At 39.0% G+C, this 143,138-nt stretch overlaps 9 protein-coding genes, 4 long non-coding RNA genes and 1 pseudogene across 27 annotated transcripts; 9 read left to right on the plus strand and 5 right to left on the minus strand.

Annotated features, from left to right (window-relative positions):
• The first annotated feature begins 4,268 nt into the window (after window positions 1-4,268).
• On the plus strand, window positions 4,269-8,198 carry LOC112187118 (putative protein FAR1-RELATED SEQUENCE 10). 2 transcript variants are annotated; one of them, XM_024325777.2, is made up of 6 exons: window positions 4,269-4,376; window positions 4,498-4,535; window positions 5,338-6,399; window positions 6,479-6,922; window positions 7,006-7,326; window positions 7,589-8,198. In XM_024325777.2, the coding sequence occupies exons 3-6, from the start codon at window positions 5,377-5,379 to the stop codon at window positions 7,694-7,696; spliced, it is 1,896 nt and encodes a 631-aa protein (XP_024181545.1). In that variant the 5' UTR covers window positions 4,269-4,376; window positions 4,498-4,535; window positions 5,338-5,376; the 3' UTR covers window positions 7,697-8,198. The 2 variants fall into 2 exon arrangements, with proteins under 2 accessions (XP_024181545.1, XP_024181544.1); XM_024325776.2 differs by having other exon boundaries at window positions 7,006-8,198.
• Window positions 8,199-10,175: 1,977 nt separating this feature from the next.
• Window positions 10,176-11,141, minus strand: LOC112190031. Its single transcript, XM_024329446.2, has one exon. It carries the CDS (start codon window positions 11,012-11,014, stop codon window positions 10,460-10,462), a length of 555 nt encoding a protein of 184 aa, XP_024185214.1. The 5' UTR covers window positions 11,015-11,141; the 3' UTR covers window positions 10,176-10,459.
• Window positions 11,142-17,985: 6,844 nt separating this feature from the next.
• On the plus strand, window positions 17,986-23,002 carry LOC112187819 (glucose-6-phosphate 1-dehydrogenase, chloroplastic). The gene is made up of 10 exons (XM_024326764.2): window positions 17,986-19,397; window positions 19,839-20,023; window positions 20,104-20,198; window positions 20,285-20,399; window positions 21,039-21,244; window positions 21,327-21,476; window positions 21,583-21,703; window positions 21,846-22,075; window positions 22,184-22,384; window positions 22,510-23,002. The coding sequence occupies exons 1-10, from the start codon at window positions 19,190-19,192 to the stop codon at window positions 22,760-22,762; spliced, it is 1,764 nt and encodes a 587-aa protein (XP_024182532.1). The 5' UTR covers window positions 17,986-19,189; the 3' UTR covers window positions 22,763-23,002.
• Window positions 23,003-27,848: 4,846 nt separating this feature from the next.
• Window positions 27,849-33,424, plus strand: LOC112190328 (transcriptional regulator STERILE APETALA). The gene is made up of 2 exons (XM_024329762.2): window positions 27,849-28,113; window positions 31,846-33,424. Exons 1-2 carry the CDS (start codon window positions 27,856-27,858, stop codon window positions 32,965-32,967), a joined length of 1,380 nt encoding a protein of 459 aa, XP_024185530.1. The 5' UTR covers window positions 27,849-27,855; the 3' UTR covers window positions 32,968-33,424.
• A 172-nt stretch (window positions 33,425-33,596) lies between these two features.
• Window positions 33,597-38,901, minus strand: LOC112190326 (transcriptional adapter ADA2). Of its 2 annotated transcripts, none has more exons than XM_040514975.1 (12): window positions 38,726-38,901; window positions 38,396-38,645; window positions 37,783-37,848; window positions 37,575-37,700; window positions 37,382-37,457; window positions 36,907-36,967; window positions 36,752-36,807; window positions 36,560-36,637; window positions 35,482-35,698; window positions 34,643-34,853; window positions 33,979-34,263; window positions 33,597-33,862 (listed from the first exon to the last, which is right to left on the minus strand). In XM_040514975.1, exons 1-12 carry the CDS (start codon window positions 38,776-38,778, stop codon window positions 33,671-33,673), a joined length of 1,671 nt encoding a protein of 556 aa, XP_040370909.1. In that variant the 5' UTR covers window positions 38,779-38,901; the 3' UTR covers window positions 33,597-33,670. The 2 variants fall into 2 exon arrangements, with proteins under 2 accessions (XP_040370909.1, XP_024185527.1); XM_024329759.2 differs by having other exon boundaries at window positions 38,396-38,648.
• A 134-nt stretch (window positions 38,902-39,035) lies between these two features.
• Window positions 39,036-42,906, plus strand: LOC112187835 (exosome complex component RRP42). 7 transcript variants are annotated; one of them, XM_040514976.1, is made up of 10 exons: window positions 39,036-39,170; window positions 39,298-39,469; window positions 39,553-39,603; window positions 40,326-40,453; window positions 40,546-40,602; window positions 40,735-40,827; window positions 41,307-41,385; window positions 41,547-41,671; window positions 42,133-42,276; window positions 42,363-42,906. In XM_040514976.1, exons 4-10 carry the CDS (start codon window positions 40,328-40,330, stop codon window positions 42,600-42,602), a joined length of 864 nt encoding a protein of 287 aa, XP_040370910.1. In that variant the 5' UTR covers window positions 39,036-39,170; window positions 39,298-39,469; window positions 39,553-39,603; window positions 40,326-40,327; the 3' UTR covers window positions 42,603-42,906. The 7 variants fall into 7 exon arrangements, with proteins under 7 accessions (XP_040370910.1, XP_040370911.1, XP_040370914.1 ...); XM_040514977.1 differs by having other exon boundaries at window positions 39,298-39,423; XM_040514978.1 differs by having other exon boundaries at window positions 39,104-39,189.
• A 574-nt stretch (window positions 42,907-43,480) lies between these two features.
• On the plus strand, window positions 43,481-45,403 carry LOC112189143 (pentatricopeptide repeat-containing protein At4g26680, mitochondrial). The gene has a single exon (XM_024328417.2). It carries the CDS (start codon window positions 43,714-43,716, stop codon window positions 45,340-45,342), a length of 1,629 nt encoding a protein of 542 aa, XP_024184185.1. The 5' UTR covers window positions 43,481-43,713; the 3' UTR covers window positions 45,343-45,403.
• Window positions 45,404-51,699: 6,296 nt separating this feature from the next.
• LOC121051892 lies at window positions 51,700-58,001 on the plus strand. Its single transcript, XR_005807393.1, has 2 exons — window positions 51,700-51,945; window positions 57,742-58,001. It is a non-coding gene; the product is annotated as an uncharacterized LOC121051892 (long non-coding RNA).
• Window positions 53,096-55,855, minus strand: LOC112189979. 2 transcript variants are annotated; one of them, XR_005807394.1, is made up of 5 exons: window positions 55,796-55,855; window positions 55,413-55,534; window positions 54,707-54,805; window positions 54,262-54,347; window positions 53,096-53,428 (listed from the first exon to the last, which is right to left on the minus strand). It is a non-coding gene; the product is annotated as an uncharacterized LOC112189979 (long non-coding RNA). The 2 variants fall into 2 exon arrangements; XR_002932155.2 differs by lacking the exon at window positions 55,796-55,855 and having other exon boundaries at window positions 55,413-55,642.
• Window positions 56,597-56,929, minus strand: LOC121051891. Its single transcript, XR_005807392.1, has 2 exons — window positions 56,772-56,929; window positions 56,597-56,631 (listed from the first exon to the last, which is right to left on the minus strand). It is a non-coding gene; the product is annotated as an uncharacterized LOC121051891 (long non-coding RNA).
• A 22,733-nt stretch (window positions 58,002-80,734) lies between the features above and the next one.
• LOC112189038 lies at window positions 80,735-84,694 on the minus strand. Of its 2 annotated transcripts, none has more exons than XR_002931699.2 (6): window positions 84,150-84,694; window positions 83,785-84,072; window positions 82,981-83,128; window positions 82,048-82,176; window positions 81,533-81,667; window positions 80,735-80,955 (listed from the first exon to the last, which is right to left on the minus strand). It is a non-coding gene; the product is annotated as an uncharacterized LOC112189038 (long non-coding RNA). The 2 variants fall into 2 exon arrangements; XR_002931700.2 differs by having other exon boundaries at window positions 83,785-83,994; window positions 84,150-84,692.
• Window positions 84,695-85,693: 999 nt separating this feature from the next.
• On the plus strand, window positions 85,694-89,254 carry LOC112184955 (putative receptor like protein 25). 4 transcript variants are annotated; one of them, XM_040514129.1, is made up of 2 exons: window positions 85,694-85,918; window positions 86,039-89,254. In XM_040514129.1, exons 1-2 carry the CDS (start codon window positions 85,778-85,780, stop codon window positions 88,751-88,753), a joined length of 2,856 nt encoding a protein of 951 aa, XP_040370063.1. In that variant the 5' UTR covers window positions 85,694-85,777; the 3' UTR covers window positions 88,754-89,254. The 4 variants fall into 4 exon arrangements, with proteins under 4 accessions (XP_040370063.1, XP_040370064.1, XP_040370066.1 ...); XM_040514130.1 differs by having other exon boundaries at window positions 86,048-89,254; XM_040514132.1 differs by having other exon boundaries at window positions 85,694-86,193; window positions 87,876-87,972.
• An 8,360-nt stretch (window positions 89,255-97,614) lies between these two features.
• LOC112189154 lies at window positions 97,615-98,554 on the plus strand (annotated as a pseudogene).
• An 8,252-nt stretch (window positions 98,555-106,806) lies between these two features.
• Window positions 106,807-110,472, plus strand: LOC112185800 (receptor-like protein 7). 2 transcript variants are annotated; one of them, XM_040514208.1, is made up of 2 exons: window positions 106,807-106,884; window positions 107,350-110,472. In XM_040514208.1, the coding sequence occupies exons 1-2, from the start codon at window positions 106,855-106,857 to the stop codon at window positions 110,290-110,292; spliced, it is 2,973 nt and encodes a 990-aa protein (XP_040370142.1). In that variant the 5' UTR covers window positions 106,807-106,854; the 3' UTR covers window positions 110,293-110,472. The 2 variants fall into 2 exon arrangements, with proteins under 2 accessions (XP_040370142.1, XP_040370143.1); XM_040514209.1 differs by lacking the exon at window positions 106,807-106,884 and adding an exon at window positions 107,080-107,273.
• The last annotated feature ends 32,666 nt before the right edge of the window (window positions 110,473-143,138 follow it).

Consider the following 143,138-nt stretch of genomic DNA (forward strand, 5'->3'; position numbering starts at 1 on the left):
CTTTGGCGTTACAGGCCATGGCCCCAGCTAGGATGCGTGGAGAGGCCAGTGGGTTCGAAGGATACTTTGACACATTCCAATCCTTTGATCATCAAGACTCAAAATCCGTCTCATAAGAATCTTCCGGGTTATGGTTATCGTTGGGGGACGCCTCAACGTCAAAACCTATTCCTGAGAATATAGAGCTCTATGAAACTTACACTAGTGTACATGAGACGTGGGATAGAAACTCCATCAGAATTGATGATGTAGTTGCGTATTTTGTTGCGCATGAGGTTTTGATTTAGATGATATCGAACCACGCTCCGTTAATGAATGAATGCCAACGTAGAGAGTTTTTGGCCTAAAGGGAAAGATGCGATCCAGGTTAAGATGGATTCTCTAACGAAGAGGAAGGTTTTTGAGCTAGAGATGCCAACACCTCCTAACATAAAACTTGTTGACTAATGGGTCTTCGTTAGAAAACGTGATGAGAAAAAGAGATGGCAATCTCGCCTTATAGCGCAAGGCTTCTCACAAAACGCCCTGGAATCGACTACGATGAGACATATTCTCTCGTAATGGATGTCATTGCACTCCACTACCCTGTCAGTTTGGTAGTTTCCGAATAACTGAACATGCAGCTTACAAATGTGGTCACTACGTATCTCTATAGGGATCTAGATACGGAATATACATGAAGGTTCATGGCGAACTTCATTTACCCAAGTCAAGTGGCTCTAGACCATGCAGCGCGTTTACAAAGAGGTTGAAACGCTCACTAAAGTGACCACTTGATTGGGAAGGGATATGCCTACACGCGTTTCCATAACAAGTTTCGGATTCTATCGCGGTTCATGTTGGACATGATCTTCATTAGAAGCCTTTAAAGAGTTAAGGGAAACCGCTGAACACTTGAAATCTGTAGTTTGAGATGAAGGATTTTGGGAGAACACGATTATGTCTCGGTTTAGAACTTGAGCATCGTGTCGATAGATGCTTAGGCATTTTGACAAGGTCAAGCCTTCAAGCACCCCCATGATCGTCCGTAGTCTTGATCCTGAAAATGATCCTATTCGTCGAAAGGATGATGACGAAGATGTGCTAGAGGCAGAAGTGCCTTACTTAGTACAATAGGCGCATTATTGTACTTATCTCAATGCACAAGACCGGACATCTCATATGTTGTGAACTTGTTAGCTAGATATAGCTCTGCGCCAACGCGACGCCATTGGATTCGTGTAAAAGATATCTTTCGATACTTGAGATGTATGAATGATATGGGCTTGTTCTATCCCTATAGAGAGATGATGGATTCGGACCCATCACACACCAGAAACGCTGCCAACACTGGCTTGCGTTCTCTATCCCCATCCCAAAACGACATGTGTTTTGGAAGGTTTTGCTGATATTGGGTATCTCTCTGACCCACACAAAGGTCATTCACAATCCGGTTAAGTGTTCACCATGGGAAAAGACCGTGATATCTTGGAGGTCTACAGAACAGACCCTAGTCGCTATATCTTCGAACAATGCAGAGATCATTGCTCTTCATGAAGTGGTTCGTGAATGAATATGGATTGGATTCATAATTACGCATGTTCGAACAATTGTGGTTTGAAGTCTACCACAGATGAGCCTACGAGCATTTAGGATAATGCTATTTGTTTTGAACAAATGAGGCAAGACTACATCAAAAGCGATTACACCAAGCACAATCAGCAACAACAGACACTCCTCGACATCAAAGTGAACTAGGTTCGATCTAAGGACAGTGAGACAGACTTGTTTACTAAGTCATTGCCCAATTCCACGTTCGAGAAACATGTGGCAAGAATTGGCTTGCGGAAATTATCTGAACTCCCATGATAGTAGTCATCAGGGGGAGGCGCAGACATCAGGGGGAGATGTCTACATGTTCGTCTCGAATCGTGAAGGGTGTGTTGTGCTCTTTTTCCCCTTCGACCGAGGTTATTTTTGTCCCACTGGGTTTTTGTTACTCGGCAAGGTTTTTAACGAGGCAACGAGAGAAGCACCGCTTTTGGGCAACACAAGGGGGAGTGTTCAAGGAAAACCTAATTTGTGTTTAGCCCAAACTCTAGGTTACTTGACCTAGTGGTAATAGGATTTAATTAGAAGGATCTAGAATCCTAATCAATGTAGAATTACTTTCCTTGTATGATTGAGATTCTATGCATTGTAATCCTCTATATAAAGAGGCCCCTATTATCAATGAGAATACACAGCAAATTCCTCTCAAATTCAGTTTCTCTACAACACTTATATCTTTACTACTATAAATGGAGGTCCTCTTTTGGTGTTAAAAGGACTTCACCAAATTTTAAAATATCTATAATGCCCTTCAATAACATAATTATCAAATTAAATTAATAAAATATAAATAGATAAAAAGTGTAAATTGAAAAAATAGCCAAACCACCATTATTTTATGTCTAAAAAATAAATAAACACTATTCTTTGTAGTCGATCTATTTTCCATTAACATCACAATATCACTCGCGAGAAACGTGGGCACGTTGCTATTATATATTAGGGTTTTTGTCTATTTACCTTATTTTTAGAGATTTTTTTCCCACTTACCCCATTGAGTTTTTTTAATTCCCTCATACCCAAAACACTCTAAGGAGGTCTTCCCTAATACCCCATTAAGATTTTTTTTTTTTTTTTTAATTTTTTTTAATACCATTTTACCCTCACCCCTTTAAAACTTAGAGAGAGAGAGAGAGAGAGAATGGAGAGAGAAACCATAGGAGACTTCGCAGGAGCTCTGTCACCCGCTGCCGGAATCCGGCCAACCTTTGCCTGATTCCGGTCACTGAATTTTGGTGAAAATCTCACCGGAAATGTTTTTTTGCCCCCAATAGACATTTATTGCCCCTCAATAGACCTTTATTGCCCCCTATTGCCCCCCAATAGACCTCTATTGCCCCGATAGTCTATTGTCCCCCAATAGATGACTATCAGCCATGTATTGCCCCCCAATAGACGACTATTGGGGGGCAATAGAAGTTTATGAAACCTCACCGAAAGTCTCCAAAGAGGTTGTTGTAGATCTCATATGGGGTCGGAGAGGTTTATTGCCCTCTGAATAAACCTGTATTGCCCCCCAATAGACGTCTATTGCCCCTCAATAGACATTCAAAACCTTTTTTTTCCCTCTTTTTCTATCCCATTACTTAAAAAAAAAAAAAAAAAAATGGTCACCCACCTATCTTTCTCTATCTCTCTCACCTTCAACTGTAGCAACCGTCTGCAGGTTTGCTACCAAAGTGATCGTAGCACCTTCGACTGCTCGAACCACCGGCCTGAACACCCGCGCCAACGAGACTGCAAGCGGAGGTCGAGCTCGAGTGCCAAATCTCGCCGGAGATGAACTCTGGTTTTGATTTCACTGGAGAGGCGGTTATCGGCGACATTGAGAATCTGTAGACCTTGTGGTGGAGCTTGGCCGAAAAGTCCTTCCAGAGGCCGAGCATCATCGACTGAGCTTGGGAATTCTTCTTCGCGTAGCGACGATGCTTGGAATCGGAGACTGCAAACCACAACTCTCCGAGCTCACAATTCCGGCGGCCCATCAAACTCGCCTAGTTTCTGTTTCTACCGTCGATGAATCTTTCGGTGCCGTCTTTCTAAGCAGAGAGAGAGAGAGAGAGAGAGAGAGAGAGAGAGAGAGAGAGAGAGAGAGAGAGAGAGAGAGAGAGAGAGAGAGAGCAGATCGTGTGGAGAGAATGGCAAATATAATTAATTAATTACTTTAAGGGAAAATGTAATTAAGTGGGATAACTTTGGCTCATTTTGGGGCTTTTGGTCAAGGACCCTATATATTAAGACAGTTCCTCTTAACATGGTTAAACTTTTAAAAGCCAAAAATTGCCCTTTCTTTAATATGAAACAACTTTATATATTCTAAGGACATAATAGTAAATCAATAAAAGCAGGTTTTTTTTTTGTTTGCTGGTAATAAGTAATAACTGCATATTTTCAGATTTTTTTTATATATATAAATTTTTTCTGTATTAGAAAGAATACAAAGAATTATCCAAATGTCTAATTTGTACAAATAAACTGCTCAAATAAATTCTAACATAGCACACGCTAAAAGACTAGAATATCTTAAACCATTTCTTAAAAAAAAAAAAAAAAATCTTAAACCAAAATGTCAAAGAAAAGTGGGCCTCAAAACCCGGAAGAAATTGTGAAATGGTAATAGGCCCAAAACCCATTCTGACTTGGCGGCCATACAATTAATATATCTTTTAATTCACTGAAAACAACTGAAAATTCTTCCTTGTTTTGCAGAGACGATGAAGAAGAACCCAACACACATAATAATAATAAGGGCTTTACTTTTTCGCTCCCATTTCTTTCTTTTTTGGGTATGCAATTTCTCCTCCAATTCATCAATCCCTGTTTCAAAGTTCAATTCTTTACCTCACTCTACTTGGTGTCGAAATTTTCTCTCTAACTTTTTCATATTGTTGAACTAAACACTTGCAGGGAAAGTCAGGATTCAAGGACTTTCACCTTTGCTTCTGGTACGTGCTTCTGGGTTTTAGTTTCTTTCCACTGTAAAAAAGCTCAAATCCATACTTGGTGCTGGGTCTACTTTATTTTTCTCATTTCTTCCATCCAAATTGTAGTCATGTGTGTTTTTTGATGTGTTGTTCCTCCCTCCACAATTTCATTGTATATGGATGTGTGCATGGTTATTTGTTTTAGTTTGATTTCCAATTGACATGAAGTGGGTCTGGTTTGTTTTGCTTCAGCACTCAGCTGTGGTTCTTTAACTTGTTTAATCTGTTTGCACTTCAACCGCTTTATCAATTTTGCTCTTTTAAGGAAATAATACAGAAACCTGACTTGTCTAAACAGAATGTATGCACAATTGGATTCTTTTTTGGTTTGGCATTTGAACATAATGTCCCTTGAATGGGTTGGGAAATTGAAATGGCAAAGCAAGGAAGTTGTAAATCTTTTTACTGATTTGGACTGAGTTTTGTTTGATGGCTTGGCAAAGCCACAGTACTGCTGTATATCATAATTCATTATATTTTGTTTTCTTCGCAATGATTATTAAAAAAAAAAAAGGGAAGATCTTTTTCTTAAAGGTTCATGTATCCACTTTTTCAAAATCTCTAGAAGGAATTAAAATAAATGTAAGTAATTAGTAACCATGATCTTAAAGTACCAAACTCGAGTAAATAGTTTCTCTGTCAAGTTAGTAAATAGTTATATATCTTGCATGTGCCAGTTTAAATGAAACATATTTGTGAGTTGAAGTTTTCATTTTTCTAATTCTTTTCTTGTTCCTCTTTCTTGCTGTTTCTGTGGCAAAAGAATATGTAAGCTTGGACACTTCCTGTTGGTTCACGAAAAATGAAGCCATCAAATAACATATGGATTCCGCGCCAACAGTGCCCATGTGGAGATTGGAAGTGTTATATTAAGTATGAAGGAGATGATCCGACCTCAGTAAGCTCTCTGCATGTAAAGAGTGAGATAACTTCATCCTCGTCCTCATCAGAAGCTGTCTTCACCCCTTATGTTGGTCAAATTTTCAAAACTGATGATGATGCTTTTGAATACTACAGCAATTTTGCACGGAAGAATGGATTTTCTATTAGAAAGGCACGCTCAACAGAAAGCCAAAACTTGGGGATATATAGACGAGATTTTGTTTGTTATCGGTCAGGATTTAATCAACCAAGAAAAAAGGCCAATGTGGAGCATCCCAGGGAGAGAAAATCAGTACGATGTGGATGTGATGCCAAGTTGTATTTGACAAAGGAAATTGTTGATGGCATTAGTCAATGGTATGTTTCACAGTTTAGTAACGTGCATAATCATGAGTTGTTGGAAGATGACCAAGTGCGCCTACTTCCTGCATATCGTAAAATACAAGAGGCAGATCAAGAACGGATTCTCTTACTTTCCAAAGCTGGCTTTCCTGTAAACCGCATAGTGAAAGTGTTGGAGCTAGAGAAGGGAGTTCAACCTGGACACTTGCCCTTCATAGAGAAAGATATCAGGAATTTTATTCGAACTTGTAAGAAAACTGTTCAAGACAATGATGCTTTGCTCAATGAGAAAAGAGAGAATGATATGCTAGAACTTCTTGAGGCCTGCAAGGCTATGACAGAGAGAGATCCAGGTTTTGTTTATGATTATACCATAGATGAAAATGAAAAGGTTGAAAACATTGCATGGTCATATGGTCACTCCGTTCGTGCATATACTGTTTTTGGTGATGTAGTTGCTTTTGACACTACCTACCGTTCTATCACATATGGATTGCTCCTTGGAGTGTGGTTTGGCATTGATAATCATGGCAGGGCAACTTTTTTAGGCTGTGTGCTGCTACATGATGAAAGTTCGCATTCATTTGCTTGGGCTCTGCAGGTTAGTGGATATAAAATCTTGTGATCAATCTGCACCAGTCTCTGTGTATTATTTTTATGATTATTCTTCTTTTGAACAGGCTTTTATGCGATTTATGAGAGGAAGATATCCGCAGACTATTCTAACCGATATAGACTCGGGGCTTAGAGATGCTATAGCAAGGGAGTTGCCCAGTACTAAACATGTTATATGTATATGGCATATTCTATCCAAAATTTCCAGTTGGTTCTCTTTGCCTCTTGGACCGCAGTATGAAAATTTTAAAGCTGAGTTTGATGTGTTGTCTCATCTGGAGAGTGTAGAAGACTTTGAACATCAATGGAACATTTTGGCTGCTCGGTATGGCCTTGTGTCCGATAAGCATATAGGTTTATTGTATTCATCTCGAGAATCCTGGTCACTTTCTTACATTAGAGGCTACTTTCTGGCTCGTACACTGACAGCTGAGTTTTCACTAGCTTTGGAGTCATTCTTGAAAAGAATTTTGAATGCACAGACATGTCTACAAGTATTCTTTGAGCAGGTATGTTAATAAAAAAATTCTGTGTCTGTGTGTTCTTCAAATTTGGATGCTTCATTATTAAGTTCTGTTTTGGGATCTTGAAGGTTAGTATTGCTGCCAACTTTGGGAATCAGACCAGAGAAGGGATGCAGTATATGAATGTGAAGACTGGCATGCCTATTGAAGAACATGCACGTAATATTCTTACACCTTATGCTTTCAGCGTCTTACAGCATGAAATAGTTCTGTCTGTGCAATATGCAACAACAGAAATGGGAAGTGGATCATATCTTGTGCGACACTACAAGAAATTGGATGGAGAGTGTCTTGTCATTTGGATACCAGACGATGAACAAATTCACTGTTCCTGTAAGGAATTTGAGCATTCTGGAATTTTGTGCAGGCATTCCCTTCGCGTCCTTGTGGTAAAAAACTACTTTCAACTCCCTGAAAAATATTTTCTACTTCGTTGGCGGCTAGAAAGTTCCTTAGATTCTTTGGCTGATGAAAATGCTCAAATCAGTGCAGACGACTGTGCTGAGTCCTTTAACACTCTCACTGCTAGTCTGTTGACAGAGTCGTTAGTCTCCAAGGAAAGATTTAATTATGTTCATAGAGAACTTTCGAGTCTTCTTGAGCATGTTAGGAGTATGCCAGTAATTGAAGAGTATGCTGTGAATATGGCAGGTAATAGCATCAGCGACAGTTAGGCATCTTGATTTAGCATTTAATATAAGTGCTGCACTGGGAGTCTGGAGGATGAAGTATGTTGGTGTGGAAGGCATCAAATATTAACCATTAAAATTTTTAAGCTCACACTCTGAATACTTGCAAACAAAGATACACTGATACAGGAATACAAATTCTTTTGTCTACCCTGGCAAGCCAGCTCAGATGTTCTGGAATCTGGATGGGTGTCATTTGACAGTGTATGTTACCTTTGTCTTTTGGGTAAATGGTTTATATACCTTTTTCTTTTGGGTAAATGATGTATCTACTTTTGGGTATCAGTAAATGTTGGAAAGAGGGTAGGAAGAAGCTGGTCATATTTCAGTCTGTACTCAGTAGTGTAAGTTGTAATTAACAGTATCCTCGATTTAAAATGTAAATTGGGACAATTCTGTTTTTTCTTCTCTGTATCAGATCTGACCGTAGTTCAGGGGTTATTTGTTCAAATTGTTTGATGGGAGGATGCACCATGAGGAGTTGTAAATCCTTTAGAACTTGCTATTCTGGCTTAGTTATATGTGAAAGAAGGCTCTGTTGTAAGACTAATAGAACCAGAAGATTGAGCTCATCTTGGTCAGTGTATCTGCTGTTTATTTTTGTTACAGTGTATCTGTTCTTTTCTTCATCTGAATTCTGAAAAAAAAAATTGACATATGCTGCATTTCTACTCTTGAGAGAAAACATATTTGTACATTTTGGCACTTCTATCTATTTCACTATCTTTTTGGTAATGAAATAGGGTTATGAACTTGTGGTTACAAATCTCGGTTTTCTCTTCATTTAGGGCCAGGAGTACAAGAACATGTGTAAATTGCTCTGTTTCTTGTAAATACTGCTCAATTACACGAAAGTTACCTCGAGTCTTTAACGAAGGAACGGAACCAAGACTTTCTCTCTCATCCCGTGTTGAAGGGTGGGGGCAATGGCAAATGAGAACGGCCTGGTTGTGTAGGGGACATAAATGGAAATCAATGTCCATGGTCATAATTACCAATGGACTAATTTGATGAAAACGTCTGATTGGTGTTGGGGGCAGGTAAAACACGGTTACGTATTCATGTCTCCCAGACCCACACGGCCACACTCTACTTTAGCTTTTCAATTGCAATATCTGGGAGTGTTCCGCTCCAACAAGACCAGGTTCACCCATTGTGGTTTCTCCTTTTTGCAAGAAATGGAGAATGAGGCTCGAGATTCGAACTCTAACCATGAGTGTCACGATTGCATGTGAAGATAAAAGAGAATTAAGGGTCAAGAGTCGAACTCTAGCTGTGAGTACGTGTCACAAATGCGAAAGTAAAAGTAGTCTACCATTGAAGCTATGAGCATTCGCACTAATTTAAAGTGCATCTAAGAGTATGAGAGTGAAAAAACATGACGATTGAGAGTAAAACTCTAACCGTGAGTGTCACGAGTGTTGGAGCAAAGTACTCAACGTTAAGCGTGTACACTATTTTAATCATCTAGTGCATGCAAGAGTATGATGAAACATGGGATTAGGCAAATCTTGATGAAATGGATTTGCAACAAGATGGTGCATGCATAATTATTTGGTCTTGCAATAATTTGTCTCTGTTTCTCGTCATATATAGATTTGAGACAAAATATTGTGCTTCTCATAATAAAAATTAGTTAAGGTTTGAAGGTCTCTAATTGTCGGAGGTGGTCCCTTTGTGCTTGCATAACCAGCACCATGAAGCATAGTAATCAAATCGGCACTACGTTTGGTCGAGAACCAACCCTGAGTTTTGATTCCATTTTGCTAAGGATTTCGACAACATAGTGCTAAGGATTTTGATTCCATTTTGCTAAGGATTTCAGATTGTTCGACAGGATTTTTTTTTTCCTGAATTTTATGCCGTGTAGATTGTTCATGATGCAACATCTACATAGATCTGTTTTTCTTAGAAAATTTATTGTCTGGTGTATCGGACAAATTTGAATTCTGTGAATAAGACTGCTTCCTTGTAAGTCCATGGAATAATCTTATTGCTTCAATTGTCCTTTCTGGAAGACCCTGGAATGGAACCAAGTCAAGTGAGAAATTTATTGCTGTCTTCTTCCAATGAAGATAGATTAACAGCTTAACATGCATAGAGATCAAGCAAGAAACAGAATCAAATAGATCCACTATAGAGTACGAACAAAAGTGAAGTCAAGGATTTTATGGATTACTCAATTGGATCATATCTTATTTGATTTTTGATAAATGCATCATAAACCCAGTGACAAAAAATTGAAGGTCTAAAAAGCTAAACGTTAGTCTACATTTTGACCATGTTGTAGATTGACCCAAAGTGGACGGAGAAAGGTTGTAAATTGGTCCACCATATGTAAATGTTATTGATAAACTATAATTTAGTTCCGAATGAATGAAGTTGAGTAAATTATAAATCTTACTGTTTGGATGAATAATACTCTGAGAATGTCTAAAATAATTTAGTCCCGAATGATATAAGTTGAGTAAATTATAGACCTTATTGTTTGGATGAATAATACTCTTTGAATGTCTAAAATGATGTACAAATAGTTTTAGTGCTCTAAATTCTTCTTTTGCATATGGCTGAGAGATGGAATACTTTTGGCATTCAATTACATTATAGTTCTAAGTTGCAAGTTCTACTCCTACCTGCAACACATTTAAGCTAAAAATTGTATTATTAACTGATATGATGATGAAGAGTAGAAGATGAAGACATGATGAAGAAGGGTATTTCTACAAAATTCGTAACACACACAAAGTTACAGAGCAGTCTTTTAATTCAGACCAGAGAAAGAAAAAAGAATAGCTAGTTTCTACTAACAAACTTCCTAGTGAGTTCAATTTGATCACTGACATGAAACCATGATCATAGATTGTTGGACTTCAAGTTTAATCCCTTCTCTGACTTTTCTTATAAACTCATCGCATTTCTTGTTCAACTCTTCTGTACTCAGAAACCCAACGTCTTCTTCTTCTTCTTCTTCTTCTTCTTCTGTAATCAATAACTTTTTCTCTTCTTCTTGCACTTGTTCAGTTTCTACATTGATAACTTGATCTTCCTCTGCCTTTTGTGCATTTGTTTCTGTCAACTTGACCACTCCAACTTCCCGGGTTTCGCCATTGATCTTCACATCATCTTCATCATTGATGAGATTAGACCCCGATGGAGAAGTCCCAATAAGACCAGAATTCTTCACAATGAACACCAGGAGTCCATTGCAAAGCAGGAACATGTAGTTCTTGTCAAAAGTGTAGCTGAACAGTCTCACAGAAGGTGAAGATATGAAGGCATTGGGGAAATGAACAAGAAAAGAAATTAGAGAAGACTGAGAGAACAAGATTGAAAAGACAGAGATTGAAAGCAAAAACTTGATGGCTTTGCTATGAATGATATAATCCATGGTTTTTTTTTTTTTGCTCTGAAGAAGAAAGAAGCTTTCTTTTCTAGCAGGGTATTCTCAGAAAGCTCAGTGAAGCTCGCTTGGCTTAAGGATATGAACACGGTGGATGTTTATATAAGGTTGGAGCGTGAATATAATACTGGCTACACTCGTTTTGGCAAGAGAAATTAGAAATGGACCCCTAATGGAGTCAACTACCTCTTTAATATTTCTTTGGAGACCAAGACTTAAAATCATATCTGGTCTTTCCAAAGAACAAAACGTAGTTAAAAGTCATGGTTGTTCCAAGACACTCTAAAAAAAGTTTTATGATGGTTCTTGTAGCTGTCTTATTAGTTATTACTATTAGGCTATTAGCTCTTCAAGGCCAAAACAAAGGTTAGGTTTGTGTTCGAGTTTTCACTTAAAGGGTTTCTTTCTTTTTAGGTGGTTAGCTTTCCTGTTTTCATGTTACAGTTGAAACGTACAAATAAAGGTGAGCCTTTAACTAAAAGAGATGGTAGGACTTCTAATGGGTTGGAGTACTTTTGTATTTGTAGATGACTTAGTAATTTCCAAGGGTTAATGTTGGGATGGTTCATCAATAAAGTTTAGCTTGACTGAGGGCAAAAGATCTTAAAGTTTGGCATATAGGCATTAAATGAATAAATAAATAAAACGATCATAAAGGTCAGCATAGAGTAAAGTTAAAAATGCAAATACTGTAAAAAAAAAAAAAGGTTCTAAAAGTATTATGATTTACTCAATACATATAATTTGTGAATGATTGCAAGTATTTGAAGTTTATGTTGTAGTATTTTCTACTATACGAGAGGGTGAAGTGAAAAGTTTTTAGTCATGAAGTTTTTGTTTGTTTTTTTTTTTTTTTTGTGATCAAAAATTTTTATTTTTCACTAGCAAAAAAGACCTAGCCGCTCTTGTGCTAGGGTTTACTTTCTAGGTCATAGAAAGAAAAATCTGCATCCATGGACGTGGATGTACTTAGCTGGAACTGCAGAGGAATCTGCAACGATGCGACAACAAGAGCTCTGAAGGATCTTATATCACAAAATAGGCCTCAGATTGTGTTCCTGTGTGAAACGAAAATCAGCCGAAAGGAGGACTTTGACCGGTTGCAGAGAGCGTTGGGATTTGTGAATGCGGAGATGGTGCTCAGTGAGGGTTTGTCTGGCGGCCTTGGACTGTTATGGAATGATGAGGTAAATCTGAGAATGGGTACGACATCAGCCCATCATATGGATGCGGTGATTGTTGGGGCAGCGGGTACTCCCTCGTGGAGAGTGACTGGATTCTATGGGTATGCCAGAACAGGGGAGAGAGATAGGTCGTGGAAGCTACTGCGTGATCTTGCTGACCTAGATTCATTACCGTGGGTTGTAGTGGGAGATTTTAATGAAATACTTAACAATGGGGAGAAGATTGATGGACCTGTGCGAGCGGAGAGGCAGATGAGAGGGTTTCGGGAAGCCCTAGGTTATGGGGATCTGTTGGATCTTGGTTTTCATGGGGCTATGGCAACATGGTGGAACTCGGAAACACAATTGAGGTTGGATAGGGCGGTGTGTACACCCTCTTGGTATGATTTGTTTGGTCATTCAAAACTTTTCCATCTGTCTCCATCGGACTCGGATCATGTACCCATCCTATTGAAGGCTAGTACAATCCCTCTGGCATCTCGACCGAAGCATCATCGCTTCAAGTTTGAGGCGTTCTGGATACAGCATCCGGATTGTGAGGGGGTGGTTAAGGAAGCTTGGGGTACGGACGTTATGGGGACTCCGATGTTTTGTGTTGCGAAAAAGATAATGCATACTCGGATTCAACTTGATAAGTGGCAGAAGCAAGTGTTCCGGGGCCGTCAAATCCAGATGCTCGGTATTCGATCTAGGTTGGAGGAGCTCCTAGATGTGCCTATTTCTGATTGGGTACAGCGGGAGAAGAAAGATTTGATGGATAGGCTTCAAATATTGTTGTATCAGGAGGAGTCGTTCTGGAAACAACGGTCTAAGGTTACTTGGCTCAAAGAAGGTGACAGGAACACAGGATTTTTTCATCGTAAAACTGAGAACAGAAAGCGAAAGAACTTGCTGCATGGTCTTTATGATGAGAATGGTCAATGGGTTGACGATGATGCTGGGGTTGAGAATGTGGTTACTACCTATTTTTCAAAGATGTTCCAAGCTTCGGAGATAGATTTTGACGCGGTCCACACTACTTTGGCAGCCATTCGACCTTCAGTGAACCAGGAGATGAATAACCAGCTCTGTGCACCTTATACAGTGGAGGAGGTTCGTCAGGCACTCTTCCAGATGTACCCAACTAAATCCCCGGGTCCGGATGGGATGCCACCTTTATTCTTCCAACATTATTGGGAAATAATTGGAACAGATGTCTTTGAGGCGGTAAAGAGCTTCCTTCAAACAGGCCAGTTACTTCGGCAGATTAACTTTACTCATATATGCCTCATTCCAAAGGTTGATAACCCGGAACATATGTCTGACCTTCGTCCAATTGCGCTGTGCAATGTGATTTATAAAATATGTTCGAAGGTGATTGCAAACAGGTTAAAGGTCATTCTGCCTCAGGTGATTTCACCTTTTCAAAGTGCTTTTGTTCCAGGACGTCTAATCACGGACAATATTCTAGTGGCTAATGAAATTGCCCATTTTGTGCACAACAAGAGGGAGGGCACGGAGGGGTTTATGGCTGTGAAACTGGATCTAAGCAAGGCTTATGACCGGATGGAATGGGTTTTTTTGAAGATGATTATGGCCCGTTTTGGATTTGCTCAGGACTGGATCAATATGGTGATGCATTGTGTTTCTTCGGTCAGGTACTCCTTTTTGATTAGAGGGAAGCCAAGGGGCCATGTGATACCGAGTAGGGGTTTACGTCAGGGCGATCCGCTATCCCCTTATTTATTCCTCTTTGGGGCTGAAGGCTTTTCTGCTCTGCTGAAACAGAAGCAGGAGTTGGGTTTGTTACCGGGGATAGAGGTTTGTGCCACTGCTCCATCAATCAACCACTTGTTATTCGCAGATGATAGTATGATTTACGCTCAATCAACTTTGGAAAATTGTTATGAACTTCAAGATGTTATAGAGACTTATGGTAGGGCCTCCGGGCAGCTTGTTAACTTTGATAAAAGTTCGGTCGCTTTCAGTAAGAATGTTTCAGATGATAGGCGGGAGGAATTAGCTAATTTTTTGGGGATGCAGATGGTTGAGGTCCATGAAAAATATCTTGGGCTTCCCACTTATGTGGGTCGGAAGAAGACGGCTACGTTCCAGTATATCAAGGATAAATTGGCGAAGAAGTTATCAATTTGGCAAGGGAAGATGCTAAGTGGGGCTGGAAAGGATATTCTAATTCGTGTGGTGGCTTCAACGCTACCAACATATGCGATGAGTGTATTCCAGTTGACAAAGAATTTTTGTGATGATTTGGAACAGATGTGTGCACGCTTTTGGTGGGGAAGTACTCTTGATAAGCGGAAAATTCACTGGAAGACCTGGACTGCATTGTGCAATTCTAAGGAGGAAGGTGGATTAGGGTTTCGTAGTTTGACAGATTTTAATCGGGCCATGCTAGCGAAACAGGCATGGCGAATACTTACCAACCCCTCCTCTTTAATTGCCAGGATATATAAGGCGAAGTATTATCCTGCGACATCGTTTTGGGAGGCTATGGCACATGGCTCCCCCTCCTATTCCTGGCGGAGTATTTTTTCTACTCGTGAGTTGCTGGAGGAATGTTGTTGCTGGCAGATTGGCGACGGAAAAGACATTCGAATTTTTACTGATACCTGGTTGCTGGGGTCATCTACTGGGCGACCTACACCTTCAGCGTTAGCTCAAAACGCGGTCAGTAAGGTTAGTGACTTACTTTTGCACACCGGAGTTTGGGATGTTTCTCGCCTTCAGAGCCTGTTTCCGCCTCAGGAAGTGGAGTTGATTTCTTCCATACCTTTGAGTAGACGAGTGGTTACGGATAGGCTGGTCTGGAAGCTGACAAAGGATGGGAGGTATTCCGTGAAATCTGCGTACAGGTTCTCTTTCTCTTCTTCTACTGCCCATAATCCTATGATCTCTTCTTTGGGGAGTGTCTTCTGGAAGAAATTATGGAAGGTTAATGTTCCAAACAAGGCGAAACTTCATATGTGGAGAGTTTGTTTGGATATTTTGCCTTCACTTGCCAAACTTGAATCAAGAAGAGTACAACTGGAGTTGACCTTGTGTGCATTGTGTGAAGTGGAACTAGAATCTACGCTACATTTGTGTCGAGAGTGTAGCTTTACTCGATCGGTACTTCGGTCTAGTGCTGTTTTGAAACAGGTGTGTTATGGACCTCACCTTCAGAATAGTAGTTTGGATCTATGGTTGATCTCGTGTGCTCAAGAATTGTCGGTGCTTGACTTTGGAACTCTGATATTTCTCCTATATGGTGTTTGGAAGGAGCGAAATGAGAGAATCTGGAGTCAGAAAAAGGGAACGAGCTGTGATGTGATCCTAAGTTCTATGTCCCGATTGCAAGAGTTTAGGTTCCATAATTTGAAAGAAACGACTAGAGCGAGTCAACGGTATAAGGTAGTGCGTTGGTCTGCCCCCCCATTGGGTGTACTGAAAATTAATGTGGACGGATCATTCAATCATGTTACTCGTCGGGGTGGCGTCGGTTTTGTTATACGTAATGAGACTGGAGCAATGTTAGCAGGAGGAGCTTGTCCGGTGTCTGGCTTGATTTCTCCAGAACATGGGGAACTGTTGGCTTGCAAGAAGGCTGTGGAGTTTGCGATAGACCATTCTTTCCTACCTGTTATTCTGGAAACGGATGCACTAAATGTTCAGCGTCAATTGATGGATGCTACTGTTACTAATACTTCGGTATTAGGAAGATTGTATGATGACTTAGTTTCACAGTTGGAAGCCTCATCAGTGTTGAGGGTGGCATATATTGGGCGAAAGGGTAACTCTATGCTCATAAACTAGCAACTCATGCTTGCTCTCTCTCCCAAGATTGCTTTTATTTTTCTGTTCCTTCGTTCCTCTCAGCTGCAGTTGCAGCTGAAGCTTGTAATTTGTAATTGATTCATTTTTAATAAAGGGCTGACCTCCTCCTCTCAAAAAAAAGAAGTGAAAAGTTTTTTATTCATTATGTAATTTCCAAAATAGTTGTTACAAAGTTCTATCCTTCTTTATATTCTATAAACGTTTCAACAACTTTTATGTTCTAGATTGCTGAATCATGGCAATGGGGGAAGGTTTAGTCTACCAATTAATTATCTTAACTAGAAATGACTTGTAAACTTCAAGGTCAACTTGTTTAATAAGGATTGACTAATAAGTTTAAGATCTATCAAGTACGATTAAGCGAGTATGATTTTTTTTTTTAAAATTAAAATAAAGAATTATGCGATATTAGCCCGATTTTTTCAAATCAATAAATTGGAGTTGGAGTTAAAATATACCAAGTACATACCTGTGATTACAAAGTCGAGTTCATACCTGAGATTACAAAGTTGAATGAATCTTAGCATGTGGAAACATGTGGAAGGGTGTTGAACAGAACTGGAGGATAGATTTGCCAGCAACTCTTAAAGGCCTTTCTTCTCCATGCCCGTGTGGGCTTGTCTAACTCATAGTTGGGGGTCCATTCTGATAACCTTAACCCAATTACCAACTCGATTTCATCTGTTTGAGTTTGTGTGCTTTGTTTTCATCGAACAACAGAATCCCAATATCACTTGCCTCAAAAAAGTATTGGATCTTTGTATTTTGAGCCGAAAGCGTATTTGTCTTTATGAGTATAATTTTGTCAATTTGGTCCATGTGTTTTAATGGGAGTCACTTCTTCATCGACAGTCTTCCTAGGATTCCAAACTCAACCGTAACAACTAAATCCGAGGGATTGCACTCGTTGCCGCACTAAACACAACACTTTAATTATGAACTAGCTTATGAGTAACACACACCACTACAAACAGCAAAGTGGTTTGCGTAGAAGCAATCATCCTTCAAAAAGAGTGTGTGATAGTTTACTGATCGAGTGCTCTTGCGGGAAAGAGTTTTTATCACCGACAGTGTCTAAATTTTTTTGCACCGGATAGAATGATATCCAACTTTCAAAATTGATCAAAATGATAATTTTAAAAACATATCAATTTGATACATTTTCCATCAATTCTCTATTAAAATTGATCACGTGCGGTGCATATGAGGTGTTTTTTAGGGTTATAATAATATTATCACACAAAAACTAAATTTTAATTATTTTTTATTTTATTTTATTGATTTTTTTTTTTTTTTCTTCAGAAGGTGGGAAACATCACAACCTTAGAAAAGATGGTGGAATTGAAATTGAATGAAAAATTTAAATTTTATAGAAGAAGAAGATTGGGTTATAAATGGTTGATGACTCCTTTGACCACAAATCACTTCAATTTATGGGTTTGATGTTGCATCTGTGCATCTCTGTATTCAGTTTCAGATTCCAATTGTACAAAACTTTTGAATTCAAATTACAATTTTGTTGTGTCATTGGTGGCGGCGAGACCATTGTATTTTCACGTAGTTCTATTGCTTAATAACTCTTGATCCAACTACTTTCACATAAGCAAGAAAAAGAGTGAAAGGTTGTATATACCCTTAGTTTGAACTGAGATGTGACGGAAAATGGACGGAGGTATGAAATCTTTTTGATTACTTTTGAAAGTTGTATATGAAACTGATCAAGTTTTATAGGTTTAGGTATCTCTTTGATTACTTTTGAAAGTTGAGTATCATTCTGTTCGGTGTAAAAAAAATTTGACTCTAGTGGTGATAAAAACCGTGCGGAAAAATGAGTGGAGTGGAGCAATAGGAAAAAAAAAATAGAAGACCAAAGTGACAAAATTGAAACATAATGATGAATTGCAAGTCAAAACCCATGAGAAAATTATAGTTTGCTTCACTTGAGTCTTTTTTTTTTTTTTTTTTTGGCGATGGAAAGATTTTTATTCAAATAAGAACACCATTACAAACAAAAGACCCAAAACGGGCCCAAATAAAACCAACAAACAACAATAAACAAAACCAAATAGCCCTACAATCTTCAGCCACAGTGCAGACCGAACAGGAGAGAGATGACGTAGTGACGTCGCCGCCACCAGCCAAGCCCAAAGGTGACACAGAAACGTCACCAGATCTGCCGACGAAGACATGGAGTCCAACCAAAACAATCACGTGCAAGTACAGCAGCATAGAACCCATCGAAAGATCTCCATAACCCAAATCTCTAAACCATACAAAACATCCTCAGAAACAAAGTCAGTAACCAAAGCAGAAGAAAAAAAGAAGAAGAGATAAAGAGAAGGAGACTGATCCGCAGAGGGATCAAAGAGACAGACGGCCGAAGACCGTGCAGACCCTTGTTGCACTACCGTATTCAACGGGTTTACGCGCAGGGACGGGATAAACCCGTTAAAACAGACAATCCAAACAACGCCGACGACAGAGCTCCGATGGACCAAGGAGCAATCGGTGAAGTGGAGTCCGATGGGTGAGGAGGATGTGCATCTTAACCATGATGAATCAGAGATTTGAGACAAAGAGAGATGGGTATGCTGAAAATTAAAGATTAGGAATGGTTGGAAAAGGGGATCTGGGAAGGAAAGGAAAGCAAAGACAAAAGGGAAAGCATACTTGCCACCGCCGGGGCAGCAGGGAGCTACCACGAGAAGGGTAGGGATAAGCCTCGCGAAGAGGGAAAATATCTCCCCCGACTTTCAAGCCAAAGATCCAGATCGGAGTGATCTAGATCTGGCAAGAAAGGGGGGGAGGAGGGGGAAAGCTCGAAAAGGGGATCTGGGTTTGCTAGAGAGAAGGAGGAGTTTCTCTCACTAGGACTTGCTTCACTTGAGTCTTGAGAGCTAGTTATTATGAATAAAAGTTTGCCATCAAGTATAAGCAACCAAAGTGCCAAATGGCCTTTCAACTACGGTAAAGGCCAATCATGCCATTGAAAAGAGGCGAAGTATATTCTACTTTTTTCTTAAGCAAGTAACCAATTAACAAAAATAGACCATTCAATCCACTTCAGTATTCACGACACAACACAACACTAGCGGATATTTGTAGATACAACATTGTCTCACATCACTGCTCAAAATTTGAGCTTCATCTGGACCGACCCTTTTGCATGGCTGCCCACCTGAGTCCTTGTTCGTCTTCTTCAGCCTCATTCACACCCTCTTCATTCAAGAACAAGACTACCCACTTCCCCAAGTTCATCACTTTGATAAGAGAAGGTCATTCCTCCAGATGGGTCTCTCAGATTCGCCCCAGAAATCGGTTTCAGCTCAAATCCTCAAATGGGCATCCACTCAATGCCCTGTCTTTTCATGGCGGTCCGTTTCTTCATTCCTCTCTTGTTATATGCTTTTGTTGTTCTATTTGCTCAGTTCTTGTGAAATTTCCTTTGACTAATTAGTTTAATTAATTATTTGATTGATTGCTTAGAAATTTTGATAGAGATTTCATTTCATGGTTAGAGTTATCCCTATGAAAGCAAGAAGCAATCTTTAATTATCAGACATTGTCCATTTTCTAATGCTAAGTAAGAATATCAATGACTGAGTGCCTGTCCATACGATTTTTCAATCAGTGATTGTAAAGTAACGGTCTTTGGAAGCTTTGAGGTGTTTTGGGTGTTCAAAGTTTCAAACTACTCTTTTTGACATTGGTGCTCAATTTGGTTGTGTGAAAGCTACAATTAATCATGTACTTTGTCAGTTGCCTTTGTTTATCTTATCACTGCTCAATGTTAAATGGGTATTTGGGGTTTTCAGATGGAAATTCTGTGGGCCAAGAACAATTTGAGCCTCGTGGCAAAGAGGGTACCTTTCCTGTCTTAGATTCAAAAAATGTGGGATCTAAGTTGAGCATAACTGTTGTTGGTGCTTCTGGAGACCTTGCCAAGAAGAAGATATTCCCAGCACTTTTTGCTCTTTATTATGAAGATTGTCTACCCGAGGTTCTAGTCTTTATCTCTCACATCAATTTTTCACTCTGTAATGGTACGGCCGATGACATTCGGTTTGTGTCTTCGTGTAGGATTTTATAGTCTTTGGTTTTGCTCGAACTAAAATGACTGATGAAGAGCTAAGGAACATGATCAGCAGAACCTTGACTTGCAGAATAGATAAGAGGTATTTTATTCTGCTAAGCCACAGTGAACATTTGTTACATAAACGTTTGCAATTTCTATAAACTGACATGCAGTAATGACCGACAGGGCAAATTGTGAGGACAAAATGGACCAGTTCTTGAAAAGATGCTTCTACCATTCTGGTCTGTATAATTCTGAGGAGAATTTTGCAGAATTGGACATCAAGCTGAAAGAGAAGGAGGTATTGTGTTCACTGCAGTTTTTTCTTATGTGTTCCATATCAGCTATTTTTGCAAGAGCAGAAAATGGTAATTGTCATTAATAATGCTTTAGAAAATTCATCTTGTACTAGCTAAGTTGTTTAAATTGACCACTTAAGGCACATGACAACAAATATTTAAGCCTGGCAGTGGCAGCAGTGTTAAAAGTATCTGGATGCACTGACTTAAACTGTCTTAAATTACATTGGAAAATGTAAAATCATTACATGTCAGTGTTATATCCTAGAGTACCACATATGCATAGCAATCTTATCATGTCTCTACAATTGTTCCTGGTTAAGAGTGAAGGTCAACATCATTTCCAATTTCCTTAACATGTGCATAAATTATTATTAGGGAATGTATAAGAGTGAAGGTCAACACATACTAAACTTTTAATTTCAGGTAAAGTATCAAAGGCAGTCAAGTCTTCTTTAGGTTGGTGCAATAGGCTCAGATACTGATCTGAAAATATACAATGGTGTTCTAGTATGTGTCATGAAGAACCTCATTGCTGACAGATTTTATGTGGTTGAATTATATTGATACATAGAAAAATAAAATAAAAGGTATATAGTTTTAATAGATGGTTTAATATCATGGAAGTTACTTGTTTCCAGGCTGGAAGAAAGTCAAATAGGCTGTTTTACTTATCAATACCTCCAAACATATTTGTGGATGTGGTGAGATGTGCTAGTCTTAGAGCTTCTTCAGAAAATGGGTGGACCAGGGTCATTGTTGAGAAGCCATTTGGTCGTAACTCTGAATCATCTGCGGAGCTAACCAGATGTTTAAAGCAGTACCTTGCTGAAGACCAGATATTTAGGTGAATTTTGCTCTCATTTCTTTTAATTAGTCAAACCCATAAATATTGTGGGAAAAGTTTGGTCATGTTGATAATATTTCAGGATTGACCATTACTTGGGGAAGGAGCTTGTCGAGAATCTATCAGTGCTTCGCTTCTCAAATCTTGTTTTTGAGCCTGTCTGGTCACGTAACTACATTCGCAATGTGCAACTGATCTTTTCTGAAGATTTTGGCACAGAGGGAAGAGGGGGGTGAGCTTCTTCCTCAACATTTGACTGTTTATTTAACCACTTTCAATCATTTGACTGTTTATTTAACCACTTTCAATCATTTGACTGTTTGTTTCCATGTTTCCAGATATTTTGATAAGTACGGAATCATACGGGACATAATGCAAAATCATCTTCTGCAAATACTAGCACTGTTTGCGATGGAAACACCGGTCAGCTTAGATGCTGAGGACATCAGGAATGAAAAGGTATTGTAGTTTTTCATTTAATGTTCTTAATGTCAAAACTGTGGTCTAAAGAACTTTTCTGTTTCTTTCTGAATATGTCCTTAATGCTCTCACCATGAGTGGATGGTAATATATTTGATTGGTGGGGATGGTCTGAACTCAGGTAAAGGTTCTAAGATCAATGAGGCCACTGCAGCTTGAAGATGTAGTTGTTGGCCAGTATAAGGGCCACAGCAAGGGCGGTAAATCTTTTCCTGCTTATATAGATGACCCAACTGTGCCAAACGACAGTCTCACCCCTACATTTGCAGCAGCAGCTCTCTTTATTGATAACGCCAGATGGGATGGAGTTCCTTTCCTGATGAAAGCAGGAAAGGCCCTCCATACCAAGCGGTATGTGGAAATGTTTCATCTTCTTTAGTATCAATCCTTTTACTATTCCCTCATATGGTAAGGATCTAAATAATTTAGTGACCTGAATTTTTTGCTTTGACCACCCAGAGCAGAGATCAGAGTTCAATTTAGACATGTCCCAGGTAACTTGTACAAGCGGAATTTTGGAACTGATTTAGATAAGGCGACAAATGAGCTTGTGCTCCGTGTACAACCCGATGAAGCCATATATTTGAAGATCAACAACAAAGTCCCTGGTCTTGGAATGAGACTAGATCGAAGCAACCTAAATTTGCTTTATTCCGCTAGGTACAGTCTTTTTTAATTTGATCCATGACAAAAAGCTTAGACTGGTGAATAAGTGAAGATGGTACAAGAACTTAATCAACTTATATGCCTTTATAATGATCCAATGTTGTACATTACATGTGAAGGTATCCAAGAGAAATACCAGATGCATACGAGAGGCTACTGTTAGATGCAATTGAAGGGGAACGAAGGTTGTTCATAAGAAGTGATGAGCTCGATGCTGCTTGGTCATTATTCACACCATTGTTGAATGAGCTTGAACAGAAGAAGATTGTTCCTGAGCTGTACCCGTACGGTAGCAGAGGGCCAGTAGGACCTCATTATCTTGCTGCAAAACACAATGTTAGATGGGGAGATCTCGGAGACGAGGATTCATGAAGTGAGAAATACTTAATTCTCAGGTCTTGCATGCTCATGGCCGGTTCCTGTTCCATTTTCGCCATTGATTGTTTTCATTCCATATATTGAAATACTGAGTATGCTTCTGTTCTCATAATTTCTGGTGGGTACATTGTCATTAGTGATTGTTATCATTGAAGAGCCAGAAAATTGTTTGCAAAGCAATAACTTTGTAGTTGATTATTGAAAGAGAATAGCATGATGACCATACTTACACTAGTGCTGTAGTGGCTTCCCAACTGGGCAGGCCCAATATATCTTTTAACTGTTATTTATGTCAACAGCAGCAAAACCCACCACAATATTGGGCCACTAAACAAATGATGGAAACTGGGTATTTTTTATTTTTATTTTTTTTAATCGGGAAACTGTACCGTGTTTAAAGAAACATAATACATGGGATGATGGGAGTATCATAGGTTCCTTCAACTTCAGCACCTTGTACTCAAACTGAGCTACGCCAGCCTTTTACTATCAATTCAAGCTCGACTACTAACTCAGCATCCTTATGCCTTCAACTTGAGCACTGATGTTCCTTTTCCGACACTTATCAGTGGCATGGCGCCAAGCATTTTCTCTTACTATGTCCCGCAGGCTCAGTGTTTTTTCTGCTCGATCCTTCTAAATAGTTAACATAAATTCTGCCGTGCAGGATTCCAGTACAAAATGCGAGAGACGGTTTGTTCAAACGACACTGCCTCTCGCACCCCCTTGCACTGGAATCCCGCCTTAAGGGTTTGGAAGGAGGATCTAACTCTAGAGTAAAAACTTAATGAATGATGATGAGTTAGATGAGAAGGAGAAGAGAGGTGGGTCCATGACAGGAGGAAAGGGAGAAGGGATTGAATTAAATTTGGTTCTGAAATGTGAAGAAGAGCAAAGAAGAGAGAAAGCAGTGGTGATGGGGTAGTACCTGGTGTCCTGGAAAGCAGTCTGTGTTCTGTACGTCTTGCTTGTGTGTGTGGTGTGGTGTGGGGATATTGGTGTATGATAGTTACAGACTGAGACTCTGAGAGGTGAGGTGAGCGGAGCAGGGAGAGAGGTGAGGTGAGCGGTATGCATGCCACACCTACATAGGAGAGACGAGTAGAGTAGCAGTAGCTAGGGCGCTCTAGGACCAGACACTAGAGGACACGTAATGCTCTCGCTATCTATCTATCTAGCTATCTCTCTATCTAAGTCAGCCTGTCCTTTCTTAATTTCTTTCATTTAAGAGAGAGAGAGAGAGAGAGAGAGTTGTACTTTAGGAATAGGCGAATGGCTAGCTAGCTTGAGGTAGGGTATATAAAAGATCTTTCAGTTATATTCCATCGAGAAAGAGAACCGCTGATTAGACATGAGCATGCCATTCTAGTCAAAAAGCACTATCCAGGGACCGGGACCAGAGTACCATCTCTCTCTCTCTCTCTCTCTCTCTCTGTATTGTCTTTCCTCCTTAGGGTCCCATCTCATCCCTCTTTCTTCATTTAAATCTTTCAAAAACACACACTCTCTCTCTGATCGACTGGGTTTCTACACTCGTTGATGATTTTGTAGATGCCAGCTACTTAAATAGATAGATACTCTGACACCAGCACCTGTTTTCTATGCTATTTCAAAGCTTTAGAATTTTGAGGTCAAAAATTGTTAAATTATAAATTATTTACATGAGAGTCTTACCCCTCAAACTCTGAAATATTGAAATATTGAAATTTTAAAATTGTAAATCATTAAATCTTAAATTATTTGCAGTATATGTATCTCATTGATGAAGCTAATAGAATGGCTATGAACTAATTTAAAGAGCTAATTTAACGCATTCAAACTTTTAAATATTGACTCAATGAGCAATTTAATGGCTCTAGATTTTAAAAATTCAGTACTCTAGAGTACTAATATAACACATTCCTCCCTTCATATATTATTTGGATCATGATACTTCTTAAAATAAATTTAAAAAAAAATTATGTTAGGTAATAATAATATTTAGTAAACCGCTAGATTTTGAGTATGAGCATGAGGATTCTATACCCTTACATTTGGAACATTAATCGACATGAACATAGATATAATATATATATATATATATATATATATATATTTGGGTGAATAAAATTATTAAATTAGTAAATATTTGTGGTGTATATAATAAGTTAATTTAATAATTTTTAACTCTGAAATACTATAAATAACTCAGTTTAAATCTTTTGCTGTAAAATATGAGACTACTATGAAAGTTGCCAGTTTGAGACCCCCATTATCATCATTGAGGCGTATGGTATTCATATAATAACATTTGAGTTGATTTGGCACCCTTTTAGAATTATTATCACCTTGAGTCATAACATACTAACATAGCCATTGTTAATTATATTATTTTTGTTAAAGTCGTGGATCAAAACTAATTTTTTGTTTCGGGTTGACTCAAAGAGTAGTCTTGTTCCAAGTCACACAATTAAATAATCAATAGAATAATCGTCTTCCTCATATTTTCTCTCTTTGTGAGCAAAACATCCCGCCTCTCACTAAAGAGAGATCAGTTTGTCTAGTTGATCGACATTAATCGAGGTTGTGCACTAATAATCATTTCCACACAATTTTGAGCATTTATTTGAACAGGCGCAGAGGTAGAGATCGTTTGACTTGGAAGCTTGAAAAGAAAGGTAGGTTTTCTATGAGGAGGATTTAGTGTGCCGATATAAATAGATTGTTAGATTATATTTATATTAAATATACTATTATATTATTAATAAAAATATTAATTATAAATATTAAGGGTTGAAATAATCTTATAAGTGTTGGGTTATTTGCACCGTCGGTGCATAGAATAAGTTTCAGGTTTTCTACTAAATTTGCTTATAATGCAGCCAGAGATATCGTGCTAGGGAATACATTAGCTTCTTCTCCTCTTGGAGACCCATGTAGTCTTCTTTGGAAGGAAGAATATCACAAATTGTCACTCAACTTTTACTTATTCGACACTTTGATCACTCACTTTTTAAATATATCACTTTGGTCACTCGACTTTAACTCTATTATTCACTTTAGTCATTTCATTAATTTTTTTTCATTAAAAAAATTTATTTGCCACAACATTAATGATATTTTTGTCCAACTAATTGTGAAAAATTGATAAATATGTATTAGAATGATTGGGAGATGTGATCAAAGTAAGATAAAATATCATTTGGGTGACTAAAGTGATTGACAATGTAATAGTTGAGTGACCAAAGTGATATATTTGAAACTTGAGTGACCAAAATATTGAATGAGTTATAGCTGAGTGACCATTTGTAGAATTCTCTCTCTTTGGAATGCTAAAATACCTAGAAAGGTTTCTAGCTATTTGCATTTGGCGTGCTTGTCATAATGTTCTACCTTCAAGGGAGAGAGGGGTTATACAAGAGATGGGGCGTCTTTTATGCTCACACAGATTTAAGACTGTTAGACATGTATTATATGAATGTCCCATAGCGCAAGACATTCTTTCTGCTTTTCCTTTCTTATTTCAGGTTCATGATACTCCTTTCATCTTTAAAAAACATAACAAGCTTCCAATCTTTCAACCGATATTTTTACTAAACTACTGATGTTGCTTTAGGGTCTTTGGAAGAACCGTAACGACAAGCTATGGAATGATAGCTCTAGACAATCTCCTGCAATTGTTGCTAGCACCATGGCATGGTGTGAAGAACTTTAATAACCTAACAAAGGTGCTGTGGTGGAAACAAGGCAACGTTTGAAAAGGAGAGCAATGTGGTCTCCTCCAATGACTGGTATGATTTTGCTAAACGTTGATGGAGCTTTTGTTCCTTCTTTGAACCATGGTGAAGTTGGGGTTGCCTTACGCAATGAGCAAGGAAATTTTATTGTGGGTTTTGCTTATAGGAAACCTAATTTTACTCTGCTTTCCATATCAAGTTGTTGGCTATCAAGAATGGACTTAACTCAAGCCCCAAGTATTTCTAATGTTGTGGTCATGAGCGACTGTTTGGAAGCTGTCAAGGCGCTAAGTGATGACGGTGAAGACCATTATGGCATTATGTGGTTGGAATTGTAGTTGAAGACATCAAAGGCTTACTAAGTGAGTTGCATTCTTTAGGGTTATAACATACCTATAGAAGTTCTAATCATGTTGCTAATAGATTAGGTTATGATTTTGAGTTTGATTCATAAATAATGATTTACTAATGTTCTGGAGCTTTTTTCGGATGCTTTATAGTATAATTGTACTCGTATAATTGTTAATAAAAATTCTTTTATTTCTAAAAAAGAAAATTCATTTCCTCATGCATTTTGTATTAATCCTTTCTAAAATTGAAATAGGACGATTGGATTATTTAAAATTAAAATACAATGAGTCATTTCTGTCGCACTATATGTAGCAAAAAAAATCATACTAACTGATTTTAGGTTTGATACTGTAATTCAACAAAATTCTCACTCCTCCCGTTGCATACTGACCCTGCACACCTAACCAAATTCCCCCAAAACAAAAACAATTATTATCGTCATCTGTGTTTGAATTCCAAAATGTGATGGTATTTACTCCCACTTTCATTCGGGATTCAACTGGGCAGGCCTATTTTTTTTTATAATCACTGCAACAACAGAAATACAGATACACAGAGAAAGAGAGAGGGAGAGGGAGAGGGAGAGAGGTCCAAAAGGACCAAAGAGAGCTTTGTTCTAAAAATCCCCTGAAAAATCCAGAGAGCTTATTCAAAAGTCCTGCGGTCCCAACCACAGTTCCCCAATCCTCATCACCCACCTCCGCCGTCTTTGCAGGGCGGGAATTCAAACCCCTCCTCTCCTCAAAACCCCAAACCCATAAATTAACCACAAATTATAACAACTTTAAATTACTTATTTCCCCATATTCGAGCAAAAAAATAATAACAATGGGAGAGGCCGAGTGAGAGAGAGTGTCTCAAAGTTTATATATCAGTTTGGGTCCCTCACTTTGTGTGTCTTTATCCATACCTTTTTGTCCTTGTTTCTTTTCCTCAAGTTTCTCTCGTCTCCCTCTTTTTCTCTCTTCCTTCTTTGTTTGGTCTCCCTTTATAGTCCACTCCATCACTTTCTTTCCATTCATGTCTTCTTCTTCATCATCATCACCATCATCTTCATCACCTTCCACATCTCCATTTGATAGTGGCAATGCGGCTGGTACTAGCACCGTACGACAAAGAAGGGATGATTTTGAAGGGCCATCATCTTCGAGACGACGTGCCGTCAGTGAGGTCTGGCCGGAGCCTTTCCTCGAAGCCCTCGCTGCCCAAGTCGCCATTGCCGCTTCTCGCAACAGTGGCCGCCTCGCCGCAGCTGCTGCACTCGCCAATGTCTTCCAGGTATGCAATCCAATCAGAATTCAAAATCTTCTTCAAACTAGCTTGTGGTATTCATAAAATGTTTTGGTTGATTACATATGAAGATGTGGAATTTAGTGATTAATCTCTCCCACGTTTAATCTGTGAGAGAGGTTTGTATACAACGGTTATATCCCAGAATTGCTGGTGTTTCTTTGCGTGGTTTAGATAATAGAGCAATCAAATTGATGCTTCTTTTTTAATGCCATAAATAGACAAAATATTAGTTTAGTCAAAGGCCATATGAAACTGCTGTAACCCTGCCAGAGAAATTTTGTATTGAAATATTCCAAAGTTTCAAATTTAATTTTCTGGGTTTTTCATTGGGCCAAAATTCAATTTTGATGAGAGATAAATGCAGATAGAAATGGTAGCAGTATAGATAATTGCTTCTAAGGAAATAAGTGTTTATTTCTGAAAGCAACTGGCTTTTGATGGGTCAATTCTCACTTCTCATTAATGTCCCTTTCACAGTTTTTTTTTTTTAGACGCTGTGTTTTCTTTCTAGTTTCTTGGGGCTATTTGACCATTACAAAACAAAAACTGTCTGTTTTTGCACTGTTTTTCCAGATCTAATGAAAAGGGTTCTTTTGGCTTTGAATTGAAAATTTCCTTTTTTTCATTCCCTTTATTGGCATGTAACCCTTTTCAGCTCTAGCAAAGGAGTAATCTTCCCCTACTTTTTGACTCAACTTTCTTAGCTTTGTAAACTATTATATTTTTTCTACTTCTTTTTTTTCTTTTTTTTTTCTTTTACTGGGATGCATCTTTTTCATTGGGAACTATATAGGGAAATTGCTGTGTGCTATGTCTCTGATCCTGCTTGTATAGTCTTTGCATTTTCCTATATTCAGCTAAGTTTTCTTTTTTCAGTTATGTGTTGGCAAAGTTGCTGTCATATAGCTATTATTATACCCTTTTTCATGTTTAATGTTTAGGCAAGTTTATAGTATACTGGCAAGATTTGTAGGCTATGTGTATAAACATTTTCATGTCTCTTTTCTGGAACATTGTCATCAATGCTTTCTTCGATAATTGAAATAATGTTTTTGACTTTGATAACTACTGTCTAGGAAGTTGATTCTTATCTGGTTAGCAAGGGATATTGAGTTTGGATAGAAATTGTCAGTGGGTTAGCACTATTCTTGGTAACATAATACCTTAATATCCAAATTTGAAAGCATTTAGTAGAGATATACTCATAATTGTAAACTGTAAATCTGATTTTATTTATTAAATCCTGGAGTAGTTTAGATCATTTGCTTGACTTGGTTTCACCTAAACCGGGAAAGACCGAAAGACTGATCCAAAAGTCCTCGAAAGAAATTTAGGGTTTAGAGGAGATATGTAAGAAGACAAGCAGAGACAACCTGATGTAGATCCCAGGAAGTAATCAAATCATCCAGATGAACAGATTTAGGTGTTTATACTAGGAACTATATTCTGAGAATTAGATAATCAGTTAATTTAGTATCCTACTGAAAGAATATTAGATTGGGAAAAAAAAAAAACTGGTATTGGATTAAGTTTACAACCAAATGGTTGATTTTTTTTTTTTTTTTTGAGAAGACAACCAAATGGTTGATTAATTAGTGGGATAAGTTAGAAAAATGAAGTAATTACCTTGACCTTGGCGTGAAGTGAATTGACCAAAGGATAGAGTTTTATTCAGTAAGGGTAAGGGTCAGTGAGAGTGATCTCTGACGGAAGAAGCAGTATGCATGTGCCCCATGCTAAAAATCACATGGAACCCAATGCTGGTTTGGTTTACAAAGTGATATGTATATGTCCAGCTACTTGCGGTTACAAGGGGCAAAGAGTCGAGAGGTGATCTGTTCTTATTGTACATGGAATCAGAAAAAGAAAATGGTGCATGACTTCTAAATAGTCTGTTTCTTGTTGTTTTTGTCTTATTGGCATTGTCTTTTTAACACTCTTCTTTGGCCTTTTCTTTTATTGAATTGTTTGAATTGAAAGCCTTTGACTGGGGGCCTAGCTAATAAGGGAGATATATAGTAAGTTTAAATTTAGATTACAAAATTCATTCAGACCCCAAAGGATACAATATAAAATATTTGAAAAAATAATAATTATAAAGTTCAACTTTTTCCTTGCTAAATAGTAATTACTTTAAACAATTTAGAGTCCAAAGTTGCCACATTGCAATTAGTTTAGTTTGAGCCGAGTTTCATCCACTATATTTGTAGATCCATTTTTATCAAATTTACACCCCTGTTTTATAATTTTTCAATTCTTTTCAAGTTATTTAATTTTGTCAAGTTCATCCTAAAATGTATATAAGGTCGGTGCAGAAATGAGAAACTTGAAGCTTTAGGTGCTGTAAAAATTTAACCAAAAAAGACCTTATGCCCTAGTGTCTAGTGTCTGTATTCAAAGAAAACCTTATGCCCTATGTCAAATAAACACTATTTACCTGATCCAGAGTCCCCCTAAAGAGTGGAACAGAGAGAGAGAGAGAGAGAGAGAGAGGTAGAAGAACTGAAGAAGTAGAAGAAGGTAGCAAAAAGGTGAGAGAAGCAGTGCACGCCCGAGAGAGAGGCAAGAGTCGAAGGAGAAATAATCGTAGCTAAACTAGGGTTGAAAAAGCAAGAGAGGAAAAAAAGATTCGCTGCTTTTAACGAGACAAGCTTTGGCTTTGGGCTACATCCCCCTTTTCTTGGAAATGAAAGAAGATGAAATATGTGTGGGGAAGGGTCGCATTGAATCGAGTACGTTTGAATATAAATCCAATCCTATGTTTATGCGCATGTCAAATAACATTTGGTGGTACCACGGTACATATTTCATGGTTGGACCACAACTTAGCTACAATGGTGACCTTTGTCCTTAGCTTACCCTATATTCCAGAACCCTTTCAACATTTATATACTTACATCCATACGTTTCTGCCCTTTTCATCGTGTTCATGCTTAGCTTGCTTTAATGTCCATCTCTGATATGTACTTGGTAGCGACTGTTCGCATAAATACAGTAGGAGGAGGAGGAGGAGGAGGAGAGACATAAAGCAGATTATGAAGTGATGAAGATGACGACCAACAATTCATAGCAGAGAGCCAGTAGCATACATACTGCTTTATATATATACTGACGATCTCACAGTCTGACTGACTGACTGTGATGTCTTTCTTTCTTTTACGTACTGAACCCTAAACCCTATAGGCTACAGCTACTCCTACTATTGCTACTGTACTCTAGTCCCTACTCTCTCTGTCTCGTGTTCCACTACAGGCTCCATCTTCTAGGTCTTCTTCTTCTTCTTCGATCTCACATTTACATGGACATGACTGTGTCTAGGGTTCTGCATTTTAGCTTCATCGTGTTCACACCCCTCCCCCTGCTGATAGTTAATGAAGATTGCTCCCTTTGTTTTCTTCTGCTTGTTTCTTCTTCTTGTATGGAATGTTGAGTCGTTATATATATATTTCGAGTCAAACTCTCTCTCTCTGCCCCACGCTTTTAACTAATGGGTTGAACTAAACATCCATATTAATGCCTTTACACTAACCACTGTGCACATGCATGCGTTGCTGGACAGTGGTCCATTTTAATTCAGTTATCAAATCATAGGGAGGCACAAAACTCAGGTGCCGTAGCCTAGACCAAAACCAACGCAACCAGAATCACGAAATGGTTTCCGGTTTTGCATGCATGAGTTTTAATGATTATTTACACGTGACTTTTTCTGATTGGCAGGTCTGCTCCACGTGGCGCGCCGTTTCCCGCTCGGACCTGCTCTGGCGCCGGCTCACTCGCCGGATTTGGGGCCGGACTCGCCTCCTCCAGGACACGTGGCGCGACGAGTACGTCTACTGGCATCGTACGGCTAGAAACTTCCGGACAAGGAGGTATGCGCACACGATACTCTACTTTGACCCGTCTGACGTCGACGATGCGGATGGACTGACTTGCCGGTGCCTGACTCTCTCCGACAACTACCTCGCCTGCGGCTTCGCGGACGGCGCAGTCCGACTCTTCGACCTCGCCACGCGCCTCCACGTCAGCACGTACCGGCCCCACCAGCGCGACAGGTTGGGCCGATTTTCCCGGGCCGTTACGGGGATCGTCATCAGCAATTCTCGGCTCACTTTCGCCACCCTGGACGGGGACATCCACGTGGCGGACGTGCCCGGCCCGCCAATCACGCGGAGGGCCCACTTAGGCCAAGTGATGGACGACGGCGTGTTGGTGGACTTCACCGGCTGCGGGAGGTGGTGGGTGGGCCTGTACGCCGGCGTTCCGGGTCGGGCCATCCACATCTGGGACAGTAACACCGAAGAGCTCGTCTACGTGGGCGGGGAGTTGACCGAGCCGGAAGCGGTGGTGGGCTGGCACATGCTGACCGAGATGAGCGGGTTCGTGGGCCGGGTCCGGGTCACGACCCAAGAAACCGCCGTGGCGTGCACGAGCGCGCGAGTCATCGTCTTCGATTTGCGGAACGGAGGAGAGGTGCTGGCGGAGGAGCAGTACAGAAGAGGAATCGTCGTGACGGCGACTGACGTCAGCGACGCGGCTTACGTTGTCGTCGGAAACAGGGGACTGGCTAGGGTGCGGCGGGTGGACACGTCGGAGGAGCTGTGCAGGTTCTCGGTGAGAGGCGCCGGGCAGATGGGGGCGATGGGTTGCATGAACGGCGGGTACGCGCTGATGTGCGCCGGCGGGGTGATTAGGGTTTGGGAGGTGGAGCGGGGCGAGGAGCTGTACACATTCTGGGAGCGCGTGGGGGCAGTCAACGCTTTTGTCTGCGACGAACGACATGTCGTGGCGTGGGGTAGTGATGCGACACTGCACCTGTGGGACTTTGGTGGTCAGGAGTAGATAGAGCAGCAGCAGCAGCCAGCGGTAGATGAAGGGTTTAGGGTTTTAAGGCAACGTGGGATTTAATGTGACACTGACGAAACAAAGCTTAGAGCAAAATGGTGATTGGATTCTTGTGGAGGGGAACTGACATAACCCAAGTGTACTTTTGAACAAAGAAAACAATTAGGGTAGTGGACTTTTTCTAGGTTGAGAAACCCTGCAAGATATTAAAATCAAAGTCCTGACCCTGTTCTCTAGTCTAGTTTTGTTCAGGTTCTGGGAGGGATACCTGAGTAGTTGCTTTCTCTTGTACTTTAATTTTATGACTTGTAGTTAATTGGCTCATTATTCTTGGGGGGTACTATTATGGAGAAAAATACCAAAAATTTATGAGGGAAAAGGCTTTAGGCCTCAGCTCCCTTTGTTTGGTCCTTTATTGTCTCCTTGTTTATGTGTAACGCAACTCATTCTTTCAGTATTGTCTTTGGCTCATCAATTCTATCTTCTTTTGTCATCACCAGCACTTCCCTGCACGACTGGTCTAGTCATATTAGTTGTAAGGATGGTGACATGTTAACCATAATCTTTTGCTTTTCATTAATGTGCAAAACGTTGATTTGTTTATCCAGATGTTCTTGCAAGATACATGGACAAAATGGGGCATCTCTTCAATTAAGATATAATGGTATACAGAGTTGTTTTACAAGGTGGAAATATATAACTATGCTAGGGTTAGTCCCTTTCGAATTACCATATCGAAAACTCTATCGACTTTGCTTGGCTCAGCCTTGAAGAGGCTGTGGGCGTCGGATTTCTTCTTCACATTCCCGCTTGAAATCTCTGTTGAGATGGTCTGGAGCATGTGTAGATAATGGGATGGTATGATTCTTAACTCACAGCAAAGCCTTTTGTCCTGCTTGTATAGGATTCATGACATTGTTAACGGCATCAACAGTAGAAGTTTAATGAACAGAAAAAATCAGCTAAAAAAAATGGCTATGCTTTCATGCTAAAGCAATTCAATCTTACGGTTTCAGAAAGTAAGTTAGCTCCCGCTAGTCCACTGATATCCCAATCATCCAAGGGGTTTGGAATAGGTTGCGTAGTTAATGGTAAGTCCTTGATGCCAGGATGCAGAAGTGCTGATCCCCTAACGGCTCCCCGAGGACTGATCTGCTGCAAGACTTTACCACTTGCACCAGCCTGAGAGTTTTCCTTAATCTTTTGCAAACTTTCTTCACTTTCATTCTTTCTTTTCTGCTCAAGATATTTAGTTGCCTCAGTGGCTGTTCTACAACCTGCAGCTCGAGCCTCCTGCAGAATTATTGCTATATTTAGGCACATATTCGTCCAGAACTTACTTCACATGATTGCTTATTATTTGAAGGATATGGCCATAGACAATGTAGAAAATAAGCATCTGTCTACATATGGCAGTGGAAAGCTACTTTTTGGTGACCAAGAAGTGAAGTATAACTGAGCTCAAGAGTCTATATGAGTTCATTTGAGCTGCATAGTTATGTTGTGGCAAGCCATGGTACTTTTAATTACTTGATTAGTCTAAAAAGCACGTGACAAGCACGCTGTCATTTCTTTGAACAAGTTAATTCTAGTCTTGATTTCGTTACTGAAATAGAGGCAATCAAAGGGAGATAAAGTTACAGAAATAGAGGTCAAGTGTGAGGCATCAGACCTGAAGATCTAGAATTCTTTTGACAATTTGTTGTTCCTCAATGATACTCTTAAGCAACTCCTTGTGGTCTTCGTTTGAGTGGAACTGCATGAAGACCTTGAAGCGCTGGTATATTTCTCCCACTTCCGGTGAGAGGTTCTTCTCCAATGGATCAGGATGAAGCAGATTTCTTTCTAGTACGAAATCCTTCCTGCGTTTCCTCTCATCAAGCCTGTCCAAATTCCCACACACTGTTTGAGAATATGAAGAGGAAAACTGGAAAATTCAACAGCAAGTCTAACTTATTTCTAGTAATAATATATCACTTGTATGAAGGGCATGCCTGAAATTTGCTTAACATATATCAATTGTAATAACTATATGAATAAACAAAAAAAATCTGGTGCTAAAAGGTTGGAAAATCCTGAACTTGAGTAACCATATAAACACAAGAAATATTATGCAACTTCAAATACAGCAAAAATCTAGAAAGAAAACCAAGTGGAATCAGAATCATGCCTAACCTAAAGGAAGGCTACGGTAAGCCAGGTTATATATACAGTTTTTGATGCCTTAACGATCACCAATTTGGCTGAAATTTTGCAAAGGTGATCTATACATTAAGACTTAAAAACTGAATGGTTAAGATGTGAAAATATGATCGAAAAGTGAGTCAAAACTGGAAATCCGTACATTTTTTCTTAGGTGTGGATATCTGCACCTGAGCAAAGTTTTATATATATATATATATATAAATATATATATATATTATATTTTACCCCTTCCCCCCTTCTATAGCTTCTTTGATCTAGAATTTCTGCCTATCAGGCCTGAATCTATAAATGTAAACATATAAGTACCTTTTTCCGTAGACATGCAGAACTCGTAGTTTTAATTCACGGTCACGATCAGTGTCAGTATCGAGAAATTCCATATCTGCTAGTATCTGCTCAGCATCATTATCGTATTCAATTTCAAACTCTTGCCTCTTGTAATTATAGCCACTCAATTCTGTCACAGAAGGTCCCTCCTCCACTAAACTCCTAAGTTTTTTCTCTCCAATGCTCCGCTGAGATTCTGCTGACAATATACCACAAAATGAGCCTCTCCTCATTAATTATATATACTTCTTCTCACGTAAGGTCTTTAAATAATGCCCTTAAATGAGGTCCTGTCTCTCAATCATCCAAATCTTATCTAACAGCTGAGAAACAACACATCTATGAACGTTGATCAAAGATCTTATGATTGAATTTGATGCATGCACGCATGTAAAAACAATGACACTAATTATCATCAAATTAAATTGGGTTTTGTAGTAATGGATATCATGATGCACATCTAAAAGCCTATCCAAGATGAAAGCAACAGGCACAGGGGTTTCTTCGCATGATCTCGTTGACTTTACATGCTTATTTTGGGTTTCCGTATTTGAGCTGTACAGTTTTCTTATCTTTGTATTTTAAGAAAGTACAGTTTTCTTATCTGAGTTTGTACAATCTAATTAAACAGGCTGCAGTGTTATTGGAGATAGTTTTGACCATTTGCAAAAGTTAGATACAAAATAGTTTTGACTACACATACTTCTTCTCTTTTCATTTTCCTAAGTACTCTTCTTTCTTGTCTGGCTCAGGTCATAAAATCATTTGCTATAAGAAACTTTTTAAACATTACTTTCAACTAAAAGTCTAAAACCCTTACTATTATGAATAACATAGAATCTCAAATATGCCATGTATTATGTAAGCATGTGAATACAAATGTCCTGTGGGAAGTAACCTTTTTGGCAATGCACCTAGTTTCATGTAGATACATAAACAATGCTTCTTACAATTGAAACTATCCTTCCCAACCAGTAGTTTCATAACAATTTATCCTGTGTATACTGCATTAAACTATTCACCATATGTGATGTAAGTTAAGATCCTAAAAGCATACCTTCCACTTTAGTGACTTTAGGTTCATCCTTAATCTGAAGTTTATTGGAGGCCTTCTTTCCAGCTCCAGATGCACCATCTGATGTAAAACAAAAGATTAGTCCCTGACAGTCATGCACATAGACAAATACACGTGATAAAAATGAGATTGTCGAAAAAGCAAAAAATGAATCACGAATATTTGTTACCATACCAGCAGTTGAGTGGGATGAAGATTTAGAAGCAGCAGTTTTCTTTGGTTCTTCGCATCTGATCAAGCACATTAAAAACAAGTCAATAAAAAAAAAAAAAAAGACACAAGGAACCTAAACACAAAGAAGATAGAAAAGATGATAAGAATAGCCATACTTGGCTCCTGCAGAAAAGGGAGATACTTCTTTCAGAGTTATTTCCATAAACATGGGGAGCTCTGCAGACAAAAAAGAAAAAGAAAATGAAATGGACATTCTTAATCCATTATATACAAGATGTAATCATGTATTACATATAATATGCAATATGCATTTAAAACGAAACAACGAGTTTTATATGAAATGAAACAAGTGACATTAAAGAAGAAATATAAATTGGTCAGTTTAAAGGGGTAATTAGCATATGATAGAGACAACCAGGACAATGAGCAATAGAACAGCAGATCCATGAATACAAATGCTGCCACCAGAGATAAATAAAGTACAACTTCACCAAATTGGCTTCAGTTAAACAAATAGCGCATTTCTATATAATAAATGATGCACCCAGGCATATAGTTGCTTGCCATACAACTAAATGAGAAACAAAGATGCTATCAAGCCTTGGCTAATAATAAAGCATTGAAACCAACCTTTTTTGATTTGACCAGACCCCTTAGCCAAGGCAAGAAGATCCTCTCTGCTCTTTCCCATAACATGAGACATGTCCTGAATAGATACAACACGAGAACTATTAGTGATTATTTTTTCATCATTTTTATTTGAATGATATGATATATATATATATACGACTCTGTGTAGATGTGTAATGAAGACTGGTCTTACTGGGAGAGGAAAGCAAGGGGAGTTCAGATATATAGCATTATAGTGGTCGATACACTGTTGCCTTCTTCTTGTTCCAACATGTTCAGAAACTTCAGTCCAATTACCAAAGCCATACATTTCAATACCCTACAGCAGGGGCAAAAGAACAAGTTATATTAAATGCAGGTTTATCAGAAGCAATAGATAAAATAATCAGTAAATTATATACCTCAAGCAATAGCATCTCTTCATCAGCATTCCAATCAGGACATATTAGTGGAAAAGACAAATTGTCCTGTTGAAAAATCAAAAGGTCCTCAATCATGACATGCATATGCACTTATCCATGCAATATTGAATCTCATAATCTCCAATGAAGCAGAACAAAGATTTACTCTTAAAACTACTGCAAATCTCATATGAAAGAACAGTCTCCTAAGTTCTAACATATCGTTCAACCAGATAAAATGAATTACTCATAGCTGTTTGGACACAAATTGGAAAAGCAATCTTGCACACTGAGGAAAACAATTTATCTGCAAGCATTTTATGGAGATTCCATTCGGATCAGAGACCAATTCAATCTCTAGTCTGTTAATGCATTTTTGTTATCATCTTACATCTTGCTGCTCATCCCTTTTCTGAATTTTACATCCTGCTTTAGTTCAAGATAAAAAGTCTCATCTCTTCAAGCATACTTACAACCATTTCTACTAGTTTAACATCACTACAACAACCGAAAAAGAGCAATTTAAGTTTCAGAATCAAGATACAGATCAAAGCAGTAACTTTCATTAGTTGAAAGAAAGTAACTTCCAACACAGTAAAAAAAATCCACTTACCATAACCCTATATGGATGATTACATTTGTGAGGTGTAACCTCAACTCCAACAGAGAAGCACTCAATGCAAAGATCAAAATCTGGACACACCCCACATTTTATACGTATCTTCCCAGATATATCTTTCTGGCAATAATTACAATGGTAAAAAGCCCCTTTGGGTTCGCTAAGCTCCTGGGCTAAACCTTTCTGAGCTGTACTACTATTCTCACCTAGTTCTGCACCTGAAGCTGTTCTCTTTCTTTTACCTCTACTGAAAAAAATTACCCATCAAAAATCTCATAATGAAAAAAAAAAAAGCTCTGAAATTTGCTGAGAAATTGGACGAACCTCTGATTGGAATCGCCGACAGCGGATTGCGCAACTGCCCGGGACCGACCCATTGATCGAATTGCACCGAGAGAGGAAGGAAATGTAAAACCCTAAAAAATTAAAAGACCTAATTTCAAAAACCCTAATTTTTCAGATTGGTGACATCTGCAGATTTCAATCGACGGTTCAAAAAATTTGGGGGGTTTTGGTTAAAGGGCAGTCGTGGTGGGTGGTGCCGCTCTCTTCTACTCTCCAGTGGTTTTTCGCCACGTAAGCAAGTATTGCTCCATTGGATGTTAAAATCCACGTGTTAAATATTTTAACATAGACCCACTGAATAAAAGGTGCAGTGGCGCGCACGGGATCATCTGAGAATGTTACGGCGTTCCCGCTCCAAAAGCCCTAACAGCCTTTCCCTCCATCTTTCTCATACCCGGCAGCGCCTTTCAGCCGTCGTAGTGAGGTCAGCAACTTCTTGCTCGGTAATTTTGTTGTAGAATTAATTGAATTGTCTGTAAATTTTGCATTTAGAAATTGGGTTGGGTAAAAGTGTTGTAGTTTGATTATACTAAAGGCCGTATAACCTATAGTGGGAGGGAGGTAGACACTAGACAGAGGAAGCGAAGGAAAGGGATTCTTTACTGAACGAAAGGGATATCAAACCGATTCTGGAAGAGTATCGGCCCCCGTCTGAGGATCTTATTCAGAGATCGAAGGTTTGGAAATCTTTCTTCAATTCATTCGTCTGAGGATCTTATTCAGGTTTCTTACCCGAGTTTTGCTCTATAGCTTGATTAAGGCATGTGGAAATTTTCCTTTGGTAACCTCTGTGTTTTATGCAATAGGAGGGACTGTGGTGCTCTGATTTGTGGTTTTGGCGAGAGTGAGGATCGCAGGTGTGGAGATTTTCTTCTGCTTTTGTTTTTGTTGTTGCTGTTTGTTTTGAATTGTTTTCGGGTTTGTTATGTGTTTTAAAGATCAGATGCTTCCTATTGTCTCTTTATCTTTTGAAGCTGCTGGTGCTTTTGAGAACTTTGTACAGAGTGATTATGGGGAAGTTGATTGTATCCATTCACTCTGTGGACCAGCTCTACTTTACAGTCCTAACACATGGTTGATCTTTTATTCTATGTCTGGAAGATATCAAGTAAAATAAAACACTCTTCCTAATTACAATTGTTCTAGGGGACTGAAAAATGCTCTATAATAAAAGACTAATTTTTAAATTTGAATCCAAGCCTTACACACTGGTGACATCAAGGCCACTGACTGGCCTAAACAATATCGACAAAGTACAAACATCTTCTCCACCTCAAGCAACCCTCCTTTTTCATTTCATTCATAATAATGAACCCTGCAGCAATGCGCGGGCAATCTTGCCAGTGTAGAACAGTGAGTGGTTTCAGAATTCCTGAATCTGTAGGTGTGAAAGGCCATTGTAGGTATAGCCTGTCCTGAGTCTACGTAATCCATCTGGCTAGAGTTGTTTTAGCTCTTTGTTAATGCGAGCATTCACGATGACTATCCTTTCTGTGTACACTTTATGTCCTAATTGTTCATGTTGATTGAGCTGCCTTTTTTTTCAGAACTAATGGTTTCCTGCATATTGTATATTCAGAAATGGTGGGATTATCTATAGGAGAGAAGTATTTCATACAGGGTGGCATTGCTCAGGACCTTCGCACTGATGGTCGGAAAAGATTGACGCCTAGACCCATCTTTGTTGAAACTGGAGTCATTTCCCAGGTTTGATATGCTTCATTCAAATTTAGAGATTCCTGGTTGACATTAATTTTACTTATGTTGTTATAAGCTGCATTTTCATGGCCTTCTTGCAGTCAAATGGTTCAGCAAGGGTCAGGATTGGTGCCACAGAAGTCATTGCCAGTGTGAAGGTAGCACATGGGCTTAATGCTAAGCTGTTTAGTTTTGTTGGCTTTTAGAATTCCTTCAATACTTCCATTTTTAGTCTTCTTTATTAAACCCTGCCTTCTCATTGCACTTGCTGTATATTTGAACAAGTGCAGGCTGAACTTGGAAGGCCGAGCGCATTGCATCCTGACAAAGGAAAAGTCTCTATAAATGTTGATTGCAGTCCAACTGCAGCACCAATGTTTGAGGTTAGCACTTTTATTATCTGCTACCATCTCATATTTTACTTCACAATTGAGGCTGAATAGACATTTATTTTTTTTTTATCATGTGGAACTCTTGCCATGAAGAAACTAATTAAGGACATAACACACACACACACACACACTTCAATATTTCATTTGTATGCTTGTTGAAGACTTCACTTCAATGTATGAGGTGCAAAGAACATAATGATATGAATATAGTCTTCTTACAAAAACAGATTTGAGAAAAAACAAAAAACAATAAGGTTGTAGTCTCACTAAAAAGGGTTAATTTACTGCATAATGATAAAATTTGGAAACTAAATTTCAATTTCTGGTTATTTGTTTTATTTCCGTAATCCTCTGATGCAAACTTTTCCTTTTGGTTATGAACTACCAGACCATTGCAAAGCCTATTTTGCCTTTGTATGACCTATGCCTGTACTCTTCTTGTAAAGCTGTTGCTTGTTTCATTTTTACAGGGTAGAGGGGGTGAGGAGCTGTCCGCAGAACTCTCAGTTGCTCTTCAGCGTTGTCTATTAGGTGGTAAAAGTGGATCAGGTCTGTACTCATTGAAATCAGAGGAGCACAATTAAATAGTACTGGTCAATTTATCTTTTAATGTCTGTGCATTCTCTCTTCAGTCAATGTTTATCTTTTAATTGTTCAATCATTTTAATCCAGCTTACTGTAGATAAAATGGTTGTCTTCATTGGTCCCAGGTGCTGGAATTGACCTCTCTTCTCTGGCAATTGTGGAAGGAAAGATTTGTTGGGATCTTTACATTGAAGGCCTTGTTGTTAGTTCAGACGGAAATCTACTAGATGCCCTAGGTGCTGCTATTAAGGTACTTGATATTCTTATTTATTTAGAACTAACTCTTATTTAATTTCTTTTTATGCAAATAAATGAACAGGACAATATAGGAATTTGCTGGTGGTTATAGGGTCTATATATTTAGTTTCAGAGAGAGGTATATAGAATATATGAATGATAGCTTTTGTCAAGACTGAAATTGAAGATATATAAATAAACTAATAAACACACTTAAGTCTATCCCGCCTTTACTAGTTTGAGCCTGTTTCTCTTATCCAACCGGTCTTTACAATCATTTAAGCCATGTTCTTTTTCTTTTGGTGTTCAGAGTTTGTGGCCATTTCATGATGTCAACTGAGTCTCCTATTATGTGTGTTTCATTGGCAATCTTAATTTCTGTCAAAAGAAAAAGAGGAAAAGTTAAAACTAAGTGCACTTTTATTGGTATTTCTATAAAAAATTATGTGAGGATAAAAACTCATATTCCCAAAGGCTGCTTTGAGCAATACAGGCATCCCAAGAGTAAATGTTGCAGCTGGTGCATCAGGAGATGAGCAACCAGAGGTTGACGTAAGCGACGAGGAATTTCTGCAATTTGACACATCCAAGGTCCCTGTCATTGTTACATTAACGAAGGTGATAAATTTTGACCCATCTCTTCTGTCCTTCAGTAAACTTCATGTTTATTGCCCATTATTGATCTCTACCCATCTGCTTTTCAGGTAGGCAGGCACTATATTGTAGATGCCACATCAGAAGAGGAATCCCAAATGAGCTCAGCTGTTTCTATTTCAGTCAACAGGCAAGGGAACATATGTGGGTTGACAAAAAGGGGTGATGCAGGCCTAGATCCAAGCGTCGTTCTTGACATGATATCTGTAGCACAAAGTGTAAGTGAGAGGCTGATAAACACATTGGATTCTCAGATAGCTGCGGCTGAAGCTGGTGAAGATGAGTTGTGATGATAAGTAGAACCTCTGATACATTAAAGCAGGTGTAGGTGGGTTCACACAGGTCCTAGTTATATGAAAGATTGTAATTCTGAATTTCTGATAGTACAAAAAAGCTATGCGAATAATTCAAATTTGTTGTATCAGTATCTGGAACCCTTGTCCAATGTTAGTATTGGCATGCTGTTAAAGACCAAGAGTTTGCTAAGATTGCTTTTGTAGTCCAGAACCCCAGATATCCATCATTTTGACATTGGTTTCATTGTTTTAATGAGAGATATGAACAAGAGTTCCTCTCTAACTTTGGAATTCATTACATCAGTTTTTGGAAGGATCAACACATATCGTTTTGGTATTTGATTGGTGCTTGATTAATTTTTCTGTCACCTCAAGCAGAAACTCCAGCATGACATGAAACCGGAAACACTAAACTCAAAACTTTCCGAGCAACAAACGAGAGCAGAAATGATGTTACATAATAAATAAGAATTCTCAAGTTTGGTCTAAATGCTAAAATGACAGTTCAACTTCCATAGCGACTTACAAATGGTGCCACTACGTTAAGTGGGAGAATAATTTTTTTATCACAGTTACGTTACGAGAGAAATTCGTAAATATAACCGGTTGTATACAATTATGTGTTTATTTCTCTCGTTATAGATTAAAATTGATCGTCACATGCATATTTTTCACAATACGTGTTGAAATTAGCAAAATTCATCGTAAAGAATTGTCTTTATTAAGGCTTTGGATGTGGAAGTTTAACCTAGGGGTATTTTTTTTGATGTGGATAAAAAGACCTCATTTTCATTTTTTTGGGGAAATATTACTGAAAATATTCATTTGCTGCTTTCTGCTCCATATAGACTCGCTCGTTACACAGTGAAACAGAGTCAGAACTCATTCTGCACCATCATCTTCATCCTCAGCCTCCAACAAGGTTAGTGAGTCTTCATGTCCCTTTTTCCAGTTCCATACCTTTTCTCATCAACACCCAGCTTCAATTCATTTCAATTTTCTGAATCAGTATGTCAAAATTCTGAAACAAATTTATATTGATCCCCAAACTTAAATCTCTCTGCTTGTAAGAACTTACAGACCTAAATACGAAACTGGGTTCTACATGATACACAAGGAAACTATGAATAAATTCCCATTTCGTCAAGTTTCAATCTTGCCCAATTCAATTGCTAAAGAACCCACCTTTACAAAACCCTCAGTTTCTGTGAATTTGGAAACAAGGAATTGGAATCCAATTCCTATTCCCCACAGAACAATTCCTGAACCCAAAGGCCAAGACCTTGATTTTGTTAATGTTGTAAACAGCCATTTGATTCACTCTGACTGGGCTAAGCTTGATTCCTTAGCCAATGGTCTGACTGCTTTCAGAGTGAAACATATTTTGCTGAAAATTCAGAAGGATTATGTTCTTTCTCTTGAGTTTTTCAACTGGGTTGGAACTCACAAACCCACTTCACATACCCTCGAAACACATTCCATGATCCTCCACATTCTCACCAAGTATCGAAAATTTAAGTCTGCAGAGTCGATTTTGAGAAAGATTCTTGTGCCAGGGTCCATAGACTTGCCCCCCAAGCTGTTTGAAGCGATACTGTATTCGTACCGCTTGTGTGATTCCTCTCCTCGGGTTTTTGATTCGCTTTTCAAGACGTTTGCGCATATGAAGAAGTTTAGGAATGCCACAGACACGTTTTGTAGAATGAAGGATTACGGGTTTTACCCGACGGTTGAGTCATGCAATGCGTATGTGAGCTCATTGCTTGATTTACATAGAGCTGATGTTGCTTTGGCATTCTACAGAGAAATGAGGCGTTGTCGAATTTCACCCAATGTTTATACTCTTAATATGGTTATGTGTGCATATTGTAGAGTGGGAAAATTAGAGAATGCTGTTGAAGTCCTTGAGAAGATGGAGAGCATGGGTTTCAGTCCTACCATTGTGTCATATAATACACTTATTGCAGGACATTGCGATAAGGGTCTTCTGAGTTCCGCTGTGAAGTTCAAAAACTTGATGGTGAAGAATGGATTGCACCCGAATGTGGTAACTTTTAACACACTCATTGATGGGTTTTGTAAGCAAGGAAAACTACCAGAAGCAAATAGAATTTTTAGTGAGATGAAAGCCCTGAATGTGGCTCCTAATATAGTAACCTATAATACCATGATAAATGGGTATGGTCAAGCAGGTAATAGTGAGATGGGCAGTAGGCTTTTTGAGGAGATGTCAAGGGACCGAGTCAGCGCTGATATTCTGACTTATAATGGATTGATTTTGGGACTATGCAAGGAGGGTAATACAAAGAAAGCTGCATATCTGGTAAAAGAGCTTGACAGAAAGAACTTTGTCCCAAATGCCTCAACCTTTTCTGCGCTTGTTGGTGGGCAGTGTGTGAGAAAGAACTCAGATCGTGCCTTTCTGTTGTACAAGAGCATGGTTAGGAGTGGCTATCATCCCGATGAACATACTTTTAAGATGTTGTTGTCTAGCTTCTGCAATAATAGGGATTTTGATGGAGCAGTTGAAGTCTTGAAAGAAATGTTTGAGAGAAATTTTGTTCCTGATTCAGGCATATTATATGATCTATGTTTGGGACTTAAACGCTGTGGAAAAGAAAAGTGGGTAGAATTGCTATGCACTGAGATGGAAGCTAGACGCCTCATTCCTCAAGGTTTTGACATGGCGAAGATGATCTGCTGTGTAGAAGAGAATGATAACTCAACAGTTTAGGAAACATGTAAATTGTAAACATTGATTTCCTTGTAAGTGTCAATATATAAGGTTCTAAAGAGGGTCCAACTTCAGTCGTATTGTCAGAGCACATCTGCTTTGTGTAGTCTCATCGTATTGAAGCTCAAACTATTAATTATTCTGACATAAAACTTCTACTTGCAATTCCATAAAAATTAAGCTTCATGAACAAGAATTGTTGAAGAAGGAAGAAAAATATGAGCCAACACAAAAGAAAACTCAAGACGATCATGTTACCGTAAGTGAGAGAACTTAACTAGAACAACAAACAAGAACAGAACCAGTGGAACTATCCCCTAATGCTGGACATGATGTAGCTGTCACATGTAGAGTAATAGGGAGTAGCAGACCCCGGACTAGAATGAGACATACTTTCAATCCTACCGGTGCCCTACCTCGCTAGAGACCTCCTCCTCTTGCCGAATGTCTTCACAAACCATTCATGCTTCCTGTTTCCCAAAGTGTTCCCGGCAACCCCTCCAACTACTAGCCCACTTACAACTCCCAGCAGAACCACAAACCAATCTAATTCAACCTGAATCCCAGAGTCTTCATCTTCTTCAGAAGATGGTAGCGACATTGAGCTATCAGAACCTTCACATTTCTTTAACAAAGGCTCCCCACACAAACCTGAGTTTCCTTTGTACAGATCCTCTTGGAATGTATCAAATTGTTGCCCATGTGGGATAGGGCCTGAAAGGTGATTTTGGGATACATTAAAGTATGCAAGGAAAGTGAGTTCAGCTAAATTGCTGGGGATCTCTCCTGAGAGTTGATTTTGAGAGAGATCCAAGGATTCAAGGGTAGACAAGTTCCCTAAAGATGGGGGGATGTGACCAATGAGGGTGTTGTTGGAAAGATTAAGCAAATGAAGCCCTCTTAGATTCCCAATAGTACCAGGAATGACGCCTTCAAATCTATTATTTGAGAGATCTATGAACCTGAGAAGATAAGGTGTCTTCAAATACTTCAACTCTACACCTTTGCCAAAGATGATCATTGAGTAATCATAATGGTAGATTGTGTACGTGGCGACTGTTATGGTGTCTTGAAAATAGGTCTTCACTTCATCTTGGTCAACAGATTTCTTCATGCAATTCAAGCTCCCTAAGTAATCAGAAGGCAACCAACTTGAGAAACCATTGTTGGATAGGTCAATAATGCAGAGGTTTGGGAACTCATGGTTGGTTGCAGGTTGGCCAATAGTGCCATGAAATCCATTAGTCCCCAGAATGAGTACCCTTAGTACCGGAAGTGCCCCTAACCATGATGGGAAGCTGTCACTAATGTGATTGTTTCCGAAATCAAGAAACTCTAACTGAGTGCAATTTGCCATTGATCTTGGTAGCTTTCCCCGTAGCTGATTATAGCTCATATCAACCATCTTTAGTGAACCCTGTCCGGTGGGACACATTTGATCAGGAATATCACCATGAAAAGAATTGTTGTGGAGCTTCAGAATCTCAAAAGCACTGGAGCTGCCTAAACATTGTGGAAGCATGCCACTTAGGTTGTTGTTGGACAAATCAAGAACAAACAGATCTTTCAAGTTGCAGAAAGATGGTGAAACCCCTAAGGTATAACCGTTGTTTGGCACAGAATAAAATTGGATTGAAAGGGGTGGAATCGGCAATTGCCCTTGTAACCTGTTAGATCCAAGCTCTAAAAGATGCAGATTCTTCCATGGAAGAATGACTGGATTTTGCTCAAATCCTGTTAGAGAGTTGTGGGAGAGGTTCAGATACCACAGAGATTCACCAGTTGAGTTCCACATCCATCTTGGTATTTGGCCATGAATGTTGTTATCAGAAAGGTCTAGCTCCACCAATTTACTATTATCGTGTAAAAAATCTGGAAACTCTGTTAAGTTGCATGACGCCAATGCTAGAGCTTTAAACTTTGGAGAAGTAGCAGTCAAACTGGTTTTGATGTGCACAGATAATTTGTTGAACGAAAGTCGAAGCACTGTTAACATTTTGAGCTTGAAAAATTCATCCAACTCAACTGTTCCACTCAAGTTATTGGAGGAAAGGTCAATATACTGAAGGTTTGTAAGCTGGAAAAATGACCTTGGAATTGCTTCTTGCAAATTGTTAAATGGGAAGTATGGAGCAGTTAATTTGGTCAAGTTGGCAAGCCAAGATGGGATTTGACCTGTGATTTGGTTATAGGCCAAGTCTAACTCTTCCATTTGAGTCAAGTTCGCAACAAAACTTGGGAATTCTCCCCTTAAGTAGGTATAGGCAAGGCTCAAGTGGTAGAGTTTGGTTAGCTTTCCAACCCAAGACCAGGACTCAGAAATTTGGCCGCTAAAACTGTTTCTTGAAACATCGTAGTAAGTATAACTATGGTCAAAAAAGAAAGAAAGGCTAAGGTAACTGAGCTGTGTAAGGTTTCCAAGTGAAGATGGAATATGAGGATAAAAATTACATAATGCGAGGTTCAAGTACTCTAAGGAGCTTAGGTCTCCAATTGGAGCAGGTATATGACCAGAGAAATTTGTCCTCGCAACATTCAGTTTCTTGAAGGGGCTACTCTTGTTAAATTCAGGAAAGTAACCAGTTAAGTCTTCATTATACATCAGATCAAGAACTTCTAAGTTTGGTAGCTGAAAAATGCCTACTGGGAATTCTCCAGACAAACCACAGCTTTGAAGATACAGAGCTTTGAGAGAAGTTGCATTTGCAAAGATATCGGGTAGAGTGGAGAGTATGTGTACCTTATTAAGATGAAGTTGTTGTATATTGGTTAGATTTTGAACTATAATTCTGAGGTTGGCATTTGTCAGTTCCAAAATCTTGGAAGATGAAAAATGATCATAATCGAATGTCATATCCAAAAAGCTAGTAGCAGAAAGATCAAGGGTAGACAGCTTGGAAAGGTACGAAATTTCTGATGGAATTTGGCCAGAGAATGAGGACTGTGAAAGGTTGAGAAGTGTTAGACCGGTAAGATCATGGCCTAATCTTGATGGTATTTTGGAGAAATTGAAGTGATTATCTGAGAGATCAAGCTTTTGCAAGTGAACAAGTTGGAAAAGGCTGCTGCTGGAGTTGAGAGAACCATAGAGGCAGCTGCTGTTGAGGTTAAGGCCAATAACATAGCCAGTCTCCTCAATGCACTCCACACCATCCCATGAGCAGCAATTCCTCCTTGTCCTTTCTTTTGTCCATGATGCAACCTTCGGATAAGCGAAAGGATCTAAAGATGCAGACTTGCTTGTTGTAAAGCTTTGCTTGAATTGCATCAAGGCAGAGCACTCATCTGCATGACCAATTGTCTGCACAAATGAAGAACATTGGGAAGCTTTGAGCAACAGAAAAATAAGGCATTGCACAGCATAAAAATAACACCTTGGCAATCCCATTCCCATGACAAAATATTGTTTTCTGATTTTGTTGTTTATCAGGAAAACTCTCAACTTATTTTATAAGCTCTGGCAAAAGATAAAGTAAAATGACCTTGATAAAACACAACTAGTGTGGATTTGCTTCTATAAGTAGAATGCGGTTGTCAAAGAGTCAAATAAAAAATGGAAATCACTGAATCTAGTGGTATATAATTGAAGTTGGAAAATAAAAAGTGAAGCTAAAGTAAACAATAAAACCTGCCTATCTGTAAGATCCTGATTGCACATAGTTTTGATTAATGTTTAGGCATTAATCCTTATGTTTTCCTCTGTTACATATTTGGCTGAAGAGTTGTATAACTTAATTTGTATATAGTTCCACCTCCCTGAGAGACAAAGCATACCCAGAAGATGTACTTTACACCAATCTCGATCAGGAGTAGGCGCCTTTGATAGTTCATTCATTCATTGTCAAATTAATAATTTCAACTTTCAATGTCAATGTAGCATTGTCCATTAAGACTCAATGACTTGAACTAGATGATCAGGCATTTTCATCAGTTCCCCATACGTTGTTCTCAAGCTAATCCTCTTTGAACAGAAACGTGCGTTTGACTTTTGAACAGAAATGTACTTTATTTCTCCATGAATGACTTGCAGATAATGTTGACAAGTAAGTACGGAGCCTCGGTCTCGACGTGACTTCCCTTCGAAATCGCTTACCACTGCCTGGACAGACAAAGAAGCAGAAGCAGAAGAGTCTTAGGCTTAGTTTGGCATTGCTTTTGGAGCTGCTTTTGGGGTAGCTTCTGCTTTTGGATTTATGATATGGTGTTTGGTAAATTCTCTAGAAGTTGCTTTTGGTCCAAATAGATTCTCCTAGAAGCTGAAAGCGAGAAGCAACCAAGTGCTAGCTTTTGAAAGCTGCTTCTCTGGAAAACACGGAGTGAACAGTGCTTCTTTAATGAAATTTATCAAATTCCCGATTTTGTCCTCATTATTTTCTAAAATTTACACTGAACCCAGTCATTTTTCTTCATCTGTATTCTGTGCAAGGCAAAACCATCGCACTCTCCTCCTCCTCCTCCTCCCTTCGCCGTCAAATACTTGAGCATGATTCATACTCATCGGAAGAAATCGAGAGAGGGCACTGATATTTTTTTCCCTCTCAGTCTCTCTATTCGACCGTCAAGGCTTCGACGACCCTCGCTCTCCTCGACGGTAACTCAGTGACGGACTACAGTTAAATAGTTGATCGATCTGTCTGGGTTTTTACTTTCTGGGTTTTCAATCAATCTCTCAAGTGTTCAAATAGCCTCGAACTCTTGATTGCTCTCTTCATCAAGCAGCAAAGCAGAAATTGTTGGTTGCTTTCCAGTTCGATTTATGAGTTATGGAATTGATCAAGTTGTTTTGGACGTTAGTTACTGATTGAAATTGAATTGTATTGTATATTTATATTGCTTCTGTTTTGAAATTTGGCATCAATTTTGCCAGTTTTGGTGGGAATTGAATTGCATATGTCTTGGTATTTAGATGGAAATTGAAATTGTATCTGATATGAAATTGTTTAGGTGGAGGTGGAAACAAAAGGGGGGTCTGGAAAGCATTGAGGGGATTAAACTCATTAAAGTATCCAAATAAAGTGAAAATCTTTATGTGGAGAGCATGTTGTGGCTTCCTTCCTTGTGCTGCAGCCTTGTTCTATAGAAAGATTGGGTCTAGTGCATGCTGTGGGAGTTGTGGTTTTAGGGAAGAGACTGCTAATCATATTGCAACTGTTGCAAAACATTGTTAGCTTTTCATGGAAGCAGATTTATGATTGTAGATTTGTAATTGACAATTACAATATTGTTATTCAGAACGTTTTGAATCACAGTTTGTTTTGTTTGTTTGTTTTGATGCTTGTTTCATATTATAGCAGATTAATTGGAATTGCAAAATTGTGGTATTCCAAGCTTTGGGCTTTCTAATGATGGATGAATTAGTTTGGGAAGGACACTCTATTAAGGTTCTTGGTAATCATGCAGCTTTGGACCAGAACTGTAGCTTATCATGCAGCTAGGAATGGAACTGGGCTTCCCTATCTTTTTTATTTACAAAGCTTCTACGTCATTGTATATTTGGAAATTTGCACATTCAAGTATGTCACTATCACTAATTACGCAATGCAACTGGTTTGGGATATATGAGAATGCATAGCTCATCAGATGAGGACAAATGCATAGCTCTTAGGTGTTTGATTTTTGGTGTGTCAACTATATGTGAAACAATACAAATCATAAGGCAAGCTCTGCCCATTAGGATTTATTTTGTTCTTTTCTTAAAAGCCTCAAGTCTTTTTTCATGTTGATCATTGGGGTTTTGACTTCTATAGTTCTAATTGATGAGTTTTGCTACATATAAAGGATGAAGTAGTGATCTCATTTGGCTTTATTTATTGAGGCTCACCTGACATAGCTTTCTGGGTTTTTTATGGTCAGAGATCTGGAATTGCAAGCAGCCTCATTGCCTCCTCAATATCAATCCATGTCTCTAGCAGCCACAGTCGCAGCTCAGATGAACCAAAGCAGGTAGCCGCGTACTCAGCAGCAGATCAAAGCCACACACAATCATAACTCCTTAGGCAAGAAATCAAAACAAAAAAGTGGTGGGTTAAAGTTCCAATTTTACCTTAATTACATATGTTCTCTTCTTGATGGTCATTATATATAGACTTTGCTAATTGCTCATATGCATAGGATTTTACAATAAAGAACAGATTTTCTTTTTCCGTATTCTCATAAGTCCATATACATGAGAGGTGTTACCTTATGTTCACTGTGAATTTGTCAGTCATACTAAATAAAGATATATAGTTGTGAGAAATGAGATTCAGTTGTGTCATTGCAAAACATTTCTTGATCTTCTTGAGAAAGCATGGGGTGCTTGACTATGTTCACATAAAAAAAAACTTGATGTAATTTATAGGCATTGTGAAGAATATGAACATGCATGTCAAAATGATTTACTGTATATTTTACGATTCTCAAGTCTCTAACTGTTTCTTCTGGCTTACAAAAAAACCAGATGCAGATCAATTAGCAATGTAGTTCAACCCCAAAATAGCTATGGCACTGTGACTTATGCATATCTGGTAGCCATTTGTAGTTGTTTTTGGTTGTAGCACACAATCTTGATACCAAGGCTACCAGGAATAAAGTGAAACAGCCTCAAAATGAAACATAACCAAAGTATGTCCTCTAATTTCATTCATGTCATATCATTACAATCCCTTTTCTACATAATATAAACAAGCGGAAGTATCTTATCTAAAACAATTAAACCTAAAAACAATTTTAAAAAAAAATTAAGCATTTTGCCTAGAAACTTTACTTATCACTATGCCAATAATAGCTTCAGACGACAGATTATATCTGTCGTCTGATATGCAAATTATATGTAGTCTATCCAGCTGTCATCTCTTATAGCATCAGACGACAGATATCCTCTGTCGTCTGTTCTCACTCAGACAACAGAAGTTTCCTAAGGATCTGTCGTCTGAACAACCCAACTTTGAAGGATATGGAACTTTCTATAGTTATTAATCATATACAACGACATATTAATGTTGTTGAAATGAGGTACAAACTACAGATTTAATAAAACCTCTGTCGTCTTAAGACTAATAAGAAAACATATATATGTAGTCTGAAGTTACCAAAATAAAGACTTGTTTGACAATCTATTGTTTGAATGCATTTTTAACGACATTTAATTGTTGTTTGTAAATCACTTATAATTTGGTAAATTATGCTTATATGTCGTCTAAGTAGTTTTAAGACTCTATTTTTATGTCGTCTAAGTAGTTTTAAGACTCTATTTTTATGTCGTCTAAGTAGTTTTATGACTCTATCTTTATGTCGTCTAAAGTAGTTTTAAGACTCTATGTTTATGTCGTCTGTCTGGTATTCCAACCACAATTTTAAGTTTTTATGTTGTCTGATAGAAAATAAAACTTCGCGTTTCTGTTGCTTGATAATCAATTGAACTTCATTTTTATGTTGTCTGTTAGAAGTATTTATGTTGTTTGATAGTGAATTAAACTTCATTTTTCTGTTGTCTGTTAGAGGCATATCTGTGGTTTGATAGTGAATTGAACTTCAGTTTTCTGTTGTCTGTTAGAGGCATTTCTGTTGTTTGACAGTGAAATAAACTTCAGTTTTCTGTTGTTACTGTATTTGTGATACAACATATCATAAACCTGCATTTGTTGGATTTGAACCATAGCAAACCTCATTCTGTACAGTAGTCAATCGAGAAAGGCAGATTAATTATAAGATCTGAAATCAACAAATTCCTCATTGCATAAATCAACCCACCAAAATACATTCCTATCAGTAGCATAATACTAAACTAGCTAGCATGCTAGCCTTTACATTAAATGATTTTAATGACTGCCATTGTTGCACGGATCTTAATCTAACTAAGACAAAAACCTAGTAGCATCCATAGAGTAGTTACAGCAACTGCATGCATTTGTTCAACACTTTCCATCAATTCTGTCAAAATGCACAAAAACAGTTCCTAGCCACTACTACTGCTCATAACCTACCAGAAACAAAAGCATATCTATAGGCAGTTCTGTGAAAATGCACAAAAGCAGTTCCTAGACACTACTGCTGCTGCTGCTGCTGCATATATAACTCAATTCATACCATCCAAAACAAGTAATACCTGCAAAGACAACAAGTCCAACATCCAGATTAAAAAGCTTATGACCAGATTAAAAAGCAGCCTGCTAGTAAGCAATCACAACTAATCGAAACATGCAAGCAGTAGACAAATCTGAGCTACAACTATGTCGAAACAACCAGTACACAAAATTCATTTCTGTAACAATGAAGATGAAATTTTCCAGAATGAAGGCTAACTTCTCAAGGTACAACATACTAAAATTTCAAGCTAATCGGAGTTTGAAAAGGTAAAAGATGGATGCAGACTGACTGAACTGTCAGGTTTCTTAAAAACAAACGCAGCTGCACAGTTGATTTAGAAAATTCACCAAATATTCACTGAGTGTCCAAATAACATGAAAGTTCCCAGATCAAGTGTTAGCTAACATGACACGAACATATCAAAAATTCAAGACATTTGGAGATCAGTAAGTAGGGTTACACAGAGCTTGAAGTTAACAGATCAATAGCTTCCTCAGAAATTCAGCAAAGCTGTTTTTAATCTCAATATGAAGTTTTAAATTTAAAAGTTGGTTTATTTTGGTAAAAATTACTTTGTGAGAAACCTTAAAGGGTACTTTGATGCAACTTTGGAGTATGACAACAGAGCATGCAATTACATCTGATCAACAAAGAAGTAAACTGGGCACTGCAAGCATAAATCACAATATAAAGTAGCCCCTTGTTTTCACTCAATATCGAAAAAGAGAAATTGTGCAATACCAAGTGATCAATGCATTCAAACAGTGAAAGTACTGAGTTTAACAAAATCACCAAATGAATTTTCTTTAAGAGAAACATAACCCCTATAGCTTAAAAACATTTTTCCCCTACCTCAACCTTATTAGGTGGCTTTTGCAGTATCATGGGCCTCAGCAGCTTGCTCCAATTGATCTCCCCTTGCTTATCTTCCATGTTTTCTGTCAAAGACTTTCTACTATCAATTCTGATATATGTAATCAAGAATAATGTGCGAAAGCTAAGGGTAAGATTCTTAAATTCAATGGTCAAAAGCAACTGGAAAAAGAAAATGTAAAATGATAACCGGAGATTTCAAACAGGCATTCTTAAAAAATGTTTTAGGACTTGCAATAGACAGGGCAACTTAATTTGTTTTTAATTTTTGCTATTTGACAATTTTTTATATGGATATTTTGAGATAGTTAGTTGTTGACTCTGAAACCACAGCAGTCCAGCTGAGATAGATACTCAGTTGGTGACTCGGTTGCCATAATTGAATTCCCTAAGAAGCAAAAGAAGTTGTTAAGAGTGAACTTACTGTAGGACATGTGAGGACATAAGCAACTCAGGCTCGCCTCCCCAAATCTGGGGTTGCCACAGCTGTACAATGTATCTCTCAAAATCATCTTCAAGAAACCTATAAGTGAAAAGAAATACATACACAAAAAAAAAAAAAAAAAGGAAAATTAGTATCGAAGCTGGCTTATTTCTGATTATCAGTTGAGAAAGAAGCTCATCATTCGCTTGGAGAATGATATATTTAAGAGAAGTACAAGAAGCACAATCAATCACATCTCTATTGTAGTACTATATATTAAGGCACAGGTCCGTAGATTAATCAGTCGCTTAGTTGCCTTTTCTACCAAGTAACTGGCAAAATCATAAGTTCATAACTGATCCAGAGATCTCAAGAATCTTTACCATTCAATGTCAGCCCTCCTCTTAATGAATTCATCTGCTACCTATCCAAATCATACAACAGCTTCAATTCTGTAGGGAGTGCTTTGACAAATGAAAGGAAACAATTGATACAAATTCGGGCACGGAAAGCAATTAAGAAGCTGTAAGTCTAGAAACACAAGCATACAGGATAAGTTGTAACAAAGAATGGGCCCAAATTTCAATCCAAAAGCTAGTAATTTTCTTGATGTGCTTGATGCAATTCTTAGATGACTAGCTCGATATCAATTTATAAGAAGCTAGAAGTTGAAACATGGGGATATAAAATTGAGTTCATCTTGTACCTTCTCTCTAAGCTCATCTGCAAGTTCTTTCTGATGGCTTTCACTTGGAGATGGCTTCCCTGCTCTTAGACAAGCTCCATGAACCACAAATCGAAACAAACACCTTCCATCTCCGCGTATGCCTGTACAAAATAACCATAAAGTCATTCAATTGATCAATATATGCTTGCAGCTCAAACAGAAATATATTCCGTTCAAGAAATAAGCTTAAAGAAATCTTAAGGATAAATTCTACCATCAATATATTGATGTCGATTATGAAAATAATTGAGCAAATTACTTGGAAGATATAAATCTAGAATCAAAATAAAATACACACTACTCAAAGATCAGATTTCATAATAAAAAAAGTCTTTAACACACCATCAGATTTCAATGATTACCTCTTTGAACCTGACAATATTTAGAGGCCTCTGAACATTCTCGTCAATCTGCAAACCACAAAACCAAAACAAGATTCATATCCATAATCGGCTTGCACAATATAACATTATAACCATATGAAAAAGACTTGAGATGCGTTTGGATCTGGACAAAGTGAATGATATAATTGAAAACAAAGGACAAGTTTTCTTATTTTCTTACCAGATCTGGGTTCCATTGATTTGGCGGGTTCAAGATTCAACACTTCAACCTCCAGAGCTGGTTCTCGAGTTCTTCTATCTACAAAATTGAAACGAACAATAAGAAAACTTGATCAAAATTAAACCCCAATTATCGACTGAAACAGAGAAATTAAAGCTCGAGAGAAAAATCAGAAATTAAAAACCAGAATAGGAAGTACCTGGAGGAGTGGAGGATGAGCGCCGATTGAAGAAAAAAACAGAGATAAGAGACTAAAAAGAGGGTTGGGAGTGAATCGAGTGATTGGGTATCATGGGTTTGAGAGATGGAGGAAATTGTGTAGGGTTTTCATCGAAAGGAAATGCCGAAATGGAGGACATTTTTGTTTCAGATTAGGTTATAGAACGTCTATGATCCCATGAGGACAAGTTTATTTTAGGCATAAAAGCTCAGAAAAACACCCAATTAACCCCAGCCCGCCCAACCCACAAATATTTAGAACACTGGTACCCACAAATATAAACACTAATCCCTACCATAAACCCATAAATTTGAACACCCACCAATTGAAAATTAGGGAGAGAAGAGAGTACCTGAAAGTCGAAGCTTCTCTGGTCTTGATTTTGGAGTTGGGGTTCAGTCCTCAAGCTTCTATCTGCGTTGATATAAAGAAATTAGGTCAAGGAGAGCTGAAGTAGAGGAAACCCATTTGTTCTTTTTGTTCTGTTGTAATGAAACGAAGAGGGAATTTGATATGGGTAAAGAGGGAATCTGAAAATTACTCAGACGACATACCCAAACATGCTTTGCCGGAATCGCAGGAGGATGGGAGTGTGTGTGAACTGGAGAGGGTGAAAGGGATTGAGGGTGGATTGAGGGATTGAGGTTCATGAGAGTGTGAGAGTATGCGAGGGAGAGATTGACTGATCGAGAGTGAGAGGCGGCAATTGTGTTCTTAGATCTAGGGTTGGGTTTTTTTTTTTCAGCTAAGGGAAAGGTCCTGGCAAAATGAGTGGGAAAGCCCGAGTTTTTCTGTTTTAGCTAAGGGAGGGGAATGGGAATACTATAGATTATTCTCATTTACTTAGACGACATATGAATGTTGTCTTAATTTTCTACTTGTCTTTCGTTTACTCACACGACAGATATCTGTTGTCCTAACTTTCCACTTTTTCATTGCGAATTTATCAGTTATTTCAGACGACAGATATCTGTCGTCTTAATTTTCTAACTTACTAAAAAGATGAAAAAACTGAAATAGCCAAGGGAGGGATCGAATACTTTAGATTAGCAAATTAGCTATCAGTTTCCCGTTTACTCAGACTACATATGAATGTAGTCCTAATTTTCCACTTGTTTCCCATTTACTCAGACGACATATGAATGTTGTCCTAAATTTCCACTTTTTCATGCAAATTTATCGGTTCTTTCAGACGACAGATATCTGTCGTCTGAATTTTCTAACTTACTAAAAAGTGAAATAGTATGGATTCTCATGCTATTCAGACTACAGAATTAATTTATATGTCGTCTAAAGAAGTTTAAAAGATTCAGACGACAGAAAACAAAAATTCTGTCGTCTGAAATGTGTCGTCTGAAGGCATTATTGGCATAGTGTATGTTTTAAAAATTTTATATGTTGCCCTTATCTGCATTTTAAGTTCAAGTTTTGAAATATTCTCTTATGTATCTCGGAATTTATACTTAGAAACTCTATTGATTTGTATTAAAATATCTACTAACCCTCCGCTGTTATCATTTGCAGTAACACCCGGTCACAACCTACATTAGCTGTAGAATAATCATCTCGAAGGACCTGATGTCGCTATTTTTGTTGACACTTGACAAAATTTGTATAGCGAAACTGCTTTACTTAGGAAATCAATTTTGTAACCAAATTAAAATACCAAATTCTGCTTGGTATTTCCACTTTTGTAATATAACTACAATATTCCGTAAACTGTGAATCTATAAATTTGACAAGAAAAAACACCCGCAGCATCGCACGGGCTTACATTTCCTAGTACCAAATGAGAGGCCAACTTGCTATTTTGTGTAATAGTAAAACATAATATGCATATTAAAAGGTTTAAAGTAAATCTTTTAATCGATCCAAGCAAGGGTATAAGGATAATGCATGAGAAATTTTTTTATTTGGTATGGTTACATAATCAAAAAACAAAATTATGTATTTTAGTAGCATATCTTAGCATGTATGACCATTTTGGTAATTATACCCAGGCAAAGCACGTTTGACTTGGAACTTACCAAACACCTAGAAATTGCTTTTCGTTCTCACAGCACTTTTAAAAACAGTTTACCAAACACCTCAGCTGCTTATTCTCACAGCAAGTTCGGAAGTGCTTCCTCTCACAGCAAGTTCAGAAGCGCTTCTTCTCACAGCACAGCAATCCCAAACTAAGCCTTACATTGCCTTACAGAATCTCATTGGATTGGCCACCTTTCATCATCATTATCGCGTTTCGAAGTTTCAACTTTCAGTGTCATCCGTCAAGCTTTGTCCATTAAGACTTTAAAGCCTAGAAACCAGATAATCATGGTCATGACCACATACGTACGTTGTCAAGCCAGCCGTTTAAGAAAACTCTCCGTTCCGAAACTTTATTTTGACTTCTGAGCTAGTGCGCACACAAAAAATTAGATTATGCGGTTATGCCAACGAACTTGAATTGATTTGAGGTTCCATACTATTCCATTATTTGATATAGCTAGTCAGAGCGCTCAACATTCAGTGAGAAACATCGAACCATTACCTAGTTTTCTTCTCACTTATAACATACTCAAAACTTAAATATATGATGAGAAATTGAGATCTAGTTTACTCAACTTTTTCAGGTCTCATTTTCTATTTGAAAACTCGAAATATTTAACATCGTATTTTTTTCATGATATATAAGGTCTCAAATTTAAATCTCATAAGACTATGTGGTCAATCTTACACTTTTAGTGGTAAACCTTGACAAAAACGTTTATGGTGCTGATCAATGGCTTCCAATCTGGTTCAAGACTTCAATAATTGAACAACATTAATTGGTGACACGCTGACATGAGTGAACTGTAGAAATATTTAGCAGAAGAAGCAGCGTCATGGAAAGAGGAGGGGAGACGGACCTTGGTCCTTTCAATGCATGCATTTAGACGGGACATGACAAAACTACTCGGACCGCAACAGTTTGGTTTCAATAAATTTAGAAGGGTTATCTACAATTTGGTTTCAATAATAATTTGACTGAAACATTTGGCAAAGTCGAAGGAAGCTGAACCCTGTAAGGCTGTAACCTCTGTAAGTGATCTTCTAAAAAAAAAAAACCTCTGTAAGTGATTCGTCATCCGCAGACGCCACCCGATGGAAGAGTCCATCTTTTTCATTTTTTATTACTTGTTGCGATTTCATACATCTTTTCCAATCAAAGCCAGCAACGTACTGAACCCTCTTATTATTACTTTTTAACTTTAGTCAAAGAGTGAACTTCGTGAATGATTGAATAAGAGCTATTGGATGAGGAAGGGTCCAGTTCGACATAAAAGAGCGTCATCTTTTTATGTTTTGACCATTTTATTTTTGGTCAAAACATAAGAGCTACGGTACTCTGTAAGATAAGGCTAAAAGCTTTGGCACGTGTTACTACTGATTACTTGTAATTCTGTTCCCCATCTTAGCTAGTATGCATTGGCAAGGGAAGTGTTTCACAATGGATGAGATTTAGCTGGTATGCATTTGCAAGGAAAGTGTCTTGCAATTCGTATTTACTTACATTTATTGCAAAGAGACGGGTGTGCTGAACGGACGTGCGCTCACACACCAGCCTAATAAATAGCCGACACGCGTCGGGCGATATCAGAGGTAACTCTTATCTAGGGGTCATCATGGGCCGGGTTAGGGCCGGCCCTACCCTAAATTTTAGGGCTTAGGGTCGGGCCGGGCCTGGCCGAGTCAAAGTCAACAAAATTTAGGGCCGGGTAGGGTCGGGCTGGGGCTTAAATATGCTAACCCTTACCCGCCCGAAAAGCCCTATCCGTTAGGGCCTAAAGGGCCGGGTCGGGCCGGCCCTCAAATAGGACCAAATAGGGCCGAAATGGGCCAAAAAGGGCCTTATTTTGTTTAACAAAAAAAAAACATTATTTTTCTTCTTCTCAAAATATGGCTTAATGGTATATATTAGTGATAAAAGACTCATTGTTTTTTATTGAACATATTTTATATTCATATAATACTTGTAACTTATAACATTTATTAATATTACTTAAGGTGGTTATATTCAATTAACTATCTATATAAATCTCCCAATATTAATTGTTGTGTAGCAAAGAAAATAGAAATTAAAGAAAACAAAACTTATGAAATCAATTACAAAGAAAGAGATAATTTGCATATTATAGAAAAAAGAGAAACGTAATTAAAAAATAGAAAAACTAAAAAAAAATTATGGCTTATTCGGGCGTGCCAAAAATTTCGATATGGAAATCGATCAATCTGACAATGCTCATGGAGGGCAACAAGCCTAATAAACTAGTTATACTACATTATAAGGCATATAAGGATTATGTGCGATCCAAAAATTTTGAAATGAAAATCGACCAATCTGAAAATTCTCATATGTTTATACAACATTGATAGGTATTGTGTAAAGAAATTAGGCCGATCTGCCGTGAATAAGGCGTCCAACGTAGCGGTCAACGCTTTGCACAAGCAAACTTCCCTAAGAGGAGCGGCACCATGCGCGGACAAATGTTGCAGAATTTTGACATCCGTAAGTAGACCCCCTACCCATGAGAGTGTGGGAGCTGAAAGATCGAAAAAAGTGAATTGCCAAGCACCAGTTAAGAGCATATTTGTTTTATGTTCTATTTAGGGTATTGAGTTGACCAGGTAGATCGAGGTCCAACCGAAGGCGGAAATTGCTGAAATTTCTACCACTAACATATATTCATATGAAAACAACATCCAGCGGTTCATTTTAAAAAATTCCATTTCATCCCCCATTTTGCTCATGGAGGCTAACAAGCCTAATAAACTAGTTATACTACATTACAAGGCATATAAGGATTATGTGCGATCCAAAAATTTTGAAATGAAAATCGACCAATCTGAAAATTCTCATATGTTTATACAACATTGATAGATATTGTGTAAAGAAATTAGGCCGATCTGCTTTGAATAAGGCGTCCAATGTAGCGGTCAACGCTTGCACAAGCAAACTTCCCTAAGGGGAGCGGCACCATGCGTGGACAAACGTTGCGGAATTTTGACATCCGTAAGTAGACCCCCTACCCATGAGAGTGTGGGAGCTGAAAGATCTAAAAAAGTGAATTGCCAAGGACCGGTTAAGAGCATATTTGTTTTATGTTCTATTTAGGGTATTAAGTTGACCGGGTAGATCGAGGTCCAATTGAAGGCGGAAATTGCTGAAATTTCTACCACTAACATATATTCATATGAAAACAACATCCAGCGGTTTATTTTAAAAAATTCCATTTCGTCCCCCATTTTGGTCATGGAGGGTAATCTCAATCATTTAAATGCAATGTATAAGTTACACAACTTTAGGAGGCAAATTGGTATAGACCAACATATTTGTAATTAAATTTGAAATTTTTATCTTATATCTATGCACATCCATTGATGAAATATTTAAAAATGTGATGTAAAAAAATTAGCACGTTTTGCGGTTGTCACGCCATCGGTCAACCAAGAAACATACAAGTGAATATGGTTGACCAATCCGATCGGATTCGAAACTATGGTGAAATTGACTAAATTTTTAACCACACGCATAATTTATTGTAATAATCACATCAAACGGTTGATTTTCTCATTTTCTTTGAATTGATAGAGGTTGCTCTTTGGAGTGTATGATATAAAAATATAGATTTATAAAAAAAATTAGTATCCATTCTCTTTGGAGTGTATGATATAAAAATTAGATTTACATATATTAATTGGGTTCAAATGTTCAATCTAATACCCATTCTCTAAAATAACATATTTCTTATTTCTTTTTATATAAATATGTAATATAGAAAAATAATAAAAATAAAATATAAATTTTAGGGCCGGGCCGGGCTTGGCCCTTTCGGGCTCAATCGGGCAGGGCCGTAGGGTAGGGCCGGGCTTCATTTACATAACCCATACCCTACCCTATTTAAAAAAGGGTTGGGCCGGCCCGCCCTAATGCAAGGGCCGGGTCGGGCTTCGGCCCTACGGGCCGGGCGGGCTTAGGGTAGGTTTAGGGCCGAAGGGCCAAATGGTGAGGCCTACTCTTATCCACTCAAATCGTCAAAATTTGAACTTCCCAATAGAAAAAGTCTCCGCTAAGCGCAACACTGCTAACAGAACTTCTCACTTTCAATTTTCAAGGGAGAAAGTCTCCGCGAAGCGCAACACCGCTAAAGGAACTTCTCACTTTTAATTTTCAAGGGAGAAAGTCTCCACTAAGTGTGACACCACTAGCGGAAGTTCTCACTTTCAATCTTCAAGGGAGAAAATCCCCGCTAAGCGAAACACCGCTAGTGGAACTTCTCACATGTTTAAGGAAAAAGAGATTCGAGATAAATTGTAGAGAGAATTGTGTGTATTATTATTGAGAATAGGAGCCCTTTATATAGGGATTACAAAGTACTAGTTCTAATGTTACAAGGAATACTAATCCGAGTAGGATTAGGAATTCTAGAACCTTTTCTCCTATTACTACTCCTAGTTTGATAAGGCACACTAACAGCTGATTTCCTTCAACACTCCCCCTTGTGCCGCTCAAACTTGGTGGTGACGCTTCATCCGTTGCCTCGTTAAAAACCTTGCTCGAGTGAAAAACCCTGTGGGACAAAAACATGCTCGAGGAGGAGAAAAAGAGTACAACACGTCCTCTACTCTTCGAGATCAAACATGTAGACATCATAACTCCCCCTGATGTTGATATCTCCCCCTGATTGCTACAATCGAGGGAGTTCGGATAACTTTCTTAATCCGATGCTCTTCACATGTTTCTCGAAGGTGGATCTAGGTAACGACTTAGTGAATAAGTCCGCTACATTATCCTCTGATCGGATTTGATTCACTTCAATCTTTAGAAGTGATTGTTGTTGCTGATTATAAAAGAACTTAGGCGATATGTGCTTGGTGTTGTCGCCCTTGATGAAACCTAACTTCATTTGCTCAATATAAGCAGCATTATCCTCATAAATGCATGTAGGTTCATCAGTGGTAGACTTCAAACCACAACTTCCTCGGATATGTCTAATTATAGACCTTAGCCATATACATTTACGTACGGCTTCATGTAGAGCAATAATCTCTGCATGATTTGAGGAAGTAGCAACAAGGGTTTGTTTTGTAGTCCTCCAAGATATCGCAGTGCTTCCCATGGTAAAGACATAACCCGTTTGGGAGCGACCTTTATGAGGGTCAGAGAGGTACCCAACATCAGCAAAACCCATCAAAACATCACTGTCATTTTGATGGAGGGGGATAGGGTGAGGCCGGCCACCCTTGGTAGTGGTGGTGGCATTGGCGACAATATGGCCGGCCATTTTGTCATGGTGGACGGTGGCTCCATGCCTAATGGGGTCCGATCCCATTCTTCCGTCATTCCTCTTCTCTCTGTAGGGATAAAATAGGCCCATATCAATCGTACCTCTCAGGTATCAAAAGATTGTCTTTACACCAATCCAATTGCGGCGTGTTGGCGCAGAGTTATGTCTAGCTAACAAGTTCACTGCAAATGAGATATCCAGTCTTGTGCATTGAGCTAAGTACAATAATGCGCCTATTGCACTTAAATAGGACACTTCGGCCTCTAATGGTTCTTCGTCCTCATCCTTTGGACGAAACGGATATTTTCCGAGCTCAAGTCTACGACCGATCATGGGAGTACTCACAGGTTTTGCTTTATCTTCATTAAAGTGCCTTAGGGTTTTCTGAGTATATGCAGACTGATGGATCAAAATCCCATCACTATGGTGCCCGAGTTCTAAACCGAGACAGAACCGTGTTTTCCCAAGATCTTTCATCTCAAATTCGGATTTCAAGTATTTAGCAGTTTCCTTTAACTCATCTAGAGTTCCAATTAGGTTCATGTCATCGACATAAACTGCTACGATTGCAAATCCGGAACTTGTTCTTTTAATGAACACGCATGGGCATATTTCGTTGTTAATATATCCCTTCCCAATCAAATAGTCACTTAGACGGTTATACCACATCTGTCCGGATTGTTTTAATCCATATAGTGAGCGTTTTAATCTTATTGAAAACGCGCTCCGTGGTTTAGAGCCACTTGATTTGGGTAATTGAAGTCCATCTGGGACCTTCATATATATCTCTGAATCTAGATCCCTATAGAGATATGCTGTAACCACATCCATAAGCTGCATGTCAAGTTTTTCGGAACCTACCAAACTAACAAGGTAGCGGAACGTTATAACGTCCATTACGGGAGAATATGTCTCCTCGTAGTCGATTCCAGGGCGTTGTGAGAAACCTTGCGCCACGAGGCGGGCTTTATATCTAACCACCTCATTTTTCTCATTACGCTTTCTAACAAAGACCCATTTATGGCCAACAGGTTTTATATCTGGGGGTGTCTGCGTTATAGGCCCAAATACCTTTCTCTTTGCTAGTGAGTCCAATTCAGCCTGGATCGCATCTTTCCATTTAGGCCAATCCGCTCTTCATTGACATTCTTCGACAGAGTGAGGTTCGATATCATCATATTCAATAATTCCTTTTGCAACATGATATGCAAATGCATCATCAATTTCCATAGAATTTCTATCCATCATCTCATGTACACTAGTGTAATTCATGGAGATCTCTCTATTCTCTGGAGTTGGTTCTGACATTGGAGCGTCCCCCAATGATGTCTCTTGGACATAACCATAATCCGGAATGTTCTCATGAGATGGATTATTTACATCGATAATTAATGGATTATTTTGTGCCAAACTCGCTTTCTTTCTTGGGCGAGAATCCATCGAACCTATTGGCCTCCCGCGCTTCCTGGCAGGAGCCGTAGGCCTAGCCACAATGTCACCAAGGGTGGGAACGTTGGCGCCATACTCATGTACTCTTGAGGTGGCGTCATGTCCTCTAATTTTAGGGACATCAATCCTTGTAGGCACGTTTGCAGCAGGTATGTGTGATCTCGTCACTTTAGCGATATCAGAAAATGCATCAGGCATCGATTCTGCTACATTTTGAAGATCGAGAATTCTCCACACTTCAATTTCGGACTGTGTGGTTCGGGGATCAAGATGAGACAGAGTGGGGACAGACCAAGACAATTCCTGTCGTTTCTATTGAACATTTATGTTCTTATCTCCCCCTAACGACGGGAAGACTGTCTCATCGAAGTGACAATCCGCAAATCTTGCGGTAAAGAGATCACCTGTCAAGGGTTCTAAATAGCGGACAATGGTTGGAGAATCATATCCAACATAAATGCCTAATCGTCGTTGAGGACCCATTTTGGTGCGTTGTGGCGGCCCAATAGGCACATATACTGCACACCCAAATATGCGTAAGTGTGAGACATTAGACTCATACCCAGTCACCATCTGGGACGCAGAAAAGGGTTGAATGGCAGTGGGCCTCAGACGAATAAGCACAGCTGCATGCAATATTGCATAGCCCCAAGCAGAAATAGGGAGATTGGTGCGCATTACCAATGCCCTAGCAACCATTTGTAGTAGTTTAATGACGGCTTCTGCGAGACCATTTTGGATGTGAACATGAGGAACTGGATGTTCAACCTCAATCCCAATGGACATGCAATAATCATCAAAAGTTTTTGCTGTAAACTCCCCAGCATTGTCTAATCTTATAGACTTAATAGGATGATCAGGGTGGTGAGCCCTCAACTTAATAATCTGTGCTAGGAGTTTAGCAAATGCAGCGTTCCTAGTGGACAATAGCATGACATGTGACCAGTGTGTCGATGCATCAACCAACACCATAAAATATCTAAATGGTCTGCATGGTGGTTGAATAGGTCCACAAATATCACCTTGGATTCTTTGCAAGAATGGTATATTTTCTTTAGTGTCCTTTGCATAGGATGGTCTCGATCCTAATTTTGCTAAAGAGCAGGCTTTGCAGAATGAATAATGGGCTTTAGAAACAACCAATGAGGATTTTGGTTGAGCCACGAAGTCACAATTGACTTTAGAAGTAAAATTTGGAGATGAAGGAGCCTTGGTGGCGTCAATGCCACCCTGATGCCGCAGGGGGATGGCGGCGCCAGCCAAGGGTGGCCGGATATAGGGGTGAACGGCGCCGTGAGGAGCAGGGACTCATTCGGTGTCCAAAAACCGACTTTTACTTCTTTTCGTTCTGAAAAATAGATGTCCGTGTGAAGTCTTTAATATACGGATCATCATATGACGACCTGGATGTCCCAAACGGTCGTGCCAAAGCCTATATGTGTCGGAATCCCATAAATCATCTCTCATAACATGATTGGATTCAATTATGCGAATAGTGGTTGCATACAACCCACTAGATCGACACATAAATTTCTCTAAGACTCTTTTATTTCTGTAGTCATTAGAGGTGTTGCAAAGGAACTCATGTCCATTCTCACAATGCGTTTCCACATGAAAACCATTGGCTCTTATATCTTTTAAGTAATCGATACTTTATTAATAATAGCCAATGATTACATCAAAGTTTCGTGACCATAATCTAATCCAAAGTAAAATCAAACATTAGACAAATTGTAGTCACTCAATTCGTTCGGTAATTCCAATTAAATATGACAAGGGAAGTAGAGAGAGATGTCGGTGGAGCGAAGCTCTCTTAAGTACCACTAATCTCAATTACTTTCCTAGACATCATACTTAATTGAGTATGCCTAGAGGAAAAGAGATAATCCAATAAGTCATTTTATTGATTAAGGCATAATTGCCATTACATAATTCTTGGAAATTAAAAGACTATTCTAAATAAAAATCTGCAGCATTCTATTTTCATTGCCAGATTTAAAGTCTTTTATAGCTTGATATCTTGATTACCATTGATCAGGTACTCCATAAAATACCATGAAGAGGATGCTCTCTTGATTGAGATGTATTGACACAATACATATGGTCCCTAGGACCAATGGCGTTGGAATAGTGCAACCATGGCCAAAAGTGGCGCCATGGTGTCCAACCCTATACCCTCGACGTCATGACTCCTATGGTCATGTTAGGGTCTTCTCAATCAATTTGTTCTTTTGTGTTTTTCACAATCATGCATCAATAATATGATGTAGAGAGCCTCCGAACAATATTTCATAACTCTTTCAAAGTTTAGAGAAGCGGATATTATTCCATTATGCTTCTAAGTCCGGAAAATTGTGAATGTTACTAAAACGTTCACGAGGCGCAACCCAAAAGTTGTTAGTGTTATCCTCATTCATGTACTCAAACTGGAGGGTCATCTTCATGTGGCGCTTCATCAGGGTAAATGCCATGGAATTATCTATCTTAGTTTGAGGGCCTTGAGTGGTTCTTTTAGAACAAGACTCCTGGATTGTAGGCAATAAATCAAGGGCAATTAGGTGGAGCTCAACATTTTGAGTCCACATGAAAATTCCGTGCCCGTAGAATCCAATGGAGTAAAATCGAGCTCATTCAAATCTTACATCCTAAAAAGGAAAGCAAGAACGTATTAGTTTAGGAGTCAATGCTTCCACGAAAACTAATATGAGATTTCTGAGCAGTAATGCTACCAACAAATCGATTTCCAAGAAATTTGGATTAGACCGAAACAATGATGTTTGAATGGTCAAAATAGATGCTCGCGAACGCTCTTAGTCCCTAACTTACGAACGCTCTTAGTTCGTTAAATAGATGCTTACGGACGCTCTTAGTCCGAAGTCTTACGAACGCTCTTAGTTCGTTAATTGCGTGAATCCCCACGATTCCGCTTTTCAAGAATCGAACCCACGTTATAAGAAAGGTGGGATGTAGAAGAAGGGAGGTTGCAAGTCCCCAAAGAAAAAGAAGGAGAAATTAAAATTCAAAAATAGGAACTTTAATTTAAAAACTTGTTGAAAATTCGGAGCAGATTCTGTTCTGAAGAGCTTGTACTTCGATTGGTGTACAGATCTCAATATAACTCCGATAAGGCTTAAATTCGGAGGTTAGATGGAAGAGACAGAGACGAACAACTTTGATGAAGAAAGTTTTTCGATCTGAGCTTCTGAAATAGACGTTTCGAGGCTTGCAAGTAGACGGACGTGCACAGGAAAGAGGAATGATGCAGTTGGTGTGTGTTGGTGCTGCAGGGGTAGCAGACTTGCAGCGGTGCTGCAGGGGCAGCAGGGATGCGTGCGCAGGGGCAGGCACGCAGGTGAGGCTAGCGTGGGCTAGGAGCTGCGGCGATGAAGAAGATTTCGGGTTTTTTGAAGATTTTTCTGTTTTGGTTTTTTTTGTTTTGTGGTTAAAGCTCGTGCTGATAACGTGTTTAAGGAAAAAGAGATTCGAGAGAAATTGTAGAGAGAATTGTGTGTATTATTATTGAGAATATGAGCCCTTTATATAGGGATTACAAAGTACTAGTTCTAATGTTACAAGGAATACTAATCCGAGTAGGATTAGGAATTCTAGAACCTTCTCTCCTATTGCTACTCCTAGTTTGATAAGGCACACTAATAGCTGATTTCCTTCAACATCACATTCAATTTTCAAGGGAGAAATTCTCCGCTAGTGGCATGTCTTAGGGCAATGCCTTATAACGTCAACAATCGCTACGCGACGTTGTGGTCAAGCTTTTCTCATCTGGAAAAGAGTAAAGGGACAGGTCAATAACGTCTACGATGGCTCTGATCGGGCAGTTGACCCCCGACATTTGGGTATCAAAGATTAGGTTCGCTACCTAACACTTACCGCTATATGCAGCTCCCCTCATCAAACAATCAACGGGCCTAAAGGAGGCCTATCTTAGCAGGGGAGTGGGGGACTCCCTGTGGGGCCTAGCAAGGGCCCACTCGAAAGGGTATAAAGCGTTTGCTCAGAACAAGTCCATAGTTGACAACGCACTGACGCTAATTATGTTTGGCAAGACTAGTAGAAGTAACGCTTCAAACCGCTAGGCAACTCCCCAACCAAGATAGCCCTCCTTGACTGGGGACTTGGGGAACTTGTACTTACATGAGCATTTGCCTAACCATAATTAGCTATAATAAGCCACGCTCATACTACCTCGAGTGGTACCAACAACTATCAAGGGTGTGACCTACGGAAACACCGCCAAACAGGCTATCACCTGAGCTCCAGCTCAGCCCAAGATCACTGCTGATGCGCCGCTATGCGTCGTTCCAAGATCACCTCGCTGAAGCATCAGAAGCTGGGAATTGAAGCATATCAGTCCCACATTGAAAACAAGGAAGAGCAATCTCTTCCTCACCTATAAAATGTCTCATCCTCTCTCCTCATTAACTACGCATTTATTACTTACCTAGCTAACTTTATTTTGTCAATATATATACATTGACTAACTTAGGCATTAGAGAAGAGAAGAATGCCAACCGCGGTCTCCCTCTGACGCCTCTTTGTATTTCACTTGAGAGGTAGCGGTAATGCTACAACTTCCTCAGTAGCGGTCCAGGCTTGGACCAGCGTTGACAAGATTTGGCTATCGCTGAATCTCAGACATTAACACTCCTCTACCTCTGCACCCTTCAATGAAGGTAACATTAATGATATTGTTAAGATGATACATCCACACATGTTTCTTTTCTTTTGTAAATTATATATGAAATAAATAATGTCATTAGTTTACTACTTTATTTTTTGTGTAATATTTTGGCTGATATAATATCACAAAAAGATGGAAAAATCGATGCCTAAGGTCGAGGTAATGAATACTTGAAAATCAAGCATGCTATACAAATGTGAAAGACTTTGAAGGAGATATGAGTCAATAGTTAAGATTGCAAAGGACAAACTAAGGAAAACCTACTTTTTACTCCCTCTAATGTTAATTCTCCTTTTCTAGTTTCTAATTAGATTGACTCAATAGTTGAATTTAATTTAAATTTATTTAAGTGCGCAAGGGATATGTAAGTATGAAACTAGAAAATCTTAAACATTGCTTTTGTCTTTTCGGCCTAACCGGGAGACAAATCCCTAGCAAAGAAAATCCATTCTAGAGCTGCTTGCATATTTAAGAAAAAGATGAATAGCTTATATGACCTAAACCTTGACTAAACTGAAGCTACAAAAGGATACAAAAACCACAAGTTTATATGGGGTGTCGAATCCTCCTAAACCTTAGCCGTCAAGGCTTCGGGTTCTATCAATGGCTATTGACGTCAACCTTAGACGACGTCCTCTCCGTATCTCGCTACACTGGTGCAGCTATCCATGGTTGGTCTTTCTTAGTGAGCATCCAACCCGTCTCGAAGATGTGCATCGAGATTATTGTATCTGAGTTCTCCAAAGGTACTCATCGTTGGAATGAGTGTCCATCGGAGCATGGGTTTGTTCACATCGGGTGGAAGACCTAACCAAGCAGAGGTAGACTTATAGAGCCTGGAAATTGGATTTGCTTTGGTCGATCTTTAGCAAGGAAGGCGGTGAATTGGCTCTCGGCTTTTGGGTCGTTTAGGTAACAAAGTATGGTGTCGAGGGTGGTGGAATCAGAAATAAAGCCATGGCTGAGGCAGGTGGAGCTCCGATCTGCAGGTGTTATAATGATTAGAGGTGCAAGTCGGTTAACAGATGAGACGGTATGCAATCGTGCGCACCAATTTGCAGGTATGACAAGGGGTGTGGCGATGGTGAAAGTCGGTGACGCTGCTGATCAGAGGCTACATCCAGCCGAGCTGCTCACACTCATTTGGGTGCCCAGATCAGTTATTATGGTGCCCAAATCAATTCTTAGGGTGCTCAGATAAAGTGGGTTGCCCAAACAATTTGGGCTTGGAACTTTTTGGAAACCCAAAACATGGACTTGGGCCCAAATGTGGATCAGGTTGATATGCTTCGGCTATCCAGGTTTTCGCATTTGGGATCCCGGAGGAGTGATCTCACTAAATATGCTTATGTTGCACATAGGTGTGTCGAGCTTGCATACTATGGGGTAGTTTTGCACCAAGTAAATGAATTTTCTGGAGTACCACAATTGCTTGCATTGGCAAAGGAAGATTCTAGCTATTTTATTTTGTGTGATAGGACCTTACATAGGTATGTAGGCTCTTATGAGCTTCAATGTAACAATGAATGGTACCATGAATCCTACAGGGATTGTATGTCTCTACCATTCTGACTTTTGAAATTTTCTCTAGTTTTCCTTGTCGCTTCTAGCACAGGTAGACTAGCTGCCTTAAACCTCAAATCCAATTCCAATGGGATATGGATGGATCAAGCTCCAACACTTGTTTTGGATGCTTTACAAATTGATTGCAACATTTATCTTAATTTAATAAACGCATTGCTCTGTTTTACTAAAAAAAAAAAAAACTTAAGTTACAAAAAAATCATATAGACTTGTAAAATCTAAACAAATACTAGTTAATCAATCTATTAGAATTCATCATAGTCCATATGGAATTTAAACAATATGTGGATTAAGTAAAACCATGGATTATAAAAACTTAAACAGAATCTTTTAAAATCTGAATTGAATACACCCCCTAATTTTATCCTCACATTTGACACTTTTCTTTTGGATTGTTTGCAGTATCCCAAAACTTTCATAGGCCCACGTTTATAATTTAGTAAATAATACTAAATAATAAACCTAGCGTAAACGTAGGACGTGGAGGTTTCACATCTTAAACATTTCCGTGGTGAGACCTGATGCATCCACTGAACCACTTGCCGTGGTTTTTAATATTATGATTTTTAATATTCTATTTTAATATCCTATTATTATTATGAGGGGCTCTATTCAGACCTCTCATATTGTTATTTGGATCTCCCTTTATTTTTAAAAATTTTAAAATCCTATTATACCCTCTTGCAAACTATAAAAAAAAAAAAAATTCAGTTGGTCTCGTCCTTCCCCTAGAGATCCCAGTTGCTCTAACTCTTTTCTCTCTATCAAATCAATTAAATTTTAAAAAAAAAATCAATTTAAATCAAGTTTGAGAAAAGTGCATTGGTGGGTTTGATAGGCTTAATTGCATTCATCTCCCATATTCAATTAGAATAAAATAATAATGTCTGTATTTAAAAAAAATAATAATAATGTATGAGTGAGAGATTTACCAAAGAAAAAAGTTTGAGATTGGGTGTGACGAGAAGTAATTTTCTTGTATATTATTGTGAACAATTACATGGTATATATATACACTAGGCTACAAGTTGAAAGGTTGCAGCAGAATTGTAACTGACATCTACAATATAGTAATAACATAACTGAAAACCTTCAATATTCTCCTATTGATTAGAATTAAGTAGGATTTTGAATCATCATGAATGGGATAACTCAGGGAGATCCGAAAAACATGAAAACCCTCGAGAGCGAAAGCTCTTGCTATCTTAGCGCCGTTGAAGACAAACGGCATCTATGGGAGGCTCCCCACTAACGGACAAGCACAGCGGCGACTTTTGCCACCGCGCCCACGGCTTTCAAGTCGAGTTTCCTTCGATTCGGGGTTTGTTTGTGGCTGTGGTTGATGGTCACAATTGGGTTGGGTGGCTTCTGGCCACGGCCTATGTGGTGACCCGAGAGAGGGGTCCCACAGCGCTGTAACCCTGAGCTAATGAGAAACCGACATGTCACGAATGACATCCCGATAACTCATCAACCCGAAATCGCAAGGCCTTTTGGGTTCAGATTGTTGGTTTACAAAACACTTTCTTGGACAAAACATTCTCGCAATTGAATAGCATATTTTGAAAGGCGGAATTTAAAGTGGGCTAAAGGATTTGGGCTTACAATAGGAGCTCAATTTGGGAAATAACAAATCACTAACTAAATACAAGTATGAGAGACGCGCCCCAGGGTTACGGGTCACCCAAAATTTTGTAAATAAGCGAGTAGAAAACAAATAAATAAATAAAAAAGTAAATAAATAAGTTACTACAAAATCCGATAATAGACCCAAAACCTTCTTTTGATAAAGCTAAAGAGAAATGCGCCAAGCTAGGCCATGTGCCTCCCCTGTATGCTTCCCGACCACATGCTCGAAACCTGCACACTGTTGTAGGGGTGAGCTTTCGTCCTCGCATGCCCAGTAGGGGCCAACCCAACCATGCTAGGTTTGAAAATAATATACTTGAAAAATATTTACACATAATATTGTGCACGTTTATCGAAAATACTTTAAAAAGAGACGACCACAAACATTTATCTCTTTTATAAAACATATGCAGTATGTTTCACACAATTTGGAGCTCCGAGATACTTACCTGCCGGCTAAACTAAAATAAATCGGTGACCGACCTGGTTAGTCATCCTTTGAGAACCAGCCAACTACTTTGTAGTCCTTGTGACTACAAGTAGCGAAAGTGTCCATTTCCTGGCCCTGAGTCTCCTATGACCGGTTCACTGTCTGTACTCACTCTTCCTCGACAAACATAAGAGCATGGCCCCCTCTGTAGGTTCATGGTTATTGACACCGTGGGATCCTTAGGAATCTACTCATCTAGGTCCCATTCACTTTCAGGTCACAAGTACAAACATACAAAGGGTGCAATATCTCAACATGCAAGTCTAGCCTCGGTTTTCAAAATTAACAATTATAAGTTATGAAAACACAGGTATCACGAGGCATCGACTAATGAACAACCAAAAACGTACTTGCAGGCAACATAATACATTACTAGAGCATTCCACGTATATAGAAAAGCCTCTTATAAGGAAGGGACAGCTCACCCTACCTTGATATGGAGTGCTCGCCCAAACTTAGTTTCGTTCCCGACTTTGGATACTTCGTCCAATTCCATGTGCACACGCTCGAGTCCTTTGAAATAAATTCAAACTAATGAGTAACCTCACATTATCATAGCATATTAACCGAACAACCAAAACTTTGATTTAATTTCTTTGAAGTCTAATGAATTCCTCTTTAATAGATAAAACCTATTATCCATTCCCAAATAATTCAAATGATATGGCATTTGAACCATTTAAGATATGGTCATTATACTTGACACTTTGACCTTCATTTCTTTAACCTTTTACTTTAAGAAAACAATTGACAATTTCCATTCCCGAATATTCCATTAAATAGATTTATCTCAATTTTCGGGACATGGATAGTTTAATAAAGCAATGATCCGTAATTAAATTTTTAGGTCAACTCGTTAGACCTTTCTATTTTCTTGGTATACCTTAGCTTCCTTAATTCCCTTTTAATCGTCAAAGTATTTACCAAACGAACTTTGTATTAAGTTCGGCCTAATGATCATTAGCCAATATAACTTCATTTCGGATACCAATTCCTTATGAACTTGAGCAATTTACATTTTCATTACAATAACCAACTCACTTCTTTTCTTACAATTGTGGTATCCGGAATGATAGTTATAGACATTGTCATTGTTTACCGTCTTGAGCTAACTACTCTTAATCATCATAAATTCAACATTAACTGCTTTCATAATTAAATCAATCAAGGTCAATTTCCTATCAATTCCAATCTATTCAACAACATATCCGTATCACCATTTTAACACTTTCCCATTCACGAGACTACAAACAACATTCTGCTGATTTTTAACAACTTCACCAAGTGACAGATCCAAGTATCCAAACCTTACCATTCTTCTTTACCAGATTTGGAAGTTAATTCCAATCACTGTAATTCACCATCAACAATCATGTAAACTCCTATCAAATATGAGAGCATTAATAACCAACCCTTGACCGTTTTGGCATCCAAAAACAGAATCTGTACATGGTTCTTACCTTTTCCAGTTTCAACTGAAATTAACCTAGCAGCTTCCTCTCCTCCAACACTCCAAAAATGTAGAAATCCACATCCATTAACCATCTGAATTCCTAGCAAACAATACACGATCAATGAACAACCCTCAACCAATATTCCATCCAAACACAAGTCAAGATTCTAACCTTATTTCGATTTCAGTCGAAACTGACTCAGTAGCTCATTTCTTCTCCAAAGCTTCAAATTTCCAGATTCCCCAAACCCCATATTCCAAATCAGAGAGCAGTGAATTAGGCTTTTCGATTCACAATGACTCATGGCATTATCCAAAGGGAAGGGACGAAAAGCTTACCGGACAAAAAAGGTAAGCCGGTGGCTCTCACGGCGGTGCTGGGTGGCTCCGGTCGAAATTAGAGGTCTAAGTTATGGGCTATTGGTGGGCAGTTAGGCGCTGATTCCATGGAGGTGGTTTAGCTCAATTTGGACTGGAGGTTTTAGAACTATGACATGCAGAGCTCGAGTTCCGGCGATGTTCATTCGATGTCGGCTGGTGACGGGATGTTTAGGGCTTGATGGTCGGCTCTCTCTGAGCTCACTGGAGGCGGCGGTGTATTGAAAAGGTGTCCAGAAATCGATGGAGGTTGAGAGGCAGCAGCGTCGCAGCCTTGGGTGGTCGCGGGTGGAGGCCGGAGCTGTGCATGTCGATGGTGAGGCTTGAGCTTGGGTCGGATTTGGGTGCTGGATCGATTGGAGGTGGTAGCGTGATGAGATGGTGGCTGGAGATGGCGTTCTCCGGTGGTTGCAGAGGGAAGAAGAAGAGAGAGAACACGGGGAGAGAGGAAAACAAGAGTACGGCCGAGAGTGAGGAGAGAGGAAGAGAATGGGATTCTAGGGTTTCTCCTTAATAACTTTCTATTTATACTTATGTCCGTGAAATACCAATTTTTCCCTTGCAAAAAAATTACAGAATTCTCCTAGTTGATCACTTTCGGGTTTTGGGCTCGTGGTTTTCTGTATGCTCGTTTTTCGTCGGAAACTTCCTAAGTTATTTCTCGACTTCGTCCTAGGCCCAAAACTCGATTTCATTAAAACTAAAAATTCAAATCTTCACTACAACTCAATTCGCCTTCCTTTCAAATTTGCTTCGACGACCTTTTGCTTCAACGAACTTTAGTAACCTTTTAGGCCCACAACAAAGTACTCTGGCCCAAACTTAAATCATAAGGCCCATTAGGTGGTCTCGAGATTAAAACAATGTCCAAAGTCATTTCCTCCACTTAAATCACCTTGCGGAAAAATTCTTATCGGCAAGAAATTACTTTCGAAAATTAACTAAAATTTTTAGGGTCTCACAACCTAGACGTGGCCGTCTCCGGCATCGATCTCTGGGCGGCAGTTGGCTCATGCTTAGATGGCTTACTGGGTTGCGACTGTACCGAATTTGCTGCTTGGGATGGCAACGAATAGGGAGATCGGTGGTTATGGCTGGGTGTTCAGATCCATTTGGGCATGCATGGCTGGTACCGCTGGGACTGATAGAGGCTTTCCAAGGAGGCAGTGGCCTCTGATTTGGTGGCTGGGATGGAGGCAGACGACGTCTGACGGTAGAGGGAGGCTGAGTTTGGGTGCCCTACTGTGGGTGTCCAAATAAATCTGGATTTCCCAGATTTTGGGCTGCTATCGGGCTTATGTCACTCTTTTAGCCCATTTTCACCATTCATGGGTCTGGATTTGGGACCCAGGAGACATTCTACAAGGTTTTTTTGCTCAATTGTGCTATTTTTGTTCCTGTTGGTGTGTTGCTTTTACTTTCAGGTGGAATGCTCATTTCTAAATTCTATAAGGAGTTTCAGTATAATCACATTGTGAGTACCATAATTGAGTGCCTTGGCAAGCAGTGTTCTTTATACTAGAACGAGTTTAGTTTTGATTGGTCCACTGATTCTTTGCATGCCTGGATTGCAGATTCTGATGGTTGGGTCTACAAATCTCAAGGTCGAGACAATAGTTCTATTGTTGGTAATTATCTTGAGAAGGCTGACGATTTACCTTCAGTTTTTGCTAGTTTCTCTAGCAACGTTTTAGAGCATTTTTATAATGTACAAGGACAATTGGTTGGTGTAGTACACCTTCTAGTTTGTTCTACCTTAGCTCTAGGGCCAAATCGTTTTTGGTCTTTGTATGCTCCCCATTGGGATGCCCTCTTGAGCGATTTCAATTGCTAATTCAATGAATTTTTCCTTCTTCAAAAAAAAAAAAAAAAAAACAAACCAAAACAAAAAAAGAATAGGATAACTCCTGAATAGAATGTTAAGATAAATAGGTGCACAACTGTCTCTATAAACAAAGTAAATTGGAATTGGGAACAACTGTGTTCTCAAAAGCATCAATCACGGTTTGACTTCTTCCAAATTTAATTACAGACTCTTCCAAATTTAGTTACAGATAGTTGGTAGAGTGATAGACTAATAGGTGTTTGATAGATAGATCAAGAGTGTTTCTGTTGGGACCTCTAAATCTGCTCAATTGACCTCACTCTATTATGAAATATTAAATGACATATATAACCTCTTATAAAATGACTATTAAGGACAATAATTATACCAAAAATATTATGTTTAATTTCTCTAGACTTTCCAATTCAATAATATTATGTTGCATTCTTTATTATTTTCCTTATCTATTTTCATTTTCCAAGTTCACTACATACTCATTAAAGCATTTATATACATTTAATAAGAATTAAAACTATAATCAAGATCATGTGACATAAAAATTCCTATCATCATATATGTTGAACACATATTGGTGAGGGATAACAAAAAAATTCATATTATGACCTAAATCCCAGTCTATCCATTATATTTACAAAAGAAAAAGAAAAAGAGCTAGCAGTAAAAAAAAAAATCTAAAAAACTATTAAATAATTAATCATAAGGTACAGAAAATAGAGAAAATAATTAAACATTAAGAAAAATTACTCTTCATTTTTTTTTTGCACATCTACAAGAGAAAAGAAAAGAAAAAAAAAATTTATTAGAAATTAATTTTTAAAGCCCAATACATAGTGTTTGAGTTTCTTTTTTATTAGATAAGAGTTTTATGTAATCTGGTTAAGGAATGAATATGTAATTAATAGTTTGTTTGCAAATTATATGAGTGAGGTTATTTCAGGAACTTGAGTGAGGTTTAGTGAGTAAATTTAGTATTTGAAAATTTGATAGGAGGTGTAAAAAGCAAGGAGGTCAAGTGAATAAATTTGGAGGTTCTAATAGAAAAACTCATATATCAATAATATTCGAGATGTGTGTTGCATTAGCTTAAGATTAACCATTGATTTCTTCATAATGGCGTCCTTGATGCTCGGCGCTACATTTTCCATCTCGTTGCCTCTCCGTTAGTCCCTCCCATCATAGAAACCCATTGTTTCTGTGTGAGAATACGGGAACTAAGTATGGATCATGGTGGAGAGAGAGATAGTGACACAAGCATGTATAGTGGTTCACCTTGCCCTTGAGGCAAGGCTATGTTAACTTAGAGATTTCACTATGAGTGAGGCCAAGTAGCCTTTGTAGTATACAAGTGTGGGGATCATGGATCCCAAGAGAGGAGCCAAGTCTCTATACATGGCGTCAAAGCCATGATTTTGCCGCAAGGGGATCACGGGGTCGGTGTTGGCCGGCTGGTGGTGCATGGCGGCGGTGCCCCATGGCGCGACGGCAGTGCAATGCTCTCTTTGAATCGACTTTTGATTCTCACTTCTCTTCGTTCTGAAGAAGAGATGTCCGTGTGAAGTCTTTAGTATCACGGATCATCATATCATGACCTGAGTATCCTAAACGGTCATGCCAAAGCCTATATGTGTCAGAATCCCATAAGTCATCTCCATGACATGGTTGGATTCAATGACTCGAATAGTGGTTGCATACAACCTACTAGAGTGACACATAAGTTTCTCTAATACTCGTTTATGTCCGTAGTCATTAGAGGTGATGCAAAGGTACTCTTGTCCATTCTCACAATATGTTTCCACATGAAAACCATTGACTTTTATATCTTTCAAATAAAGTTCGAATTAAGGTATGTCCAAGACATTAAGTAAAAGAATCGACACTTTATTAATAGCCAATGATTACATCAAAGTTTCTTAACCAAAGTCTAATCTAAAATAAAAATCAAACTCTGACAAATCGTAGTCACTCAATCCGTTTGGTAACTCCAATCAAATATGACTAGGGAAGTAGAGAGAGATGTCAGTGGAGTAAGACTCTCTTAGGTACCACTAATCTCAATCACTTTCCTAGACATCATACTTCATTGGATGCGCCACTTGAGAATGAGTTAATACAAAATTGTCATTTATTGATTATGGCATAATTGCCATTACATAATTCTTGGAAAAATAAAAGACTATTCGAAATAAAAATCTGCGGCATTTTGTCTTCATCGCCATATTTAAAATCTTTTTGAACTCGATGTCTTGATCACCATGATGCGGCTACCTTCTTAGGTGCATTGCAAATTCGGGTCCATTGATCAGACGTTCCATATCAGAAATAGACACCATAAAGAGGATTCTCCCTTGATTGAGGCGCATTAGAGCAATTTGCATGGTCCTTAGGACCGGTGGTGTTGGAAAGTGATGACCATGGCCAACGTTGGCTCCATGGTTTCCAACCCGTCTTCCCTCAAAATCATGGCTCCTACGGTCACGAGATTGTCGCCTTAGGCGATTACCTTCTCGAGCATTTCGATCGTATGGATCATGATGTCGATGGTGACTTTCTCAAGCCATGGGATGATGCTCTTAATGGCCATCTTGAGGCCTATCAATTTCTTTGTTCATAGCTTCAATAAGCTGTTGAAAACTTGTAATCCGTCTTGCATTTGCATGAGTCCGGAATAATTCTAAGGACCTCACAGCATAGACAAGGAAGGTATTAAGGGTTTTCTCAATTAATTGGTCTTCTGTGATTGTCTTTCCATAGAGACGCATCATTAATCTGATGCGAAGAGCTTCCGAATAAAATTGCATGACCGTGCCAAATTCAGAGAAGCGAAGATCATTCCATTCTGCTTCTATATTTGGAAGGATGGAGTCACGAACATTGCCATAACGTTCACGAAGCGCTTGCCAAAGCTTTATGGTGCTATCCTTATTTATGAACTCAAACTGGAGGTCACTATCCATGTGATGTTTCATGAAGGCAAGTGCCCTGAAATTATCTTTCTCATTTTGAGGATCTGGAGCTGTTTCTATTGGACAAAGCTCTTGGATTGTATGCAATAAATCTCGGGAAGTAAGATGGATCTCAATGTCAATGGCCCAGTCTAAATACCCTTTGCCTGCATAATCCAATGGAACAAAATCGAGTTTGTTCGTGTTTGACATCCTTGAAAAGGGTGAAACAAGAACGAATTAGTTTCAGAGCTAAACTTCCATGAAAACTAAAATAATAAGATTTCTGAGCTATGCTATCAAGAAATCAATTTCCAAGAATATTTGGATTAGACCGAAACAATGATGCTTAATACACTACAAAAAAGAATTCAAATTGCCACGGCGTTGTGCCGTCGCGGAAAGTGAAATTGCCGTCGCAAAAGACCAATGGCGACGGCTAGGCGACGGCAATTGCGCCGATGTTGTTGAGGGCGTCGCCATTGGTATTTGCGACGGCAATTGCGCCATCGCAAGCCTAATAGCGACGGCAAACCTTGCCATCGCAAGAATTTTGCTACTAAAAAATGCCGTAGCAAATATCCATGGCGACACCACCAACCACTACCAAAGCTTTGCGACGGCAATTTTGCCATCGCAAAAGTTCATTTATGAATAAAAAAAAATCTGGCATGCAAAATATGCATGCTGGATTCTTTTTTTTTTTTTTGGGTGGATAATGGCTGTACAAAATGGAATTAAGCATATTGAAAAGGGAATGTTGCATGTTAATTTTTCTCATGAATGTCACAAAGGAAATGAAGCTCTTATACATGAGTTTACAAGATAATACAAGGTAGTTTTTTTTTTTCCTATACTTCAAGATAAGCCTTGCCGGGACCTCCCAAGAACTTGAAGATGCTGTGATACAGAATGGATGCTTTAAACCTGGACATGAATCTGATGCATATAGAGATACCTGCAGAAAGAGTAGATATCAACTAAACTCTCACAATGGATGAATTCTGATGCATATAGAGATACCAATGGCAAAATACCAATACCAACTATCGGAAGACAAAATACCAAGTGATTGAGCAAACACTATTGAGGGCCTCCACGAAATTTTAATGCCATCTCAAATGTCAATTTGTCTTAATTTATTCTTTGATTGATAGAAAATTAAAGCACCATTAACAATTGATAGATGAACATAATTACACTAAATCTTCTCCTACAGGATGTACTTACAGCATGAATGTTTTTATCAACAACATAAGTGATGGAAAACTAGGAGTGCTGATATAGTTATTGACACATTAACCTTTGCAAAAATAACTTAGAACCTTCTACCTTGTCTTGGTCTACATGGGCATAAGTGATGCAAAAATAGCTATTCCACTTCATAATAACATACGAAAATCCAGGTCATCACATGCATGTAATGGAAAACTAAATCAGTACTAGCAATTTTAATCAAGTATAAAACCAAGACATGATTTGTGCTTTACAAAACAAATCTACATCAGTTGTAGTGAAAGAATAAAAGGCTATACCTCATCCTTGTGACCAGCCGATGCCTTTGGCAGCAAAGGCAAGGCACGATTTGATTTCATTGTCCAGCTTAGTCTCATTAAAAAGATCAACAGCAGTGTGAAGATGAGAGCAGGAGGTAGAGATGACAAGGTGGTCTGCAAGGAACAGAGAAATAATTAAGGAACAGATAATGCATGAAACCAACATTTCTACAAATAGATGAGCATATAGATACACTAAGAATCGCAAAATAGCAAGAACAACAATCAAGCTCTATGCACCGGAGAATTCAACACACCCAATAACAAAGAACAAAACTTCATGCAGACAAACAGATCAAACAGTGTACATAATTACATAGCCATATTAATAAGAAATGACCAACAATTAGATCAAGAACTGATCTTTCAATGCAAACATTGACACCCACATTGAAACAGATCGATCAAATAGCACAAACAAATCAAACAAAATACTATGTTCACACCAACAATACTTCAATTCACAACACATAACCAAATTGAGAGTGGAATACCTTCAACGGCATCCCTGAGGTATCCTTCCAGAATCGGTTGCCTCTCTTTTCAAGTATATATGCTTAAATTTCTTCCCTTACGTCTTCTGCAGGTGCTCACAATCTGAAGATACCCCATAAGATGGACATCTGGAAAGCCAGATTAAGCAAACATGAAAATTAAATAAAGAAGACGGAAGCAGAGTTTTTTTTTTTTTTTAATTGTTTTTCATCTTAAATGCATTAGAGATGTTATATTATTGACCAAAGTTGCCATCCATGTGACACATTTCTTTGTTTGGATAGAAATAGAACCGGTCAAGCAATGCAATTCTGAATAGTTGATTGTAAAAGCCTCAAATCCCTCCTTACCTGATTTACATGCATACATATACAAAATAAAAATAAAAAAATTTAAAAAAAAACTTAAGCTTAGCAACCTAAAATTATCCAATTGCTGCTATTTGGATTACTTAATGTATATTGAAATATTTTCCTTCTTTGTGTTCCATCAAATTTCTCAGCTACCAAACAACAGAGTAATAACCTTAGAAGTTAGAATTAATAGGCAAGGTGTGAAAAAAAAATCAATATTAAAATTAAAATTCTCCTCATCTTATATCTGAAAATGGTTATCCGAACTACAAAGATAGCTAAGTTTGAAATCTAACTCATTCTTATACAGTTTGGCAAATCATGGCCATTCGCTCGGAGATGCTCAAATTTCGCAAAAGGCCTTCCCCTAACTGCTCTCTCACCTTTTAATTTCGACTTGTTTGGCACTGGATGCCTTTAACTCTTTAGTCTTTCACTGTTTTCTTAACTTTTGTCAGTCTTTTAGAAGAGATTGTATCTAGTTGTTTCAGACTTGTTTGTCCTCTTCACTTCTCAATTTTCCATGCAAAATTCTACTAAATAATTCACAATCATAAACAGGGTGTAGAAGTTGTGGACCTTTAGGCACTGGAAGTAAGAGGAATGTCTGTGCTGGTTCTTGTTCTTGTAGACCACTCTTTCGAGAATGGCACACTCAGCTCAAAGCTGACCAAGCAGCGACATTAACTTCTCCTCGAGAGCTTCTGCTTCAGAATCCATTAGGAACCTACAGATTATAATTGTTATTATGGTCCAGCAGTCCAAAGCTCTAATTATGTAAGAAGGAAAAATCTATTTATAAAAATTGTTTATGTTAGGCAACAGACCAGCATGAACATATGTTCCTGCAGCCAGTTGATGCATAGTCTATATGGATTGATATACATATCATTTGTTCTAAACCCCACCACACAGAATTGTCCACTTTCTCCCCAAATCAAAACCCAATAACCCCTTGATAAGTCTGTCACTTATTTGCAGAACCAACAATGAAAAGGAAGGAGGGCCGTCCTGGAAAGTATTGGGGCACTCTGAACTTGAGTATTCCAGTAATTGATGTTATATAGAACCAAATTCTAATGCCAAAACAAACCCAGATAGAAAAACCCAATACCCATCTTTCATATGCAGCACCCATAATTGCATGCACCGAAATTCAAAACCAATCAACCAAATTTGAACGCAGGACTTATTATTGAACCAAACTCCAAATTATAAATCCAAGCGTATAATATCAAATCAAACTACCAAATCAATCAAAACAACAACAGATCAAGCCAAATAATCACACTACATCCCACAACAAAACTCCAAATACCAGAAAAATCAAACAACAAACACAAAACAAAAGCTTGAAACAGTGATACGAAACTAATTGGGTACCAGAATTCTTCGAACCTTAGCTCTCCAGACCCAATAACATCCCACAAATTCGCCTCCGAATCAACCAAACCCATAGAAAAGATGAATCGGCTATCGCTCAAAACTCTGGGAATCAAAGTCCCAGCAGAGGGCGGATAACAAAAATTCCAGCCCGGTCCGGTCAGCGATTCCAGCCTTCCCGCCCCTTTGATCCGTCGTCACCGCGTCGATCTTCATAGTGACCCAAACAAATCAGGAGGTATAAATAGTAAAATCCAGTTGATGAAGAGCAGCGATATCTATTTTGAGCTACAGATCCTAGCAATTTGTTAGCGCAAACTGTAAAAAGAATGCCATATATTAGAGGTAAAGCATGAGGATGATACCTTGAAGAGATAGGTGAAATCGGGATCGTTGCAGCCGTTTTGGGGCTGCAGGTGGGGAGGTGAATGTATTAGATTAGGTTTTGGACATTGAGAGGAGCAATTGGTTGGTAGATCTCCCAATAAACTCGACGGAGTTGACCTAAATCAGCGCATTTAGTCGGCGGTTGTATTCTGCTGTGAATTTGGCAGATCTAGAGAGGACAATAGCTCAAGGAGGTGATGGAGAGAGGAGGAGATCTGGGTATTCATCGGGGTGTCGAATCGAGATAGAGTTATGGGGTCAAACAACAGAAAGACTAAAGAGGGGGAGAATTAGGATAAAATCGTTCACATATTCTCTTTTAATGCGACGGCAAGTTTTTGCAGTCGTTAAATGCTATTATCTTGCGACGGCAAATTCTTGCCGACGTAAACCATAGTTGCTAGCGACCACAAGTGGCGACGGCAATTAATACGGTGGCATAACTTTTACACAATTGCGACGGTCAAGTTTTGCCGTCGCGAAAGATTAGGTTTTAGCGACGGCAATTTCACGCCGACGCAAATTGGTGAAGCTAATTGAATTCTTTTTTGTAGTGATATGGTCACAATTTGATGCTTGCGGATGCTCGTAGTCCGAATATTATGAACACTCTTAGTTCATTGATTACGAACGCTCTTAGTTCGTTTAACGTGTATCCCCACAATTCCGCTTATTAAATAATCGAACCCATGTTCGTATATGGCAAGTCCTGCAGCAAATAAAGAAATTTAAAAGACAAGAAAGCAGAAACTTTAATCTTTAAAACTTACTTGCTGAAATTCGGAGTAGATTCGTTTCTGAATAGCTCGTACTTCGAATGGTGTACAGGTCTCAAAACGACTCCAATATGACTGAAATTTTGAGGTCAGATAGAAGAGACAGAGACGAACAACTTTGGTGAAAGAAAAATTTTGATCTGAGGTCCCAATTAAGACGTTTAGGGGTGTACAAATAGGCTAATTTGCACAGGAACGAGCGTGCTGCTATGTTGCAGGGGCAGCAGGCGTGCGACAATGCTGCGGGGCAGTAGGCGGCACACGGGTGTGCAAGGGCTACAGGAGCAGCGTACGGTATGGCTAGCAAGGGCTAGGAGCTTACGGCAACTTTTGGTGAAAGAAATTTCGGGTGTTAGGGTTTAAAAGTCTTTCATGCATTGTGGCGATTATTAACTGATTCATGGACCCTCATGTACATTGCAAAACTAACTGTAACGTACGGCACAAGACGAGTAGACATATCTACTCTCCATCACTAGATAATCACTCTGTTAATAGCCTATTTCCTAGCTCAGGGGTCATCACTAATCGATCCCTTTCAATATTTAGGGTGACAAATGACAAGAATGGTTTTTGACTTTTTGGTAGTGAACAATCGATATACGCAATTTGGTCCAAGACTTTTAAGCGTTAAGAGACAAAACTAGCTAGATTGGCCACCGTAGCTCGACTTCATCAAGTCAATGCCAGTCTGAACAGAAATATCTCATCTTGTTTTTGTTGTGGGAAAGCAAAACAAATCTGTCCACAAAGTCCATGACCCTTGCTATTAACTAGCTATTAGCTAAAGCAAAAACAACTACTCGATTAGAAAACAAACTGTCAGGGAAATGGGATCTCTGAGGTGTTATTTCTTTTCTTTGCAACTTTGTGTTCTACTATTGCTCAATGGTACCCACTACAGTTTCTCATTTGTCCAGACAGAGTCTCTTTGCCACGATGAGGAGCGCTCTGCCTTGTTGCAATTCAAAGTAAGCTTTACTATACACAAATCTGCTTCTCTAGATCCTTTTGCTTATCCAAAGGTTGCGTCGTGGGCGCAAGAAGGTGATCATCAAATGACTAACTGTTGTTCATGGGACGGTGTGGAGTGTCACAAGGAGTCTGGCCATGTTATTGGCCTAGACCTCAGCAGCAGTTGTCTTTATGGTTCCATAGACTCCAGCAGCAGTCTGTTTCAACTGGTTCACTTGCAGACACTTGACCTCTCGGATAATCACTTCAATTTCTCGGAAATTCCATCAAGGTTAGGCCATGATCTTGTCAGTTTAAGATATCTCAACCTTTCAATCTCTTCATTTTCTGGACAAGTTCCTTCAGAAATTTCATATCTATCCAAGCTGTCGATCCTCGATCTATCTTCCACTTACAATTTAGTTACTTCCACTAACTTGCTGGCTCTCAACAAGGCCACCTTCAGAAGCCTAATTCAAAATTTAACATTCATACAACAACTTCATCTTAGTTCAGTAGATATAGTCTCCACCGTGCCTCGTATCCTGGCGAATGCATCTTCACTAAAATCTCTTCGCTTTGAAAGATGTAGCTTGTATGGAAAATTCCCGGCTGGCATTTTCCACCTACCAAACTTACAAGTACTTGATTTAGCCTATAACCAAGAACTAACCGGTTATTTTCCTGAGGACCTTAATAGGACTGGTGCCTTGATAATATTGAATGTTGGTTCAACAAACTTTTCTGGTCATCTTCCTGCTTCAATCGGAGACCTTCGATCCTTAAATATTTTAAACCTCGCTTTCTGTAACTTTTATCCCCATGTTCCCTCCTCACTCGGCAACCTCACCCAGCTCAATTTCCTTAATCTTTCTTTCTTTTATGATCATAGTTATAATTACTTCGACGTTTCAAGAAACAACAAAATTTCTGATTCATGGTCTTGGATTGGAAAGCTAACCAAACTATCCTCTTTGGCTCTTGCTTATACCTACTTTAACGGAGAATTTCCATGCCTTATAGCTAATTTAACTCAACTTTCAGTACTAAACTTGGGCTACAATCAAATAACTGGTCAAATCCCATCTTGCCTTACAAATCTAACGCAACTAACAGCTCTTGTCCTTCGGTTTAACAATTTGCAAGGACCAATTCCTAGCTCACTTTTCCAGCTTAAACATCTGGAATATCTTTCCCTTCTGTCAAATAACTTGAGTGGACTAGTTCAATTTGATGAGTTTTCCAAGCTTGAAAATTTAAGGGTACTTCAATTGTCGTTCAACAAGTTATCTGTGCAGTTCTATACTGGATTGAGTGTCATTCCTCCAAAGCTCGAAGTGTTAGGGTTGGGTTCATGCAACTTAACAGAGTTTCCAGAATTTTTGAAATATAGTAGTGAACTGGTTGAGCTAGATCTATCTGACAACAACATTCATGGCCAAATACCAAGATGGACGTGGAACTCAACTACAGAAAATCTGTTGTTTCTCAACCTCTCTCACAACTTCATAACAGGATTTGACCAAAATGATTCACTACTACACATTCTTCCATGGCAGAGTCTATTCCTTTTCGAGCTGAGGTCTAACAGGTTACAAGGATCACTGCCAATTCCACCGCCATCAATTGGATTTTATTCTGTCGCAAACAATGATTATACTGGAGAAATTCCATCATCATTTTGCAACTTGAGCTATCTGGGAATTCTTGATTTGTCAAACAACAACCTCAGTGGCATGCTTCCACAATGTTTTGGGAACTTTAGTGCTCTTGAAATATTGAAACTCCAAAACAATTCTTTCCATGGTGATATTCCTCAAATGTGTTCTAGTGAAGATAATCCATTGAAAATGTTGGATTTAAGTAACAATCATATACAGGGGAAGCTACCAAGATCAATGGCAAACTGTAGACAGTTAGAGTTTCTTGATTTCGGAAACAATCAGATCACTGACATCTTCCCATCTTGGGCAGGGGCACTTCCAGTATTGAGGGTTCTCATTTTGGGGAATAACAGATTTCATGGCATCATTGGGAAGCCTGCAACTAACCATGATTTCCAAAACTTGTGCATCATTGACCTATCCAACAATAGTTTTACAAGTTGGTTCCCATCTGACTACTTGGAGGGCTGGAATTGCATGAAAAGATCTGTTGGTGAAGATAAGCAAGCATATTTCCAATACACTTACATTGTCTACTCATATGCACTCTACCACTATGATTACTCCATCACAATTTTTAGCAAAGGTGTTGAGTTGAAGTTTACAAAGACTCCATATCTTCTCAGATCAATAGATCTTTCAAGCAATAGATTCCAAGGAGGTATTCCTAGTCAGATTGGGAATCTAAGAGGTCTTCATTTGCTGAATCTTTCAAACAATACTCTCACTGGTTTCATCCCCTTATCGTTGGGGAACTTGACTGATCTGGAATCATTGGATCTCTCCCAGAATCAGCTCTCAGGAAAGATCCCCAGTAATCTAGTGCAACTCACTTTCCTTGCATACTTTAATGTATCCCATAACCATCTCCGCGGACCTATCCCACAAGGGCAACAATTTGCTACATTCCAAGAGGATTCGTATGAAGGAAACTCAGGTTTGTGTGGAGGGCCTTTGCCAGAGAAATGTGATGGTTCCGAGAGCTCAGCAACTAAGCCACCTTCAATGGCTGAAGTAGATGAAGATTCTGGTGTTGAAATTGAACTAGATTGGTACGTGGTTCTGCCAGGAGTTGTTAGTGGGCTAGTAGTTGGAGTGGTTGCTGGGAACTTTTGGACTGCCAAGCATGACTGGTTTGTAAAAACATTTACCAGAAGAAAGCATGACTGGAATGTGATCCGTATGTAGTTGTTTGGAGATTGTATTTAGCCGTTCAAGGTAATGTTGCTGCTTCATGTATCTAGTTGTACGTTTGCTGCTTCATGTTCTGCTGCGCATTTTGTCATTTGTTCTGTTCTGAACCGTGTGCAGACTGATACAGTGGTAGAATAATTTGACACTTTCTTAGAGAATAATTCAAATTGTTATAACTTTGAGAAGTAATCATATAGAATAAATCAACCAAGTGTTGTAGTATATATGATTCACATGTACAACATGAGTCATAGTATAAATGTCTATATCATGTATACAATAGGTACTTGAGTGTATAATGTAGGTATAGAGACTTGTGTGACAAGCTTTATGCCAAAGGGCAACAAGCATGGCAAGCTGTGATCATCACAGCCACCATGTGGAGTTGCAGCTGTAAATGTAATGGTTATCATTTTGAGTTTCTCTTAGAGCATTCACACTAGGTTTGTATTTCTATATAAACCCTCCATTGTGAGATGAATAAACACACATGAATCAGTCATTACTCTCTCCTCTCTCTCTGTTATTTTTGTTCTTGTCCTAAAACACGTTATCAGCACGAAATTGCTCTAGAATTAGGATCGAAATTGGAAAGAGTAGAGGTAATTCATAATTCGATCGAAGTCATTTTTTTCAAACCTACAAAAAACCTCCAAACCCTAGCTCATATCAAAGCCCTTGATTCAAGAAGCCCAGAACCGGTTTCAGAACTTCCAGAACCGGTCGGAAACAGCCTGAACCGGCCAACGGAAAATTTGGACCGCTGCCGAACCGCTGTCGAAGCCCTGCCGAGTCCTGCCGATATCTGCCGAGCGAGTCCTGCCGAGACCTGCCGAGAAGCTGCCGAGCGCTCCTGCCGAGTCCTGCAGAGACCTGCCGAGCGCACCTGCCGAGAAGCTGCCGAGTCCTGTCGACAGCACCTGCCGAAGGCCTGCCTAGCAGCTGCCGAGCCACCTGCCGAGCAGCTGTCGACACATCTGTCGAGCAACTTTCCGGACACTTTTCGGCGACTTTCCGGACACTTTTCCGACGACTTTCCGGACACTTTTCCGACGACTTTCCGGACACTTTCCGGCGACTTTTGGGACACTTTTCCGGCGACTTTCCGGACACTTTTCCGACGACTTTCCGGACACTTTTCAGACGACTTTCCGGACACTTTTCCGGCGACTTTCCGGACACTTTTCCGGCGACTTTCGGGACACTTTTCCGACGACTTTCCGGACACTTTTCCGGCGACTTTCCGGACACTTTTCCGGCGACTTTCGGGACACTTTTCGGGCGACTTTCCGGACAATTTTTTGACAACTTTTCGGTCAATTCCGACAACACTATTTCAAGGTATTATTTACTAAAAGTTCCCGTTTTTGAGTTTTTACTCCTTTTTCCTCTCTTTCTTTTTCTCGAGAACTTGTGGTAAAAAGGCGGAATTATAGAAATTCACGCTAAACGAACTAAGAGCGTTCGTAATCTATGGACTAAGAGTGTTCGTAATGTTCAGACTAAGAGCGTCCGCAAGCATCTATCTATGAATTAAAAGCGGAATCGTGGGGATTCACGCTAAACGAACTAAGAGCGTTCGTAATCTATGAACTAAGAGTGTTCATAATGTTCGGACTAAGAGTGTCCGCAAACATCATTGTTTTGATCTAATCCAAATATTATTGGAAATAAATTTCTTGGTAGCATAGCTCGGAAATCTTATTATTTTAGCTTTCGTGGAAGTTTAAACTCCGAAACTAATATATTCTCTCTTCTTATTTTTCAAGGATGTCGAATGAACCTAGACTCGATTTTCCAATGCTTGACTCAACAGGCTCGGAATACCATGGCTGGGTAACCGACGTTGAGAACCATCTCACTGCAAAAGGGATATTGCCCATAATCCAGGCACCTGACCAGGGCCTTGTGTTCCAACGAACACCCATAAAGCATGCTCAAGCAATAATCTTGATGAGACGCCACATGGATAAATCTCTAAGATTAGAGTACATGTCGATCAAAGATGCAAGAGATTTATGGGTAGCGCTAGAAGAGCTCTTTGGAAATATCCAAGATTCCCTCCTGCCTGACTTGAAGGTTCAGTGGAACAACATACGCTTCTCCGACTTCAAGTCTGTTGCTGAGTACAACTCGGAAGCTCTTCGCCTCAAAGCCATGTTGAGGTTCTGTGCAAAGCCTCTCACAGAAGAGGAGCTAATTGAGAAGACTCTCTCCACCATTCCCGTCTCAACAATTGTGATATCAAAGCAATATCGCACCGAAGTTAATGCTGGACGAATTACAAGGTTTAATGAGCTTATTAATATTTTGTCGGTAGCTGAAAAGCACGACAACATCCTTGTAAAGAATTATAATTCAAAGCCCATTGGAACCAAGAGCGTTCGTGAGGCGAATTATAATGCACCCAAAAGAGGGCGCATGGAGCGGTACCCTAACAAGATGGGTCCATATAACCGCCCCAATAAAAAAAGGAAACCGCAACTTTAGAGCGGACACATGTGGTGGCAATTCCACACGTGGGAGAGGTGGATACAGTAACAATATGGGCTGTGGAGGTCGCACCATGAGACGTGGTAGTAGCAGCAATCCTCCTAGGGAATATCCACAACGTGGACAACCTACACCTCAAATGAAGGGAGGTAACCACAATGACAGGTGTCATCGGTGTGGATCAATTGAGCATTGGTTCAAGCAATGCCATGCAAGTACCCAACTAGTTGCAAGCTACAAGGGGTATATGCAATTGAGAGAGCAAGAAACCAATCATGCTGAAGATGAAAATATCAATCTTGCTGAAAATATAGATGGTGAAGATAACACTCTCACCACTAAGGACTTCAAGGCTGCAAATAAAGAGCACGAGGATGCCGCAGACTTTGATTAGAATAGTCCTTTTCTATTTTCCAATAAACGGCAAATGTGCCTTAGTCAATAAATGACAATTGTATTGACTCTTTCTCATGTGGTGTACCCACATGAAGTATGATGTCTAGGAAAGTAATTGAGATCAGGGTATTTAAGCGAGCCTCGCTCCACCAACATCTCTCTACTTCCCTGGTCATATTTCATTGGAATTACCAAACGGATTGGGCAATTACAATTTGTATAAATTTGATTGTATTTTGGAATAGACTTTGGAAACTTTGATGTAATCATTGACTATTTTCCGTATTAATAAAGTGTCGCATTATTCAATGTCATGGACATGTGTTAATTTCCGAACTTTATTACTTGAAAGATATAAAAGCCAATGGTTTTCATGTGAAAACACATTGTAAGAATGGACAAGAGTTCCTTTGCATCGCCTCTAATGACTACGGACATAAACGAGTATTAGAGAAACTTATGTGTCGCTCTAGTGGGTTGCATACAACCACTATTCGAGTCATTGAATCAAACCATGTCATAAGAGATGACTTATGGGATTCTGACACATATAGGCTTTAGCAAGGCCGTTTGGGATATCCAGGTCATGATATGATATTCCATACATTAAAAACTTCACGGACATCAATTCCTCAAAACGAAAGAAGTACGAACCAAATATTGGTCCAAAGAGTTACTTCGTTTTGCAAAGCTTGCTTTTTAGCAAAAGATAGGATCGAGATCATCCTATGCAAAGGACACTAAATAAAATACCATTCTTGCAAAGAATCCTTGCAAAGAATCCAAGGTGATATTTGTGGACTTATTCAACCAACTTGCGGACGTTTAAATAACTCATGATGTTGGTTGACATGCAAACACACTGATCACGTGTTGTGCTATTATCCACCTGTAAAAGCTATGTATGCTATACTCCTAGCACAAATCATATGACAAAGGGTTCACCCCCTAGATTCATCCTTCAGTCAAATAGATTTGACTATGCTAGAGAGTTTACATCGAAGACTTTCGATGGTTATTGCAAAGGGATTGATGTAAGACATCACATTCCCATATACACGCCCAAAAGGTCTCGCGGACATAACTACGATGGTAGTTCAGACATTGGTGATGCGCACCAAACTCCTTATATCTGCTTGGGGTGATGCAATATCGCATACAACTATGCTAATTTCTCTACGACCTACCGCCACTCAATGTATATCTGCGTTACAGCTAGTGACTGGGTACAAATATTTTGTACTTATGCACATTCGAGTGAGCCATTTATGTGCCAATAGCGCTGCCACAAACGCCTATGGTAGGTCCTTACAAATAAGTGAGCAACTTAGTTGGATTTGAGACTCCAACAATCGTCCGCCACTTAAATGCCCTTGCAAGGCGATCTCTTTCCCGTTTGATTTACGGATGTCACTTTGATGAGACAGTCTTCCCATCGTTAGGGGGAGATAAGAACTCGAATGTTCACCAGGAACGACATGAATTGTCGTGGTCTGTCCCCACTATGTCTCATCTCGATCCCTATTAAAAGTGACGAGATCACACACATTTGCTGCAAAAATGCCTGCAAGAAAGGACGTCCCTATAAGAGGACTTAGCACTACCCTACACAGAGGTAGGCAAGGTGCCAACGCCATAGAAAGTGGCACTCTGGTGTTATAGGCCATGGCCCCAGCTAGGATGCGTGGGAAGCCTGTGGATTCGAAGGATACTTTGGCACAATCCTTGAATCATCGACACTCAAACATCCGTCTTATGAGTATCTTCCGGATTATGGTTATTGTTGGGGGACGCCTCAACGTCAAAACCTATTTCTGAGAATATAGAGCTCTATGAAAATTACACTAGTGTACATAAGACGTGGAATAAAAACTCCATCATAATTGATGATGTATTTGCGCATTTTGATCCACATGAGTTTGTTGAGATCGATGATTTCGAACCACGCTCCGTTGAAGCATGAATACCAACGTAGAGAAATTTGGCCTAAATGGAAAAATGCGATCCAGGTTAAGTAAGATTCTCTAAACGAAGAGGAAGGTCTTTGAGCCAGTGATGCCAACACCTCCTTACATAAAACCTATTGAATAATGGGTCTTCGTTAGAAAGTGTGTTGAGAAAAAGAGATAGTAATCTCACCTTATGGCGCAAGGCTTCTCACAAAAACACCCTGGTATTGACTACGAAGAGACATATTCTCTCGTAATGGATGTCATTACACTCCACTACCCTGTCAGTTTGGTAGTTTCCAAATAAACTGAACATGCAGCTTATAAAATGTGGTCACTATGTATCTATGTGGGGTTCTAGATACAGAATATACATGAAAGTTCATAGTGAAACTTTGGTTACCCAAATCAAGTGGCTCTAGACCACGGAGCGCGTTTGTAATAGAGTTGAAACGCTCACTAAATGTGACTACTTGATTGGGAAGGGATATGCCCGCGCGTTTCCATAACAAGTTTCGGATTTTATCACGGTTGTCATGCTGGACATGATCTTCATTAGAAGCCCTTAAAGAGTTAAGGGAAACCGCTGAACACTTGAAATCCGAGTTTGAGATAAAGGATTTTGGGGGAACACGATTATGCCTCAATTTGGAACTTGAGCATCGTGTTGATAAATGCTTAGGCATTTTGACAAAAGTCAAACCTTCAAGCACCCCATAATCATTCGTAGTCTTGATCCTAAAAAGGATCCTCTCCGTCTGAAGGATGATCAGACGAAGATGTGCTAGAGGCAGAAGTGCGAATAAGAGCATTATTGTACTTAGCTCAATGCACAAGACTGGAGATCTCATTTTAAAACATAAACTTGTTAGCTATAGGTATAGCTCTGCGCCAACGCGACACCATTGGATTGGTGTAAAAGATATCTTTCGATACTTGAAATGTACAATCGATATGGGCTTATTCTATCCCTACAAAGAGATGATGGAATCAGACCCATCACACACTAGAAACGCCGCCAAACGCTGGCCTGCGTTTTCTATCTCTATCCCAAAATGACATAAGTGTTTTTGGAAGGTTTTGCTGATATTGGGTATCTGTTGACCCATACAAAGGCCTCCCCAGAATGGTGAAGTGTTCACCGTGGGTAAAGACCGCGATATCTTGAAAGTCTACAGAATAGACCTTAGTCGCTATATCTTCGAACATTGCAGAGATTATTGCTCTTCACGAAGTAGTTCGTGAATGTATATGGACTGGATCCATAGTTACGCATGTTCGAACAATTGTGGTTTGAAGTCTACCACAGATGAGCCTATAAGCATTTAAGATAATGCTGCTTATTTTGAAACAAATGAAGCAAGGCTGCATAGAAAGCGACAACATCAAGCATAAAATCAGCAATAACAGACTCTCCTCAAAAATCAATAAGAGGGGGAGATGTCTACATATATGGTCTCGAAACGTGAATAGTGTGTTGTGCTCTTTTTCCCTTTCGACCGAGATTATTTACTCGGCAAGGTTTTTAAATGAGGCAACGAGAGAAGCACCACGTTTGGGAGACACAAAGGAGATGTTGAAATCAGGGGGAGTATCCAGAAGTATACCCACTTGACCATCGTGTACTCTTTTTGTCCTTCGTCCAGGATTATTTTGTCCCATTGGGTTTTGTTACCTGGCAAGGTTTTAACGAGGCACATCTTTAGCATGGTCGCCCCACTTATACTACATCCTGAAGATGTTTTGATTTCAACATATATGCTTTTGCTCATCTTTTCCCTTCGACCACGGGTTTTTCCCACTGGGTTTTCCGGGCAAGGTTTTGTTGCAGCAACTCTATTAGCATCCCTCTCGTAGACATATTATCTACTTATGAGGCTGATAAGAAGACTCCACTTATCTCCACAGCTGTGATATTACTACTCCACACTCATGCGCGTTGTGCTCTTTTTTTCCTTCGACCAAGGTTGTTTTGTCCCACAGGGTTTTATTACTTGGCAAGGTTTTTAACGAGGCAATTTCGAGGCGCACGACCTAGACAATACTATTGACATGAAATATCCAAGGGGGAGTGTTGTAGTATATATGATTCACATGTACAACATGAGTCATAGTATAAATGTCTATATCATGTATACAATAGGTACTTGAGTGTATAATGTAGGTATAGAGACTTGTGTGACAAGCTTTATGCCAAAGGGCAACAAGCATGGCAAGCTGTGATCATCACAGCCACCATGTGGAGTTGCAGCTGTAAATGTAATGGTTATCATTTTGAGTTTCTCTTAGAGCATTCACACTAGGTTTGTATTTCTATATAAACCCTCCATTGTGAGATGAATAAACACACATGAATCAGTCATTACTCTCTCCTCTCTCTCTGTTATTTTTGTTCTTGTCCTAAAACACCAAGGTATTTGTAAGACTTTTTTTTTAATGAGAGAGGAAAATTCCCCCCAAATTTATTAATAAAAGAAGGAAGAAGAAATACTAACTAGATAGGGGGGGGACATGAACCTAACCCCTCCAGTAAGAAAATTGAAAGACATCTGACCAAACAACCAAGCAAAAAACTACCGAAAGCGAAAATTAGGAAGCCCCATAAAATCTCTATTGCAAAAAGAAGCAACAAAATCCGGGGGCGAGTCCCACCAAACCATAGTATCTGAAGTGAGACCAAAGTTTGCAAGAGCATCTGCAACTTGATTCCCTTCCCGAAATATATGAGAGCACCGGAATTGCATTTGAGAGATGCTGTGTAACCAAGGTATTTCTAAGACTTTATATAATTGTACAACTGCTAATTGACTCATTAAGAAAAGTAGATGAAGTTGTTCATTCTATTTTTCTCAAGCAGCATTCTGGCAAATGGTACCTACCTAATTGGACATACGTTACTATAGTGTCAAAAAATTTGTTGTCACATCTGTAAGTGGATGTCTACAAACATCATAATAGTACTGTAGAATTTTCCTAAGTGGTTCGTCTTTGGACTCACTGGCAATTCTATATCATTCGGTACAACCTGCTGCTGGATTTTTGGAGTGTTGAACGAGTAACTCCGCCTGTTTTTCCTTCCCTTACATTCACTGCTCTCTATGACTACATCTTCATTACCATGTTTACTCTCCTTCACTGAGAGCAATATGAATATTCAGCTCGTAAGCGCCCATTCCTTCACGCTGACCGACACCAGAAGATTCAATCTCGTTCATTACATTTTCAACTTCAGACTTTCGGCCTCAATGGTTTTTTCGTAATGCATTTTATATTTGGACAACAATAAAGGTTGACCTTGATCAGGTGGCTTTGCAGATATCTCAGTCACCACCATTTGATGTTCAGAAACTTCCAATGAAAGTGGTTCAGCTCAGCTTGCTGTGACACTCTGTTCTGTATCATTATTGGGGGTTCATTAGCACATTCTTGATGCAAGATATATTATATCACATTATCACCTATCGGAATCGGACGGTTGAGATTTACATGCATGCAGAATTGCAGATAGGTAGGTGCATAGTGCATAGTACATACTTAGGTGACAAAGTCACAAAGATTTGCAGAAAAATAAAAGAGATTCTAAACTAAGTGGTTGTAGATTAACAACAGCACCTAACACAATATTCCTCCCAAAGATGGCTGACAACAACCAAAATGATTCATTATCGGTTTAGAATTGTAGCCTAATCCCATTCCCACATACAAAGTTTCATATAATTTAGTTACTGATCAACTTCCTTCGGTTGCAAATGGATTTGGGTACTTGTGGACAACTGCATATAGGCAGTGTACTCCTTATTAATTCAGGTGTGTAAGGTGAAGCCAAACAGAAAATAACAAAGAAAACCTACGTGACTGTAATGCCACGGTTCAATTTATGAACATTAGCACAATACGCTATGGCAATTACTAAGGCCTCTTCCTCTATAAAAGAATCCGCAACTTTCATGCTTCATATCCTCATCATTGAGCATAGACAACATTTCTCACAAACAATTCAACAAAAGCTTGCGTTAGATGGCTTCCAAGTCTATATTTTCAGTAACAGTATTGCTACTATTTCTGGCTGTTGGATCCAATGCAGGTGGAATTGCTGTATATTGGGGCCAGAATGGGAATGAAGGCACATTAGCGGAAACATGTGCTTCAGGGAACTACAAATTCGTAAATATAGCTTTCCTGTCATCATTTGGTAATGGCCAAACCCCTAGCATAAACCTCGCCGGTCACTGTGACCCGTCCACCAATGAATACACCAAGTTGAGCCCCGAGATCAAGTCATGCCAGGCCAAAGGCATTAAGGTCATACTCTCCATAGGAGGAGCTGCAGGGAGCTACTCTTTGGCTTCATCCGACAATGCCCGCCAAGTTGCTACTTACTTGTGGAACAACTTCTTGGGAGGACATTCCTCTTCAAGGCCGTTGGGAGATGCTGTTTTGGATGGAGTTGACTTTGACATTGAAGGAGGGGACTGATCAATATTGGGATGACCTCGCAAGGTACCTTTCCCGGTACAGTAAGAAGGGCAAGAAAGTATACTTGACTGCTGCTCCACAATGTCCCTTTCCTGATGCTTATGTTAAATGCACTCAACACAGGCCTCTTCGACTTTGTTTGGGTACAATTCTACAACAACCCTCCTTGCCAGTACACTTCTGGCAATATTTCAAATCTCGAAGATGGTTGGAAGCAATGGACTTCTGCCATTCCTGCACATAAGATTTTCTTAGGACTTCCTGCTGCACCTCAAGCTGCTGGTAGTGGATTTATTCCTGCGGCTGATCTCAACTCACAAGTCCTTCCGGCTATCAAAAATTCAGCTAAATATGGAGGTGTCATGCTTTGGTTGAAGTATTATGATGATCTCGATGGATACAGCTCCTCCATCAAGAATGATGTCTAGAATATAAATTTAAAAGGATCCAGCTTATGTATATGTATGTACCGTCACTATCATTATATATAAAAAGATATCATATATGGAGTCATTTATTTGTGGTTACATTGGAGGTGATGAACCCCTACCTATTCTACTTGTGTCTGTATCCCTACACTCCAATTAACTTGAGCTAGATCCAACTGCATGTCTTGGCAAGTTTACATGGTTTACGCGCTGACTATTTCCCCACAATGGTAACTGTTAGATAACCTATAGAAAGCCAGTCGCTGCAGTGAGATATTTGTCATTGTTCTACAATAAAAGAAAGATTTAGTACTAGTACGAGGCAAATGAATTTGAAAGATGCTGGGAGACATGGTGAATAATAAAACATTCAATCAGTGATGTGCAGGATATCGAAAGGAACACATCATATCAATTATTCGATGGACAAATCACCGATAGCTGATTTCAGTGAGCTATGAATTGAGGGACAAAAACAAAAATACCCATTGAGCCTAGCACCTCAAACAAAAAGAAAACAATATATTTAGTTTCTTCAAACAGCCTATACAGAAAACATCATCACTTCCAAAGTGACAAACGGTTCAGAATTAATCAAAAAGAGAAGCAAAATTACGTTATATTGGAGTCAACGATCACAATTGAAGGATATCTCACCCTTGTCAGCGTACTGCCGTAGCCATTCCAATTGTTTTGTTTGTTGGTATTAATATTGGTGTGAACTGGCATTATTAACCTATTTATGAACATGCAACTTCATAATCATGTACTTGGATTTCAGTTTGACACACAAGAATGATCCATGGAAACACAATGATTAACCAGAAAATGTTGTAGTATATATGAAACATGTTGTATTGTTCATAGTATAAAATGTCTATGTCATGTATAAGATAGGTATTTTAGGTATAGTGACTTATGAGTCAAGCTTTATGCCAATGGGGAACAAGTGTGGCAATCATCATCATCACAACCACAATGTGCAGCTGCAAATGAAGAAGCCACAAGATGAGGCTACAATTGAAGATGCCATCAAGTTGTATCATTAATTACTTCAAAATGTATCCCTATAAATACCTCCTTTGAATGAAATGAAAGACACACTTGAATCTCTGTTCTCTCTCTCTCTCTCTCTCTCTGTTAAATTTACATTGTCCTTAAACACGTTATCAGCACGAGCTCCTAGCCCTTGCTAGCCATACCGTGCGCTGCCCCTGCGCTCGTTCCTGTGCAGATCAGTCCTTTTGCACGCCCCGAAACATCTTGATCAGGACCTCAGATCAAAATCCTTCCTTCATCAAAGTTGTTCGTCTCTGTCTTTTCTATTGGACCTCCAAATTACAGCCTTATTGGAGTGGTTTTGAGACCTGTACATCATTTGAAGTGGGAGTTGTTCAGCATGCTGGTTCCTGTGCAGATCAGCCTGCTTGCACGCCCCGAAACATCTTGATAGGGATCTCAGATCAAAATCCTTCCTTCATCAAAGTTGTTCATCTCTGTCTCTTCTATCTGACCTCCAAATTTCAGCCTCATCGGAGTTGTTTTGGGACCTCAACTATTCCCTCAAAAAGCAAGCAGCACCTCCTGCCGAGTCCCTACGCAGCAGCTGCCGAGACGCTGCGCAGCAGCTGCCGAGACCCTGCACAGCAGCTGCCGAGCCACCTGCCATTCCGGCAACTTTCCGACACTTTTCCGGCGACTTTTGGGAAACTTTTTCGGTCGTTTCCGACAACACTATTTCAAGGTATTATTTACTAAAAGTTCCCGCTTTTGAGATTTTATTTATTTTTCTCCTCCTTTTTCTTTTTGGGAACTTACAATTAAAAGGCGGAATTATAGAAATTCACGCTAAACGAACTAAGAGTGTTCGTAGTCAATGAACTAAGAGTGTTCATAATATTCGGACTAAGAGCGTCCGCAAGCATCGATTTATGACCCTATTAAACATCATTGTTTCGGTCTAATCCAAATATTCTTGGAAATTGATTTCTTAGTAGCATAGCTCGGAAATCTTATTATTTTAGTTTTTCGTGGAAGTTTTAAACTCCGAAACTAATACATCTTTTTCTTCTTATATTTCAAGGATGTCGAATGAACCTAGACTCGATTTTCAAATCCTTGACTCAACTGGTTCGGATTACCATAGTTGGAAAACCGACGTTGAAAACCATCTCACATCAAAAGGGATATTGCCCATAATCCAGGCACCAAATGCAGGCCTTGTGTTCCAACGAACACCCATAAAACATGCACAAGCAATTATCTTGATGCGACGCCATATGGACAAAGCACTCAGATTGGAGTATATGTCCATCAAAGATGCAAGGGACCTATGGGTAGCGCTAGAAGAGCGCTTTGATAATATCCAAGATTCCCTCCTCCCTGACTTGAAGGTTCAATGGAACAATTTACGCTTCTCCGACTTCAAGTCTGTTGCTGAATACAATTCAGAAGCTCTTCGGCTAAGTGCCATGCTGAAGTTCTGTGAAAAACCTCTCACAGAAGAAAAGCTAATTGAGAAGACTCTCTCCACCTTCCCCGTCGCAGCAATTATACTATCAAAGCAATATCGCACTGAATATAATGCTGGACGACTTACGAAGTTCAATGAGCTTATCAATATTTTGTCGGTAGATGAGAAGCACGACAATATCCTTGTAAAGAATTATAATTCAAGGCCCGTAGGAACCAAAAGCCTTCGTGAGGCGAATTATAATGCACCCAAGAAAGAGCGCAAGGAGCGGTACCCTACTAATAAGGGGCATGTATACCCTAACAAGGGACATGACGGACGCATGGGTCCATACAACCGCCCCAATAAGGAAGGAAACCGCAACTTTGGAGTGGGCACACGTGGTGGCAAATCCACACGTGGGAGAGGAGAATATAACAACACCATGGGCCGTAACACTGTGGGCCGTGGAGGTCGCATAATACGCCGTGGAAGTAGCAGCAACAACCCGCCTAGGGAATATCCACAACGTGCACCTCAAATAAAGAAAGTCAACTACAATGACGTGTGTCATAGGTGTGGATCAATCGAGCATTGGTTTAAGCAATGCCAAGCAAGTACACAACTAGCTGCACGCTACAAGGAGTACAGGGAAATGAGGGAGCAAGAAGCTCACCTTGCTGAAGAAGATGATGGTGAAGATGTTATTCTCACCATAAAAGACTTCAAAGCTGAAAATGAAGAGCACGAGGATGCCGCAGACTTTGATTAAAATAGTCTTTTCTATTTTCCAATAAAACGGCAAATGTGCCTTAGTCAAATAACAATTGTATTGACTCTTTCTTATGTGGCGTACTCAATGAAGTATGATGTCTAGGCAAGTATTTGAGATCATGGTACTTAAGCGAGCCTCGCTCCACCAACATCTCTATACTTACCTGGTCATATTTTATTGAAATTACCAAACGGATTGAGCAATTACAATTTGTATAAAGTTTGATTTTATATTGGAATAAACTTTGGAAACTTTGATGTAATCATTGACTATTTTCCCTATTAATAAAGTATCGCATTATCAATGTCATTGACATATGTTAATATTCCGAACTTTATTTTTTCAGTATGTCTTCGGGAGAATTGGAATGCCTTCTAGATAGTGGCACCACACATACTATATTACGACATAGGCAATTATTCTTATGGATGACGCCTAGTCAATCTTCAGTGACCACGATGGCAGGACCATCTCAATTGATTCATGGTCGTGGACCAGCTCAATTTCTATTGCCGAATGGCACAAATATTAATGTCGCCGAAGCTTTATATGCTCCAAGGGCTGGAAGAACCCTATTAAGTTTTAAAGATATAAGAGCCAATGATTTTCATGTGAAAACACATTGTGAGAATGGACAAGAGTTCCATTACATCACCTCTAATAACTACGGAAATACACGAGTATTAGAGAAACTCATGTGTCGCTCTAGTGGATTGTACGCAACCACTATTAGAGTCATTGAATCCAACCATGTCATGAATGAAAATTTATGGGATTCCGACACATACAGGCTTTGGCACGACCGTTTGGGACACCCAGGTCGTGATATGATGATCCGTATATTAAAAACTTCACACGGATATCCATTCTTTAAAACAAAAAGGAATACGAACCAAAAAGAGGTTCAAAGAATTACTTCTAAAGCATATCATTCGTTTTGCAAAGCTTGCTCTTTAGCAAAAGTAGGATCGAGACCATCCTATGCAAAAGACATTAAAGAAAATATACCATTCTTGCAAAGAATACAAGGTGATATCTGTGGACCTATCCATCCAACTTGCGGACCATTTAGATATTTTATGGTGTTGGTTGATGCATCGACACGTTGGTCACATGTCGTGCTCTTATCCACAAGAAATGCTGCATTTGCTAAACTCCTAGCACAAATCATTAAGTTAAGGGCTCACCACCCTGATCATCCTATTAAGTCAATTCGTCTTGACAATGCTGGGGAGTTTACATCAAAAACTTTTGATGATTATTGCATGTCCATTGGGATCGAGGTTGAACACCCTGTCCCTCATGTACATACCCAAAATGGTCTCGCAGAAGCTGCCATTAAAAGACTTCAAATGGTTGCTAGGGCATTGGTTATGCGCACCAATCTCCCTATTTCTGCTTGGGGCTATGCAATATTACATGCAGCTGTGCTTATTCGTCTAAGGCCCACTGCCACCCAACCTTTTTCTGCATCCCAGATGGTGATTGGGTATGAGCCTAATGTCTCACATTTACGCATATTTGGGTGTGCAGTCTATGTGCCAATTGCGCCACCACAGCGCACTAAAATGGGTCCTCAAAGACGATTAGGCCTTTATGTTGGCTATGACTCTCCAACCATAATCCGCTACATAGAACCCTTGACAGGTGATCTATTTACCGCTAGATTTGCGGATTGTCACTTTGATGAGACAGTCTTCCCGTCTTTAGGGGGAGACATAAACATAACTAATGTTCAACAAAAAGGACAGGAATTGTCGTGGTTTGTCCCCACTTTGTCTCATCTTGATCCCCGAACCGCACAATCTGAAAAAGAAGTGCAGAGAATTCTCGATCTTCAGAACGTAGCAGAATCGATGCCTGATGCGTTTTCTGATATCGCTAAAGTGACAAGATCACACATACCTGCTGCAAATATACCTGCAAGGATTGATGTCCCTAAAAGACATAATGCCATCTCAAGAATACATGAGAATGGCGCCAACGTTCCCTCTATGGGTAACACATTGGTTAGGCCCACGGCTCCTGCCAGGAAGCGCGGGAGACCTATAGGTTCGATGAATTCTCGCCCAAGAAAGAAGGCGAGTTTGGCACAAAATAATCCATTAATCATAGATATGAATAATCCATCCCACGAGAATATTCCGGATTATGGTTATGTCCAAGAGACACCATTGGGGGACGCTCCAATGTCAGAACCAACTCCAGAGAATAGAGAAATCTCCATAAATTACAATAGTGTACATGAGATGATGGATAGAAATTCTATGGCAATTGATGATGCGTTTGCATATCATGTTGCAAAAGGAATCATAGAATATGATGATATCGAACCTCGCTCTGTTGAAGAATGTCAACGAAGAGCGGATTGGCCTAAATGGAAAAATGCGATCCAGGCTGAATTAGATTCACTAACAAAGAGACAGGTATTTGGATCTATAATGCTGACACCACCAAATATAAAGCCTGTTGGCCATAAATGGGTCTTTGTTAGAAAACGTAATGAGAAAAATGAGGTGATGAGATATAAAGCCCGCCTCGTGGCACAAGGTTTCTCACAACGCCCTGGAATCGACTACGAGGAGACATACTCTCCCGTAATGGACATTATAACGTTCCGCTACCTTGTCAGTTTGGTAGTTTCCGAAAAACTTGACATGCAACTGATGGATGTAATTACAGCATATCTCTATGGGGATCTAGATTCAGAGATATATATGAAGGTTCCGGATGGACTTCAATTACCAAAATCAAGTGGCTCTAAACCACGGAGCGCGTTTTCAATAAAATTAAGACGCTCACTATATGGATTGAAACAATCCGAACGGATGTGGTATAACCGTCTAAGTGACTACTTGATTGGAAAGGGATATATTAACAATGAAATATGCCCTTGCGTGTTCATTAAAAGAACAAGTTCCGGATTTGCAATTGTAGCAGTTTATGTCGATGACATGAACCTAATTGGAACTCTAAATGAGTTAAAGGAAACTGCTAAATATTTGGAATCCGAGTTTGAGATGAAAGATCTTGGGAAAACACGGTTTTGCCTCGGAATAGAACTCGAGCACCGTAGTGATGGGATTATGATCCATCAGTCAGCATATACTCAAAAATTACTAAGGCGCTTTAATGAAGATAAAGCAAAGCCTGTAAGTACTCCCATGATCGGCCGAAGTCTTGAGCCCACAAAAGATCCGTTTCGTCCAAGGGATGAGGACGAAGAATTATTAGAGGCTGAAGTACCCTATCTAAGTGCGATAGGCGCATTATTGTATTTAGCACAATGCACAAGACCAGATATCTCATTCGCAGTGAACTTGTTAGCTCGACATAGTTCTGCGCCAACATGCCGCCATTGGATTGGCATAAAGACAATCTTTCGATACTTAAAAGGTACGATTGATATGGGCTTGTTTTATCCCTACAGAGAGAAAATGAAAGACGGAAGATTGGGATCAGACCCTATGAGGCAAAAAGCCACCTTCCGTAATACAGACGCCGGCAACACCATCCATGGTGACCGACGTTCTCCTCCTCCCCTCCATCAAAATAAAAATAATGTTTTGATGGGCTTTGCTGATGCAGGGTATCTCTCTGACCCTCATAAAGGTCGCTTCCAAACAGGTTATGTCTTTACCATGGGAAGCACGGCGATATCTTGGAGATCTACAAAACAGACACTTGTCGCTACTTCCTCAAATCATGCAGAGATTATTGCTCTACATGAAGCTGTGCGTGAATGCATATGGCTAAGGTCTATAAATAGCCACATTCGAGGAACTTGTGGTTTGAAGTTTACCACAGATAAACCTACATGCATTTACGAAGATAATGCAGCTTGTATTGAGCAAATGAAATTAGGTTTTATCAAGGGTGACAATACTAAACATATATCTCCGAAATTCTTCTACAATCAGCAACAGCAAACACTTCTAAACATTGAAGTAAATCAAATCCGATCAGAGGATAATGTAGCGGACTTATTTACTAAGTCGTTACCGAAAACCCCTTTCGAGAAACATGTGAAGAGTATCGGATTAAGAAGATTATCCGAACTCTCATGATCTTCAGGGGGAGTCTAAATCAGGGGGAGTATCTGGAAACAGACTCCACACTCAAAGCGCGTTGCACTCTTTTTCTCCTTCGACCGATGTTGTTTTTTCCCACAGGGTTTTATTACTTGGCAAGGTTTTTAATGAGGCAATTTCGAAGCGCACGACTTAGACAAATACTATCAACATGAAATATCCAAGGGGGAGTGTTGTAGTATATATGAAACATGTTGTATTGTTCATAGTATAAAATGTCTATGTCATGTATAAGATAGGTATTTTAGGTATAGTGACTTATGAGTCAAGCTTTATGCCAATGGGGAAGAAGTGTGGCAATCATCATCATCACAACCACAATGTGAAGCTGCAAATGAAGAAGCCACAAGATGAGGCTACAATTGAAGATGCCATCAAGTTGTATCATTAATTACTTCAAAATGTATCCCTATAAATACCTCATTTGAATGAAATGAAAGACACACTTGAATCTCTGTTCTCTCTCTCTCTCTCTCTCTGTTAAATTTACATTGTCCTTAAACAGAAAACAAGTAAAAATAAGAAAGATAAAAAAAAAATCAACAGATGCCTAAATCACGAATCATTCCAATTACCATCTGCCTCGTTGAATAACAATTTGATTGTTGAATTACCTGCTTGTCTGAGATTGTGATTGACGATAGCGAAGCCTGGCCTAACTACTTCATTGCCAACAACGCGGGTTGGAAATTCGTCATGCTTTGATACATGTCATTCTTATGGGGACCCTGCTTAATTTGTTTGCAAGTCAGAAGACTTCCAAGTCTTCCAACCTAATCTCCTCGATGCACATCCCTTTCTCCTTCTCCCTTAAAAGCCCTTGCGGTAACCACTCCATTCACAGTTTCATCTTCCCTGTCCTGTGCGGGTTGACTTGGTCAATTTAATGTATAGACACGGACGTCTCTCGGTAGGTTTTATCTTTGGTGCTTTGCAGACAACGCCTGTCTATCTATAAAGGAGTTTTAAGTTCTCTGTTATGTGAAACCCACATACACATACACTAAGAAAACAGAATTGTTCAGGGGAACGGGGATGGGATCGTCCTGGTGCGACTTATTTTCGGTGCGCTATCTTATACTCTTGTTGCTCATTAACGTTGCATGCTGTTTTTCTTTTGTTCAGACGCACAATTGTTCAAGATCTCCATGCCAAAGAGTCAAAGGCACTACATTAGTAAAATAACAAATTCGTAAAAAGTAAAAGTGATTTAGAATCTGACTCGGTCATATGAGATGAGGCCCATCATCATATGAAAAAACGACCTTTGTCATTGGAAATTTCCTGAACACTTTGGTATCTAGTTGACCATCCCAGCTTATGAAAGAAGCTCTGTTCTTTGTCTATAAGGGGAGTTTAAATTCTCTGTTATGTGAAACCCACATACCTACATACATACACTTCCACATAACATAATTTTTCATGGGAACGGGAACGGGAATGGGATCGTCCTGGTGCGACTTCTTTTCTGTGCGTCTTCTTATACTCTTGTTGTTCATTAATGCTGCATGCTGTTTTTCTTTTGTACAGATGCAGACACTTTGCCACGATGATGAGCGCTCTGCCTTGTTACAATTCAAAGCTAGTTTCACTATAGACAAGTCTGCTTCCCAAGATCCCTTTGCTTATCCGAAAGTTGCATCCTGGGTTAGTCTAGAAGGAGATCCTAAAAGGAGTAACTGTTGTTCATGGGATGGTGTTGAATGCAACGACGGTTCGGGCCACGTTATTGGCCTTGACCTTGCCAGTAGCTGTCTTCATGGTTCCATCAACTCCAATAGCAGTCTTTTTCAACTTGTTCAGTTGCAGCGGCTTGACCTCTCTGACAATAACTTCAGCTTCTCTCAAATACCATCCAGGTTAGGCCATGATCTTACTAGTCTAACATATCTCAATCTTTCAATGTCTTCATTTTCTGGCCAAATTCCTTCCGAAATTTCATATCTATCCAAGCTATCTACACTTCATCTGTCTTCATATGTGCCTCCTCTCGAAATGCCTCGTCTCAAAATGCCTCCTCTCAAAATGCCCAACTTCAGAGTTCTAGTTCAGAACTTAACCAACATAAAACAGCTTCATCTTTTTGACGTCGAGATACGCTCCACAGTGCCTAATACATTGGTGAATATGTCTTCTCTCACATCTCTCCGTCTTCAAGCTTGTAAATTGGAGGGGCAATTCCCAGTAGGCATTTTCCACCTACCAAACTTGCAAGTACTTGATTTGGCCAATAACTTTGATCTAACCGGTTATTTTCCTGATGACCTTAACACCAGCAGTCCCTTGAAGATATTGAATTTGCAGGCAAGCGATTTCTCTGGTCATATACCTGCTTCAATCAGAAATCTTCGTGCCTTGCATTTGCTGAACATACGATCCTGTAACTTTTATCCCCATGTTCCATCTTCACTTTCCAACGTTACCCAGCTCAATTTCCTTGATCTTTCTTCCTTTTATGACTATAGTTATCTACCTGACCTTCCAACAATCCATACTTTCAGTGGCCAAGTTTCAGATTTCTGGTCTTGGGTTGGAAAGCTGACCAAACTTAACCACTTGTCCCTTGATGGTAACTACTTAAGGGGAGATTTGCCATGTTCTTTGGCTACTTTGACTCAACTTTTGGTATTAGACTTGAACCAGAATCTAATAACTGGTGAAATCCCATGTTGTTTGGCTAATTTGACACAACTTTTGAAATTAGACTTGGGCCGCAATCAAATAACCGGTCAAATCCCATCTTGCCTTGTGCAGCTGAGCCAATTAACTTTGTTAGACGTACGATTCAACAATCTGAAAGGAGCAATTCCCAGGTCACTATTCGACCTAAGAAATCTTAAACATATTTACCTCCACTCAAATAACTTGAGTGGGTCTGTTGAATTGGACGAGTTTTCCAAGCTCAAAAAGTTGCGAGGACTTCGTTTGTCGCTCAACAAGTTCTCTGTGCAGATTAAAACTGGATTTAATGCTATTGCTCCAAAGCTTGAAGTACTAGGATTGGGTTCATGCAACTTAATGGAGTTTCCGGAATTTTTGAAATACACTAGTCAACTGGAGGATCTAGATCTTTCTGACAACAATCTTCATGGCCATATACCAAAATGGATGTGGAATTCAACTGGTGAAACTTTGAGGTTTCTCAACCTCTCTCACAACCACTTAACTGGATTTGAAGAAAATCCGGTCATTATTCCATGGCGTGGGTTATACTCTTTACAGCTCGACTCTAACATGTTACGAGGATCACTGCCAATTCCATCGCCGTCAATGTCATACTATTTTGTTTCAAACAATGAATATGCAGGAGAAATTCCAGCAACATTCTGCAACATATGGCCACTATGTATTCTTGATTTGTCTAACAACAACCTGAATGGCATGATTCCCCAATGTTTTGATAATCTCAGATTTCTTCAGATATTGAGACTGCAGAACAATTCTTTTCATGGGGATATTCCTCAGATAGGTTCAAAAAGATGCTTGTGGTTAAGAGGGATTGACTTGAGTTATAATCAGCTACAAGGGAAGCTCCCAAGATCAATTGCCAATTGTTCTAAGTTGTTGTTTCTTAATTTGGGAAATAATCAGATCAGTGATGCCTTCCCATCTTGGTTAGGAGTGCTTCAACAATTGAAAGGTCTCATTTTGCGGTCTAATGCATTTCATGGTATAATTGGGAAGCCTACAAGTAGCCATGAGTTCCCTCAGCTGTCCATCATTGATTTATCTAGCAATGATTTTTCAGGTATCTTGCCTTCCAAGTACTTAGAGAACTGGAATGCCATGAAATCTGTTGATGCAAACGAGAATATATACCTCCAATCCATGTTCTTCTTTGGCGGGACGTATCTAGAAACATTCTACTATGATTACAGAATTACAGTTTTTAGCAAAGGTGTTGAATTGGAGTATTTCAAGACCCCTTATCTTATGAGACTCATAGACCTCTCAAGTAACAGATTTGTGGGAGAGATTCCAGGTATCATTGGGAACCTAAGAGGGCTTAATCTGCTTAATCTTTCCAACAACACTCTCACTGGTCTCATCCCTCCATCTTTGGGGAACTTGATTGCTCTTGAATCGTTAGATCTCTCCCAAAATCAGCTCTCAGGAAAGATCCCCAGTGGTCTGGCACATTTGACATTCCTTGCATACTTTAATGTATCCCATAATCGTCTTTTGGGTTCTATTCCACAAGGTCGACAATTTGATACATTCCAAGAGGATATGTACCAAGGAAACTCAGGTTTGTGTGGAAAACCTATGTCAAAGAAATGTGAAGATTCTGAGAGCACAACACCACAAACAACCTTTGAACAGGACGAAGACTCTGGGTTTCAAATTGAGCTAGATTGGTTTGTGGTTCTGCCAGGAGTTGTGGCTGGTATAATAGTAGGAATGGTTGTGGGAAACTTTTGGACAGCCAAGAAACATGACTGGTTTGTGGAGACATTCAGCAGGAGGAGGTAGCTGAGAAGCACAAGGCGGAGGAGGGGACTCAGAACTTAGTCCTTATTTTATCCATGTATTTAAGTGGCCAATTCATGAACATTAGCTTCATGTGCTTAGTGTTTAGAGCAGCATTGGGGCTAATATCATGTTGTTCTTAATTTCTTATGCATTGTGTATTTTTTCGTTCGGTTTGTATGTTTTGAGCAGACAGAGATAGTCCTGGACTCTGGTGTAATAACTATTAAGCTTCATTTGACGATCACAAAACCCCTTGCATAAACCTCGCCAATCACTGCGACTCTTTTACCGATGAATGCACCAAGTTGATCCTGGATATGAAGTCATGCCAAGCCAAAGGCATTGAAGTTATGTTCTCTCAAAAGAGGAGGTGCATGCAGGGAGCTAGTCTCTGGGTTTGTCCATCCGATGATGCCTGCTAAGTTGCTACATACTTGTGGAACAACAACTTGGGAGGAAAGTCCTTGCAAGGCTGTTGGGAGATGCTGTTCTGGATGGAATTGACTTTGACATTGAAGGAGGGACGTCTGACCAAAACTGGGATGACCATGCAAGGTATCTTACCAGTTACCACCAAACAGAAGACTAAGAGACAGCAGTCCACCAAACAAAAGAAGTTAAAGAAGCAAATAAAGTATAATTATGCCAAAGATAATATTAATAGGTTCAATGCTTCTTCTGAGAACCTCCAAGCCAAGGCACACCAGACTTGACCAAGAAGCAACAAGCCAGGCACACTAGCTAGCTAGTAGCTACATTAATAATATGGAAATGCATCAAACTCTAATTTTTTTTCCCCAACTCCCTTAACCAAAAAGAAAGTTTGATCTGCTCAAGTAAATCCAGAATATGTGTCTGGCCCAAACTCTAGGTTACTTGATGTCACACCCAACTCAGGGATTTTTTTTTTTAATTTAATTTAATTTTTTTGAGTTGAAGGTATGACTTGTACTAATAAAGAATAGAAACATAATAAAGAAAAATCGTAGTCCATTTGAATCAGATTTGAAGTACTGAAAGTAATAACCATGTTGCCTTTCCAGCAGAATGCTAATGCATAAAGCTAGCTTCATGTTGACATAAATCCTTTGTATGAATTCCAAAAAAAAAAAAAAGACTGGTTTCATTTGAAACCTGGGGATGTCTTTTTAAAATACTGGTGCCTTCAAGCATGATTGAATAGAAACCCAGTAAAAGAAGTACAAAGAACATGACAGTGCTGCTGTTTTCGAAAAAAAATCATGCAACAGACCTGTAACTTTGAAAAACATAACTAATTCTAGAAAAATCGTTTTCAAGAGATTCCAATTCTGAAACTGTTGTATTTTAAATGATTACTCGCAAGCGCATGAATCGATTGTAGTATAGTTAGTGCAAGCACGAGGTCGTTCCAACAAGGACTGAAACTCAAATTGATTCTAACTCAAATAACCAATTGTACACAAAAATAAACAAGCATTGGGAAGATTGTGATGATTGAAATTATAACTAAACAACTAAGAATAGAAACAAAAGAATTGAGAGAATGGTTTTTTAGAAGGTTGAAAAATATTAGAGTTGAATGCTAAGACTTTGAATCCACCACCTAGTACTTCTACTCTATTGCTAGCTGACAACCACAGAATTCCCTAGATTTTATGCTAATGATTCCCGTACATAAGCCTTATTGATACCGGACATATGCCAAAGTTCTTATAACTTATGAATTCCAACTTATTGATCCTGTATAGAACTCAAGTAGCCAAACTATAATTTACTCCACTTAATGATCAGGTTCAAGCAAACATGTTCAACTCCATTAAGCACAAAAGAACTAGGAAATCATGCAAACAAGAATATCGACTATGATCAAGCACTTGTATTCTCAATTCACAACTCTTTAATCACAAGATTGAATTATCTTTTGGCACCCTAGAAAACATCTACTCTTTGATCAAGAATCATGTTCTCCAACCAAATAACTCATAAACAAAACCTAGGTCTTATTGATCCCGAGCAAAGATTTTGAATAAAAGTTCTATTGAAACGGTGATTAAGAGTTTAACATAGCAATCAGAAATTCAATAACAAACTAACTAAACAAATAGGATAGTCATACTAGGGCAAACCAACTTAGAAGTTTAGCAAAAAGAAACGATAAAAATAACTAAGAAAAACATAGTGAAAGAGGAATAAAGATGGAGGTGACTCCTCTTGCTCTTGTTGCGTCTCAATCTGCTCCCAGGCCGCCTCTTGTGTCTCCAAAAATGTCCTAGGTTTCTGCCTTGTATCTCTTTTTAATTCCTACTTGACTTGGACTTCTTAAGTCTTCCAATCCAACTTGGAATAGATTTCTTCTCTCCAAAGAAACACAAGGTTATTATAGTCAACATAAGAAATTACTCCAAATATGTCGGACACGTTCAGCCTTGTTCCATTCAAGCTTCCCAAACTAGGTTCACTTAAATCATCATAACTCCCTCCAGAAGAATGCGAATCCACTTCCGTAAAATTCCTCAGAAAGCTAACATCCGTATCTTTCCAATGGTATATCGCTTGCCTGCTAATTCCTTCTGAGAAGGTACAGTTTAATCCTCAAAGTTGACGCACAGCAGACACAATTTTGGACGCTCAGGATAGCAAGCACCCTTTCAATCCAGCGTTTGACTTTAAGCTCCAAATCTTTCTTTTCTCCAATTTAACCTACAAAACACAAAGACAAAGTAAATAACTCAAATATGACAAGTTCTAAGTCTAGAATCCTACATTTAAGGGTATAAAAATGTATGAAATTATGAACTTATCAGAAACGATCTTCACCAACTTCAAATACCCAACCTAAATGTACAATTTTCAGTAAAAAAGAGTCAAAAGCTCAGAAACACAATTTCAGATTTGCAGACCTCTGTTCTACCTTGAATTTAACAAATGAATTTTAAATATAAGAGCTGAAAAATAATGAAACAAATCAAAGAACTTAAAATCAATTAAAAGACATAACCGATTCAATGAACATAGCATGGATTATGGAAAAAGAAGAAATTTATAATGCAGCAAACATAATTATATAGATTACAGTACAAACTTTCTTGATAGTTCATTATTCCCACAGAAAATTCAAACCTATACTTCAAAGGCAACTACAAACTGGCAGCCTTTGCTCTTATTCTAGGAAACCAAACAAGACAAGTCTACACTTCCTTCACATTAATCACAAAGCTCTTCAAAAAAGAAAATTAAACTTCATGTTCAATACCTGCAATATTTAATAGGGGTGAGCATTAATAGCTCAGTAGGAGGCTAAGCCTCTTTAAGCAACACAAAACAGTAATACATGGATGTATGCAATGCTATTTTCATCTATTACCTGTTAACTCACATGCTAAGACACAAAGAGTCTACATGTCCCATACCATGTAATTTACCTTTTTGAGGTGACTCTAGATGAAATAACATATGAATTAACCCCATAACCCAAACCATGATTCCCTTTTTGCTAGTCATCTTGCTTAATCTCGATCACCAAAATCGTACAGCTCTATTAGCCCATCTAAAATTTGGTTCTTACGGATTAAGCTCAACTACACAAAAGAATACTCCCACATATTCCATTCCCATTCTATTCTATTAAAACCATCTCTCAGAATTCATGAACATGCTAATGAAACAATATGATAAATAGCGGATAACACCCATTAACTTTTTCATCAATCAAAGTTCATAATTGAAATCACATATAGCAACACAGCAACCAAGCAAACTAAGTAGAGGTTTCCCAAGATCCCCCTACTTCGTTTCGAAAGTTAGCTTATATTCACAAGTTCCTCCTTAGTCTCAAAAATTCTCCTTCCCTCTCTCTTTTTTTTTTGTTAAAACAAATATATGAAATTCAATAAAAAAAAGTAGAACAAACCAGGATATTTATAGTGTATAGCAAAGAGGTCAGATTTTAATTCTAGATAAGCATAACAGAGGGTAGAATTGGATGCCAACACCATTAGCTTCCTCTATGTTTCGATACGGACTGCCACCTCCTGGTTCTAGGTCTCCATATGCTTCTAGGGATCCACCTCCTGCTACTGGCTTTGATGAATCACAACTCTAATAACTGACTCTCCAAGGCTCTTCAACAACATCGACACCTCTAGCTTCTAATATTATTTTTATTAGGGTGGTCTATCGTAGTGGTTCTGATCCTTTAGTTTAAGTGGAGTGGTGCTTGCAAAGAGAATCAAAATAGGGGAGGAAGACGATGAAGATAGCAAACCAGATTTTGATTTTTTTAGAGATTAAACGACATCCAACAAAACTACAAAAGTACATGTCAATTGCTCTTAATTGGGCTTTTAAAATTGGCTTGGGTTAAAAAAAAAACACAAATAATGGGCTGGTCTATAATTGTAGAGCAGATAGCATATATACCTATATATATATATATATATATATATATATATATATATCTACACAACACGTTTTGGTGATGTGCGTGTATATATATTTATATATATCACACTATAAAACAATTATACACCCATAATTAAGAATATAAGTTAATACTGAAGCAAAAATAATAATATTCACTATAGCTTACTTTTGTTTTTTTAATATTATTGAAAGTATAGGTCGTCACACTCTGCCCTCCTTAAAAAAAAAAATTTGTCCCGAAATTTACCTACAACAGTGTAAACAAAGAAATAAAAATAAAATAAAGTAAAATAAAATATTTACAAGGCACCAAGCCTCGGTAATGCTCGGCTTAGCTCACACTAAGCCTAATCAAAGCCACTAACTTGTAGCCCTAATGAGTTATGCACAATGGAAGGTAGAATTTTGTTTGGGAGTTTTGAATTGGGAATTAACGAAATTAAATGCAAACTAAAATAAAAGCAAACAACTAATTATCAAGCAAGAAATTAAATTTTGATTTTCAAATTAATGGAAATATGGGAGTGTCGGGTGATTCACACTAACTATCTTGCAAATATCGGTGCCAATTTCATAAATGCATGCATTTCCTATATGTGTCAAGTCTCGTATCTAGTACCGGTTAAGGCTACTAAACCAATTATCCTTTCGGTGTATCGATTACGCCGGTTAGGGCCACAATCAACTCTCTAATTTGGGCATTACGCCGGTTAAGGCCGCAATATCCAAAATTAGAGGCCTAGAGTGCAAGATAATAGAGACCCAAGCAAGCTTAGCTACAATTAAGCTAGCTAATGGTTACCACACTTAAATCCTAGATGCCACAAGACCAATAAGTTGTCAATTTATCAATCTACTCATCACAATTGCCCACAACATAATTTCAAAGGGTGACAAAGCCTAGAAACATGCTTCTAAGGACCAATAAATTCGGATTTAAAGCATACACAATGGAAATTGCATTTATTAAAATTAAAGCATCAATATTTATACAAGATGAGTTAGGGCTTCACAACCCTAACTCCCAAAATTAAACTACTCACTACCCATACTTAAAAACATCATCCAATACATAAGAAATTAAGAGAAATGATAGAGGAGAGAGGGAACACAAATTAAGCTCACAATTTGCTATAGGCAAATATGAACCCAACTTGATATTAAGCCCCCACTCTTTACCAAAGTCAAAATCCTTTGTGTTGATGAAGCCTTGATGATGTGAAGTGAAAGCCCCTTAATTATCTTTGAGAAAAATGGTAGAGAGTGATATTGGGAAGTGATAGAAAATGGGAGAACAGAAAAATGGAGTGGAGGTGGTGTGTGTTGCGGCTGTTGGAGAAATTGAGGTGAGAGAGAGAATGGGGATAGGTGCGGCGCTGTTCTCCGATTTTCTCTTTTCTGAGGGAGAATAAATGATGGGATATCTGGGGTGGCTGGTCTCGGTGGAAAAAAGTTGATTAGGTCAAGTGTATGGAGCTGTCATCAAACAAAAGTGAAGGCCTAATGGATGGCTGCCAAGTGTCATCAGCAAGGAAGACAAAATCACGTGCAAGCATACATATGCATGCTTAATTAATTAACCCATTGGTTAATTAAATCTGCACACCATTTCGCATATATTAATATATTTTTTTTCTTTTTTTTTTCCTTCTTTTCTCTAATCTTCCCACCAAACATCAAAGCTCACATGATCATATTGACCATAGTTGACCGCGTCGATAAATTTGTCCTTTTATCGAAAACTCCCATTTGCTCCAATTTCGCACCATTTTCTCTCGTTTCCGCAATTCCGCTTATTTTCTACAAAGTAAATAAAAATGGATTAATTACATATTATTTAACATGAGGATTAGCTTAATTCCAGTGTTTTAGATATAATTACACGCATATAAATTAGTATAATCACACCCCCACACTTGGACTTTGCTTGTCCTCAAGCAAACTAAATGAAATCTAATCCGAAAATCTACTAACTCACAAACATAAGTAAAATGCGGTATTAGCCTTTCCAACCATAACCCTCGGAGAACTAATTATGTAAATGACCATGAAGTCGATGTAAGCACAACATAAGATTTTTGAATTTGTAAGGCAATTAAGATGCACGTGTAAGAAATGCTCAAGTATATGCATGTGTAAACCACGTGTCACATCAATCCACCATAATCAAACAGGCACATAGAAAACCCGATATAACCCACTAAACTCACAAAGGTTCACTAAATATTACCGCTCAAGTGTTTAGAGGTTATATGTATTTCACTCTAAAGCAATTTCACAACACGCGCCGCCATATGCTTGCTCTTCGATCTCATCTCCGCTAGGTAGCTCACAACTTTCAAGATCAAGAGGTCTTTTATTTGGTTGTAATGGGGCAAAGGGTAAGTGGCTAATAGAAATGAAGGATAAGGAAAAACAAAGTCCATGAAAATCAGTGAAGCAACTCTCTCTTGTAGAGATCTAAGACTTTTGATTTCAAGTGCTAAGTCACTTACTCTAAACCCAATGTACAACCCACGCTATACTACGTAATATTTTTTTTTTTTTTTTTTTTTTTCTTCACACAATTTTTTTTCTTTCTTCTACTTTTCTTTTCCTTGAACTTTCTTTCTATATTCACAAACTTTATTCTCTCTCTTTTTTTTTTTTTTTTTTTTTTTTTTTTGAAAACTTTCTTTTCTAAACAAATCACTCACCCCCACACTTATTCTTTTGTAACCTCACACTTTTGACTTTTCTTTTCTTTGGAAGCACTCAAACATAAAATCATTCTCTCGAATCGCTTCACCAACTACCATGGAATGGTAGGATAAAAGTGTATATGCTAGGTAGGAATTTGTGGTGGTAATGAACAAAAAGGCTAAATTATATAAATAGGCTCAAAGTGGCAATCTAGTGGTAAATATTTTTGGGCACATGCTTCTTTGGCCATAGTGGTATATAGTCCTAATGCCTCCATCCTTTCTATCATGTCGCAAGCTAAAAGTAGCCTCGAGAGGTCTCAAGCAAGTTCTAGATACGCAATGTCATGAAATTGTACACACATGAAAGAATAAGTGAATGAACGATGCATACACTATAGATATTAGGCTCAAAAGCTCACAAATAAGGGCATGCAAGTCAATCAAATCATCTATATGCTTCTCTAATTATGATGAACCAACCTAACCATAGGCTATGTGCACACATATAGTCAAGCATAGATCACATATACACTTAATCACAAAACAAATTCATAGTCCTAGATCATGCTTAGTCTATTCACAATCACAACAAGTTAAGTTCATGGCTCGTCATTGGAGTTGGAAAAGGCATTAACCACTAAAATATAATTACATAAAGCTAATCTAAATTTTTTTTTTTTTTTTTTTTCGCCCGAGCCCTCACCCCCACACTTAAAACCAATATTGTCCTCAATGTTGTAAAGTGAGCTCGAAAGCTAAATCCATGTCAGATTTAGGCATGAGAGTGAAGTCCGGGCAAAAGCACAAAAATTAACTATCTAAATGAAAATCTAAATGCGGAGAAAAGATACGGAAAACCCCCTTTGTAGACCTCCATTGCTCACGACCCTCGAAGAAGACAAATATGAGACACCAACCTCAAGGCACAAGGCCTTGACTTCCTTTATGTATGCTCCATGCTAGCTCTAGGTACTCATGAAAGATCAACTCCATTGAGAAATATATAGTGTCCAAAGAGCAATGCATCACAAATAGGCCACCAAAGAATAAGGACAAGGTCCTCCATTAAGCATATGGCCTTGACCACCTCCAAAACACTTCACAACAGCCCTACAATGGCCTCCATTGAAGAATACTACTCACTAACAAATTCATTCTTTCTTCACACTTCCAACTCCGAACACCTCCCATCCTCCCAAAAATATGGCCAAATAGCCTTATTGAAGCAAAATAAACCAGGAAATTTTAAAACCACCTAGGGTTGCCTCCCTAGAAGCGCTTGTTTTTAAAGACCCCAAGCCGGTCTATAGAACATGATCGTTGTCAAGGTGGATACTTCTCAAGTACGACCACCCTATTGTTTGGGGCTAAAGGACTCCTTGATGTATCATAGAGGCAAGACCAAGAACTACTTATGAATATTCCAAATGGCAAGCAAAAGTGTAGCTTCTTAATTTTCCTCTTCTTCTCAATTTTTCTTCTAGGAGCCAATATACTTGCCTTCTCATTCTCAAGTGGTATAGAAATAATGCTCTTACAAACAATAGGTGGTAGAAGCTCCCGAGAGTGATGGGAAAGGTTAAGTGTAAGTGCTCCACTTCCTTTCCAATCCATCACCTCATTGTAGAAACATTGACCACTAAATGGTGGATTGGGAGGTAAAAATACCTTGATCCCAATCCTCACATTAAGAACATAAGTGCTCAATATTCTACAATCCACCTTGGGAAGCTCATGATGGATCTCCATGGATGTGGGAGGAGAGAAAGTCCTTGGCTCTTCAATTTCTTCATCATCACAAGCTTGTGAAAGACTCTCTTCCTCCATGGGAATATCGACCTCAATGAATAAGGGATCATGGTGTAAGTCTTCAAGCTCCACATCTTCCTCACTAGACAAGCTATCCTCTTCTTCGGAATCAACTTCATATACCTCCTCTTCATTGTGAAGATTAGATTTCCAATATTGCACCGGTTCCTCCGAAGTGTAGTCTCTCACCCCACTTGCATTGAAACTTTCATAACCAACCTCAATTTCTTGTACATCAACATCACTATCATCATTTTCAACTTGCATAAAGGATTCTTGCTCAAGATGCTCGATATACACTTCTTCTCTTGAAATAGGCTCCATTTGGTCAAAGAAAGATTCATGCTCATAAATGGTGAAGGGTGGCTCTTGTGCAAGACTAGCCTTAAGTTGCTCATTGGAATGTATAAGCATCTCTTGAGAAGCTTGCAATCGAGCTTGGGAGACTTGCAAGAGAGCTTGAGAAGCTTGCAATTGAGCTAGTAGTCCTTCAGCGAATTCCTTTCTAGGCTCATAAGCTTGATAACCTCCACCATATAAACTTTCTTGCTCATATCCCCATGGGTCTTCCCATCCATAGTTCCACCGATCCATAGCTCAATGTAATAGAAAATAAGTACCTATGGATTCACAAGAATGAGATAAGTAACCAAAACTTAAAAAGAAAATAGAAAAATTACTACACAAAACATAATAAACTATTTAGATCAACAAATATTCCTTTTTTTTTTTTTTTTTTTCAAAGAAACAAAAATATGCTAAAGTGACCTAAAGAACCGATTCACCAAGGGATTAAGGCTATTAAACCCTAATCCCCGGCAACGGCGCCATTGACTTGATACACCTTTACGCAAGCGTACGTATCATTGTCAAGATAGGGAAATATTATGCCCAAAGTTTATCGTACCACGGGGATTAGTGGCTAACCCACAATCCTTGGGTAATCGGAAATAAAGACACTTAGCAAACAAAGAAAAGAAAAAGAAAAGAAATAAAAATAAAATAAAGTAAAATAAAATATTTACAAGGCACCAAGCCTCGGCAATGCTCGGCTTAGCTCACACTAAGCCTAATCAAAGCCACTAACTTGTAGCCCTAATGAGTTATGCACAATGGAATGTAGAATTTTGTTTGGGAGTTTTGAATTGGGAATTAACGAAATTAAATGCAAACTAAAATAAAAGCAAACAACTAATTATCAAGCAAGAAATTAAATTTTGATTTTCAAATTAATGGGAACATGGGAGTGTCGGGTGATTCACACTAACTATCTTGCAAATATCGGTGCCAATTTCATAAATGCATGCATTTCCTATATGTGTTAAGTCCCGTATTTAGTACCGGTCAAGGCTACTAAACCAATTATCCTTTCGGTGTATCGATTATGCCGGTTAGGGCCACAATCAACTCTCTAATTTAGGCATTACGCCGGTTAAGGCCGCAATATCTAAAATTAGAGGCCTAGAGTGCAAGATAATAGAGACCCAAGCAAGCTTAGCTACAATTAAGCTAGCTAATGGTTACCACACTTAAATCCTAGATGCAACAAGACCAATAAGTTGTCAATTTATCAATCTATTCATCACAATTGCCCACAACATAATTTCAAAGGGTGACAAAGCCTAGAAACATGCTTCTAAGGACCAATAAATTCGGATTTAAAGCATACACAATGAAAATTGCATTTATTAAAATTAAAGCATCAATATTTATACAAGATGAGTTAGGGCTTCACAACCCTAACTCCCAAAATTGAACTACTCACTATCCATAGTTAAATACATCATCAATAGCAAATAAAATTATGGAATAGATAATAAGGAAGAGAATGGAGAGTTAGCTTAGTCACTCCTAGCTATGAGCTAGTATGAACCAAACAATTTCTTCACCCAACTATCCAAAATAGAGGTGTGGTGCTCTTGATGATGATTCCCTTGAAGCCTTGAGTGAGTCCTTCTAAATTCCCCAAATAAAACTAAAGAAAAGAAGAAAAATGGAGGAGGAGGAGGAGAGGAGAGGAGAGAGAGCCTCTATTTGGTGTGTGCGGCAGCTCTAGCTGCTAGGGTTCTCTTCCGTCAAAGAGTAAAGGGATGATTATATATGGTGCTGCAGTCTGAGGGTTAAATAGGCACGTGAGGGAAAGCATGTGAGGTGATAGTCATCTTTGCAAAGAAAAGAGGAGCTAGGGTTGCTACGTGTCAACAACGGAGTGGCTGCACCCATTGATTAATTGAATCATGATTGAGTTGCTGCACGTGCAAGGCTTCTACCACAGCTTAGTAATTAAGCTAATTTAATCAAGTGATCAAATAACTTAATCAAGAGATTAATTAACATAATTAACCTAAGCTGCATTATTTATTATTTATTTCTTTCTTTTTTTTCTTTTTCTTTTTCTCTTTTCCTTTCTTTTCTCTTCTTCTTGCAATTCCGCATAAATTATCGGAGGCAATTGGATTCCACTCCCTTGATGGCGTTGACCACAGTTGACTAATCTTCACTATTTCGTCATTTTGTCGGAAAAATTCAATTCGCTCCAATTTCTACCATTTTCTCTTGTTTTTTTGAAACTCTGCTTATTTCCTACACAATAATGAAAATGAATTAATTACATATTAATTGACAAGGGGATTGACTTATTTCTAGTGTTTTAGATACAATTAGACGCATATAAATGCGTATGTGATTATACGCATTTATATGCGTCTAATTGTATCTAAAACACTAGAAATAAGTCAATCCCCTTGTCAATTAATATGTAATTAATTCATTTTCATTATTGTGTAGGAAATAAGCAGAGTTTCAAAAAAACAAGAGAAAATGGTAGAAATTGGAGCGAATTGAATTTTTCCGACAAAATGACGAAATAGTGAAGATTAGTCAACTGTGGTCAACGCCATCAAGGGAGTGGAATCCAATTGCCTCCGATAATTTATGCGGAATTGCAAGAAGAAGAGAAAAGAAAGGAAAAGAGAAAAAGAAAAAGAAAAAAAGAAAGAAATAAATAATAAATAATGCAGCTTAGGTTAATTATGTTAATTAATCTCTTGATTAAGTTATTTGATCACTTGATTAAATTAGCTTAATTACTAAGCTGTGGTAGAAGCCTTGCACGTGCAGCAACTCAATCATGATTCAATTAATCAATGGGTGCAGCCACTCCGTTGTTGACACGTAGCAACCCTAGCTCCTCTTTTCTTTGCAAAGATGACTATCACCTCACATGCTTTCCCTCACGTGCCTATTTAACCCTCAGACTGCAGCACCATATATAATCATCCCTTTACTCTTTGACGGAAGAGAACCCTAGCAGCTAGAGCTGCCGCACACACCAAATAGAGGCTCTCTCTCCTCTCCTCTCCTCCTCCTCCTCCATTTTTCTTCTTTTCTTTAGTTTTATTTGGGGAATTTAGAAGGACTCACTCAAGGCTTCAAGGGAATCATCATCAAGAGCACCACACCTCTATTTTGGATAGTTGGGTGAAGAAATTGTTTGGTTCATACTAGCTCATAGCTAGGAGTGACTAAGCTAACTCTCCATTCTCTTCCTTATTATCTATTCCATAATTTTATTTGCTATTGATGATGTATTTAACTATGGATAGTGAGTAGTTCAATTTTGGGAGTTAGGGTTGTGAAGCCCTAACTCATCTTGTATAAATATTGATGCTTTAATTTTAATAAATGCAATTTTCATTGTGTATGCTTTAAATCCGAATTTATTGGTCCTTAGAAGCATGTTTCTAGGCTTTGTCACCCTTTGAAATTATGTTGTGGGCAATTGTGATGAATAGATTGATAAATTGACAACTTATTGGTCTTGTTGCATCTAGGATTTAAGTGTGGTAACCATTAGCTAGCTTAATTGTAGCTAAGCTTGCTTGGGTCTCTATTATCTTGCACTCTAGGCCTCTAATTTTAGATATTGCGGCCTTAACCGGCGTAATGCCTAAATTAGAGAGTTGATTGTGGCCCTAACCGGCATAATCGATACACCGAAAGGATAATTGGTTTAGTAGCCTTGACCGGTACTAAATACGGGACTTAACACATATAGGAAATGCATGCATTTATGAAATTGGCACCGATATTTGCAAGATAGTTAGTGTGAATCACCCGACACTCCCATGTTCCCATTAATTTGAAAATCAAAATTTAATTTCTTGCTTGATAATTAGTTGTTTGCTTTTATTTTAGTTTGCATTTAATTTCGTTAATTCCCAATTCAAAACTCCCAAACAAAATTCTACATTCCATTGTGCATAACTCATTAGGGCTACAAGTTAGTGGCTTTGATTAGGCTTAGTGTGAGCTAAGCCGAGCATTGCCGAGGCTTGGTGCCTTGTAAATATTTTATTTTACTTTATTTTATTTTTATTTATTTTCTTTTTCTTTTCTTTGGTTGCTAAGTGTCTTTATTTCCGATTACCCAAGGATTGTGGGTTAGCCACTAATCCCCGTGGTACGATAAACTAAGGGCATTATACTTCCCTATCTTGACAACGATACGTACGCTTGCGTAAATGTGTATCAAGTCAGTAAACAAAATTTTCACATTTGTTTCAAAACAGCTTAATTAGTAACTACAAGATCCAGTATGCTTTTGACATAACTCCATAAAGACAATTCTACATGATGAATAAATCTAAGAAAAACTCAATTAATAGTAGAAACTACTCAACATTTGAATTTAGACTAGGAAAACAATAGGACAAATTACTGTTCACACACTGTACTTTGAGTGCGTCGACAATTTAGTCCCTAACATTCCAATTCTAACAAATCACTCTCCAGACTTTCAAATTTCACACAATTTGATCCAAAATGACCATTTTACCCCTCACTTTAAAAAAAAAAAAATTCTTCTATCTTTTTTTTTTGTTATTTTTTCTGCTTCCCTCTCACTCTCTCTCTCTAGACTTGTAACAAGTTGGTTGTGAATCAGGTCAGCGGTAACTTTGAGGCAAAAGAGCCCCACATGTCCTCTTACCAGGCCCTAGCTCGGGCATTAGTTCAAAGATTTACCTCCTACATCATCACTCAAATACCCAGAGCAAAAAATGACAAAGCAGATGCCCTCGCTAAGCTTGCGATAACTTCTCCAAGTCCTGCATACGGGGCTACCAAGGTCGAAATACTAGAAAAGCCGAGCACTTCCAAAATGATGTTAGAAATATTTAAGGTGGACCACACTACCTCCGGGATGGATCCAATCTTGAAATACATGGTTGACGGTTTGGCTCCGGATGACAAGGTTGAGGCCAGCTCGCTACACAATCATGGATGGAAAATTGTATAGAAAAGGTCATTGCTTCCCCAACCTCAAATGTGTGACATCGAGGACGACCACAAGATAATGAAGAACATACACGCTGGTGTATACAGCAACCATGCAGAGGCCTGGTCTCTTGCACACAAGACCCTGAGGGCTGGATACTTCTGGCCAACCATGTCGGCCCTTACTCAAACAATATCAAGCTCTTGCCACAAGTGCCAAATGTATGCGAACATTCCAAGGACATCGCCAATTGCTCTCTCCATACTTCGCGCACCCTGGCCTTTCTACCAATGGGGCCTGGACCTGATCGGTAAGCTTCCCACAGCAGTAGGACAATTTAAGTATGCCATTGTAGCCGTTGACTACCAAACAAAGTGGGTAGAAGCAGAACCCCTCGTTGCTATCACCACAGAGAAAGTGAAGAACTTCCTATGGAAAAACATTTACTGCAGATTCGAAGTCCCAGACAACGGTGCCCAGTTTGACAACGATGAACTTAGGGCTTACACTGAGAAGATGGGCACCAGAATCCTCTACGCATCCCCAGCTCACCCCCAGACCAATGGTCAAGTTGAAGCTGTCAACAAGACACTCAAAAAGAAGCTCGATCGACGAGGCCAAGAGTCTTTGGGCTTCTAAACTTCCGAAAGTATTGTGGGCTATCAGGACCACTACGACAGAAGCTACCAGAGAAACCTCTTTCTGCATGGCTTTTGGGTATGAGGCGGTTCTTCCCATTGAAACACAAATCCCAAGTGTCAGGATCGAATACTTCGACGTGGGTACCAACGCAGAGGGCCTATGGCTCGATACTGATTTACTCGAAAAGCGCAGGGACGTCGCACACATGCATAATCTCGCAAACAAGAGGAGAATGGCTCGCTATTACGATGCCAAGGTATAGTCCCGGACACTAAAGTTGGGGGACTGGGTCATGAAACAGGTTTACCCAGAACCCCGGGGACTGGATCCTTTTTAGACATGCCCTTACGAGATCGTCGAGGAGGTAGGCCCCGCGACCTTTTACATTTGGGACATGGACGGAGTCGTTTCTTGTCATCCATGGAATACGCAGCGCCTCCGGTACTATTACAAATAGCTCCCGGAGCATCTTACCATAGTTTTTGATTATCCAGCTATGGCAAGCTACCCATCGGGTACTCATTTTGTGTAAGCCACTAGTGCTGCTTTGAATGGAAAAATGGATTATTCAGACCATTACTTGCATTTTCACCTTAGTTACCGGACATACCGGACAACCAAACTATATTGTTAGTTACTTGATTCTGGTAATAAGTAATTTAAACATACACGCTTCAGCAAGGCATAAAATACAAGCAATTTTAATCCCTTTAAACATTTCCATTCAAAAAAAAAAAAAAGGGCAACCTCAGTTTAGGTATGCCCTCGGGAATGGCTACCGTGACTCCTTGCGCCTCCGCCCCAGAATCATCCGTGTTGTCATCTACATCAGTATTCTCACTACTCTCCGAGAACACCCCAGTCGAAGATCCGGTGTTTTCTGCCAACCCCATGCGAGCACTACTGATAGGAGCATTTTAATGCGACGTTTTAACTGCATTTCCCTACATTTCTTACGTTATTTCCTTATTAAAATCCTGTTTAGGAAAGTTTCCATTCTTTGATTGGGAAAGTTCCTATTTGTAGAAAGTTTATATTTTTGTAGTTTCTATTTATCATTTTTAGTAAGTTGCCATTTTTCATTTTAGGAAAGTTTCTATTTTTCTTATTAGTTTCTATTTTTTTAGGACCTCCAAGCAAGTGGAAAATCTTGAGGAGGAAAATCAAAGTTGCAACCAAGTGGAAAATCTTGAGGAGGAAAATCAAAGTTGCAACCAAGTGGAAAATCTTGAGGAGGAAAATCAAAGTTGCAAGGAAGTGGAAAATCTTGAGGAGGAAAATCAAAGTTGCAACCAAGTGGAAAATCTTGAGGAGGAAAATCAAAGTTGCAAGGAAGTGGAAAATCTTGAGGAGGAAAATCAAAGTTGCAACCAAGTGGAAAAACTTGAGGAGGAAAATCAATTCAAGTTGAACAAGTGATAAACATGTGGGAAGATATTTTTTACAAATTTGTCTAACATATCTAGCCCTTCATTTATGTTCATCTCCACCCTCCATTCATCATTTTTTGGGCTATAAATACACTTCTCCTCTCACTCTCAAAACCAATTCCTTCATCCATCTCATCTTCTTTGTCTCTCCATTTCCTCTCCATTTTCCTTAGTTTTCATTTTCCCACAAATTCCTTCATCCATTCCATCTTCTTTGTCTCTCCATTTCCTTTCCATTTTCTCTCCATCCTCTAGTGCATTCAACATTTCAAGCAAGGCCAAGGGAGAAGAAGAATTGCCGTGAGCATCATCCTCCATCACCATCCTTGAAGCTTGCTTTCGAGATTCAAGAGACCACATCCTCAATTCGTTCATCTCATCTCCATCTCACGGTGTAATCCGATTCTCCTTTGTAACCTTTGCTTTGATTTCGTTGGTTTTGTTCTAGTTGACATATGTGTTTGAATGAATATTAATTTCTGGAATTTTATGATTAATTGAGAATTTTTAGATTCATATAATTGTGATTCTAAGTTGCTTATGTGAGTTTGTTCGATTAAATTTGCTTTACAGAAAACTTTTATATGTTTATCTTATTTGGGTCGACACTTATAGGATTTGCATGTAATTGGTGCTAGGTTTAAGAACATGAAATCGACTTTTCGTTTTGTGTAACTTGAATCAAAAGTAGTAAAGGTTCTGGACAAGAATCGAATTTAATTGAAGAGGATTGCAATTAGGTGGACTTTTCCATAACTAAGTTGTACACTTGAGTTGATAGCCTTTCTCTATGTCTAATGCATTAAACATGTCATGATTGACTAGCTTTCTAGGGCTTGATTGCATGTTTGATAGGATTAATCTAGGTGCTTTCGCTTAGGTTAATTAGCATTGAAAAGTAAAATATGGGAAATCATTTGCTTTCGAATGTTTCACATGATCAACTCCTCTCTCATGACTTAGATGAACAATATTAGGGTTTGAATCAATTTTAATCATATGTTTCGGTTTTTGATCTTTGTTCTCTCACTCTATTTTATTTTTATGTTTTTGCATTTTAATTATTTTGTTAACTTAGTTTTATTTTCGAAAATCCAAAAACAAAATCCCCCCTTATTTTTGTTCACTTGTATATATTTATTCTTTATTTTATTTTTGTAAATAATACTTTATTATTTTAATTCTTTATTTGTTTATACAATTGTATATATTTATATTCTTTATTTTTGTAAATAATACTTTTCTTTATTTGTTTCACAATTACAAGTGTACCCTCAATCCCCGGATAGAACGATCCCTATTTGCTTATACTACTAACGATATTTCAGGGTTAAATTGCGCGCTTGCTTTGAGCGCGTCAATTTTTGGCGCCGTTGCCGGGGATTGAAAAATCACTTGCTAAATTGTGTCATTTATTGTATATATTTGTTGTATATAAATTGTTTAAAACTTAGTTTAAATTAACTAGGATGTTATTTATATTATTGAACATGAATTTTAATTGTAGGTTGTAAATTGAGAGGAATAGGTGAAGTCTCTTTTGTTAATATTGGCCTAAACCCCTTATTGGTACCTAGCTCAGGTCCCTTAAGGTTGAGGGCGGCCTTTATTAACACTTGTTGAACTGTCTTCACACTTATGAACTTTTTCATCTTAGTAAGAATAGCCTATGTGGAATGGTGTCTAGGAAGGGGACAACGTTCATGACGGGTTTTTGAATCCAGAAGTGCTTGCAAATGGGCCTAAACCACTATGTGGGAGTAGCTCATGCCAAAATGGATTTTTCCTCTCGTGTTCGCCCTCCCCCACCTGGCCATTTCAGTAAGGTTGCCCAAACGATTTGAAAGGGAGTTTGTGTCTAGGCGACTATACTTGGGCCGCACGTCCACTTGATTTACCGCTTGGAATTTGATTCGATATCAATAATGTTTATAACAAAAGAAATACTTGTGAATACTCTATACGTGTAAATTATTTTGTTGTTTCACACTTTAAACTTGTAAAAATACTTTTCACGTTTTATACTCACTTGAGTACTTAACTTGTGTCTTATGTACAATATACTTGTTAATACTTGTAGTTTGTAATTAATAGTTATACTTGTTTTTATTTTGTATTTATTTGTTAATTATAGTTACTAACTTTATTTAATGTAGGTACCGTCTGGCTGCAAGACGTAAAATACAAGCGCTACTTGGGAGGCAACTCAATTCAGAATATAATCAGATTTGCTTTGTCTATCCCTATTTCTTTTTATTTTTCATTTTTTCTCTATTATTTTTATTTTAGGATTTGTTTTCGTAAATGTCTTCTATCTATGCTTACTTATTTCATTGCATGCTTTTAATTGATTACATTGAAGATAATGCAATATTTAAGTGTGGGGGAAGAGATTTATATTTTTGTGTTTCATTTTGAGTCCAATATATATTTATATTTGTCTTTTATTTTTGAGTCCTTTATATAAATAAAAAATAAAAAATAAAAAATAAAACTGCATTCATTCAGTCTTATTAAATTCAGCTATTTACAAAAAAACAAAAAACAAAATTAAAAAAAAAAAAACAATAATAATAATAATAATAATACTCTATACTAAGTCATGTCTGCATCTCTGTAGGAATTGAGGCTGAGCTCAAGGGAAATATGAGAGCCACCGCCATAGCCGCTACCTCCCTCGGAAGTAGTCTTCATGTTGCCCAAGATGTCCTCACCATGCATGGGGAATAGTGGAAGGGTTTCAATCTCCTGGTGATATTCTCCTCGTTGTTCCATGATCGATCCATCAGCACCATAGCCGACACGTGACCCAAAGTTTAGATCAATGGATCTGTCAGTGGATCTATCATTACTAGTAGAACCAGTGGAACCAAAATTGAGATCGAGAGATCCACCAACCGGAACGTTCCGAAATTCCTTCAACTTCTGCCTCTCACGAGCCTTGAGGTTCTGGAACCAAAAGAAGACGTTTTTGTCCTCGATCTGCCCATACTGTTTCAGATGAAGGCAGATCTCTTGAATCTGCTCTGGAGTTGGGTACTTAAAACCCTTATCATAGTAAAGGCCCTTGAGGATTCTTAGTTGAGGCGGTGTGGGAGCCCACCGGTTATTAGTCCCGGCTGCTTGGTTGTTTCCTCCATCCTCGATTTGTTGCTGGGTCTGTTGCTCCATTAGTTGCAGAGTTCGTGGTTCCATGTTGATGAAGAAATTATTTGAGTTTCGAAAGAAAGGCTGAAGGGTTGAGAGAGAAAGGCTGGAACTCGGAAGAATTTTCTTTTGGAGTGAACAGTCGCTCAGAATGCACCTATTTGTAGAATGAGTGAGCAGATCTCCACCATTGGATCGACGATCTCTGAGATTAAATCTACGCGTTGGATAAAAGTCACCCGAAAACAAGGAAAAGAAAGGACACGTGGGGGAACCAAACGAATCTCGAGGAGCTGTGACAGACAAGCTACAGCCGAAAGCAGGTCTAATTGCCATAAATCCAGGAAAAGAAAGGACACATGGGGGAACCAAACGAATCTCGAGGAGCTGTGACAGACAAGCTACAGCCGAAAGCAGGTCTAATTGCCATAAATCCAGGAAAAGAAAAGAATATTTACGCGTGGGGGAGTTTTTCATGTGCATACGTGTTTCTTGGGCCGTGAACTGTCATAACTCTTCTCCTTCCCGGAGAAGCTTTGTTAAAACCGTGTGTTTGTTGAGATTTCTACCCTATTTTGTGCTTCATATATACATCATTTTTTGTCTCCTCCAGATTTTACTAAGGTTTTTCTAAGCGTGCAGTCTCAAATTCCTTCTACTTCCTCATGGCTAGAACCAAGGTAACCCCTCGCAGGGGCGTCAATCAACGCCATGTTCTCTCTTTGGAGGAAGAAGGTCGTCAAGCGGCCACTAGAGCTGGGCTTACTCGTCCATGGGACCATCGTCCTATCCGTGAGCGTACCCGCAGTCCCCCTCCTCTGCCTCGTCGCTCTCCCAGACTGCATCCCGGAGAGTCTTCTTCCTCACCAGCTGCTCGTGCTCCTCGGCCTGTGGCCACCCTGGAAAGCTTGTCGGATTCAATTGATGATTTGCGCTCCTCTCTCCGCGATGGTATTATGGTGACAGATTGGAGAGTCAATTGCATGATCGATTACATCTCTGAGATGAACTGCTCTTTGATCCGCTGTCACACTGCAATAAACAAGCTTGCTCAGGAAGTCAATAACTTGCAGAGTTATCCTCCTGGGTTTCCTCGCAAGGACGCTACTGCATCACAACATGAGGACCCGCCTCCGAAGGCTGAAACCAGCAAGAGGGCTGCCACTCGCCCGCATACCGCTCCTCCAAAGGAGTAAATGGAGGTACAAGTCTAGGCTGAAAGACTTTAAACATTAAGCGCTGCATGGGAGGCAACCCATTTCAACTGTAGCTGTGGAGGAGACATCAAACGCAGATTTGCTTTCTTGAACTCTTCCTTCTATTTTATTTTCTTAAATTTTAAGTTGTTTTAGGTTTCGTTGTGTTCATTTTCTCTTCTATGCTTGATTTATGCTTTGCATGATTTATATTTGTTTATACATTGAGGACAATGCATGAATTAAGTATGGGGGAAGGGTTATTGCTTTATTGTGTTTTTAGTAGTTAGTATAAAAAAAAAAAAAAAAAAAATAGTTGAAGTTGGATTGTGTTTTTTGTGTTTTTAATTGATGTTGTGATACACTAAGGTATATTGGATTAAACATAGTCTTGAAAAAGGGTAGCTGTTTCAGTCCCATTGCACATCGAGACTCCCTGTTCCCGTACCTAAGTGTTGAAATTAAATTATTTAAAAAAAAAAAAATTTGGTTACTTTTGTTTTTGTTTTTGAGTCTTAGAATGCCCTTTCAACTGTCTAAGATGATTCTATATCTCTGAAATCATGATTAAAAGATGATCACAAAATTGAGATGATTTTTAAAATGGTATTCTTTGGTTAATTGAGATATATGAAAAATGCATGCATGTGTAGTGGATATGGATTTCGTAACCTTGGTACAGAATATGAGCATGTTAGGATGAGTTTTGATTCATAAAAGCCCATGTGAGATATTTGAGCCATGTCCCTTTTTCTTGGAGTGATAATTGAAAAATATATTCTTAATTTTTTGGCGATGTTTTGATGATCTCATTACTCTTTCATTTGATTGATTGCTTGCCATAGATTAAGTTTGATGGACTAGAGAATGCTAGAATTCGCTCTTGTGCTTGTTGAGACGTTTGTCAATACATGGCCCTGATTCTGGAAGGGATAGAGGCAACCTAGGAATTATCACCATTGCCAAATAAGCATGTGTCCCTATTTGTGCCCGTCATGGGACTCCCTTAGATAAACCCCTTTGAGCTTACATTAAGCCTTTTCTTTCATCACCCTTAAATCCTTAACCCTGAACCTTAGTATAGCTACACTCCTACCCTTTGTTCTAAAAACTTAGTGGAGCTATATTTTGGGACTTTACTTGAGGATTTGGCATTGAGAACGAAGATTGAGAAGAGGTGAAAGTTCAAGTGTGGGGGTAGACTTGTCCATGAAAAAAAAAAAAATTTGTGAAAGCCGTGAAAAATGAAAAGAAAAGAAAAAAATTGTGTACGGCTAGAAAAGAAAAGAAAGAAAAATGTTTATGGATTTTAGTCTCCCATACTTAGTGATTTTGGAGTTTACTTTGAACTGAAGGCCCACTACAGAAAAATTTGGCCTTTGTCCATTCCACTATAGTTCTAGGGAAGTTTACAATGAAGATTTGGCCTAACATGAAGACATTAGGCCCTTTTATGTTACCTCTAGGGAAAGTGACGTTTTTGCAATGCCTTGGTGGATTTCTTGAGGTCTCTACATCTACATGTGCTCTGCTAGGTTTTTAGGACACTTTGATAAATCCTTACCCTTCATTTCTTAAAACCTTGAGCCTTGGCCCCATTACAACCCTAAATAAGACCTTCTTGATCCTTAAGATGGGACAGCCTTTGATTTGTGGAGATGAGTTACAAGAGTTGAACCTATGGCTTGGGTCCATCCGTGCAAGTAGTTGATATCCTTCATGAGATCTTTTCAAAAAAAAAATTATATTCACAAAGTGCTTTTCGTTTCTTATATATGTGAGCTATTTGATTGCCTCAAAATATTTTCTCTCACATATAATTGAGTGATTATAAGCTTTTAAGCATTGTCTTGAATTCTAAGAGAAGAAAGAGTGGATATACCTTGTGAGGATATGAATCATACTTGTTCGAAGCATGCTTAACAGAAACCATCACCATTATTACAACCAAGTCCTACTTGTGTATGTGTGGATTATATGTTTTAATTAACTCTTGAATATCTACATATTGATTCTTGGTTGAGTGCTAATCTTGATGTAGTGAAAGTAGGAGATTTCTGAGACAAAAAGTTGAAGGGCAATAGAGTCATTGTTTTTGTAGAGTCTTTAATTTTCGTTGAGTGTTAGTGTGTGTCTTAGTGTGATTTTGCTAAGGGACTAGCAAAAGCTAAGTGTGGGGGAATTTGATAGGAGCATTTTAATGCGACGTTTTAACTGCATTTCCCTACATTTCTTACGTTATTTCCTTATTAAAATCCTGTTTAGGAAAGTTTCCATTCTTTGATTGGGAAAGTTCCTATTTGTAGAAAGTTTATATTTTTGTAGTTTCTATTTATCATTTTTAGTAAGTTGCCATTTTTCATTTTAGGAAAGTTTCTATTTTTCTTATTAGTTTCTATTTTTTTAGGACCTCCAAGCAAGTGGAAAATCTTGAGGAGGAAAATCAAAGTTGCAACCAAGTGGAAAATCTTGAGGAGGAAAATCAAAGTTGCAACCAAGTGGAAAATCTTGAGGAGGAAAATCAAAGTTGCAAGGAAGTGGAAAATCTTGAGGAGGAAAATCAAAGTTGCAACCAAGTGGAAAATCTTGAGGAGGAAAATCAAAGTTGCAAGGAAGTGGAAAATCTTGAGGAGGAAAATCAAAGTTGCAACCAAGTGGAAAAACTTGAGGAGGAAAATCAATTCAAGTTGAACAAGTGATAAACATGTGGGAAGATATTTTTTACAAATTTGTCTAACATATCTAGCCCTTCATTTATGTTCATCTCCACCCTCCATTCATCATTTTTTGGGCTATAAATACACTTCTCCTCTCACTCTCAAAACCAATTCCTTCATCCATCTCATCTTCTTTGTCTCTCCATTTCCTCTCCATTTTCCTTAGTTTTCATTTTCCCACAAATTCCTTCATCCATTCCATCTTCTTTGTCTCTCCATTTCCTTTCCATTTTCTCTCCATCCTCTAGTGCATTCAACATTTCAAGCAAGGCCAAGGGAGAAGAAGAATTGCCGTGAGCATCATCCTCCATCACCATCCTTGAAGCTTGCTTTCGAGATTCAAGAGACCACATCCTCAATTCGTTCATCTCATCTCCATCTCACGGTGTAATCCGATTCTCCTTTGTAACCTTTGCTTTGATTTCGTTGGTTTTGTTCTAGTTGACATATGTGTTTGAATGAATATTAATTTCTGGAATTTTATGATTAATTGAGAATTTTTAGATTCATATAATTGTGATTCTAAGTTGCTTATGTGAGTTTGTTCGATTAAATTTGCTTTACAGAAAACTTTTATATGTTTATCTTATTTGGGTCGACACTTATAGGATTTGCATGTAATTGGTGCTAGGTTTAAGAACATGAAATCGACTTTTCGTTTTGTGTAACTTGAATCAAAAGTAGTAAAGGTTCTGGACAAGAATCGAATTTAATTGAAGAGGATTGCAATTAGGTGGACTTTTCCATAACTAAGTTGTACACTTGAGTTGATAGCCTTTCTCTATGTCTAATGCATTAAACATGTCATGATTGACTAGCTTTCTAGGGCTTGATTGCATGTTTGATAGGATTAATCTAGGTGCTTTCGCTTAGGTTAATTAGCATTGAAAAGTAAAATATGGGAAATCATTTGCTTTCGAATGTTTCACATGATCAACTCCTCTCTCATGACTTAGATGAACAATATTAGGGTTTGAATCAATTTTAATCATATGTTTCGGTTTTTGATCTTTGTTCTCTCACTCTATTTTATTTTTATGTTTTTGCATTTTAATTATTTTGTTAACTTAGTTTTATTTTCGAAAATCCAAAAACAAAATCCCCCCTTATTTTTGTTCACTTGTATATATTTATTCTTTATTTTATTTTGTAAATAATACTTTATTATTTTAATTCTTTATTTGTTTATACAATTGTATATATTTATATTCTTTATTTTTGTAAATAATACTTTCTTTATTTGTTTCACAATTACAAGTGTACCCTCAATCCCCGGATAGAACGATCCCTATTTGCTTATACTACTAACGATATTTCAGGGTTAAATTGCGCGCTTGCTTTGAGCGCGTCAACTACTGCCAGCCAGGTACCAGTCAATATCTACTTCCGCTTGTCTCGCCGAGGATTGATAGGATGATCCAGTGTCCCCAGCCTTGGTTTCTAATTCCATCCTAGAACTATGTAAACCCGAGCCTCAAATTCGCTATCTGGAATCAGAAACACAAGGGTCAACATAGGAATTTAGATCTACGACCTTGTTGAAGCACGGATCGTTCCCTACTTCAAACCCAGAAAACCAAACAAACCCATAAAGCTAAAAGAAAAAAATAAAAACCCAGAGAAACCAAGTTTTTTTCCTTTCTTTCCCAACGCACTACCTACAGATAACCCACACCAGCGCTATTCTTATTCCTTTTTCATTTCACACACAAAAAACCCAGGGGGGGATAACAGAAATCAGAACACATCCATGGCACAAAAACAGGAAAAACAAAAACAAAACAGACAACAAAATTGCATAAGCAAACAAAAACCAGACTACGTTTCCTACAGATGGGTTCTGACCTTTTCTTTAGCTGTCAATCGTTCGCTCCCTCCAGAAGTTCCAACACCACCTCTCCCCCAGATTGTTTTCTTTCCCTATCACTGCAAACCGTTAAAGAGTTTTCATAGAGTTTGAATTTTCGCAAAAGGGTGAAGAGAGACAGTCGGTTTCCCTCCTAAATTCAACCTGCGAGCAATCGCGTCCGTTGAAGGCGAAAAACCTTCAGCCGTAGGATCACTACACATGTCCCCACGCCATCTCTCCACACCTCAAAACCGTCAGTCGATGGGACGAGCATTTATTGCACAAACCACTCTTTATGCCCCATATGGCTGACATGTACGAACAACCCTACCGGGTACCAAAGGCCCAAGGCCACAAAAGCCTATCGGGTATGAGACTCAAGCTCTCAATCCCACAGGGATCAAAGGCTCACTCACCTCATCAGGTACAAGAGGACTCGAGCCTATCTACCCCACTAGGTATATGAGATTCGACCCCACCCCACTGGGTACCAGAGGTGCAACCCTTACAAACCCTACCAGGTACCAAAGGGCCAAGGCCACGAAAAGCCTATCGGGTACGAGACTCAAGCTCTCAATCCCATAGGGATCAAAGGCTCACTCACCTTATCGGGTACAAGAGGCCCCGGGCCTATCTACCCCACTAGGTATACAAGATTCAGCCCCACCCCACCGAGTACCAGAGGTGCAACCCTCACAAACCCTACTAGATACCAAAGGGCCAAGGCCACAAAAAGCCTATCAGGTATGAGACTCAAGCTCTCATTCCCATAGGGATCAAAGGCTCACTCACCTCATGGGGTACAAGACGCCCCGGGCCTATCTACCCTACTAGGTATACTAGGTTCAGCCCCACCCCACCGAGTACCAGAGGCGCAACCCTCACAAACCCTACCGGGTACCAAAGGGCCAAGGCCACAAAAACCCTATCGGGTACAAGACTCAAGCTCTCTTCCCCACTTGCAGAACAACCCGCTCAAGATAGCTCTTGCACGTGAACTTGGGGAACTCCCCACAGGCACACTAGTGTCAAACCCTATGCCAAAATCTATCAAGTCCCCACCCAAGAAATATCTTGAACGGGAACTTGGAGGACTTGTACACACCAGGGAACATTTCACTAGGTTTAGCACTATCAGTTGAGGCCCATAGGGATACCCAGGTACCATGCCATGGGCCAGGTTCACAACCCACCATGATGGTGCTCATCGAGGACGACACCAAGGACACCCAGGGCCTCAGACCCGACCAGCACATTCCATCCAAGAAGACATCAGAAGGCAGAACTACAAAGAGAACCTACGTCCCACATCGAGGAGAATGGATACTCCTTTCCCATGCTCTCGTATAAGGAATCAGCCCAACCACCCTTTCTAGGGTAATGACTTCTTCATTTACTATTACTCGATTTGTTTATATATTAGTATCTTACTCAGGCATCAGAGAGGCATAAACCGTCCGGTACGGTTTATCCCCCTAACGATGTGTTCCTGGTACAGGATTTGAGAGTTGGATTGGTACCCCGGTTGGTATAGCATTCTGTGTGAGGTACCCGGAGAAAGCCACCAACAGCTACTGGTGTCCAGTTTGATGGAAGCCACCAACAGCTACTGGTGTCCAGTTTGATGGAAGCCACCTAATCATGAAAAAGGTAGCTAAAGATGTTCACATCACCATTGGTGGAGGAACATTTATCATCAAAACTCTTTAGCAATCAGAAGGCCAAGGATTAGATTTTTTGTTGGGAAATGATTTCCTTCTCCAACAAAGATTTGTTCAAGATGCAGAAGCTATGGGCTTTAGAAAAGGAGATACAATGTTTTAGGCCAATAGACTGACCCAAGTGAAAAGTATAGTAGGTCCAAACTTTACTACTCAATATCAGAGATCGCAACGAAATAGTGGTGATCCTAAGCCATACAAGCCCAGATTTGAACCTGTGCTACAAATAAAACAACAAGAAGAATTACTTGTTGAAGAATCTTCTAAAGAAGAAGAAACTAGTGAAGATGAAGAAGCTAGTTTCATCCATGAGCATAACCTCAAGCACTTCCAGATCGAATAAGCTTGAGTCTCAAAAAATTCCTTCTCTTGATAAAATCAAGAAAATGCTTGAACAGAATATAGATGTCGACCCTCAAAAATTTTGGGAAAAAGACCCAATGGTCTGTGAATTAAGATTACATGATATGAATGTTATCTGTCATGTCAAAGTCATTCCTTAGTACAAAGAGGAAGATAAAAAAGAATTTAGAAAAGATATTGAAGATCTCCTGAACAAGAGATTAATTCAACCATCCACTAGCCCTCATCATGCTCCAGCATTCTACGTGAGAAATCATGCAGAAAATATTAGAGGAAAAACTAGAATGGTAATTGACTACAGATATGTCAATAAGAAGACCGTTAAAGACGGTTATCAAATTGCTCAAGTACGAGTACTGATCAACCAGCTCAGAGGGGCTAGAGTCTTTTCAAAATTTGATACAAAGTCGGGTTTTTGGCAAGTCAAGATGCATCCAGAGAGTGTTCCACTCGCTGCATTTGGAACACCACGTACAAGGTCATTACGAATGGTTAGTAATGCCCTTTGGCCTGAAACAAGCCCCTTCAATCTTTCAGAGAAAGATGGATGACATCTTCAAACATGTTGGTGAATTCTGTGTCGTCTACATTGATGACATTCTCGTCTTCTCCAAAAACAAAGAAGAACACATGAAACACCTCTATGAGGTTGTAAAGCTGATAGTTCAGCATGGAATCATCTTAGGAGAAAATAAAATCTTCTTTATCCTAGATGAAGTTGATTTCCTTGGAATAAACATCAAGAATGGAGTGATAAAACTCCAACCCCACATCCTTGAAAAAATCTGGAAATTCCCAGATAAAATTCATGATGCTAAGAGTCTAGAAAGATTCGTACGAGTCATTAATTTTAATTATGGAAGGGATTTCATTCCCAAAATATCAGGACTAACAGAAATGTTATCTCCTAAAACAAGTTCCAAAAGAAAATGGAACTTCACAGAAGATGATGAAAAAATTGTGAAACAAATAAAATCCCTCTGCAAGAATCTCCCTCTTTTACAACAACCAGAAGAGAACGATGAAATAATTCTCCAAACTGATGCTAGTGATAATTACTGGTCCGGTCTTGTTCTGGAAAAAACGCCTGGAACTAACATTGAAAAGATCTGTAAATTTTGTAGTGGCAAATTCAGCCCTGCAGAACAAAATTATCCTACAGGAGAAAAAGAAATTTTGGCTGTCAAGAAAACAATTTTAAATTCTCCAGCTTTTCTAGGAAAACCTTTTACTGTATTCACAGATTGTGCTAGAGTAAAAAATTTAAAAAATTTTAAACTTGGATAAAGTTGTTGATAGAGGAAGATTAGCTAACTGGCAATTATTTCTTAACCAATATGATTATAATGTTGAATTAATTGCAGGAAATAAGAATTATCTTCCAAACCCCCTAACCAGAGAAATGGCAATGTTCAGCTGAAGAGAAAGCGATGAAGGTCGCAATCCCAGAAATAGAAGAACAGGAAAAGAACCTGAACATACTAAAGAACCCAAAGAAAAAATCCTCAAAAGATTTTTGCTAAATCCAAAAGGTTTAGCCACAACATATCAAGCTCAGGGTAAAGGATTGGCTAGCCCATCTCAAACGGCAGACGGTAAAGGCTCATCAAGACCGTTGAAGCCTGTTGCTTTGCCAAAAAGCAAACCAACTCCATCTGGAGTAATAAATATTTTCAATTATGAATTAAAAAGGACTATATACTGTTTCGTCCTTGAGCTTTTGACCATAAAACACTTCAGTCTCTGGCCTTCTAATTTCACACGTTTAGTCCTTGCCGTCTAAAAGCTCCGTTAAGTCATGGTGAAATGTCTATTATGCCCTCAGTTCTTTTTTTTAATTAATTAATTATTTTATTTTTTTGGAAAAGGATTTTTTTTTTTCCCTTTCTTTCTTTCTTTCTGTTTGTTTCTTTATCATTCCTCGTAGGGGGTAGAGAAGAAGAGATAAAAACAAAGAAAGAAAGAAAAAAGAATAAAATAAAGAAAAAAGGGAAAGGAATAAATTTATTAAAAAAACAAGAACTGAGGGCATAATAGACATTTCGCCGTGACTTAACTGAGGTTTTACACTGCAAGGACCTATTGGTCCGAAATTTTGAAGTACAAGGACTAAATGTGTGAAATTAGAAGGCCAGAGACTGAAGTGTTTTATGGTCAAAACCTTAAGGACTAAACAGTATTTAGTCCAATTAAAAACTTTTGTTGAACTTGTGTTTAGAACGAGCAGGAGATTGGCATATCACCAGAAGGCTATTCTGGATAACCTATTATATGCTTTTCAGGAAAGAAGCAGTGGTCTCATGTTCCCAGCTTTGTTTGCCCTAGGTGAAGAACTTCATGAAAATGCTAGACCACAGTTTGAGATCTTCATACACAGCAGAGTGCTGTTCATAATGAAAAAATCAAGTATCTTGAAGATCCTGAGAGTGGTAAAGTTCCTATTTTAGCATTAAATGAAGCAGATTGGTTCGACTTCCATAATCTCATTGGAAGTAAGAATTCCGAATCGTGTCTTCCTCCAACTTTCTTCGCTGTCCCTGGACTTTATGTCGGAAGAGATGTAGTCAATGTTCAGAGTGAACATCCTCAAGAACACAAGCTTTGGCTTTCATGGGACTGACACCCCTCATAATCAAAACAGTCAAGAACGTCAGAAAAAATGACTGCATCCTCAGATTAAAATTTAGATCTACTCCTCCAGAGTGGATTCAGAAGAACTATGGGGAGGTTGATTATATTTCTCCATATCATTATGTGAGAATCATTCAAGGGAAGTATCTTCACCCTGCATGTGTTGGATACAATGGTCAACCAAATTCTAGCATCCCCTGGATGAAGGCCATGTCACTAGAATATATCAAAAACATCATCGAAAAAGATACAGAAAATACTTTCCTGGTAGCAGGAGAAAAAATTATTGTTGCTGCATATGATCATCCTGAGGTTATTAGCAGTGACCTTTTTCTGTCTCTTAAGAGAAAAGAGATAAATTCTACGTTAGCCTGTTTTCAATGGATCGAGAAGATTGAAAACGATAACCACTACAAGATGTATGAAGGTATTGATGTTTCAGTGGTCTCGGGAGGAGTCTGGTCCAGCTGAACACGGGATGTATCGATCTATAGCTATCGCTATCGGTCTCTCTTATCTGCAAAATGGACAAAGATCTGAGGGAAGACCGGGTGTGCCAGCCTTTAAGTCTCCAGTGCCTAAGTCAGTATCGAGTAAGATAATGATAATGGAAAGTTGTAGTAAACAGTTACCTCTTTAAGTTGTTGGAGATGACCTTAATGTAGCAAGTTTGTGGGAACTAGGTTCCGTTTCTTTCTGTGTGGGACGCTTGGGGTCCCGATGCAGCCCTGAGGGGTATCGTTGCTGGGAGCTTATCTCACTAGTGTATTGGTGATATAAGCCTTGTACTTCCGATACTTATGCCTAGGAGGTATGTGCATACCAACAAGTCCCCCAGTCCCCGGTCAAGAGTGCTCTTCAGTGGGGAGTTTGTCGTTGGTAAAAGTACTCGAAGTTCAAGGCGAGTTTATGTCACGTGGCTTCTGTACAACCATTACCCCCCCCCCCAAGTCTCCCAAGTCCCCACTTAAGAGGATTCTTGGCTGGGGTGAGTGAGTTGTGTTGGCATTCGACGTGGTGTCGCTATCACAAATCAGTGGTGGGTTGCATGCGTCTTTTAGCGCATAGGCTATGCCCTGGTGACACATGTGGTGAGATGATTTGTTTTCGTGTGCGGGAAGACCGGTGTACTGGGATCAATAACGTGTAATAATGGCAGACTGGTGAGTAGCCGAGGCGATGGCGCACGACTTCTGTAACGCTCAGGGATGTCGGACAAGTGGTGAGATTTGGGGTCGTCGTCCTTGCACGTCCAACGGTCCCAATGTTCTCGAGGTCCTTATATAAGGACAAAGGAGAGATGTGGAGATGGTTACTATTCCTACGTTCGTGTTGGAGCTTGAGAGGAGAACTAGGTAAGGTTGGGGTCGTATTTGTGTGGAGAGCTTTTAACTGGTCTTGGAGTGGTCGTCGTTGTCTCTGTATTTCGATAGGAGGAGTGAACAGGTACGTCATCTCTTGACCTTTTTGGGTTTATCTGAGAGTATTGGTGTGCGTGGGTCTTGTAAGGGGTAATGCTCCAGGAAAGCGATTTACCGGTGGGTTCTGGGTTGTATTAGGTTCGGATAGGGCTTGAAAATTTGAAATTTTGCGGGGGAGTCTTGAGAAAGGCGATACAAAAATAAAATGACTAAGTCATTATCTATATCGCTCGGAGTATGGTGCGTGAGAACCGCAATCAAGGTAGGCGAGAGGGTTCATCTCGTGGAGGGGAAGGAACCTCCCGAGGTGGGGTCGGTGAGTCTCGTGGCTGGGGAGAATGTGCTTCTCTCAGTCGCCGTGGAGGTGGTTCCAGCGGGGGTGCCGCTGGTGATTCCAGGGGAGTTGGTGAGGGCGATTCCCGAGGAGGCAATGGGGAGCTCCTCTCGGGAGTATCGTGGGGAGTTCCTGAGGAAGTGGCGAGGGTTCATCTCTCGCAGTTCCGGGTAGGGTTGATCGACCTGTGGTGCCCGATTTACCCGATGGAGATGAAGTCGAGGTATTGGAGATACCGCGTACACCCTGTGGGCGATTGCGCATGGGCGATACACCTATTGATTAGCCGGGTCCGTGTATGGCAGATGAGCATATTGCCGAAATGAGGACCATTTGGGCAATTCTGGAAAATGTTATGTTACACCCGTTAAGGGGTGGTGAAACATTTAGTCACCCCGAGTTGGGGTGGGCGTGCTTTTACGAGTATCAACTCAAGTGTGGGTTGACGTTCCCGTTACCCAAGGAATTACAGTATCTGCTGTCTTGCCTGAATATATCTGTAGGGCAGCTATTGCCCAATGCGTTGAGGCAAATAATGGGAGTATTGCTGCTATGGAAGCTGAGCAAGTTGCTGTGTCCCAATATCGGAGAGTTCAATTCCATGTTCAAAATGCACTACTCGACTAAAGCCGGCAATAGTGGATGCGTGAATTTCAGGGCGTGCGGCCACGCCATTATCGAGGACTTGCCTTCGAACATTTATGTGCACTAGAGGGGGAGGTTGTGCTTAGTAGGCGGCCGGTGGCAGAATCCTGATATGGTGCACCGGGCCCTGAGCCGGTTCCAACCCATCTGTGAGTATTGTGATTGCCTTTTTGGCGGGTTTTCTTTCCTTTGGTTTATACTAATAGCTTTTTTGTGCATCTTAGTGAGGCAGGAGGTGAATTTGACCACGCTGGAGCGGAAGCTTGTGGCGAGGGTGATTTCCAAAGGGGTCGAGGGGTTCTTTTGTTTATGTGTAGGCTTCTGATATACGAGAGATTTAAGTTGGGGAGGTTTCCGGATGAGGAGTTCTCCTTTTGCTTGGTGTGCTGTCGTGTGTTGTGTGGTATCCCTATTAACATTGTTTGTGTATTTCACAGCGGATATGCTGAACAAGGCTCCTAGCAAGAGCGACGCCCTATATGCTGACGTCGATCCTGACACCAATTGTTGAGAGAGTCGCAGACGGCGAGGCCAATGGATGTTGACATGCCAGATACCGTACGTGTAACAGATCA

Source organism: Rosa chinensis, chromosome 2 (genome assembly GCF_002994745.2).
Source record: "Rosa chinensis cultivar Old Blush chromosome 2, RchiOBHm-V2, whole genome shotgun sequence".
NCBI classification, from domain to species: domain Eukaryota; kingdom Viridiplantae; phylum Streptophyta; class Magnoliopsida; order Rosales; family Rosaceae; genus Rosa; species Rosa chinensis.

Bases quoted from the DNA above. Each gene is read 5' to 3' on its own strand.
- LOC112187118 (XM_024325776.2), top strand. From the start codon at position 5,377: ATGAAGCCATCAAATAACATATGGATTCCGCGCCAACAGTGCCCATGT. The intron at 6,400-6,478 runs GTTAGTGGATAT...TCTTTTGAACAG, and splicing joins CATTTGCTTGGGCTCTGCAG to GCTTTTATGCGATTTATGAG. The intron at 6,923-7,005 runs GTATGTTAATAA...GGGATCTTGAAG, and splicing joins TACAAGTATTCTTTGAGCAG to GTTAGTATTGCTGCCAACTT.
- LOC112190031 (XM_024329446.2), bottom strand. From the start codon at position 11,014: ATGGATTATATCATTCATAGCAAAGCCATCAAGTTTTTGCTTTCAATC.
- LOC112187819 (XM_024326764.2), top strand. From the start codon at position 19,190: ATGGCTGCCCACCTGAGTCCTTGTTCGTCTTCTTCAGCCTCATTCACA. The intron at 20,199-20,284 runs GTATTTTATTCT...AATGACCGACAG, and splicing joins ACTTGCAGAATAGATAAGAG to GGCAAATTGTGAGGACAAAA. The intron at 21,245-21,326 runs GTGAATTTTGCT...ATAATATTTCAG, and splicing joins GCTGAAGACCAGATATTTAG to GATTGACCATTACTTGGGGA.
- LOC112190328 (XM_024329762.2), top strand. From the start codon at position 27,856: ATGTCTTCTTCTTCATCATCATCACCATCATCTTCATCACCTTCCACA. The intron at 28,114-31,845 runs GTATGCAATCCA...TCTGATTGGCAG, and splicing joins CACTCGCCAATGTCTTCCAG to GTCTGCTCCACGTGGCGCGC.
- LOC112190326 (XM_024329759.2), bottom strand. From the start codon at position 38,778: ATGGGTCGGTCCCGGGCAGTTGCGCAATCCGCTGTCGGCGATTCCAAT. The intron at 37,458-37,574 runs GTAAGACCAGTC...GTATCTATTCAG, and splicing joins CCCCTTGCTTTCCTCTCCCA to GACATGTCTCATGTTATGGG. The intron at 34,264-34,642 runs GTCTGATGCCTC...ATAATTCTGCAG, and splicing joins AAAGAATTCTAGATCTTCAG to GAGGCTCGAGCTGCAGGTTG.
- LOC112187835 (XM_040514976.1), top strand. From the start codon at position 40,328: ATGGTGGGATTATCTATAGGAGAGAAGTATTTCATACAGGGTGGCATT. The intron at 40,828-41,306 runs GTTAGCACTTTT...TCATTTTTACAG, and splicing joins CTGCAGCACCAATGTTTGAG to GGTAGAGGGGGTGAGGAGCT. The intron at 42,277-42,362 runs GTGATAAATTTT...TCTGCTTTTCAG, and splicing joins TCATTGTTACATTAACGAAG to GTAGGCAGGCACTATATTGT.
- LOC112189143 (XM_024328417.2), top strand. From the start codon at position 43,714: ATGATACACAAGGAAACTATGAATAAATTCCCATTTCGTCAAGTTTCA.
- LOC112184955 (XM_040514129.1), top strand. From the start codon at position 85,778: ATGGGATCTCTGAGGTGTTATTTCTTTTCTTTGCAACTTTGTGTTCTA. The intron at 85,919-86,038 runs GTAAGCTTTACT...GACGGTGTGGAG, and splicing joins CTGCCTTGTTGCAATTCAAA to TGTCACAAGGAGTCTGGCCA.
- LOC112185800 (XM_040514208.1), top strand. From the start codon at position 106,855: ATGGGATCGTCCTGGTGCGACTTATTTTCG. The intron at 106,885-107,349 runs GTGCGCTATCTT...TCTTTTGTACAG, and splicing joins CCTGGTGCGACTTATTTTCG to ATGCAGACACTTTGCCACGA.